At 43.4% G+C, this 118068-nt stretch overlaps 1 protein-coding gene across 1 annotated transcript; it reads left to right on the forward strand.

Moving 5' to 3' along the window:
• Positions 1 to 44064: 44064 nt before the first annotated feature.
• LOC311239397 (ADP-ribosylation factor-like protein 2-binding protein) lies at positions 44065 to 108112 on the forward strand (the record flags this gene model as incomplete). Its single annotated transcript, XM_084327703.1, has 7 exons — positions 44065 to 44172; positions 44932 to 45025; positions 47533 to 47594; positions 48033 to 48139; positions 66288 to 66373; positions 68652 to 68748; positions 108002 to 108112. Exons 1-7 carry the CDS (start codon positions 44154 to 44156, stop codon positions 108110 to 108112), a joined length of 576 nt encoding a protein of 191 aa, XP_084183829.1. The 5' UTR covers positions 44065 to 44153.
• Between the last annotated feature and the right edge of the window lie 9956 nt (positions 108113 to 118068).

Below are 118068 nucleotides of genomic sequence, written 5' to 3' on the forward strand. Positions count from 1 at the left end.
ATTGTTTATTCAACTTCAGCCCGATCATAACCACCACATATTGTTTTTTTTGTCATATTTAACAACTCTTTTCAGAAAAGTGGGAGTATTTCATTACAAAAAAATATAAAAAAATGGTTATGATCAGGGCTGAAGTTGAATAAAATATTTATGGAAAAGAAAGTGGGAAATTATTTCAACATAATCTTTTTATGGAGTTTTTCAATTTAGTCCCCTAATAAGAGTATAATACTTTAGTTTTCAGACACAAGGGTTAAATAACAATGGCAGAGGATTTGAATTTAAACACAGTGGAGCTCAGATGATCTACAGTTGTCCACGACTTATCCTCCAAGGAATCTGCTATATAATAATCTTCAGATTTACTTAACTGTACCGAAAATAATACCGAACCGTGACTTCAAAACCGAGGTACGTACCGAACCGTGGATTTTGTGTACCGTTACACCCCTAATGTTTCTATAACTCTCTCCCATATAACTCTCTCCCATACCCTTAACACCAACCGCTGAAGTGCCCTTGAGCAAGGCACTAAACCCCCAACTGCTCCAGTGGAGTTGCTCAGTGGCCAACAGTGTCAGACTGTGGTTGTACTGGGCAGCTCCCAGGTGTGAATTGAACTCTGTGAATGTGAAGCAGGGCGTAGCTGAAAAAGAGCATCCGTGCTCAGCGAACCTACCCTGGGTAAATAAAGGTTAAAATAAAAAATACAAAAATAAAAACACTGCAAGAACAGGCTGAAGCTCAAGTCATTCAAGTAGATGCCGTCCATGGAAGAACAGTGTCCATGAGGGTAATTCCTTGTACTGTATGAACCAGGGAAACAGTGTGTGCTGGGGTACCCTAAGTTTGACTCTGGTTCGCTTGACTTAAGTTTGGGTCACTTCGGTTCCAAGAACAGGGTGAAGCAGCAAGTCATTCAAGTAGATGCTGTCCATGGAAGAACAGTGTCCATGAGGGTAATTCCTTGTACTGTATGAACCAGGGAAACAGTGTGACAACATGGCTTTAATATAAAAAAAAATCTTTCAAGAGGGTCTCATCATACTTCCACAGTGACCAGTTAACCTTTTACACAAACATTAAATAACAGACCTTATAACAGACCTTTCATTAACAATACTATATATAGCCACTGCCAGTATAGTGACACACTATATCGTGTGTGGTGAGCACACGCATTCATGCACAACGAAGACAAGATTGCGTTGTCTCAATCATTTTAACTATACATTTATGAGCTCAAAGTATGAGCTCACTGACTGAAATGTCCAACAAAAAGCATCAATTGTCAAATAATATTGATCACATTAACTAGACTAGATGTTTTTGAGGAAATTAGAAAGAGAACAACAACTTAACCCTTGTGTCTGATCAGATTCTTATTTGTTTGATAACTTTGCAGTGATTATGTTTGTAGCCAATATAATATGTGGCATAATCTTTTAATTATCTTGTATTTTTTTTTACTCTCTTTCATCAATTGTTTATTCAACTTCAGCCCGATCATAACCACCACATATTGTTTTTTTTGTCATATTTAACAACTCTTTTCAGAAAAGTGGGAGTATTTCATTACAAAAAAATATAAAAAAATGGTTATGATCAGGGCTGAAGTTGAATAAAATATTTATGGAAAAGAAAGTGGGAAATTATTTCAACATAATCTTTTTATGGAGTTTTTCAATTTAGTCCCCTAATAAGAGTATAATACTTTAGTTTTCAGACACAAGGGTTAAATAACAATGGCAGAGGATTTGAATTTAAACACAGTGGAGCTCAGATGATCTACAGTTGTCCACGACTTATCCTCCAAGGAATCTGCTATATAATAATCTTCAGATTTACTTAACTGTACCGAAAATAATACCGAACCGTGACTTCAAAACCGAGGTACGTACCGAACCGTGGATTTTGTGTACCGTTACACCCCTAATGTTTCTATAACTCTCTCCCATATAACTCTCTCCCATACCCTTAACACCAACCACTGAAGTGCCCTTGAGCAAGGCACTAAACCCCCAACTGCTCCAGTGGAGTTGCTCAGTGGCCAACAGTGTCAGACTGTGGTTGTACTGGGCAGCTCCCAGGTGTGAATTGAACTCTGTGAATGTGAAGCAGGGCGTAGCTGAAAAAGAGCATCCGTGCTCAGCGAACCTACCCTGGGTAAATAAAGGTTAAAATAAAAAATACAAAAATAAAAACACTGCAAGAACAGGCTGAAGCTCAAGTCATTCAAGTAGATGCCGTCCATGGAAGAACAGTGTCCATGAGGGTAATTCCTTGTACTGTATGAACCAGGGAAACAGTGTGTGCTGGGGTACCCTAAGTTTGACTCTGGTTCGCTTGACTTAAGTTTGGGTCACTTCGGTTCCAAGAACAGGGTGAAGCAGCAAGTCATTCAAGTAGATGCTGTCCATGGAAGAACAGTGTCCATGAGGGTAATTCCTTGTACTGTATGAACCAGGGAAACAGTGTGTGCTGGGGTACCCTAAGTTTGACTCTGGTTCGCTTGACTTAAGTTTGGGTCACTTCGGTTCCTTGAGATGCCTCCCTCCCGGTCTGGCGCATAACGAAGCCACTTCTTGACAGTTTCGCTGTAGCCCTGGTCGGTCAGCTTGGGGTCAAACTGTCGAGCAGCAGCTGATAGACACAAAAATAAAAAAGTGAGGAAGAGAGGTGAGATGATGTACGATGATAAGAGCACCCCTCACTTCACACGAGTATGATTTTTTTTAATCACTCAATTACTCACTCTGTAGGTCTACAGTAACAAGCTACAGTCAGCATCCAGTTAGACTGGACAGGAAAGAGAAGCAATCACCTAGCCTGACACCATCTAGGCAATACAATGTGTATCCATGCACCTCTAAAGCTCACCAATTACGTTGTCCATTTCTTATAGGTTGCACTTTCATCACTTTATTCCAACATAACACTTTTTTAAAGTTTTTGCAACAGCATAATTATATTCTGAATCACCAGCAGACAGTCATGCCTCACTACCTAAACTTAACCTATGAAGTAGTTTGCAGGGGAGGAAGCTCACCAAACATGCAGGCTTGTAGTGTTGTGTGCTTGAATGGCTTCTTGCTTTCTGAACAACGCTTGTCTTTCTTTCCAGCCCAGTTGAACCCACTGGCCAGGGCGTTGGTCATAGCAGTTTTCAACATCAGTCTGATCAGGTTCTCTGAATTGGTGCCTCCTACCAAAGCCAGACGAGAAATCTAAATCAGAGAGAAGAAAATGAAGGCCCTGCGTTAGAAACAGCATAACATTTATTTTATGAACACAGTGTTTAGAGGGTCTATCACAGTGTTTGTCGGGTCTATCACAGTGTTTAGAGGGTCTGTCACAGTGTTTAGAGGGTCTATCAGTGTTTAGAGGGGATAGACCCTCTAAACACTGTAATAGACCCTCTAAACACTGTGATAGACCCTACAAACACTGTGATAGACCCTACAAACACTGTGATAGACCCTCTAAACACTGTGATAGACCCTCTAAACACTGATAGACCCTCTAAACACTGTGATAGACCCTCTAAACACTGTGATAGACCATCTAAACATAGGTCTATCACAGTGTTTGTCGGGTCTATCACAGTGTTTGTCGGGTCTGTCACAGTGTTTAGAGGTTCTGTCACAGTGTTTAGAGGGTCTGTCACAGTGTTTATAGGGTCTATCAGTGTTTAGAGGATCTATCACAGTGTTTAGAGGGTCTATCAGTGTTTAGAGGGCCCTCTAAACAATGTGACAGACCCTCTAAACACTGTGACAGACCCTCTAAACACTGTAACAGACCCTCTAAACACTGTGACAGACCCTCTAAACACTGTGACAGACCCTCTAAACACTGTGATAGACCCGACAAACACTGTGATAGACCCGACAAACACTGTGATCTAAACACTGATAGATCCTCTAAACACTGTGACAGACCCTCTAAACACTGTAACAGACCCTCTAAACACTGTGACAGACCCTCTAAACACTGTGATACACCCGACAAACACTGTGATAGACCCGACAAACACTGTGATAGACCCTCTAAACACTGATAGATCTATCACAGTGTTTGTCGGGTCTATCACAGTGTTTAGAGGGCTCTATCAGTGTTTAGAGGGTCTATCACAGTGTTTAGAGGGTCTATCACAGTGTTTGTCGGGTCTATCACAGTCTTTAGAGGGTCTATCAGTGTTTAGAGGGTCTGTCACAGTGTTTAGAGGGTCTATCACAGTGTTTAGAGGGTCTATCAGTGTTTAGAGGGTCTATCACAGTGTTTAGAGGGTCTATCACAGTGTTTAGAGGGTCTATCACAGTGTTTAGAGGGTCTGTCACAGTGTTTAGAGGGTCTATCAGTGTTTAGAGGGGATAGACCCTCTAAACACTGTAATAGACCCTCTAAACACTGTGATAGACCCTACAAACACTGTGATAGACCCTACAAACACTGTGATAGACCCTCTAAACACTGTGATAGACCCTCTAAACACTGATAGACCCTCTAAACACTGTGATAGACCCTCTAAACACTGTGATAGACCATCTAAACATAGGTCTATCACAGTGTTTGTCGGGTCTATCACAGTGTTTGTCGGGTCTGTCACAGTGTTTAGAGGTTCTGTCACAGTGTTTAGAGGGTCTGTCACAGTGTTTATAGGGTCTATCAGTGTTTAGAGGATCTATCACAGTGTTTAGAGGGCCCTCTAAACACTGTGACAGACCCTCTAAACACTGTGACAGACCCTCTAAACACTGTAACAGACCCTCTAAACACTGTGACAGACCCTCTAAACACTGTGACAGACCCTCTAAACACTGTGATAGACCCGACAAACACTGTGATAGACCCGACAAACACTGTGATCTAAACACTGATAGATCCTCTAAACACTGTGACAGACCCTCTAAACACTGTAACAGACCCTCTAAACACTGTGACAGACCCTCTAAACACTGTGATACACCCGACAAACACTGTGATAGACCCGACAAACACTGTGATAGACCCTCTAAACACTGATAGATCTATCACAGTGTTTGTCGGGTCTATCACAGTGTTTAGAGGGCTCTATCAGTGTTTAGAGGGTCTATCACAGTGTTTAGAGGGTCTATCACAGTGTTTGTCGGGTCTATCACAGTCTTTAGAGGGTCTATCAGTGTTTAGAGGGTCTGTCACAGTGTTTAGAGGGTCTATCACAGTGTTTAGAGGGTCTATCAGTGTTTAGAGGGTCTATCACAGTGTTTAGAGGGTCTATCACAGTGTTTAGAGGGTCTATCACAGTGTTTAGAGGGTCTATCACACCCTCTAAACACTGATAGACCCTCTAAACACTGTGACAGACCCTCTAAACACTGTGACAGACCCAAAAAACACTGTGACAGACCCGACAAACACTGTGATAGACCCTCTAAACACTGATAGACCCTCTAAAGACTGTGATAGATCTATCAGTGTTTAGAGGGCACAGTGTTTAGAGGGTCTATCACAGTGTTTAGACGGTCTATCAGTGTTTAGAGCAGGGGTGGCCAACCCGCGGCTCGCGAGCCGCATGCGGCTATTTGCCCGTCAATGTGCGGCTCTTCCATCCAAAAAAACAAAAAAAAAAAAAAAAAATTAAAGATTTTTTTTTTTTTTTGCTTTACTTTTTTTTTTTTTTTTTTACTTTTTTTTTTTTATGTCACTCATTCCATAAGGACGTAGAATAAACATTTACAATTTTTTTTTAAATGGTCCATTTGCATGTTCTTGGTATCTGAATCTAGGGACATATATGGATCAGTGTCAGAAATAGTGTGTCTGTTACTAGGCTTGAGTAAATTGTAATGAACCAAAGGAGAATATCAATTCTATTTAAAAAAAAAATTATCTTTGACTGTAAATAACACCATGCTAAAATTGACCAGACCTGAAAAATCTAAGCAAATGAATAAAGGGAAGATGATTAAACAGAAGGTTTTGTAGATACAGTACTGAATTCTGCCATCTTTTTTATAATGTAAATTTCTCCACCATTTTTCATCATATTGCAACACCGTTTTTTGCAAGACGTTCACAGAAAGGTAGAGAAACTAACTGCGTTCTGTTTTATGGCAATAACGTTCAGGTTTGTGGGAGATAATCCCAAAAAATAAGAGTAATTAAAAAGTAAATCCAGAAGTCGGATGATTGACAGGGGCTGGTGTGAGCTGGGTAGGGTAGTTTTTCGAAATTTGAAAGCCCTGAGTCTCTTCCTTCAAAAGACTACACTCACTTTTGGCTGTGCCACTTCCTCCTGTCAATATGCGCCGGTTTCCGACTCAATGCCCTGAGATTTCTATAATCTTATATTTCACTAATAACAGTTAAAATAATTGGTAAACAAACATAATGCTGAAAATATACACTTTTACTGTATATCTCGGGCTTAAGAGGTTAACCCTGTGAGGCCCAAATTAAAAAGAAATTAGCAACTTCAGAGGCCAGAGGGTGGGACATATAAACACATTTACTATCAAATAGCATTGTGAGGCTGAACAACAGGACCAATTGACTATACATGTGCTTAAAGGGGAACTATCTTATAAATGGCTTTTTTCAGTGTTTACCATTGTTTCTTAGCTATGTGGACTTATATTAATAGGATATATGTCTCTAATTCTCATATTGGCGAATTCTTCCAATTCTCCTCTCACAATATTCACCCTCACTGAACTGAGTCATCTGAAAATGTGCATATCTGTGATGTCAGAGATTTCTCAGCTGCATAATAATGTGGCAGTTGATGTGGCAGTTGGCACCAGGCCACACAGTGGTTGGAGCCCAGCCTCAAAACGGCTTAAGATCTTGAGGTAGAAAAATGCGGTTTTTGAGTACTTGATTAGAAATACAAAACAATGCATTTTTTTTTGAAAAAAACCTATGTGTTCCATAGACTCACAGGAATTGTGTAAAAGTGCCCAAATAGTGAAAGAAATTGTAAAATAGTTCCCCTTTAACATTTTTTAAATAAACATTGTTTTTTTAAATGGCTAAAAGTGATTTTGTAATTTTGCAACCGTGGGTCTCACAGGGTACTTTTAACCCTGTGAGGCCCAAATAAAAAAGACATTAGCAACTTCAGAGGCCAGAGGGTGAGACCTATAAACACATGAAGGGTGCCGTGACTGAAAAAAAAGGTTGAGAAACGCTGGTATATGGTGTGGCTCTTTGTGGTACCACAGTCATTTTTTTGTGGCTCTTAGTCTCTGACTGGTTGGCCACCCCTGGTTTAGAGGGTCTGTCACAGTGTTTAGAGGGTCTGTCACAGTGTTTAGGGGGTCTGTCACAGTGTTTAGAGGGTCTATCAGTGTTTAGAGGGTGTGATAGACCCTCTAAACACTGTAATAGACCCTACAAACACTGTGATATACCCTACAAACACTGTGATAGACCCTCTAAACACTGTGACAGACCCTCTAAACACTGTGACAGACCCTCTAAACACTGATAGACCCTCTAAACACTGTGATAGACCCTCTAAACACTGTGACAGACCCTCTAAACACTGTGACAGACCCTCTAAACACCGATAGACCCTCTAAACACTGTGATAGACCCGACAAACACTGTGATAGATCTATCACAGTGTTTAGAGGGTCTATCAGTGTTTAGAGGGTCTGTCACAGTGTTTAGAGGGTCTGTCACAGTGTTTAGAGGGTCGGTCACAGTGTTTAGAGGGTCTATCAGTGTTTAGAGGGTGTGATAGACCCTCTAAACACTGTGATAGACCCTCTAAACACTGTGATAGACCCTCTAAACACTGTGATAGACCCTCTAAACACTGTGATAGATCTATCACAGTGTTTGTCGGGTCTATCACAGTGTTTAGAGGGTCTATCAGTGTTTAGAGCAGGGGTGCCCAACCTTTTTTTAACCAAGATCTACTTTTTAATTTGCCACCTAGCCGAGAGCTACCAGCCCAAATTTGTCCTACTCTCGGCTAAGATAAGATAAGATATTCCTTTATTGATCCCCTTCGGGAAATTCAGGCATAATAGCAGCATGGGGGAAGGGGGGGGGAGGTACAGGTATTAAAAACAACACAAATGTCAATATAATTTACTATCTAACTAACTGAAAAATATATTCACAGTGTCATAAGGTGCATAAGGCTAGTCATGTGCATATTGAATGGGTAATACTATTACTACTAATACTAGCCTTATGCACCTTATGACACTGTGAATACTGTGAATATATTTTTCAGTTAGTTAGATTCTAACTAACTGAAAAATATATTCACAGTATTCAGTGTCATAAGGTGCATAAGGCTAGTATTAGTAGTAATAGTATTACCCATTCAATATGCACATGACAGAAAATATTATATGGCATATAATATTTTCTGTCATGTGCATATTGAATGGGTATATAATATAATATGCTATTTTATATATCATTGTAACAGTGTAGTGTAGGACTTACAAGAATGACAAGACTGTAACTGTAACTTCTCAAGTTTATTTCACACTCTGCATACACACTGACAACACACACACTCAGTTCAATGGGCATGAGAAAACATGTGTTTACATTGCCAAAGCAAAAGTGGAACAATACAATACAAATATATGTACAATAAAAAAAGGAATAGGAATGATGTGTAAACAGAGCTGTCACATTGCAAAATGGAATACAATCAAAAAACAATTCCACAAAAAGGTCTGTCAACAGTCACTGATAGTTCTCCTTTTTTTTTGTGTAATGTCTCTACCTTAGCGAGAACGCTGGCACTGGGAAGAGGTAGCTAGTTTTTCAATGTCTGGGTTGTAGGAGCTGGTTGCAAGCCTCAGGCAGTCCACAAGATGGTCATCTGTTAATGTGGTTCTGTACTTGGACTTGATGATCTTCATGTGAGAGAAAGCAGACTCACACAGGTAGGTTGATCCAAAACATGCTGTTAAGTTCATGGCACATCTCCTGAGGTTGGGGTACTTCTCAGGCAGCAGTAGCTCCCAGAACTCTGCCTTCATCCCTTGTGTTGCCCTGGCTTTAATCTCAATGTCAGTTTGAAGTGTGAGGATCTCGTTCTCCACAGCATGGCTGTCCAGATTAAACAGTGTGGCCACTTTGGATGTGATGTCATCCACATCTACAGTTCCAAATGGAAAACACATGTAGCTTGCAACAGGTTCAAGTATTGAAAAGTCTGTGAAGCGCTTATCAAACTCTGACAAGATGCTTTGAACTTGCTCCTCATAATGTGTGCAATCAAACTGTGCGGTGTCCTCACCCTGACGTTGAAGTTCTGCTTGCATGTGAGGAAAGTCGCGTAGGTCACTGCGTTGCAGCCTTCTCGCCCACATGGTGAGCTTGCTTTTAAAAGCATTCACTGAGCTGATCATGTTTATTACACATTTATCCTTTCCCTGCAGCTCTAAATTCAGGTTATTCAGCATGCCAGTGACATCGGTTATGAATGCCAAATTCAAAAGCCAGTTGTTGTCCTCTAGATGTGTATATTTGGCATGTTTAGCAAGCTTGAGAAACTCTTTAATTTCAGGCAGCAACTCGCTGAATCTCTCCAGAAATTTACCTCTGCTCAGCCACCTTACATCTGTGTGCAGCAGCAGGTCTGTGTGCTCCGCCCCCGTCTCCTCCATATGTGCACGAAATAGCCTCCTCTGTAGGCTCCTTGCCCTGACAGAGCACACAATCTTCATAGCGATATCCATAACGTCCTTCATATTTAAAATCTTTGCACACAGCACTTGTTGGTGAATTATGCAGTGGTAATTAAGGAAGTCCGGGAAAGCGTCGCTTTTTTTGCACAGTCCGATGAACCCATTATTACAGCCAACCATGGCTGGTGCCCCATCGGTTGTAATAGAGATGAGTTTATGGAGGGGTAGTTTGCTCTGCTTAGCGAACTCCATGAAGGCTTGAAAGATGTCTTCACCTTTAGTGTATCCTTTAAGAGGCAATATGGTGAGCAGCTCTTCTTTTGCGCTCATGTCGTCAAAGGCCATTCTAATGTAAATACATAGCTGTGCCACATCTACCATATCAGTCGATTCATCGAACTGCAGGGAATAACACTTGCATGTATTAATGTCCCTCATGAGTTGCTGGTGGACATCTTCGGACATTTCCTCACAGCGCCGGGTCACAGTATTACGTGACAGCTGAAGGTCTTTAACAGCATCCATAATCTCTGTGTGATACTTGGAATTACCGAAGAGTGAATCGGCAGCGGCAGTCAATGCCTCTTTTACACATTCGCCGTCTTTAAAGGATTTTTTCTTTTTAGCGAGAATGTGACTGACACGATAAGAAGCAATTGTTGCAGCTTTTGCCTTGGTGCTGGGCTTCGTAAAAGTGGACTGTTGTCCCACTAGTGAAGACTTCAGCTGCTGGAGTGCTGTTCTTCGTAGGACTGTTTTTGGAGGAAAATCCGCGCAGTGTTTCTTGTGCATCGTTGTATAATGCCGCTCCAAATTACCCTTTTTCGGCACAGCCACAGTTTTTTTTACAAATCAGACATACTGACTTTGCGTTGAAATAAACAAAAAAGTAAGCCTCCTCCCACTCTTCATGGAAATGATATGTTTTTGGTCTTTTAGCTGCTCCGGTTCTGCTTGCGGCGCTGACGCTGGTGCTATCCGGCAGCTCATCGTAGGCGGCGTTAGAGCTGCTCCCTGGCGGCGGCGGCGGCAGGCGCAGCTCGTCGGAGGGTCCTGGCGGCGGCGGCAGTGAAGTCTTGCTTGCGTTGTTGAAAACGAGCGTCCTCTGAATTAACCTCTTTTTAGCTGGTGGTGTTCCATTCATCTTGCAGTTTCGAGTGACTCAAGACTGGTCTCAGAGCCACGTTTATACTGTACCTGCCAGGTGATGGGCCCGACCCCCACTCATGCCACTCCATGAAAACAAAGGCATCAATTTGCATCCCTATGGTGAAGCTCGCTGTCCGGAATGTAGACGGTATCGATTGGCGCAGGCTGCCTTTTATACACAGGACTGCTCGAACGTGTGTTGTCCTCCCCTCCAAATCAAATCAAATTAAATGATTTTCCAAAATAATCTCGCGGCCTACTTGAAACCAGCGCGCGACCTACCGGTCGATCGCGATCGACTGGTTGGGCACGACTGGTTTAGAGGGTCTATCACACCCTCTAAATACTGATAGACCCTCTAAACAATGTGACAGACCCCCTAAACACTGTGACAGACCCTCTAAACACTGTGACAGACCATCTAAACACTGATAGACCGTCTAAACACTGTGATAGACCCTCTAAACACTGTGACAGACCCTCTAAACACTGTAACAGACCCTCTAAACACTGTGACAGACCCTCTAAACACTGTAATAGACCCTACAAACACTGTGATAGACCCTCTAAACACTGTGATAGAGCCGACAAACACTGTGATAGATCTATCACAGTGTTTAGAGGGTCTATCACAGTGTTTGTCGGGTCTATCACAGTGTTTGTCGGGTCTATCACAGTGTTTAGAGGGTCTGTCACAGTGTTTAGAGGGTCTGTTACAGAGTTTAGAGGGTCTGTCACAGTGTTTAGAGGATCTATCAGTGTTTAGATCACAGTGTATGTCGGGTCTATCTCAGTGTTTGTCGGGTCTATCACAGTGTTTAGAGGGTCTGTCACAGTGTTTAGAGGGTCTTTTACAGTGTTTAGAGGGTCTGTCACAGTGTTTAGAGGGTCTGTTACAGTGTTTAGAGGGTCTGTCACAGTGTTTAGAGGGTCTGTCACAGTGTTTATAGGGTCTATCAGTGTTTAGAGGGTCTATCACAGGGTCTATCACAGTGTTTAGACGGTCTATCAGTGTTTAGAGGGTCTGTCACAGTGTTTAGAGGGTCTGTCACAGTGTTTAGGGGGTCTGTCACAGTGTTTAGAGGGTCTATCAGTGTTTAGAGGGTGTGATAGATCTATCAGTGTTTAGAGGGTCTGTCACAGCGTTTAGAGGGTCTGTCACAGTGTTTAGAGGGTCTATCACAGTGTTTAGAGGGTCTATCAGTGTTTAGAGGGTCTATCACAGTGTTTGTAGGGTATATCACAGTGTTTGTAGGGTCTATTACAGTGTTTAGAAGGTCTATCAGTGTTTAGAGGGTCTGTCACAGTGTTTAGAGAGTCTGTCACAGTGTTTAGAGGGTCTATCAGTGTTTAGAGGGTCTATCAGTGTTTAGAGGGTCTATCAGTGTTTAGAGGGTCTATCACACCCTCTAAACACTGATAGACCCTCTAAACAATGTGACAGACCCCCTAAACACTGTGACAGACCCTCTAAACACTGTGACAGACCCTCTAAACACTGTGATAGACCCTCTAAACACTGATAGACCATCTAAACACTGTGATAGACCCTCTAAACACTGTGATAGACCCTCTAAACACTGATAGACCCTCTAAACAATGTGACAGACCCCCTAAACACTGTGACAGACCCTCTAAACACTGTGACAGACCCTCTAAACACTGATAGACCGTCTAAACACTGTGATAGACCCTCTAAACACTGTGACAGACCCTCTAAACACTGTAACAGACCCTCTAAACACTGTGACAGACCCTCTAAACACTGTGATAGACCCTCTAAACACTGTAATAGACCGTACAAACACTGTGATAGACCCTCTAAACACTGTGATAGACCCTCTAAACACTGATAGACCCTCTAAACACTGTGATAGACCCGACAAGTTTAGAGGGTCTATCACAGTGTTTGTCGGGTCTATCACAGTGTTTGTCGGGTCTATCACAGTGTTTAGAGGGTCTGTCACAGTGTTTAGAGGGTCTGTCACAGTGTTTAGAGGGTCTGTTACAGTGTTTAGAGGGTCTGTCACAGTGTTTAGAGGGTCTATCAGTGTTTAGAGGGTCTATCACAGTGTTTAGAGGGTCTATCACAGTGTTTAGATGGTCTATCAGTGTTTAGAGGGTCTATCACAGTGTTTAGAGGGTCTATCACAGTGTTTAGAGGGTCTGTCACAGTGTTTAGAGGGTCTGTCACAGTGTTTAGGGGGTCTGTCACAGTGTTTAGAGGGTCTATCAGTGTTTAGAGGGTGTGATAGACCCTCTAAACACTGATAGACCCTCTAAACACTGTGATAGACCCTACAAACACTGTGATAGACCCTCTAAACACTGATAGACCCTCTAAACACTGTGATAGACCCTCTAAACACTGTGACAGACCCTCTAAACACTGTGACAGACCCTCTAAACACTGATAGATCTACATGTGATAGACCCTCTAAACACTGTAATAGACCCTACAAACACTGTGATAGACCCTACAAACACTGTGATAGACCCTCTAAACACTGATAGACCCTCTAAACACTGTGATAGACCCTCTAAACACTGTGATCACAGTGTTTAGAGGGTCTATCACAGTGTTTGTCGGGTCTATCACAGTGTTTAGAGGGTCTGTCACAGTGTTTAGAGGGTCTGTCACAGTGTTTAGAGGGTCTATCAGTGTTTAGAGGGTCTATCACAGTGTTTAGAGGGTCTGTCACAGTGTTTAGAGGGTCAGGTCTGTCACAGTGTTTAGAGGGTCTATCATTGTTTAGAGGGTGTGATAGACCCTCTAAACACTGTGATAGACCCTCTAAACACTGTGATAGACCCTCTAAACACTGATAGACCCTCTAAACACTGTGATAGACCCGACAAACACTGTGATAGACCCTCTAAACACTGTGATAGATCTATCACAGTGTTTACAGTGTTTGTCGGGTCTATCACAGTGTTTAGAGGGTCTATCAGTGTTTAGAGGGTCTATCACAGTGTTTGTAGGGTTTGTAATCACTCGTTTAGCATTTCAAATATTTTAATATTTAAATAAATAAAACTTACATCAACTCCGAGCAGCAGTTTCTTCGTAGGCTCCTTGAAGTACACCATAAGGAGTCTTCTCCGAAGCCTCTGGATCATATCTGGCCAGAACTTCCCTGATCTCTGGGTTGTCCAGTTTCTGGTAGAACTGCAGGATGGTCCGGGCTCTCTGACCCAGGGCATCTTGGATCTTTTGAAGGGCATCGGTGTCTGTCAGGAGGCCAAAGTGGGAGAATAGCCCCGTCTGAGCGAAGAGAAAAGGCCATTCCTCTTTGAGCTCCACCATCATTGGTGCAGGCATTTTGTTCAAGTACCGCTGCAGGATGACGTAGGTCCTCTCCATCAGAAGTTCTGCTCTCTGCCCCACCCATCCTTTCCTCTGTGTACAGACATACAAATACATGTAATGAGTACCCAAGTAACAACAATTAAATCATGTGTCAATTCACCAAAACTAAAGTAGATTGCATGCCTGAGTAAATGTTCCGCAGATCCCTTTTCAAAGCCCCCAAGGCTTCCTCTGTCTCCCCGTCCGGTATGTCTGCTGGGCCCCACCTCACACACCTAGGGATAGGAAGGAATCATAGGTTAACTCAATACTATTGGGGGAAATTATATTTTACAAAATCTATACATAATTTAAATATTCAATCCAAATAACCTAAGTTAGTCTAGCATGGCAGTGCCCCTGTAACCCCTAATTGCTCCCAATGGAGTGTGAATGGAGAGGACACTGGCGCTGTTTTGCCACCCGTACACATAGGGACCTCTCATCAGCCTGGACTCTCCTGCCACTCCAGTGTGTCATCTTCCCTCTCTGCGGCGTCTAGCCTTCTTTAAATACAAGGAGACTAACACTAAACAGCAAAAAAAGAATTATGATGCTGTTAAATGATAAGTTCACAATTTGACTGTAGACCCCTCTACCATGAACCTGAAACACAGAACCAATAATTTCACTCATCACTGCAGTGTTGAGCTTACTTCTGTTCATCACATATGGGACATAAGATCTCTCCCTGTGCAAGCTGTGTAAGGATGATGAACCTTCAACCTATTAAAGAAAATAATTTTTTTTTAGAATCAGTGAAGCAAATGTGACCACTGTGTTTCTGTCCTGTGTGAATAACGGACACGGGAGTCGAGATGGATGGAGCACTTCTCTTTTACTGAGCTGTGAATGGGACACACAACCAGCAGGTTAACCTGTTCCACCCGAGTGTTGCATAAAATGTGCGTTTTTAATATCAAACGTATTCAAGTATTAACATCACTAACATGTCACAAAAGCATGTAGAATGTATATTATCATCAATACGTTAGTTTAGCAATAGGTTAAAAGTGCCATTAGATAGATTTAACTTTTCAAGTATATTCCGAGAGGGCGACCATTTTGGAAATGTTTAACCGTGGGAATTTTTCTGAACTACACTTCCTGGAAGATTATAATGGGATTCAAGGTTCAGAGTTCTGTATGAATTATTTCAATAACTGTTATTATTCGGGATAATAAGCCACAAAAGGTAACGTTTGACCAATTTTAAAACGCAGTTAATTTCTCTTCCCTATTGTTAACATGTAGGAACAATTAGATCTGAAATTAGTTTCAAAACGGTTGCACTGTGGGGAAAATTAAAAAGTACAGTAGATTACAGTAGATTATTATCTGTTCGTATGCATGCCTGGTGATCAGGGGCGTTTTTAGGGTTAGAAAACATTGGGGGCTTCAGCCCCCCCTTTTTTTTCTTCTTTTTTTTAAACACAGAAATACGCAATTTTAGAGTAATTAGAGATGAATACTGAATAACTAGAATCATTCGAGGTTCTCAAAGTGAGGTCCAGGTCCATGAGAGGGATCTGGGCAGTCCCCATAGAAAATTCAAAGTTAACAGGACCAAATCATCAGTTTCTTATTTATTTATTTAACCTTTATTTAGCCAGATAAAACATTGATCTGGTCCAAGAAGCCCCAACAGGAGTACAAATATACATATATACACATATATATACATATATATATATAATATATATACATATACTGTACATACATACACACATATACACCAATAACAAAATAAAAACACAGTTAAGAATCATACACATAAGCAAATAAACAAACAAACAAACATATGCACAGCCTATGTACAAAAGAAATAAACAGTTCATCTCTAGTCTTTACAGTTTTCTTCAATTGCATAAACACTCAAATCAAAAGTATTACACAATTATCAAAACCTTACACTCAAGGAGCAAAATATAGGCCCAGATTTGCACCCCTACAATGTCAGCCTCACACTTTTTGCAAAACAATACACACAGTGATTTGCAAAACACTAAACACACTTGCATTACATTGGTTAAACGCAGCCATCAGATGCACAAACACACCATTGCTTAATTGTAGATACACCAATCAGGTTTAAGCACTATAAAAATCTTGGTCTTCAACCAAAATGGAAGGAGAGTGAAGTACTGTACACAGAGAATGTGAAAATATATACATTCACCAAACACTACACAAGACAACCAATGATGCAGACTGATGAAAATATAAATTGTCTCCCATTTTCCGAAATCAGTCAAAATGGAGAATCACAACAAAAAATGATCTTGCCAGATCCAGCTAGGCAAAGAGATAATGTCTAGTATTTTCTGTTTACATTTTTTCAAAAAAAAATTGTTTTACTGTAATTTTAACCTGTACTGGATACAGTATTTTATGTTTGTCTGATATTTGCTGAGCTTACAGTGTTATGCACATAGTAGCATGAAAACTGGGACATGTATTGTTGTGATTCTCCATGTTGAAATGTTGACTGATTTGGTTATATGGAGAGAACATTTATATTTTCATCAGTCTGCATCATTGATTTGGGTATATGGAGAGAAAATGTTATTTTTTTCATCAGTCTGCATCATTGATTTGGGTATATGTAGATACATAAATTATATTTTCATCAGTCTACAGCAGGGGTGTCAAACTCATTTTCACAGAGGGCCACATCAGCATTATGGTTGCCCTCAAAGGGCCAAAGACCGTATAAATGTTAATGTAATGTAAAATAAATGTAGCTACACATTTACATATTGTTAAACATAGTGTTTCTGTATTTATTACTTATTCAAGTTATACATATTGCATATTCATTTGCATAAATGTAAAAATATATGTTAGCTTATGTTATTTTAACAAATAATTTTAGTTTATCAGAACCCCATATTACTCCATCAATCAATGATCAAACCATTCAAGTAAATAACAAAGAAGAATATCATCAAATACAAGCTATGACATTAAGTTTGTTCAAAACCTTTTTGTCACAGTCAAGAGGGGCAGAACTAACAACTGTGAGCTGCAAAGAACACGTGGGACAGATGTAGCAGATGTTACAAAAACAAATGGCTGCACACAACCTTGCAGAGGCCATACAGTACATCCAACTAATGGAAGATAGTTTAATTAACTTTAATTAACAGATTGCAGAATGGGTACAGTACAGTACAGCTCAATACACACAATTGTTAAGGGGATGCAGACCAGAGAAAGACTTTCGACTTGTTTACATCAGGGTCCCCCATTTTCAATTCGTAATGAAATTGCTATTATGTGTCTGCATGAACACATAACTGTAACTGTACTAAAAAATAACAAAATAAGGGTTGTCTCAGTTCACAACTATATTGGTCAAGTTTTGGGTGGGACTTGTTTGCGTCCCTACAGCTTCTTATTCAATTGAGCGAGATGCTCGGTTATGTCACACAGCCAGTTTGCATCTGACAGTTCAGACAATATTTCTTCAACCCTTTGTTACCTATTCCGCCTGGATCTTTTTTGTATTTTGGGCTGTAAAATTGTCAAAGAATGTCTGAGGAGTAAGTGCTTTTGGCTTTTTTCCTTTGTTACCTCAGATGTTCAACATACATGTATGTGTAAGAATGTGTAATAACTAAGGCTGTCAAAGTTAAAGCTTTATTAACGCATTAACCCACAATTATTTTAACACTGCTATTTTTTAACCCAATATTAATGTAAAAAAAAAAAAAAAAAAAAAAAAACGTTTTTTTTTTTATTTTTTTTTTTACCTGAGCTCTTGGGGGGCCACATCAAATGACGTGGCGGGCCGGATTTGGCCCGCGGGCCGTGAGTTTGACACCTATGGTCTACAGCATTGGTCTTGTGTAGTGTTTGGTGAATTTATTGTATATTTGCACATTCTCTGCGTACTTCACTTACAGTACTCTAATCACTGAGAAGTAGAATTGCTAAATGTGTTTTAGGTTAAGCACAGCAGTGTGTGTAACTGGTTCAAACAGAATTAAGTCATATGAAACGTGTGTTTCATATGGTAACAAAATGTAGTTTTTATAAATTAGTGTATGGTTTTGACAAGTGTTTAATTTAGCAAAGGATCTTAGGTGATAATTGTGTGTGTGGTTGTGCTAATTGTGTGTTTTGAAACACCGGGCCCCGTTTTCAAAATCATGCTTAGGCAATCGAAAAAAAACTGTATTGTGTGTTTCATTATATACATATGTTTCAGTCTTCTCATAAAAAAAAGATTCGATTTTTGGGTCTTTTCCTGCCTTTGGTCCGCTTTGCATTCACATCTCAAATGAACCGCAGCAGGGTTCACTTGCAAGAGTGAATGAGCTTTCACACCACCCCAAACCAACCGGACTATCCGAGGAAATGAACCAGGGTTCGATTAAAGCTTATTATAGGACACTGGACATGGGTATGGATGGCTCCAGGTGCTGCTGCGTTAAAGTGCACATCTTCAATATCTGTACTATTTAAAAGCACAGTGCAGGACACACTCAAAGGTTATCGCACCTCAGAGATGGCAGTGGACATGTATGACAGGACAAAGGCCATATGTAATGGCCTTTGGATTGAGGAACATACTACCAGCCAAAGGAGGAAGCAGAAAAGGATGGACGAGTATGTAGTTGAGTCATCTTGTGGCACAAGCTCAGACCTCAGCTCAGGAGATCAGCTGAGACAGAGACTGTTCTATCCAGTCGTTGACAGAATGCTGCAAGAGCTTGAGAGCAGGTTCTCATGAGTTGGATAACAACTTATGAGAGGCATACAGGCATGTTATCCAGCCTCAGACCAGTTTCTCTCAGTGGAATTGCTGCAACCCCTCGCCACACATTACAATATCCAACTATTGCCAGAGGAGATCACAGTTGCAAAGTGTTTCCTGGTCAGGACAGGCAGAGATGCAGTCCCTACTATCCAAAGTGTCTTTTCCCTCCTGGATGATAATAATAATAATAATAATAATAATAATAATAATAATAATAATAATAATAATAATAATAATAATAATAATAATAATAATAATAATAATAATAATAATAATAATAATAATAATAATAATAATAATAATAATAATAATAATAATAATAATAATAATAATAATAATAATAATAATAATAATAATAATAATAATAATAATAATAATAATAATAATAATAATAATGCATTTGATTTATAAGGCGCCTTTCAGGACACTAAAAAAAAAGTCCACAAATCGGTGAATGAAAAAATTATAGGATCAAATGAAAACTAATTACTAAAAATTGATGTTTAAAAGTACTAAAAACCAACAAAAAATACCAAACACTAACAAACATTCAGCACAGACAATGGGGATGCTGACATAAAAAAATAAAAAAAAAGTGGCGCCTTTCAGGACACTAAAAAAAAAGTCCACAAATCGGTGAATGAAAAAATTATAGGATCAAATGAAAACTACTTACTAAAAATGTATGTTTAAAAGTACTAAAAACCAACAAAAAATACCAAACACTAACAAACATTCAGCACAGACAATGGGGATGCTGACATAAAAACAAAATAAAAAGTGGCGCCTTTCAGGACACTAAAAAAAAAAGTCCACAAATCGGTGAATGAAAAAATTATAGGATCAAATGAAAACTACTTACTAAAAATGGATGTTTAAAAGTACTAAAAACCAACAAAAATACCAAACACTAACAAACATTCAGCACAGACAATGGGGATGCTGACAAAAAAATAAAAATAAAAAGTGGCGCCTTTCAGGACACTAAAAGAAAAGTCCACAAATCGGTGAATGAAATATATATATTTATATATATATATAAATGTGCGAATTGGCTATAATAAGGTCATTTATAAGCATCATATTCTATAATAATATTTCAAATTGCATTGGTCCGGATGGGAGAATTCAGTACTGTATCTACAGAACCTTCGGTTTAATAATCTTCCCTTTATTAATTTCCTTCGATTTTTTTTTACACATGATCTCAAGAGGGGACTGAACGAGATCAGTGGCAGTTTTTAATGTTTGGTCATTATTAGCATGGTGTTATTCACTGTCAAAGATGCAAAGAAAAATCATAATTCATATTCTCCTTTGTTTCATCACAATTTAAGCACGCCTAGTAATAGACACAATATTTCTGACACTGTGAATACATTCCCTGAGGTCCATAGATGTCCCTAGATACCAATAATATGCAAATGCGCCTTTCGATTTTGATACTATTATTGTGAAATAATAATTAAATGTGAAATATTGCTATGTTATTGTGAGATTACAAAATCTGATGTGATATTACAGAGGATTTTGATTACAGTATTTTATTGTGAAATAATAATTAAATTATGTGAAATCAAAGGATACTGTATGAATGTCACTGTAATATGACACTCATAACAGAATTAGTTATCAATAACCTACCTGTATAAAGGTTAAAAGTTGTTGCAAATATTTGTTTCCCCTCATAAATATACCACTATATACATTAATTTCTTATATTAGTTTTAAAATGACCATTTAACAGTTTAACAGTGCTCTGAAAATGCTCTGAGAACATGCGGTCATCATTCACTGTTTTAAGCACAAACACATAAGGGAGGGAGGGAGAGAGACAGGCCCGGCCTGTATGCCTGCACCCTGCCATGTTGTTGGTTTACCATGACTTTTTAGCAAGCAAGCATAATGGTAGCAGCAATGCTAAGCTAACTGATTGTGCCAGTGTATCCTGTTAAAGAATACAGCATAAGCCACATTTTGAAACGTTACTGACGTTAGCCTACATAAAATGTATAAATATGCAACAGGTGGATATCACTAAACACCAAAATCAAGAAACATTCATTATAGTTAACTGCTAACGCTACTAGCTAAATTTGCTTCAGCTAGCAGGCATGCATAACGGTTAATATAATATTCTCTACCATGTAAAAATGAACACGCCACTACTCCGCTGGCGTTTGCAATCAAAAGCATACATACAACATACAACATACAACATAATCGACATTATTGCCATGCAGTACTCACCAGTCTTAATGATGCAGAGAGACATGAGGTAGCTGCCAGGAAGCTGCCGCACAGGTGCATTCTGGGAGGCGGGGCACAAGTGCAGTGCAGTCTGGGTGATGAGACAATGACGACAAACAGCATAGCCTACGTTGAACAGCATACGTTGATTCAACATTTATTAGATATTGGCATTTCAATCATTAAAATTCAACCACAAAACAATATTGATTCAATGACATGTTTTCAACATTGGTCAATTGGTTCATCGGTTAATGGTTGATCCACCATCAATCGTCGACCTTAACCAAAAATCAAGCATTTTGACCATAACTCAACATTGAATTAACATCTTTTGCTATCTGGGAAGCCACACTTCAGACAAGCCGCCGCCTGAGTCCCTCCCCATCCCAAGAGGGAAGAGAAAAAGAAATGTCAAACACAGTTTTCAACCAGACATGATTTACCAGACATACAGCGGAGCCAGCACAATTCCCATCCGGGCTGCAGCCGACTTGAACATGGAACTCCCGATAAAGAAGATCCTATGCCCACAGTTCCTCGTTAGGGTGTACTTCCACATTTATGTGAAAGATGGGGCCTGCACGGGACAGAGAAGCATCCGCTCGTCCAGAGAAACCCGGGTTTTAACCAGGACTCGGTCGCAGCCCACTAGGTTGACCATCATGGGCGTCAGACCAAGATCCTCCGTCCGCCGCTTAAGAAGCCGAGCAGAGGACCCCAGTCCGGAGTCGGCGTTCGTAAAATTGTCAGCTAACCCCCATAGCATAAACAGACAACCAGTGCTCGCAAGCAAAACAGTACTTACCCCACCCGGAAGCAACCGATTTCTCACAACAGCCGGTGCTTCCCACAGTCCAGCTGTATGACCGGAGGGCCAATACCCATCCAGCCGCAGCAAGGACGACTGCAGTTGGGGAGTATGTCAGCGGCGCGAGCCCCTAATACGAAAAAGCCGGTGGAGGTCAGAATGATCATCATCTTCCAGACACTCCAGTGACGAAGACAATATCACTGTATTTTCTCGAAAATAGTGAGAGAGAAAATAAAGATATAATGTCAACGTATCTCCTTGTTCTTCTGTTTTCCTTTCCTCAGACTAAATATTTTCTCCACGTCAAGTGGGGTATATAACAGGCACTATCTTTGTGGATGAAATTTGAGAAGGAGATGAGTGTGTGGCCCCACCCCTGCTTATGTAGGTAGCGGATGGGGGTGTGGTCAGACGGATGTCGGTATGTAAAGGTACATTGTGAAGTTTTTATTCAGTGCACGTCACTGGAGTGAGTTGAGTGCAGACTGACGCTGAGCGGAGGCCAGAATGAAATAGAACATACATTTGCCTGTTCTCAAGCCTCCAATCAATATCACTACCCTAAATACATAACAACTAAAAATGACAGTGCCTTCACTCACTATTAATACCCTACTATGTAATTAAAGCAACCACATTTATCAAACCATCACAACATTACAAACAGATCAACATAATCATTATTAAGAATTTCACTGTATTACAATATTCAATTTTATAACCATCAACTTCCAACAAGACTTCATCATTAAATTATCACTCTATGATATAACGACTTGTAGCAAACATAGCATTATTATTCCAAACACAAACAGATTTAAAAACTACAATCTATTACAACACCAATTTATAAACACAAACATTCCATGAAAGGCCATTGTTCAAGAATAGCTCTATCTTAAACACAAGCTTCTAAAAGTCGTTAGCATATCACAATTGCAAACATTAAAAGCTTAAAATACTACTAAACTTCCCTTTCCCCACTAAATTTAAACACTTCACCCTAAATAAACAATTGCCCTGTAGCACAGAAACAATCAACAAAGCACCACACAACATAAACACATGAATTTACACACAATCCTCCCATATAGACTATAGAAATATGTTACGATTGTGGTATATTCTTAATCAATATCTAAGGTTATTTACAGTACAATGAGGTTGTTATCTGGAAGGAGGAAAGAATGTCATCAATGATTCAAATGGTCTTTCTCCACTGAGTGGAGAAAATAACTGTTTAGGCCAGACAAAGAGGAACTATGGTTCAAACTCATTATTTATTTGCCTCAGGGCTCAGAGTGAATTAGAAGGTTGCTTTTCACATACAAGAATTATTTAGAGTACATTAACACATGTTTTGTACAAAGGATTAATAAGGTTTGCACATCAAACCCCACATGTACATACAACAGCCATGTTAACATCAATGAAAATAGAGAATCTACTGAGCATTTTACACATGAGTAAACCTGGTTTTTAAGATAAGCATCTTTACATGTTACTCTAACCAACCATGGGTCCATGATTTACTCACATGAAAATCAGCAAACAGCATTCTCTGGTGGGAGCGGTTGGAGGCGGGAGGACGCAGTACCCCCCTGTCGGGTTTCTGGCCTGTCTCTCAAACACCGCGCTCTCTCTTAAATACTATCATTTTCCACCAATAATAACAGTCTAGTAGTACGTTTTGGTCCAATCCGGTGGGTCTTCTGGGAGGCGGTACCCAATCGATCTCCTGTGTGGGGGCTGGCTGCTGCAGCCCCCTCCTTTGCTGTGGCCTTTTCTTCACAAAGGCATGTCCCAATAAACATTTACAAGATGTATCTCCCGTGTATATGAAGTTATACACTTCTAATATTATCACAGTTTTACTCTTGGCTTACATTTTGATATCAAACAGTGATAAAGAATAACTTGATACGTGTATTTTACCAGACTAAACCTTTGTAATTGAGACTTCTTTTCTATATATGGTTGGCAACAAGAGTGAAGTAGCATTATTACTTAAATAACCAGTTTGACGTTTCTAAATGATATTCAAATATTCTTTGCTCTAATACCTCAGATAGATTACTATGATCTTGTTTTATCATTCTGTAAGCACATTCTTCCTGTTCGCCAGTCTAGGCTGGTCTCTGTTGAAATCTGCTAACATTAAGGTGTGACCTTTAGTCTTTGTTCTCCACTGATTACATCTGTTAGAGTGGGGGGTTTGACTGTTCCTTCTGTGGCTGTGACTTTCCAGTTCCTTTTGTTTCTAGTGGTTGACCACATTTGCTTGAGTGAGGGTTGAGAATGGCTGTCTAAATACAGTTTTCAACACCAGCGGGGGTTTCATGTGGACTCAAACAGTTTCTGTCACGCTAGTATTGCATATGGTTTCTCTAATTATAGACATATGGATTATGAAATACAGTCAATGTTACCACATTCCTCACTTTGGCAATTACTATTGTCATAACCAGTACATTGACTTGATTTCTATACCTACTAATCATATAATTTAACATAATAACAAAAATCATAAATTCTTCCAATTTTTCTCAATTTCTTCTCAATTATTTCATTATTCTTTGGTACATATCATCAATGAGTTTTTGCTCCTCAAGGCTCATAGCCAGAGGCCTATTTTTTAAACAACAACTTTGGATTTGTTGAAAACAATCAAAACAATTTTAATCTACTGAAAGTTGTTCCCACACTCTTTTAGATGGTCTGGTTGAGAGAAAACATACATTAGTATCACAATATTCATTTTACATCAATTTTTTCTCTTCCTGTTAATTCTTTCTTAAAATAGTTCAATCACATTTGCATAATTCATCAATTGGCTTTCTCATCTATCCTCCCCCCTTTATGACCACCCAACGGTCATAACCTTACCACCTTGGTCTCCACAGCTTCAGTTCGGCCGGGGAAAGCAGACACCCAAAAGAAATGTCACTATCTATCCTCACTTTGACCCTAATCTATCTATGTGTATGTCCTTACCATGTGTTGTGTTAATCTATCCGCCCTTTGTCTGTGCCTCCTTTCAAATCACATGTGCACAAAACAAAGACCATCAGTATCTGTTCAGTCATTCCCCTGTTCCCTACAGTCCAACCAAACATCACAATTCCTCAGAGAATCTTGTCCACATATTTCCTGCTCAGCCCTCAGACCGGCTCCGCACCCCTCCTTAGGCAACAGCTGCAGCCATGTTTCAGGCCAGGTCACATGCCCCAGGTCTAGTCATCTATTATCCCATGACAACTTGTCGTCAGACGATTCTTTTAGCCTGAAAATTTCTCCAAACCACATCTGTTCAGTTATTACAACCTGGCCCCCCCCTTTATGGGGTTCTGTAGCGGGCGGGGGCAAATGCATACAAGAATCCTCTCACCACAATTTGGTAATTGCCCACCATTGGACTGAAGAGAAGCAGGGAAGATGAAATTCTACGTTACCATGTCGTATATTCTAATGTAATGTATTCCATGCGTCCTCTGAGTTGATCTGCATTCCCCCCCTCGACTGAGCTGTGAAGAGACAAAGCACAATGCAAATTCTTTTACACAACAAATCAACCTACTTGTAAGAGAAGCCATTGTTAATCCACACAATGTGAAAATGAACTACTTAGCTTCCTTTGACATCCTGTTCTGACGTATTCCAGCCTTCACCAGTTCTCTCTCACCAGACCATGAAAAAATTGATTTTTTTTTTTATCCACTTTTTCTCCCATCTTCTATATTTTTCTCCCATCCCAATTTCGTGTCATCCAATTCAACCCTCCCCTGTCACGGACGCTGTTTCTTGCCTCCCACAAGCCGGCTGCAATGTGGACTAAGTCATACATAGCACAAGTCCCCTCCGGTACTTGAGGTAACAGCAGTCGCATCTTTTCACCTGCGCAGCTCGATCTCTCAGTGGCGAGGAGTAACGCGTGGGAGGCTCACGCTGCCCCCGACACTTCCTGATTCTACTGCGCAGGCGCACCAACCGACCTGTAGGAGTCGCTGTCCACAATGCCCGATCCCCACCCATCAGTTTCCCACCCCCTAATACGGCCAATGTGTATTAGTACGGACGACCAGCTAAACTGAAAGCAAATGTGGAGTGCTGGGCTCGAACTGACGAGCCCAGCGTCTCCAGCATTTCGTGGCAAGTGCCTTGCCCACTACGCCATGTAGCCGCCCTGAAAAAATTGATTTTAAACACAAAAGAAAAAGGAATTTAAACAAAGTCATACACTCCAATAAACACACACCACTCTGTTGTGGCATCCACACTTATGAAATATCCACGCATACTTAAAAGCATTAACGGAATAAAAATAACAAGCTCCAAACATCACATGCACTCATCCTTTTCACTTCGTGGTGACTCTCACACACACACATTCCACACATCACTGAACAAAGCAGTCATGTCATCACGACTTAACACCTCCGTTTTCCGCACAGTCCCTCCTACAGGCTCCATTCAAACACATTTCAGTCCACACAATCAAAGATTAAAATAGAAAAGAAACCTAAAAATGTAAATTCAATACCTCATCCATACACTGACAAAACATTCAAACGAAATCAAATCAAATGAAAGTAATACAATAAACTCCTCCAAACAAATGATATGAAACCAAACAAACCCTTTCATTCAATATCTCCCAGCCTCAATCACCCAATGAAAGAAAAAAAAACACCTGGCACACAATCATCCACAGATTCACTTCAGTGAAACATTCACAAAGAAAAAAACATTCACGCCTGCTTCAAAAACACACAACACAATATAACTCATTATTCATCATTCAGGTCCACAGACAAGTTGTTAGTTTTCCGTCTCTCCTGCTCTCAGCTTTCTTCAGGCTAAACACAATCTACACTTACATCTGCACTCCTACCCTCACTTCAAAGATGGACTGGACCCATCTTAAATTTAGAACCATCCATGCCGTCCAGTGCACAGACAGTCCCAAATATTCCCTTACCAAATAGTCTGCCACTCAACGTCATAACTGCGTCTGAGGACTGCCTATTGATATTCTCACTCACTCACCAAGCTGCTTCCTGTATTAGCCCCCCTTTCTCCACTTCCTGTCACCTCCTATCTCCCTCACGCTGCCTTTGATCATGTATTGACATCATACAACCCCTTTCCCAGTTGTAAAAATAACTCCATCTTTTATCTCACTTTGACTGTTCTCTCCTATCTTCACCTGTGACCTGTAACAGTGATCATACACAACAGGCGTTACCATCCCCCCCTTGGCATCCCCGTGACCTGTGCATACTGACTCCCCTTAGGCCCTCCTGTAAACAACAAAAGGGTTATCACACAGTTCATCCCCCAAAGGCAAGCCGCCCTTAGGTTTTGAATTAATCACACATTCCTACCGCTTCCAGGGAGAAGCCTAGCCCCCCCCCCAGAGCCAAATTAACATACATCTGCATGCCATTCTAGTCACAGACAGTGCATTACAATCTAAAACATAGAAAAACTATGGAATGACAGCACTCCTACAGTCATCAAAATACCACAACTTATGTAAACAGATCAACACAATCATTATCAAAAAATGTCATTGCAGCAATAAAAGTGTATTCCAACACAGCAAGCCTCCATCAATTAATTATAATTCCCTATGATTCAGAGGCTTGTATCAAGCATTAAATGTAAACACGATCCTAACCACATCAACAGTGTATTAAAGATTTAGCAATCTAAAACAAGCATAAACACAACCTCACTTATCTCAGAACAATTGCACTCTAAACAGATTTAAAATTTGCAATATAACACAACAATATTCATGCACATTAGACATACACATACAGCTCATCGTCTCATTAAACAATCATCATTTCACAATCATTACATTTTTACAGTAATAACGGCCCAACATAAATTCAAACATGTATACAGCGTTTATACACAATTAACAATTGAATAAAATGATATAATTTGAGTTAAAAAGGGGTAGGAATTTTAAAAAGTGTATACTTCTTCCTACTCCTTTTTCGAACAGGGTAAACTAGGAGCTGTTTATCTGTTTCTCTTTTTGTTGTCTTTTCGTTTAATTATCTTTTGTATATGTCAAATTAACAGATATATTTTTGTTTTTATACTTGTTCGAAAATTAAAATATTTCATTCATTCATACTGTGGGAGAAGAACACCTTTCAGCTGGCTTCCACACCGCTTGAGAATCAGTTCAGCTTCCACAGTTATATCCAAATCTGACATTGTATATGCTTTAAAGTCTATTGCTATGGATGAGACCTCATATGGATGGAGAGGATCCCTTTATCATATTTCTACCAGTTCCCTGATCCTTTTGGAATCTTTGGGGGAAACATTAACATCACAGCGTGGACTTATAAGTTCTCGACTTACTAAATGAATGGGTTAGTGGGTCTCTTTTCATTTTCAACATGGCCCAATTGAGCTGACTCCTTATATACTATACTATACTATACTATACTATACTATACTATACTATACTATACTATACTATACTATACTATACTATACTATACTATACACTATACTATACTACTAGATCATGCAGGTACTGTTGAAGTCAGAGGTTCTATGTAGGATTGGTAGTAACTGTATAACTGCATATATAACTGTTTCCACTAGAGGGCGCTCTAGGCGCAGCCACTCAAGAACACCACCAGGTGGCGAGTATAAATAGATATGTCTCCTCCTACTCTACCTCTCTCCCCCACCTACCTCTCACAGAGGAGGACTCATGTGTTACTGCTCATACCATGTGAATAAAGAAACCATGCCAGTTAAAGGCTAAAGATGGAAACCATGCCTCTTGACCACATTATTGTCGCCCTATAGCCGGATTCTGTCAACATGGTACCATTCAGTTGAAAGGTAGAGGCACCTAATGTTACACATGCATTAACATACACTTGCATGTGATACTTGAGGTTATGTCCAACATGTATGTGTTTCAATTTAGATGTTTTATAGAGCTTTGAACAGGGCCCAATTGACTGCTTATTCCTGAGTAAGTTTTGATTGAATTGATTGAAAACTTTATTAACAGATTGCAGAATGGGTACAATACAGTACAGCTCAATACACACAATTGTTAAGGGGATGCAGACCAGAGAGAGACTTTCGTCTTGTTTACATCAGGGTCCCCCATGTTCAATTCATCATAACATAATATGACATACACGACATACAGATAGACAGTACAATTATGACATACAAGATTTACAAATACAGTACTGTTTGTGATCCAAAAATAGTCTAAAAAAGAGAGTATATACATTTGACGTAGAAACTGTACATTGGAGGAGGTTGGGTAGGTGGGGTGGGGGGGGGGGCACTGTACATTGGAGGAGGTTGGGTGGGTGGGGTGGGGGCGGAGCCCGGGTTGGGTAGGCGGGGTGGGGGAAACTGTACAACTGTACAAGCAAAACTGAACATTGGAATATCTACGAAACCATACTTGGTTCCAAGAAGAGGGTCTCGTGTATTCTTGGGTTAGGTAATTTACTGTACATTGGAGGGGGTTGGGTTAGGACATTTACAGGGGCCAGTTTCAAATTGCAGTCTCCCGTAGGTGTTCTTTGAGAGTGGTTTTGAAAGTGGGTAGTGATTCACATTCCTTTACAGCTTTGGGCAGGGCGTTCCACAAGTCTACACCGCATTTATCAAATGTTTTAATTCATTTGTTTTATTAGGCTCTTCACTCAATGATTAAACTCGAAGTTCCTGCTACTGCTTGACCTTACTCCTAGAACCCACCTCACCCCTGCCCACTTTGACTACCTAGGATGGCTTAGAGTAGACGACAGAGTACAGCAACTTGCAATGGGCCTGGTCTACAAGATACACTACACAACCAAGGTACCCATGTACATGTCAAAATACTTCCCAAAGGTCAGTGAATACCACGATCACAACACCAGAGGGAGCTCCACAAATCATGTTAAACCCAGATTCGGCTCAAACAAGGGACTAAACACGTTTCGCAATTATGCCACATCAATGTGGAACGCCCTACCCAAAGCTGTAAAGGAATGTGAATCACTACCCACTTTCAAAACCACTCTCAAAGAGCACCTACGGGAGACTGCGATTTTCGAAACTGGCCCATGTAAATGTCCTAACCCAACCCCTCCAATGTACAGTAAATGTCCTAACCCAATAATACACAAGACCCTCTTCTTGGAACCAAATATGGTTTTGTCGATATTCCAATGTACAGTTTTGCTTGTACAGTCGTACAGTTTCCCCCACCCCGCCTACCCAACCCCCCCCCCCCCCACCCCACCCACCTCCAATGTACAGTTCCCCCACCCCACCTACCCAACCTCCTCCAATGTACAGTTTCTACGTCAAATGTATATACTCTCTTTTTTAGACTCTTTTTGTATCACAAACAGTACTGTATTTGTAAATCTGGTATGTCATAAATGTATAGATGTAGCAGTACTGTCTATCTGTATGTCGTGTATGTCTGTTATGATGAATTGAAAATGTATTTCTTCTACCATCTCCATCACTGCATATGTAGTAGTTCTATTTTCCCTAAACCCATACTGGTGTTCACTCAATATTTTGTATTGTACAAAGATCCAGTTGTTTCACAAATTATTTCTCTAATATTTTTTTAATTTGAAATACATAACACCTGTGTGGGAAATATACTAAGTGAGAGCTATAACCAAAGATACTCAAACTATACTTGAAAATACCACATGTTCTTATTTGTCTTACTTTTAGCACACACGTTTAACTTGTTCCACATATCCACCCCTCCCCCCCACCCTCCCCCGTGAAAAAGTGGTTCCTTCTAGCCGGATTTGAACCAGCGACCTAAGGATTTCTAGGGTTTATCTCTACAGTCCTCCGCTCTACCAACTGAGCTATCGAAGGGACACACTCACAGTGTGACAACCTGGGGGAGGGGTAGAGTGGGGGGGGGGGGGGCTAATGGGTCATGCTTAATATCAAACCAAGTTTTAAGAATTTCCAGCTAACTTTCAACATCAAACAGAAGTTCCTTTAAATTACGTCCTGAGCAATATAAATTAGTATCGTCTGCAAAAATAACACATTTGAACAATTCAGTAACGTTGCAAGTATCATTAATATAAAGTATTAAACGTTTTGGACCTATCACCGATCCCTGGGGTACTCCACAGGTGAGCTTCATAAATTAATGTCATTGTCATTCATTTGCACACATTGCTGTCTGTTTTCCAAGTAGCTCTTCAGCCAAGAGTTAGCTATACCTCGTATCCCATACTTCTCCAATTTCTCATGAATATGCTGTGATCTATACTAGTATCAAAAGCCTTCTGCAGGTCATTATAAATACCAATAGAACTATACTAATAGATAGGGATGGGTACTGAATTAGGTACTTTTAAAGGTACCTACCGAATCACGTCGGTACTACCGAGTACCAATTCACGTGAGATCTGTCGGTGCCACATTTCGGTACTGTAAAAAAATAATAATAATAATTGACGACGTCAATGTTTCGTTTACCACGAAACGAAACCTATGAAGTGTGCCGCATGTTCACGTTAACGTTCACACGGACAATATACACTTACCTAGGATTTGACTTGATTCAACAACAAAGCAGTCGGGGGCAATGGCAAGCCGAAAACGGTCGAAAGTGTGGTTATTTGAAGTTTGGATTTTTCTTTTCACAACCAAGGTACCCATGTACATGTCAAAATACTTCCCAAAGGTCAGTGAATACCACGATCACAACACCAGAGGGAGCTCCACAAATCATGTTAAACCCAGATTCGGCTCAAACAAGGGACTAAACACGTTTCGTAATTATGCCACATCAATGTGGAACGCCCTACCCAAAGCTGTAAAGGAATGTGAATCACTACCCACTTTCAAAACCACTCTCAAAGAACACCAAGGGAGACTGCAATTCGAAACTGGCCCCTGTAAATGTCCTAACCCAACCCCCTCAAATGTACAGTAAATTACCAAGTATGGTTTTGTCAATATTCCAATGTACAGTTTTGTTTGTACAGTTGTACAGTGTCCCCCCCCCCACCCCTCCTACCCAACCCCCCCCCCCCACCTCCAATGTACAGTCCCCCCCCCCCCCACCCACTCAACCCCACCCCACCTACCCCAACCTCCTCCAATGTACAGTTTCTACGTCAAATGTATATACTCTCTTTTCTGGACTCTTTTTGTATCACAAACTGTATTTGCAAATCTGCATGTCATAAATGTATAGATGTAGCAGTACTGTCTATCTGTATGTCGTGTATCTCATATATGTTATGATGAATTGAAAATGGGGGACCCTGATGTAAACAAGACAAAAGTCTTTCTCTGGTCTGCATCCCCTTAACAATTGTATGTATTGAGCTGTACTGTATTGTACCCTGGAGGGGAGAGAACAGATGGTAGAGGTAAACGGTACTCTATCCCCCCCCCCCCCCTCACAGTGAGCTGTGGTGTTCCACAAGGAAGCATACTAGGACCGCTACTCTTCCTAATTTATGCAAATGACATGTCGTCAGCCTGTGACTGCAACTTGTTCCTGTTTGCGGACGACTCAGCCCTGCTGGTCTCTGACAAGAACAAGTTGCAGGTTGAAAAAACCCTCAGCTCGGAACTAGGCAAAATCTGCATACGGCTCGCTGATAACAAACTATCATTACACACAGGGCCGCCTGGGAGAAATGCGAGGCCCTGTGCGAGATTTAACGCGAGCCCCCCCCCCCCCCCCCCCCCCCCCCCAAAAGGTTAAAAAAAATAAAAATTATATATATATATATATATATATATATATTTTTTTTCATACAGTCAACATATTCTTAAATAATAGCGCTGCCCGAGGCGGGGCATGATACAGTCAACATATAGCAAAAGAGAGAGCGAGAGAGAGCTCCCGTTCTACAGTCAATATACAGTGTACAGAGAGAGAGAGAGAGAGAGAGACACATTGGAAAGAAATTGAAATGCTATTTGGCCCTAAACAGAGAGTACACAGTGGCAGAATACCTGAGCACTGTGACTGAAGATCCTTGACTATACAGACTCAGCGAGCACAGCCTAGCCATCGAGAAAGGCCGCCATAGGCAGACTGTGTGTGTTAGAAAGAGAGAGAGAGAGAGAACATGTGTGTTTGTCATGTGTGTGTGTGTTAGAGAGAGAGCATGTATGAGAGATCCAAAAGGACAAAGATCAACACTTAAATCCAAGAGAGAGAGAGAGAGAGAGAGAGAGAGAGAGAGACACATTGGAAAGAAATTGAAATGCTATTTGGCCCTAAACAGAGAGTACACAGTGGCAGAATACCTGAGCACTGTGACTGAAGATCCTTGACTATACAGACTCAGCGAGCACAGCCTAGCCATCGAGAAAGGCCGCCATAGGCAGACTGTGTGTGTTAGAAAGAGAGAGAGAGAGAGAGAGCATGTGTGTTAGAGAGAGAGCATGTATGAGAGAGAGAGAGAGAGAGAGAGAGAGAGAGAGAGAGAGCATGTGTGTGTGTGTTAGAGAGAGAGCATGTATGAGAGATCCAAAAGGACAAAGATCAACACTTAAATCCAAAGAGAAGAGGGTCTATACCAGAGAAACCAAAGCAGCAAGGAGCCAATGGCCGACATCAGCTAAATAGGCTAGCCAGGTACTGTGACACCAGGCCACACACAGCTTTGGCCAACGGCCCAACGCTACCCAAGCTACACAAACGACCAAGACATTCACACACAGCACATGTCGTATCTCCAAATGTTGTGAAGTAGCATATGTTTTGCCTGGAAAAAAACATTGTTATTAACAAAACATTCGGGAGGGGAAGGAAGGAAGAGTGGGGTAATGTCATGACATTTTCATTAATCTTACCTGCACCAAGGAACGCAGGGCGAAAGGCCGTAACACAGGTCTCCACGTTGACGAAAGGCCTCTCGCTGTCGGGACAAAAATAAGCTGCTGCCAGAGCCTTGTCATGGTGCAGGCCCGACTACATCTTCTGTCAAAGATGATGTCGTAGTCAGAGTGCCAGAACCCCCTGCTATTCTCACGGCTAATGTCAATGGTCGTAGCACAAGCTAACAGCTAACTCAAGGCTAACTGATAGCATCAAACGAACGTTCCCAGCCGAGCGCAGCCGGCAGTTAACGTCGAAGCTAAACAGCTAACTGGCTAACAGTTAGCTCAACCAGGCTATCGCTAACCATTAGCTAATGCAGAAGCAAGCTATGCGGCTACATACAGCCAGGTGCTGACACCAGGCACACACCGTTAGCTACTAGTAGTACTATTAGCTAGTCGACCAGTTTGGCTCCAGAGAGAGAGAGAGAGAGATAGATCCACGGCGGGAATATAATAATAGTTGACTCACCATAACGCAGTATCAATGCGGCGCCAATGGTAAAGTTGGAAGGAGACTTTCTTGGCCCACGGTGTAATTTCTTCTGATCCATGCTGCTTTTGAAAAGACATCCACTGGCTCCTCTGAATAGCGCTGAATTAGATCATCCCTCTACCTCGTGTGTCTTCTTCTTCTTTTTCTTCTATTTGGTGTATTACGGCGGACGGGAGAAGAGCCCGGAAACACTATCCTAAAATCTGTAGAGCAGCAAAGCCGCAGAAACCGGAAAACTGCAGTCTGCAGAGCCGCAGAGGCAGGAACAAGTCAGACACATTCTACAAACGTGTCTAATGTGAAATATATAAGCATATAAGCAAAACTAGATTTTAGGTCTGTGATGAAAAAGGGCCTCGCGGGAAGGGGGGCCTCGAAAAAAAAAAAAAAAAAAAAAAAATTATTTTGCGAGGCCCCCCTTCCCGCGAGGCCCTGTGCGACCGCACTGCTCGCACACCCCCTGAGGCGGCCCTGATTACACATGGGCAAAACAGAGTCCATTCTCTTCGGTACAAATAACAAACTCAGCAAGACCGACGGCTTCTCAGTTGCAGTGGGTGACAATATTGTCACAAGGAAGGACGAAATTACCTAACTGGGTTCCATCCTAGAGGCAAATCATTCCTGTGACAAAATGGCATTCAATGTAATAAAAAAAGTCAACCAACGAACTAGATTCTTGTACCGGATCTCCTCTCTGGTAAACAAGAATACCCTGAAGACTCTGGCAGGAGCACTCATTCAAGGGTACTACGACTATGCGTGCACCTCATGGTACCAAAACACCTCAAAGGCGCTTAAAACAAAATTACAAACATCACAAAACAAACTGGTCAGACTACTACTTGACCTTACCCCCAGAACCCACCTCACCCCTGCCCACTTTGACAACCTAGGATGGCTTAGAGTAGACGACAGAGTACAGCAACTTGCAATGGGCCTGGTCTACAAGATACACTATACGACTAAGGTACCCATGTACATGTCAAAATACTTCCCAAAGGTCAGTGAATACCACAACCACTACACCAGAGGAAGCTCAACAAATCATGTTAAACCCAGATTCGGCTCAAACAAGGGACTAAACACGTTTAGCAATTATGCCACATCAATGTGGAACGCCCTACCCAAAGCTGTAAAGGAATGTGAATCTCTACCCACATTCAAAACTGCTCTTAAAGAGCACCTACGGGAGGCTGCAATTCTAAACTGGCCACCGTAAATGCCCAAAACCCCCACCACCTCCTAATAGACAGTCTCCTCCCCACCGCATGTACATATTCCCTCCCCGCCGTATGGATATTTCTCTCCCACCCACCCACCCCCCCCTCGCGTGAACCGACTCATTGCCAGACGTGAGCGATTCGACTCACGCTCACGGCAATGACTCGGCTCTTATGAACGAGTCGCTCATGACCGACCCATCACTAGACGAGAGCCGTGATGTAAGTGGTTGCCGATACGGCTGTGGGGGTGCTAGAGACATGATCGAATAGACGTTTATGCGCCTCGCTCTCCTGAACACGGCGTGACCCATAACTAATCGATCAGAACTAAATCGGCAGAGAAAAAGCCCATTTTAAAGCACCTATTCCGCATGGACATGCGCAGAGTGCCCATGGAGTCTGGACGACGCGAGATGACGCTCGAATGAATGTGGACTGTTCCATCAGAGGGGGGAGCTTCGATGGTCATGTAAGTCAATAGTATCCAGCTGCAGCCGTTCAGACCAGCGCTTACAAGCCCCGCACATACAAGCCCCGCACATAGCAACCCCTCGCTTCCATTGGCTGATTTTGGTCACGTGATTTTGGGTCACGTTGCACGTTGCACTGCGGGATTGATTGATTGATTGATTGAAAACTTTATTAACAGATTGCCGTATGATTTGGGTCACGTTGCACTGCGGGATTGATTGATTGATTGATTGATTGATTGATTCATTGATTCATTGATTGATTGATTGAAAACTTTATTAACAGATTGATTGATTGATTGAAAACTTTATTAACAGATTGCCGAATGGGTACACGTGACCACAGGCCCTGATTGATTGATTGAAAACTTTATTAACAGATTGTAGAATGGGTACACGTGACCTGACCGATTGATTGATTGATTGATTGATTGAAAACTTTATTAACAGATTGCAGAATGGGTACAGTGACCGATTGATTGATTGATTGATTGATTGATTGATTTATTGATTTATTGATTGATTGATTGAAAACTTTATTAACAGATTGCAGAATGCAGTACAGCTCAATACACACAATTGTTAAGGGGATGCAGACCATGCAGTACTGTTACATTTGTGACATACAGTAAATATATACAAGGGGGAGGGAACTGTACATTTATGATGAATTGAAAATGGGGGACCCTGATGTAAACAAGACGGAAGTCTTTCTCTGGTCTGCATCCCCTTAACAATTGTGTGTATTGAGCTGTACTGCAGATATATTTCAATTGCCTTACTTATTTACATAAGTATTATAGGCCTACAGCAGTATTGTACAGACAGTCTGTGTGAAGTCTGTGTGGTTATCCAGCTGCACAAAGGCAGAGCAAGAGGCTCTACAGAGGGTGGTGAAGGCGGCAGGCAGGATTGTCGGGACTCCTCTATCAAACATCACCTCCGTCTTCACCTCCCGCTGCCTCCACCGCTCCAAGTGTATCATCAAGGACCAGTCTCACCCAGCACATCACCTCTTTCAGCTCCTTCCCTCAGGGAGGAGATACCGGTCCATACATGCCAAGAGTTAAAGATTTAAGAACAGCTTTTTCCCCCAAGCAGTCAGACTGTTAAACGCTCATTGACTGTCCCCTCACGTGCACCATGCACTTACCTGGACTTGATAATCACTGTTACCACTCATCATGCACTTTATTTAAAATATTCTGTTATGTACAGTGTTATATGTGTTTCATGTATGTATATATTGTACTACGGTCTGTGGGAGCTCCCCTGAAATTTCACTCACGGTCATATAAGAGTTTTAATGTAGAAGGTTTTATTAATGAAATGTTGGGTATAAACTGGGAGGAGGTATGTTGTGAGGATGACCCAGAGGTTGCACTGGACTTATTTATGTCAGAAACAAATCAGCCCCATGGATAGATAGTAGCTTTTAATGAATATAATGAATGAGAGAGACATACTGTAGCCAAAAAAGCATCAGTGTGTTCCAGTTCTGCAGATGACAGACAAAAGTACCGTTCCTTACGTAATCAAGTCACAAAGTTAAATAAGGTGAGAAAAAGGGAATATTTTAAACCATGGTTATATGATGTGAGAAATGATGGTAAAAATCTATGGAATGTTTTAAATCAAATTATGGGTAGAAAATCCAATGTCTGTACACCTTTTGTTGAGTCATATGGAATTGTCCTAACCAAACCATGTGATATTGCCAACCATTTTAATGATTTTTATGCAAGTAAGATATCTCAGCTCAGGCAGGGAATGCACATCTCAAACAATACAAAATCAAATGACATAATTAAGAATATCATAATGAAAGATAAAGGGTGTACATTTGATTTTCAACAGGTTGAGGTTAGTGATATTGAAAGGTTACTCCAGGCTCTACCTGACAGCAAGTTAGCTGGCACAGACAACTTGGATAGTAAATTATTGAGAATTACTGCTACGATCATAGCAAGTCCAGTGTCATATTATTAATAGATGTATACAAGTGGGACTATGTCCAAAGATATGGAAGGAGGCTAAGGTTACTCCTTTACCCAACGACTCCAAATCAGTTTTTAATGAGGGCAACTCCAGACCTAATATAGAAAAGATAGAAAGGCTGACAAAGAGAAGAAGAGTGGAGCAGAAGCTGGAGAAAGAAAAAGATGGAAATATTTGAGCATTCTCAGTTTTTTAGAGCCACACTTGCAAGACAGGGAGACCAGCAGCTATTTCAGGGAGATGGAGAGCCAGCAGACTGTGGACTCCTTGCTTGCCTCCATCATATATGTCAGAGGTAATAATTGACTTTAGGGCCTGATCACTTCAGTGCAAGCAGGGAGTAGGAGATGAAGGTTGTTGTGGAATATTCCAATGAGCCAAACAGTGAAGCTGTAGGAATTCAGATCGAGTCAATTTGTATAAAAATATAGAACAGTTTATTTCTGTTTCCATGCCCACAGAAAAGTGCTCAGTTCATCATCAGAGACCAGAATGTCATATCTCCTTCCTCAACCTTGGCTGTTGTTTATAAGAAGGCCGTCAGACTGTAACCTAGTGTCTTTGCCTAGTATACTAGTTGATCATATATTAACTAGTCAAAAGCTGTACAGAGATTTAACACAGATGGACATAGATAACATTTCCAGTCACAAGGTTTTTATTGTTAAACATTCACAGAATGTGTGTGAGATACCACTGATGTAATCAGGTTTGTTTACATAAATGGCAAACTATATATATATATATAGCTTTGGAATTTTGTGGAAAACTGGAAAAAGTGGAAACTTAATTTAATTATTCTAGTTTTATCTCCAAAACTGAAATATTCTGCCGTCTGTCACCCAGACGACCCAAGGTTTGAGCAGTGAGGAGGAGGGCCCTGGTCCATCCACAACACTGCCCCGCTCTGCACCACCAGCGGAGATAGCTGCTCCACCACCTGCTGCACAGAGGGAGGTCCCTGGCACCTCCATCGTCCGTCGGGGACATAACAGCTCTGCACCACCAGCGGAGATAGCTGCTCCACCACCTGCTCCACAGAGGGAGGTCCCTGGCACCTCCATCGTCCGTCGGGGACATAACAGCTCTGCACCACCAGCGGAGATAGCTGCTCCACCACCTGCTCCACAGAGGGAGGTCCCTGGCACCTCCATCGTCCGTCGGGGACATAACAGCTCTGCACCACCAGCGGAGATAGCTGCTCCACCACCTGCTGCACACGGGGACATAACCGCAGGGCAGGGCTCCTCCTCCACCACCACCACCCGCCTGACTACCTACCAGCAGGAAACAGCAATGAACATTTTTTATTGAGCCTGCTGCCAGCTTTGGACACACTTGATGGTGAAAATAATTCACTTTTAGTAGAAAAAGGGGGTAACCACTGTGCTCAGACAGGTGCGTAGTCCAACATTAATTAAGTTGCAAAAAAGGAGGTAGGGACCGCACTCAGAATATCGTTGTTTTTATTTTCAAGTTGTTATAGCGCACAAAACGTTTTCAGCCATCCGGCCTTCATCAGTGTGCACAGCTGTGCGCTATAACAACTTGAAAATAAAAACAACGATATTCTGAGTGCGGTCCCTACCTCCTTTTTTGAAAAGAATTCACTTGTCAGAATGAAAATCGAGCAGGTTTTGCATGAGGCTCAGTTTCCAGTTGAGTTGTAGGTTCTTTGTTTTATTGTAATCAGTTCAATTGTTTTTAGGTTTACTTGTTTTTAATGATTTAATTTAATTGTAATCAGTTTAATTTACCTGTGCCTTTGATGATCTGTAAATAAAATAAATATGCACTGTTCTAATAATCAATTCAATGTCTAAATGTATCTGTGCCCATAATTGTAATATGTATATATGCATTGGTCAAAGTTTAATCTTGATTTGCATCGTAATAGCCAAAACATTATGCTAGTTATGAATAACATTTATACAAAATTGTTGGTAATAAATAGTTATTGTACAAGGACAATCTTGGTTGAGCATGGGAACAACTCTCTCAACACAAAGTAGGTGGCTCTGAAAAGAGCCTTTGGGTGGCTCTGAAAAGAGCCTTTGGGTGAATACGGGAGGTAGGAGTAGGAGGTCCTCAGATGATCCCATTCTGCCATGGCACCTATCCTGCAGCTGAGCAGCTGAGAAGTACCCAGTGAAGGTTTCCCTGACAGTAATGGCCTCTCTGGTGGCGTTGTTGCTTCCCATCCTTCTGAGGGCCTGGGCACCAAGGAGTGGCTCTGCTGGCACCACAGGCACTGGCACAGATCCATCGTCCCACCTGATTGATTGATTGATTGATTGAAAACATTATTAATTGCAGAATGGGTACAATACAGTACAGCTCAATACAAACAACTGTTAAGGGGATAGCTCAATACAAACAACTGTTAAGGGGATGAAAGACTTTCATCTTGTTTACATCAGGGTCCCCCATTTTCAATTTATCAGGACATTTATGACATACAGATATTTATATATAGCCTACCTCATGAAGTTGTGGAGCATACATGTTGCTTTCACAACTTTCTCCGCAACCTCTGGAGACACACCCAGTACCCTCCTATACAGCCTCCACTGAGCCGCCATGATGCCAAAGGAGCACTCCACCATTCTTCTGGCGTGGGAAAGCCTGAATGAATTAATGACAACTTTATTTAACAGATTGCAGAATGGGTACAATACAGTACAGCTCAATACACAATTGTTAAGGGGATGCAGACCAGAGAAAGACTTTCGTCTTGTTTACAAATCTGCATATGGCTCGCTGATAACAAACTATCATTACACATGGGCAAAACAGAGTCCATTCTCTTCGGTTCAAATAACAAACTCAGCAAGACCGACGGCTTCTCAGTTACAGTGGGTGACAATATTGTCACAAGGAAAGACGAAATTACCTACCTGGGTTCCATCCTAGAGGCAAATCTTTCCTGTGACAAAATGGCATCCAATGTAATAAAAAAAGTCAACCAACGAACTAGATTCTTGTACCGGATCTCCTCTCTGGTAAACAAGAATACCCTGAAGACTCTGGCAGGAGCACTCATTCAAGGGTACTATGACTATGCGTGCACCTCATGGTACCAAAGCACCTCAAAGGCGCTTAAAACAAAATTACAAACATCACAAAACAAACTGGTCAGACTACTTCTTGACCTGAACCCCAGAACCCACCTCACCCCTGCCCACTTTGACAACCTAGGATGGCTTAGAGTAGATGACAGAGTACAGCAACTTGCAATGGGCCTGGTCTACAAGATACACTATACGACCGGGGTGCCCATGTACATGTCAAAATACTTCCCAAAGGTCAGTGAATACCACAACCACTACACCAGAGGAAGCTCAACAAATCATGTTAAACCCAGATTCGGCTCAAACAAGGGACTAAACACGTTTCGCAATTATGCCACAACAATGTGGAACGCCCTACCCAAAGCTGTAAAGGAAAGTGAATCCCTGCCCACATTCAAAACCGCTCTTAAAGAGCACCTACGGGAGGCTGCAATTCAAAACTGGCCACCGTAAATGCCCAAAACCCCCACCACCTCCTAATAGACAGTCTCCTCCCCACCGCATGTATATATTCCCTCCCCGCCGTATGTATATTTCCCTCCCACCCCCTCCTAATGTACAGTCCCCTCCCCATCATATGTATATACTCTGTCAGGATCTAGGGGTAACAGTACTGTATATTTGAATACCGCTTATGTCACAAATGTATCAGTAGTAAATACCTATATGTCCCTATGCCATAAATGTCATGTATGTTGTGTATGTCATAAATGTCTATATGAATTGAAAATGGGGGGGACCCTGATGGAAACAGGACAAACGTCTTTCTCAGGTCTGCATCCCCTTAACAATTGTATGTATTGAGCCGTACTGTATTGTACCCATTCTGCAATCTGTTAAATAAAGTTTTCATTCATTCATTCATTCACATCAGGGTCCCCCATTTTCAATTCATCATATGACATACATGACATACAGATAGACAGTACTGCTACATCTATACATTTATGTCATACCAGATCTACAAATACAGTACTGTTTGTGATACAAAAAGGGTCTAAAAAAGAGAGTATACATTTGAGGGGGAAGAAACTGTACATTGGAGGAGGTTGGGTAGGTGGGATGGGGAAACTGTACATTGGAGGATGAATGAATGAATGAATGAAAACTTTATTTAACAGATTGCAGAATGGGTACAATACAGTACGGCTCAATACATACAATTGTTAAGGGGATGCAGACCTGAGAAAGACGTTTGTCTTGTTTCCATCAGGGTCCCCCATTTTCAGATGCAGACCTGAGAAAGACGTTTGTCTTGTTTCCATCAGGGTCCCCCATTTTCAATTCATATAGACATTTATGACATACACAACATACATGACATTTATGGCATAGGGACATATAGGTATTTAGTACTGATACATTTGTGACATAACGGTATTCAAATATACAGTACTGTTACCCCTAGATCCTGACAGAGTGGGGGGGCATGTGGTAAACATGTTTATCTTTTAATTTAGTTTTGAATGACCAATTGAAGCTCTGACATACCTGCGGTGCAGCAAGGGGCGAGGGCGAGGGATCCAGATGCGGACGGCCGTGTTACTATTGTCTCAAAGACAAGACAAGACAAGAGTTTTAATTGTCACGGCATACAGGTATACAATGAAATGCGGCTGGTCTTGCCCGCGACGATGTGCAATACAGTGGTACAACATATAATAGAATCCAATAAAATACAGTGGTACAACATATTAATAGAATCCAATAAAACAGTGCAATAAACAGGTACGTAGCATCTTGTACTCTGTGTGGCACTGCCACTCGGGACAATAATACGGTCCGGTCGTGGAGTCACTCCACAAGTCTCCAATACAGTGCTTGCAGAACCGATGGTCGCACTTCAATGTGATCGGGTCGCGATATGAAGACTTACACAAAGGACACGCCGCCGCAGGGGTGTTGAAAGATGCGCCCATTTTGTTTATAAACTTTATATCTGTTAGTGTTCTTCTTCACTTAGTTTCACGTAATGTTTTGGTTGCACAAATCACGTGACCCACCCAAATCAGCCAATGGAAGCGAGGGGTATCTAAGCGCAGGGGACCTCAGCCATTGGGTGGGACCCAAATCACGTCACCAAAATCAGCCAATGGAAGCGAGGGGTTGCTATGTGCGGGGCTTGTATGTGCGGGGCTTGTAAGCGCTGGTCTGAACGGCTGCAGCTGGAAGCATCTCATGTAAGTGGCTACAGACTGCTGCACTTAAATATAAACATTTGTCTACCTGTAGACTCAATGAGGTAGATGTCGCCATAAGACGCGTCTGGCCATTTAGTGGGATCATTTCTTCATTATCCTGTTCGGCTGAAAGGACATTGGCCACCGAAGCTCCCCCCTCTGATAGAACAGTCCACATTCATTCGAGCGTCATCTCGCGTCGTCCAGACTCCATGGGCACTCTGCGCATGTCCATGCGGAATAGGTGCTTTAAAATGGGCTTTTTCTCTGCCGATTTAGTTCTGATCGATTAGTTATGGGTCACGCCGTGTTCAGGAGAGCGAGGCGCATAAACGTCTATTCGATCATGTCTCTAGCACCCCCACAGCCGTATCGGCAACCACTTACATCACGGCTCTCGTCCACATCCATTCATTTGACCCCCCGCAATCTCCTCCCTGAACGCGGAAGTGTAGTGGTCTTTTGCATAGATATCTATATATATCTATGGTCTTTTGCGCACACTACGCCTGTACGTCACAGTCTCCAAAATGTTTGACTAGAATGTCGTCCAACTCTCTGTGTAGGAGAGTGAGTTATAGCGTTTATAAGGGTATTTATAAAGAAAGCATAACATGATAGTAATTGATTTCTCATTAATACAATTGAAAAATCTCACCAAAATAAATTGTTTAGTGTTCTCACTACCTTCCCATCCATACACTTCTCCTCGGAACTAAACCTCTGAGTTCGTTTCGTCTCGGACTCAGCGTAAGAGAGGACCGTTTTTTGGTTACCTTGGCAACCGTGTTTGCGGATGAAGAACTGAGCTCCTAAACCCGTTTCAAAACAACATACAAGCGAGACGTTAAAATGGATATTGAGGAGCGAAGTGAGTGCATAATTACGACGTCAACGTTAGATAACATGCAGGCATAGAACAGTACTGTGTCGCTCGAAATACAACTAACAAGCAGCTAACTATCAAACGGGTGTGTGTGCGTTAGCTAACGTTAACGTTTGCTTAGCTAACAGTTAGCTCAAAAGAGCTAAGGAAGCTACAGCGTATCGAAATTGTTACCGTAAAACCCAATTATCAATATATCGACGGTTGAAGTAACTTTAGGTAGCGCTCATTCGGTGCGCTTATTCGTTAGTTCAACAGTACTTTGTTAACCATAAAGCGACATGGGGGACCCTGATGTAAACAAGACAAAAGTCTTGAGTGATTGATTGAAAAGTTTATTAACAGATTGCAGAATGGGTACAGTACAGCTCAATACATACAATTGTTAAGGGGATGCAGACCAGAGAAAGACTTTCGTCTTGTTTACATCAGGGTCCCCCATTTTCAATTCATCATATATGACACACATGACATACAAATAGACAGTACTGCTACTGCGTACTGTCTTTCTCTGGTCTGCATCCCTTTAACAAATGTGTGAATAGAGCCGAACTGTATCCATTCTGCAATCTTAAATAAAGTTTTCATTCATTCATATGTGTGTATTGAGCTGTACTGTACCCATTCTGCAATCTGTTAATTAAAGTTTTCAATCAATTACCTTCAGTCATATTAACCTCCATACTATGCGCTATTTTAACAGTTCAATGAGTTCAATAGCTAAAGTTAACGTTCTCTCTCCAGGTCACCTGTGCGCCGGAGACAACATTTGCAGCATTGTAGAACATTTCAACATGGTACATGTTGACATGGACGAGGAGATCATTGCTGTTTCAACGTAAGTGTGTTTTCCTGGAACCTGGCTGCCTCATCTATTAGAGGGAGAGGGAGATAGATATAAATGTGTAAAGTTTGTAATATTTGATCCACAGAATCAAGATGGTTTTGTGGATGGAATGTATTTACTATACCACACAGCTGTTTTGTCAAACACTTATCAGAACCAGAAGCATAATTAGTTAAACTAGTTATTGTCTGCAGGGCGACTGTGGAATGGACTGGACCAAGAGATCAAGTTTAAATTAAAATATAATAATAAGAGAAATACAGAAATGAGGAGGGTAAATAAAATTGTTGATGCTGATTTAATGATGAAACTGTTTGCAAGGGTACTTACTGCATTGTGTGATGATGTAAATATTATGATGTAATTATCTTTTCATCTAGCCTATAAGATTATTACTTTTTATTATTATTTGATATGCAATTTATTTGTAAGGCCCGACAACACACGTTAATGTCCCCATGGGCCGGACACTTCTTCATTAAACAAGTCAAGAAGAAACATCACAATAAGTCAAGATCGATCACAAAACAAGAACACCATAAAGTCCAATTTCTTTTAAATAAATGCAACACTCCCAGACGAAGGTAAGGAAAAACTCACAAAAACCTAGCAATAGGAAAAAATGCACCACAGGCAATGTGGAGGAGAGAAACCTCAGAAGGGCCATTCAAGGGGGGATCTCCCTTCTTAGATGTCGGTGATAGTAGTGTTGCAATAAAACAGGTGAACAGTTGGTAGGCATGCACTCATGTGTGTAGTGAAACACAGATAAGTGCATGCGATACCAACTGAACATTTTGAAAGATTAAAGATAGAGCTTATAGCGATAGCAACTGAACATTTTGAAAGATTAAGATTAAAGAGAGCTGGTAGCGATAGCAACTGAACATTTTTGAAAGATTAAAGACAGCGCTGATAGCGGATCTATTTGAGGCGAAGGGGCGGCGCAGATAGGGTCGCATTTCTCCCGGTCTTCATCACGGGACGTCCAACACTCCGGTCATCACTCCGAGACAGCCACTCACAGGGAGATGGGACAGGCGTTAGACAGTTTGCGTGATTGTGATGGGCGGACATAGCAATAGATACAAGTGGTAAGCATATATGTGAATAGAATAGATATAGTAAGCATATTATGTGAATAGAATAGAAGTACTTAACACATCTTGCTTCTTCCTGCTCCTTCTCCAACACCCATTGTTTTTTAGTTTTTTGATTGCTTGATTTATCTTTTATGTTTGATGTTTTATCTTTTATTGTTTTATTGTTATCTTTTAATGTGGATGTTCCAGGCAAAGAAAGAAAGAGAATACAGTTAGAATACTAAATTGATAATGGATGATGAATATCTGGCAGGTGAACCCTTTCACTACCACACTACAAAGGGTTAACACTTTCACTACTGCACTACAGAAAGATGCCCCTTTCACTATCACATTACAAAGGGTTAACCGTCTGTAGTGTGGTAGTGAAAGGTTAACCTGTAGTGTGGTAGTGAAAGTTCAAGTTCAAGTTCTTTAATAGTTGTCATACAGAAGTACAGAATACTTTCATACAAAATGCTTCTTACTGTTACGCTCCAGAGACTGTGCTAGACAAGATAGTATCAATAACATAATAACATAATATAGCATGAATTTAGAAGAAGAAAATGAGGTCACAGTGTTCGGTATAGACATATGTACAATGTTCTGAGTTACCATATAATATACAATACACAATACTATGCAGTGTACTAATGTACAGTACTATCTAGTGCAAAGCAGAAATGGGATGAGGTACAATTTTAGGTACAATTTACAGTAAGGTGTACGAGTTGTAGTGCAATCCTTCATCCATAAATATAAAGTGTGGGGAGTGGGTGCTACAGTGTGTTTGTTTAAAGTGGGTGTGTGCTATAAGTGTGTGGAGTGGGTGCTACAGTGTGTTTGTTTAAAGTGAGTGTGTGCGTGTGGATGTGTGTGCTATGTGCGTTTGGTGGTTGTTGTTGTGTAGTGTTCATTCATTGTTCGTTTAGCAGCCTGATGGCCTGGGGATAGAAGCTTCTTCTGAGTCTTTCTGTGCTCGCCTTGAGACTCCTGTATCGCTTGCCTGACCGCAGCAGTTCAAAGAGGCAGTTGTTCGGGTGACTGGAGTCTTTAATGATTCTCTTAGCCTTGCCCTTGCAACGCTTGTAGTAAATGTTCTGGAGGGTGGGGAGCCCCCCTCCAATTGTGCGTTCGGCTGAACGTGTCACTCTTTGTAGTCTGCTTTGGTCTTGTGCAGTGCTATTCCCAAACCAGGAGGTGATGTTGAAAGGGTTAAATTATACTTTTCTGAAATAGTGAGAAGGACTTGTACAGTATGTAACACTAGGGTTAAGTCATACAATAGTACCATCTAACTGTTTCTGTTATTCAGATTTTATGGTGATCCCTATACATAATATAACCTTTATGGGACATATTGTATAATGTGAACAACATTCTGAAACAGTCCTTTTTGTTGTCTCTTTCTAGTTCATCACCGGCTGATTCTGCTTTTGATGCTGTTATTGGTTGTATAGAGGACATCATTGTGGGTAGGTTGGAGATACATACCTCATCATAGGATACATACCTCATCATAACATACCTCATCATAGGATACATACCTCATCATAGGATACATACCTCATCATAGGATAAATACCTCATCATAGGATAAATAACTCATCATAGGATAAATAACTCATAATCAAGGAGATCAAGCTAGCTAGTAGGTACCCCAGTGTCTTTTAAACCACCTTTAAAGACCTACTTTCATTAATTCACTCAAATCTTTATTGAATCCACTCGATACCAATCATGTCTTACTTAATTGTTGATTTTGGATAAAAAATGTAAGATTATTATTATTATTATAATTGAATAATGGGGGTGTAGTTGGGACTCGGGAGGGTGTAATATTCTCCTGTACCAGTTCCTATTGGGTTGTAGGTGCTAATCCCCCCTCTCTCCTCTCTGTTATCTCTCCTCAGAGGAGGACTTCCAGCAGCTAGAGCAGGACTTCATGGAGAAACACTACCTGGAGTTTGATGACACAGAGGAGAACAAGCTCACTTACACACCTATCTTCAACCAATATGTGAGTTTACTATTTAGTTACAACCTCTAGCCTAACAATCTACTGGAAGCGGATACATACCAGCTATTGTTTATTGTTTAAAAAGGATCCCCATTAGCTGTCACCTAAGTGGCGAGCTAGTCTTCCTGGGGTCCACATAGAAAGACAACACAAAACACAAAACATAACAACATAAGATACATATGACAATCACAATTAACAATGATAATCTAAAAACAGTAAAACATTGTAGACATCATTATCTAAAAACATTGTAACATTGTCTAAAAACAGTAAAACATTGTAGACATCATTATCTAAAAACATTGTAACATTGTCTAAAAACAGTAAAACATTGTAGACATCATTATCAACATCAGAATATTTTGCTCACATATTTAAGTAGTGCATTCTCAGGTGGTATTTGAAAGACACTTTACTATTCAATTTACTTATGTTCAGTGGGCAGTTATTCCAATGATTGATGGCACGATAAACAACAGTCCTCTTTAAAGCATTTGATTTTGGACGTGGTAACATAATCTGTCCATCATCAGCTGACCTAGTAAAATAAGAATGAACCTGACTGCATCTGACAATTTGTTTGTATAAGAAAACAGGTTGAGACGAAAAGACAGTGTTCCTGAAAAATTTAACTGTGTTGAAAACCAGCCTATTCTCTACCGTTAACCATGAGAGTTGCCGGTGCATAGTGATGGTGTTTGTTCTCATGGAACAATGTAAAACTAACCTTGCAGCTCTGTTCTGGGCAGTTTGCAATTTCTTTAGTTGACCTTTGGATGCAGAGGACCATACTGGTGCACAATAATCTAGGTGACATAAAATTAAAGATTTCGCCACCTGTCCCACAATATATGTAGGGACATAAGAAAGACATTTCCTCACCATGGAGATACCACTCCCCATCTTCTTCACTATGGTATCAATGTGTTCTGCCCATGACAGCTGGCTATCAATTATTATGCCCAGTAATTTTACTTTATTTACCTGTTCTATGGGTTCATCAGACACGTTCAAACTCATTTTTGGTATTGATGACAATTTATGACTCGAACCCAAGATAATTGATTTGGTTTTTGAGATGTTTAGTACCAACTTATTCCGTTTTATCCAATCAAACACCATATTTAACTCAGCTGATAAAACATTGTCCAGTTCACTGACAGTTTTTGCAGCATAGTACAATGTGGAATCATCAGCATACATTTGTACAGTTGCTTTACACAGAACTGATGGTAAGTCGTTTGTGAAGATGGCGTATAGGAGTGGTCCAAGGCAGCTCCCTTGCGGGACCCCGCAGTCTAAGACCTTAGAGTGAGACCAGCTGCCAGTGTAATAAACCCTTTGTGTCCTACTTGTGAGATAACTCTTCATAAATATGATGGCTGTTGGACAAAACCCATAGCATTCTAGTTTACCGATGAGCAGATCATGGTCTATGACAGGGGTCAGCAACCTTTTTGACATGGAGTGCCTGTTTGAAATATAGTTGTAACTAGTGTGCCTCAACAATATTCCATGCATCGTAATTTTCTTTTCTCATAATCAGGTCTTTTTAATGATTTTTTTTACATTATTACATCATTATTGTTATTGTTATTATTAACAATATTATTATGATGGTTGTATCAACCCTAAATCTGAGTTGGGGGGGGGGGGGTGCAATGCAGACAAACAGCTGCATACAGTGCGACCATTTCACTCACATTTGCCCATTCATTTTTGGACACATCACACACCATTGGTGTGTGTACTGTACGTGTGCTGTCATAGCTCCACCTACAGGCCTAATGGAGAACACCAGGATGTGAATGGAGGGTGAATGTGAGGTATATCGTGTAAATAAGTTTTGATTGATCGCAAGACTACACTGTAAAAAAATATATAATAATAAGTTACCAGAACTTAAAAATATTGAGTTCAGTTACTGTGCATTAAGGTTTTCAGTTTTCAATCCATAATAAGTTAACAGAAAAATAAGTACACAACCACATTATTTCAACCTAATAAAACTATGTTTATTGTCATTGTTTTAAGAACACAAGTTGACTTGGTAATACTCACATTTTGAGTAAAGAAAATTGCTTTTAACATGTGCAATGTTCAATGAAATAGAAAAATAGATAATACAATTTGTTGATTAATCCCACTGGTCACAATGGTGACCGTAATAATGTTTTTGTTATAAGGCTCTGCAAATGTTACTGAATGATGTAGCAATTTCCAGCTAAATTGAAATAATAAACAAATAAAGGGTCTCAATTAAATATGTGGTAGTAAAAAGAACCTGTGGGAGGATTTCAACAAGATAAATGCGACAACAGTGCAAAATATTTCACTATAATATTTATAAAAAAAAAAAAAAAAATTATAATTTTACATTTTTATTTTTATTTTTTTAATGCTGCCCCCTGTGCCTATGCAAATGCCCCCGCGTGCCTATGCAGGCACGCGTGCCTAGGGTTGCCTACCCCTGGTCTATGACATCGAATGCAGCACTAAAATCAAGTAATACTGCACCAGTCATCTTTGAGTTATCAATTTCCTTGAGCCAGTCATCTGTCATTACTGTAAGGGCAGAACAAGTAGAATGATTAGGTTTGTAAGCATGTTGAAAACTTGTGTTCAAGCCATTACAGTCAAAGTAATCCTGTATTTGTGAGTGGACTATTCTCTCCATCAGTTTACTGAGAACTGGGAGAATAGCGATAGGTCTACTGTTCTTCCCAGTGAGTGCTAGTCTGCCATCTTTAGGTAAGGGAATAATTTTACCATCTTTCCAGACAGTGGGATAAACACCTTTCATTAAGCATGCATTTAATATATGACATATCGGACCATAAACATAGTCAGCTGCCAGGCCAAGTACCTTACTATCTAGCATGTCAGTACCTACTGAGCTATGTTCAGGAAGGGACTTCAACATCTTCCTTACTTCCCGCTCATCTACACAATTAAACTTAAAAGTGCAACTCTTGTCTAACATCACATTCTTTTTTATGAGCTTTAGATAATCATAATCAGTATTGTCCATCTTCTGCCTTAGTGCATAGACCTTATTTATGAAGAAATCATTAAAATAATTTGCTATATCAGATGGTTTTGTCAGAAACGTGCCTTCTGATTCCACAAAGGAAACCCCACCAGTTGTCCTTCTCCCCATTATTTCATTAAGGGTTTTCCAAAGCTCTTTACTATCTTGCTTTACAGCATTTATTCTTTGCATGTAATATTCTTTTTTCATTGATCTATTCAGTTTTGTAACCTGGTTTCTCAGTTGACAGTACATTAACCTGTCCTCCACTAATCCAGACATTACTAATGTAGATTTGGCTTCATCTCTTTCCTTCATGAGGCTCTTTAGAGCTAGTCTAGCCTAGCTGTTGGCCTAAAACACCTCTCCCAGAGTTTTAAGCTAGGCTAGGCTAATGGTCCGTATCCGCTTCCATTAATCTGTACTTAACTAGGCTAGCTTGCAGCTGGATAGCTTTCTACTGAACACACAGAGAGGAAATTGATAGATATCTTCTTGTATGACTAGAGATGATGGTAAGATAATTTCCCATTAATGTGTGTAAACTAGTAGGATCTTCTTTACATTGACGTTTCATCAGTGAAATCTGCCATCTTCATCAGAAGCACCACTGGTGTTGTTGTCACTGGAAACGGACCCAGCAGACTAAACTGGGACGACAACTAGCCCACACCTGGAGCACTGTTCCAAAAACACTGTCTGCTGGCAATACAACTATATAGTCTGACAGCAAGACAAGTATATAGTAGTCTGACAGTAAGACAAGTATATAGTCTGACAGTAAGACAACTATAGTCTGACAGCAAGACAAGTATATAGTAGTCTGACAGTAAGACAAGTATATAGTCTGACAGTAAGACAACTATAGTCTGACAGCAAGACAAGTATATAGTCTGACAGTAAGACAAGTATATAGTAGTCTGACAGCAAGACAAGTATATAGTCTGACAGTAAGACAAGTATATAGTAGTCTGACAGTAAGACAAGTATATAGTCTGACAGCAAGACAACTATATAGTCTGACAGTAAGACAAGTATATAGTAGTCTGACAGTAAGACAACTATAGTCTGACAGCAAGACAAGTATATAGTCTGACAGCAAGACAAGTATATAGTCTGACAGCAAGACAAGTATATAGTCTGACAGCAAGACAAGTATATAGTCTGACAGCAAGACAAGTATATAGTCTGACAGCAAGACAAGTATATAGTCTGACAGCAAGACAAGTATATAGTCTGACAGTAAGACAAGTATATAGTCTGACAGCAAGACAAGTATATAGTCTGACAGCAAGACAAGTATATAGTCTGACAGTAAGACAAGTATATAGTCTGACAGTAAGACAAGTGTATAGTAGCCTGACAGTAAGACAAGTATATAGTAGTCTGACAGTAAGACACCTATAGTCTGACAGCAAGACAAGTATATAGTCTGACAGCAACAGAACTATATAGTCTGACAGTAAGACAACTATATAGTCTGACAGCAACAGAACTATATAGTCTGACAGTAAGACAACTACTGTATATAGTCTGACAGCAAGACAAGTATATAGTCTGACAGTAAGACAACTATATAGTCTGACAGCAACAGAACGAAAGGTTATTTCATAACCTAGTTATATGAATACTGGCTGAGTGTCTCGCTCTGCCAATGAGATAACGTCTTATCTCCTTGCACATAATGTGCACACGAAACAAACAAATGCACTCACTTGCACGTGACCAAGCCACGCCCATGCGTCTCCCTATATGAGGCCGGAAATGGTCACGCTCCACCTTCCTCAGAACGATTTCCATAAGCGGAAAAACCATCCAATCTTAGAGCTGCCGCGGTATTGATGTTTTCCTTACCGCACACATTTGCAAAATATTTCCTACCGCCGCGGTTATTACCGCACGCACACAAAAAAAATAAAATAAAAAGTTTGAATGCATTTTTTTTTTTAGTAGTAGTCTACTCTTTATAGCATATAGCCTGCCTCTAGTCTAAATGTCTATCTTTAGAGGATGACTTTGCAGCATGAATATTGTTTGGGATTCGGCAAGCACGCATTAGTTATTGAAAGTGAAACACGGATTCGAAGTTTCCCCTCTGGTCGTGCGCAGTTCACTCGGTGTCGCGGGCAGGGGTGGTTACCCCTAACCCCCCCGACCCTTTATTATTATTACTATAAAGTTACTACTTTATAATAAAGGCATTCGTTTTGTGGCATTAACATTATATAGTTATACGTTCAATAACATCAGCGTATTTACCTGACCATAGCAAGGCAAGCAATACTCTATTCATATCTCAGTTCCTTTCTTTGCTCAGAGCGTGCTGAGTTGTCCCATTCTGCGGTCTGTTAATAAAGTTTTCAATCAGACAAGTGTATAGAACGAAGGGCTTTTATTATAACATTCGTTGCAGACAGTAAAATCATTATGTCTCGTTTAGTACTCCTTAGGAGCGATGGTAGTCCACTCCGGCGGAGAGTTAAAGCTAACGTTATTAGCCGTGTTGTGATGAGCTGACATTCAGGAAGTAAAAACCTAATACGCGCTTGCCGATTGGTGGTAACACACTGCATGACGCTACAACGTGTGACGCGTCTCTCTTCTGACCAATCAGTGGTCTGCAATGTTTCACGTGACTTTTCTGGTACCCAATAGGGTCGCTTGGAACCTCGATAGACGAGTAGGGTATATCTGCAGAGCCGCAAGCCCAACGAGAGGAGGGTAATTTATTATTATTATTATAAAAAACAGCGGTGACGCGGTATTCAGCCTACTCTGCGGTGGCCGTGATGTAACAGCGATACCGCGGTAATGCGGTAATCGCGGCAGCTCTATCCAATCTATATTCATATAACTAGGTTATGAAATAACCTTTCGTTATATAGCATACTTGGCTATCGCGTCTCGCTCTGCCAATGAGATATGGGGCAGAGCGGACGCGTGGCCCGACAAGTGTACCCCCTGAGGGCCCGTAAGCCCTAGCCAGGGAGGAGGGGAGTCCCGTCCACCCGCCCGTCCTAACGAAGGGGGGGAGGCAGTCAACTCCACCAAAGTGCGAAAAAGGGGGAACCAGGCACCCCTGAACGCACAGCACAGGCGGGACCACGTGTGACACAGCACCCCGTGGCCCACACCCACACACCCCTGCTAGCCCACCAAATGGTGGGACGCAGGAGAGGTCCCAGACCTCAGAACCCCCAGTCATGTCCACGAGGTAAAACTTAACGAAAGGACCTGGGGAGGACCAGGAGGCCGCAGCACAGATGTCCTCCACCGAGGCCCCCCCTAACAGGGCAGCAGAGGCCGCCACTCCACGAGTGGAGTGTGCCCTGATGCCCCCGGGGGGGGACCTGTCCAGCCAACGTGTAGCAAAGGGCAACGCCCTCGCACAATCAATGTGACAGGCGCTGCATGGACAGCGCCTCACCCGCGTGGGGGCCACGTAACAAACAACAGTTGATCGGAAGCCCTGAGATCCCGAGTCCGACTGAGGTAAACCCCCAGTGCACGGACAGGACACGACAGGTGAAGGCTCGCCTCCAACTCACTAGCGTGAGGAGGCGGACGAACGCCTGAACCACAATATCCCTGGAGCGAAAAGAGCTCTGGATATTCTTCGGCACGAAGACTGGATTAGGCCTCAGAGTCGCACCGCTATCGGCCGAATAGACAGGCACTCAGGCCGCACCGAGAGAGCACACAGCTCACCCACGCGCTTAGCGGAGGTGATGGCCAAAAAGAACGCGGTCTTAAAGACAGCTGATCCAATGGCGCCTGCTCAAGAGGCTCAAACGGGGCCTCCGACAACCGGCCCAGGACCAGTTGGAGGTCCCACTCGGAGACAGAGAACGTTCCACAGGCTTGAGACGCCGAGCGCCAAGCAGGAAACGTTTCACGAGAGGGAGGCTGAACAATGTTCTGCCCCCACACTCGACCATACGCCACTTCCAAGCGTAAGCGGTAGTGGACTGAGCGCGCGTGTTCCGGATAGCGTTAACCACAGAAGAGTCAAGACGCACTTGACCCCATCACTTAACCCCACGACCCGGAAGTACTCCTGTCGATCTGCGAGATATAACACTTTTTCCAGAATAGATTACATTTTTACATCCCCGAGACTATTTGATAACTACGATGTGGAAATGATACCCAATGCACTATCAGATCACTGTTATTTACTCCTAAAAGGAACATTTGGTATACTATCAACCCGAGCCCCAAGATGGCGATTTAACACGATGCTGCTCAATAACAAGGAATTCATTACACAAATCAAAGAAGCTCTTACGGTATTCCTTCGGATGAATGCGAATACGGTGCAGGACCCCAGAATATTATGGATGACGACAAAGGGAATGATCAAGGATTTCACTGATAGCTTTTCCTCCCAAATACGCAAGAATCGATGCTCAAAACTGGATGAACTGGAAACGCTTTACTCAACGTTATTTAATTCTTTACAATACAACAACTCGGTTCGACTGGAAAATCAAGTCAATATACTAAAAAAAGAGATTAACGCCATATATAGACAACAATCTGAAATGCAAATACGCAGCACAAGACAACAGCAGAACTCCCAAGGTTCCAAACCAAGTCACCTATTAGCTATGCGATTAAGAGTCAATGCAAAATTTGCAGATATAACTACCATTAGAGCACAACAAGGACTTGTTAAAGAACCCAAAGAAATAAACACGACATTCAAAGAATTCTACTCCAACTTATACAAATCAGATACAACCGTCGATCCAAACAAAATGGACACATATCTTAATCAAATTAACCTCCCTAAACTTTCAGAGGATGACGCTAAACAGTTAGAAACACCGATCACACTAGATGAACTTAGGGAGGCCATATCTGAAATGCAAAGTGGTAGGGCTCCTGGAAGAGACGGTATCCCACCAGAAATGTACGTCTCTTGTTGGGACATAATTGGACCCTTATTACTAAATATGATTTTATACTCAGTCAAGGAGGGGAACTTCCATAAGAATGACAATATTGCACTCATAACCGTCCTCCTTAAAAAAGACAAAGACCCCACAGAGTGCGGTAGTTATAGACCTTTAAGCCTCCTCGGAACCGATATCAAATTGTACTCTAAGGTATTAGCCATCAGACTACAAAAGCATATGACGTCTTTAATTCATCCGGACCAAACTGGCTTCATAAGAGGTCGCTTGATCACTGATAACATAAGACGATTACTACACGTACTAGATGCCAACAAGGAAGACAACACACCTAAGGCGATACTGTCCCTGGATGCAATGAAAGCTTTTGACAGGTTGGAATGGTCGTATCTATGGGCAGTATTAGAAAGGATGGGGTTAGGAAAAGGATTCATTGATATGATTAAAGTATTATACAAAGACCCATCGGCCATGATTACAACAGGTACAATCATCTCCAAAATCTTTCCGGTATCACGCTCAGCCAGACAGGGTTGCCCTCTTAGTCCCGGACTATTCGATCTATCATTAGAGCCTTTAGCACAATATATAAGACAATCCCAATCCATAGAACCAATCATAATCAAGGGCACACAACACAAAATTTGTTTATATGCGGACGACATAATACTGTTCATTCAAAACCCCAACACCGCATTGCCTCATCTTCTCAAGCTGATTGAGGACTTTGGAGATCTATCGGGATTTAGGATAAATTGGCCGAAGTCGGCCTTCCTCCCACTTAACGCCCCTGCAAAAAGAAATATAACCCTCCCAAAAGAGATACAGATGGTAAAACACTTTAGATGTTTGGGAGTTGAAATATTCCCTACCATAAGCCAAACGGTGAAGCACAATTACATAAAAATCCAAAACAAAATCAAATACGACCTTGTCAGGTGGTCGAAACTTAAAAACTCAGTACAGGCACGGATATCAATAGTCAAGATGGACGTCCTACCTAGAATCAACTTCTTCAGCTCAATGCTACCGTTACCCCCTCCAAAGGGTTACTGGAAAGAATTACACTCCTCCACATACAAATTTATTTGGAATAACAAACCACCACGTATAAAAAGATCCACCGCACAGAGAAACAAAGCAGACGGAGGTATGGCATTTCCAGATTTCTACCACTACTTTAAGGCGTACACTTTAAGACCACTAACAACATGGTTTGATCCCCAAGCATTAGTATCCTGGAGAAATTTTGAAGAAAATATAGTAGCTCCACATAGGCTGAAGGGCATAGTATACACCAAATTACCAATTAAGCAATGCGAACGGAAATTTGGCCCCATAATCACTCATGCGATCCGGATATAGCGCGAAACACAAAAAAAATATTCTACCCCACATAAATGGCATAATCATACTCCCTTATACAATAACAATGCACTCTTGATTGGAAAACAACATATAAGATTCCCTAGATGGGAAAAGCAAGGCATACACTCATTAGGAGACGTTTTCAACAAACAGGGTTTTTGTAGTTTCAATGAAATACGCAAAAAATTTAATCTCACCAAGTCCACATATTATTTTTACGCACAGTTATTGGCATGTTTGAAGGCTCACGGTGTTCCATTAAAGATACCAATTGTACACCACAGATACCACACATTTTTCTATGAAAGAGAGACATCGAGAGGTTTTGTATCAGATCTTTATCATCAATTACTAACGGCCTCGTATGAAACCCTCCATCTAGACTCAGTCTGGAGGAGGGATATACCAGACCTGGAGACAGACTTTGACTGGCAAGAGGCTTGGGCAAATGTACGACTTGCATCAAGGAACCCGGACCATCAACAAATCAATCTTAACTATATTCACAGGACATACTTAAATCCTATAAGACTGAACAAAATGGGTCTTAAACAAGACTCCAAATGCTCCCTATGTACAAATGGGGACGAAGGGACATTTATGCACATGTACTGGGACTGCCCACCAGTTAAGATATTTTGGAAAGAAGTGACCCAGCAATTAGCAAATCTCTTAACTCTGGATATACCTGTACACCCCTCTGTATTACTGCTAAATGATGTCTTTGAGTATGCAGTACCTCCACAGCTAAAGAGATTGGTTTTATCCGGTATCACAGTGGCTAAAAAGCTGATAGCATCACGATGGTTTCAACCGGAAGAAATGTGCCGGAAGGTCTGGACTCTTACATATCTCGATGTGATTTATCAAGAAATATCTACAGCAAGAATTTTGGGTCTCAATGAATCCAAAATGACATTGTGGTTAGAAGTGGTGGAGAGAATAAAAGCTAGCATATATAATGGTAGTGTCTGGTTAGGAACAAGTTATAATGGTTGGATTATCCAATGGGGGGTCCGGGAGGGGGGGGTTCGAGCTGGAGCATAATGTATGTAGGTTTTTAGATAACATGTATGGGTATATCCTGTATAAGACATTTGACTAAATGGTAATTTCATTGGATATGCACTGTGAATTAGTCACTGTGAAGAGTCAAGACGCATCCCCACCAGATTCACACTTTCAGCAGCCAAGCCTAGAGGCTGCCCCAGAACAGGAGGCAGAACAGAGTTCTGCGTGTCTGAGAGAGGGCCCGCGGTGACCACAAAACAGGCCACGGTGGGGCCACCAAGAGCTGAATCAGGGCCGGGGACCACACAGCTGAGCCCCGGCCCGGCGCGACCAGGATCAAGTCCCGTGCTCCCGACGTACCCGCCCCAACAGCTGAGCTATCAGGTGTATGGGGGGGAATGGGTACAGAATCCCGGGCGGCCACGGAATCGGTCCCAGACCTGTCCGACTATGTCTGGACGTAATCCCCACTCGTCGGGGTGAGGACCGCCCTGCGACATCACATCTGCACCTACATTCTCCCTGCCGGGGATGTGGAGAGCCCTCAGGCTGCGCAGATGGAGAAACGCCCATAGCCAGAGCCCGACCGCCGCCCGGTGCAGACGGGGGGGAGCGCACTCCTCCCTGTCTGTCAATATACGACGCTGACGTTGTGTTGTCCGTCCTGATCAAAACATGCTCGCCCACCACAAGGTGGCCGAGCCGTTTGAGGACCAGAAGGATAGCCTTCAATTCCAACACATTGAATGTAGCGCAGACCGGGCAGCATGGTCTTGCCAACTGCCCCCTACTGTGTTGGCCCGACACGTCCCCCCCCCCCCCCCCCCCATCCCGTGAGGGAGGCGTCGGTGAAGACCGTGACGTGTGACAGCCTGCTGCCCACGGGGACCCCGCTGGTGAGGGCACCAGGCCCTCCCCAGAGAACAAGGTCCCCCAGTACTGACATGGGAACCTTCAGCCGCTTCCACTTGTCTCTCACCGGGTCCATTTCCATACTGGAAAAAACCACCTCTGTATCCTCCTCATGAAGAGGAGGCCAAGAGGGACCACAGAGTGAGCAGATGCCATCATACCGAGCAGGCGCATCACGGACAGCGGCGTAACCGTCCTAGGACGGAACCTCCCAAGCGCGCCGAGAACCACCCACTCGCCGCTGCTCTGAGAGGGATGCCCATATAGACCTTGAGCTTAGAAATAAGCCCAAGTACTCCACCCGTTGACTGGGAAGAGGAGTACTCTACTTCCAGTCTACAGCAAAACCCAGGCTGGTGAGGAATTCCACCAGCTGCCTGGTATGAGACCTGGCGATCTTCCCTGTCTGGCCGAGGACCAGAACGTCGTCCAGGGTAGAATACAATTTGTATCCCCCGACGATGCAGAGGCCCCAGCGCGGTCTCCACGCACTTGGTGAAGATGCGGGGAGCCAGAGAGTATCCGAACGGCAGCCTCTGGCACCCGTACGCTAAGCCCTGCAAAGGAAGCGTAGGTATGTCCTAGGATGGAAGATCAGGATGCGAATACGCATCCTACAGGTCTATGGAGGTGAACCAGTCCCCCACCTGACAGCGCCTAACAGGTGGGAGACGGTCAACATTCTGAACCTTCCATGGGACAGGTCCAGTATGGGTCTGACACCCCCCCCCCCCCCCCCCAGCGCTCAGCGCATCCTCTCATGGGACCACGACGACGGCCTGTTTCGCCAACAGAGATTGGATCTCGTCGGCCAGAGCTGTCACTGCTGCGGACCCTGACAAAAGGGTCTGTACCAAACCCAAAAACGGAGGGTGGGGTTGTGCAAACTGCAACACAAACCCCCGCCTCTGACCACTGATCACCTGGTTTGATTCTCAAGCATCGGTATCCTGGAGACCATTAGAGGAGAACATAGTGGCACCACATAGACTGCAGGATATAGTGTACACCAACTTATCAATTAAGCAATGCAACTTGAGATTTGGCCCTCCTATTACACATGTGATCCGGATATGGCGTGACACACAGAAAAAGTTATCAAGATATATTTAACAAATTTAACCTCACCAGTTCCACTCATTTTTTTCTATCTACAAATAAGAGCAGCTTTGAGGGCTCACGGAGTCCCATTAAATATTCCACTTGAGCGCCACAGATTTCACAAATTCTTTTATGACAAGGAGCCATCGAGAGGCTTCGTCTCTGACTTTTATCGCCACTTATTTACGTCCTCATATGAGGTCCTTCCCCTAGACTCGGTTTGGAGGAAGGATATCCTAAACGTGGAAGTAGATTTTGATTGGGATGCAGTCTGGGCAAACGTTCGGCTATCATCACGCAACCCAGATCACCAACAGATTAATCTCATTTTTGTTCATAGGACTTACCTGACTCCAAAACGTTTGCACCTAATGGGTCTCAGACAAGACTCTCGATGCTCCTTGTGTTCAAACGGTGCTATTGGTACATATATGCATATGTATTGGGAATGCCCTCCTGTTAAGATTTTCTGGGAAAAAGTAACCACTCAATTATCAGAATTTTTATCTCTGACCGTACCTTACGAGTCTTACGGCTGCCAAAAAGTTTATAGCGTCACGCTGGATTCAACTGGATAAAATGTGCCGGAAGGTATGGGTTCTTACCTATCTCGATGTGATTTATCTAGAGATATCCACTGCACGAATTTTAGGTGTTAATGAAGCCAGCATAGCAGTCTGCGTAGCTGTGGTGGAGAAGATAAAGGGAAGCATATACATTTGTAATTTTCTGATGTTAAATGAAATAGTGGATGTATAGTCCAAGTGGGGGTCCTGAGGGGGGTGGGGGGGGGGGGGAAGGAAAGAGCAAGGAAGAGCGAGCAAGTGCACATGTATTGTATTTATTATTTTTATGTCTTTTAATCTACATTAATTTTGACTTAATTACCGGACTGTCATTATTGTTATTATTATTTCTGTCATTGTCCTGTGATTTATCAGTGATTATTACTGTTACTGTATTGTTTGTCTAGTTTCATGTTAAAAAAGGTAAAATAAAAAACATTTGTTCAAAAAAATTTAAAAACCCGCCTCAGCGTTCTCTCCATCCACCTCGACATATGGCACTGCTGTAGCCATACGTGATGATAATCCCAAAGCGCACCCGCCGCCAACTGGCGCTGGTCCGCCAGGAACCGTAGATAGGAGGCCTGGTCCCACCCGCTGTGCGTTGCCAACCCTGGACTCGCCAACCGCGCGAGCAGGGCGTCTCGCGGAGCCGGGATATCGCACCCTGACTCTACCAACGAGGCAATCGCACCCAAGGGGGGACCCCGACAGTAAGGGCCGTTCTGATATGGGGAGAGCGGCCATCACACTTGGTGACATTTACATTTACATTTACATTTAGTCATTTAGCTGACGCTTTTATCCAAAGCGACTTACAAGTTCTGTACGACAAGCCATCAGGAAGGGCACAACTCTATCAGCTGAGCAACAATGTTCATCAAAGTGTTGAGTGCTACAGTGTAGGTTAGTTTATTAGGACAAGTGCATGACAGTACGGTTAGTTAGGGTTAGATTTTTTTTTTTAATTCAGATAATGGTTGAAGAAGTGCGTCTTTAGTCGACGGCGAAAGATTGGACGTGATTCGGCTGTCCTAACTGGGGTGGGTAGTTCATTCCACCATTGTGGGGCTAGGACTGAGAATAGGCGACTTCTCTTTGATGACCCTCCCGGAGCTTGGATAGGAGTAGGTCTGAGGCGGCCAGAAGATGCAGAGCGTAGGGGTCTTGAGGGTGTGTAGTTAGAGACCATTGACCGGAGGTAGGCAGGAGCGGTTCCCTTTGCCGCACGGTATGCTAGGTCGAGGGCCTTGAAGCGGATTCGTGCAGCAATGGGGAGCCAGTGCAGGTCCCTAAGAAGTGGGGTGACATGGGCCGACTTCGGTAGGTTTGAGATCAGGCGGGCCGCTGCGTTCTGAATGAGTTGAAGAGGCTTAGTGGCAGTGGCCGGGAGGCCAGCGAGCAGTGCATTGCAGTAGTCGAGGCGGGAGATGACTGTTGATTGGACGAGGAGTTGGGTGGCTTCTTTTGTCAGGAAGGGGCGTATCCTTCTGACGTTGCTCAGGAGGAATCGGCAGGTTCTGGTCGTCGCTGCGATGTGAGCAGAGAAGTTCAACTGGTCGTCGAGGACAACACCAAGGTTCTTGGCGGTCGGGGACGCAGTCACAGCTGCATTCTCGACTGTGACATAAGCTCCCCCACTGAGCATCTTCCCGGCATGGACTGCTGAGGATAGCCTGCTCTGCAGCTGGACATGCAAGGCGTGTGGTCCCCACACTGCCCGATAGGGTGGGTTCCTACACACCGTAGCCCTGTAGTGATATTACTACCACCCAAACCACGCTTGCCTGACTCTTCCGGTCGGGGGAGACACTAACGTGGTACCCGGCCTGGCGGCGTGAATATTAAAGGCAACCAACTTGTGTTCAGCCTTTCGTTCAGCGTTTCTCTGATTGGCCACGTGACCGCGCTGCTGTGCGGCAGAGAGTTGCGCCGCCTGCGGCAGCGGCCGTCTTCCGTTGGCCGTCGCAATGACTTGTTTTGTTTACATCAGGGTGAACGCTGTTGTATTCGCAAATATGAGAGCCAGCAATACGCAGCTCCAGTTAACCTAATTTATACCGTAATGAATCATTAAAAAAATATACCGTTAACTGGAATATGTTGTTTCTTTACACATATGTTGGATTATGTAATTGGTTTGTCATGACAAAACAATAAAAATCGCTACTTTACATCAGGGTGAACGCTGTTACGCTGCCACCACCCACTTCAATGACAGAGCTCTCATATTTGCGAATGCATAAACTATATCTTAAATTATGGCTATGTGTCTAATATGGCTGTCGCGAAGTCATTGATAAGCGACAGCCATATTAGACACATAGCCATAATTTAAGATATAGTTTATGCATTCGCAAAATATGAGAGCTCTGTCATTGAAAGGGCTTCTACAACGGATGACGGCCGCTGCTGCTGGAGCTGGACCGAGTCAAGCCGGCGGCGGCGCAGGGAAGCCGGGGAGAAACCACCGCATCGCCCCGCTGGCGCTTCAGCAGCCTCCACTGATGTACAGTGACGAGTGAATCTGGTAGTTGGTTTATGACGTTAAAAACGTGAAATAACAGCGTACAGTTTCTAGTTAATCAGTCAGGAGTCAGCCTCCACTGATGTACAGTGACGCGTGACGCGAAATAACATTATATAACGTTACAATGTACAGTTTCTAGTTACAGTAGTGACGCGTGAATCGAGATAGTCCTAACAGTGTTTATTATTAAGAGTCAGATAGTCCTAACAGTGTTTATTATTAATTAACGTCATAAACAAACTACCAGATTTATTTTGCACCAGGAACTTGAAGGTTCCTGCCGCGCTCGCGGCAAAATGGGGCGGGCTAGCGGCGTGGGGTCGTGGCCAATCAGAGAAATGCTGAACACAAGTTGGTTGCCTTTAATATTCACGCTGCCTGGCGAGGGCGGGGCTGGGGGAACTCACGCTGCGACCTCCTGGGCCTCGAGTTCCCCCGCTGACAACCTTTTCCGTCGACAGACACAACACCAGGCTCACCAAACACAGACGCAGAACGTGTGGTGTGGGAGCCGCTTGACAGCACAGCATTCTCACAGGCAGACCCAGGCCTAGCTAGCAACTGGGTGTCAGCCCCTGTCCCCATGAGAAGCGAAACGTGGGGCCGCTTGTGCTTCACTGAAAACACGCGGCCCGCAGCCAAAGGGAACAAATCGGAGCCTGTGTCCCGCTGGCGTTGGGGGGGGGGGGGGGGGAGTGACCGGAGAGCGTGCTAGACACAGCTAGACGGCGACGTTTTTTTAGGGCGTGCTCATCTAATGTAGCCGATCCCTCGGCCGCCGGCCTTGTGATCACCTGTTTTCTTTGTGCCCAGGGTATCTCAGGCGGGGGAAACATGGCTGCTGGCCAGGGGCCTTGCCGCAGCCGCTGTGTGGGGCAGCGTGGAGCCCAGGTCAAATACCGCCCGCGCCTCCGTGGACAGACCCAGGTCCACCCCCGGAGGGGGAGCCCTGAGGAGGAGACCCCTCAAGGGGAGATTGCTCCAACCAAAAATGCCTGTGAACAACCGTTGACAGCATCCTAGCCCTCCATGCGGTTATAGCTTGCGGCTAGGTCAAAAGCTGAATAACCTCAAAACCTTGCGCAATGTTTTGACGACAGCTGGCCCTAAGGCCCCACCACCCGACACCATGTTTGACAGAAAAAACAGCAAATTGAACAATGTTGCCAGTCACTGCTAATTCTATACCGCGGCGGTATAGGCTTCATCAGCCCACCAGCCACCTGCCGGGCCGACTCGCCTCATGGCGTCGGCCGGGCGGGACACCATTCCATCAAGTCAGGGCAAAGGACTGATGCCACCTGCTTCACTAAGCACGGAACACCAGTGGTGGCTGCAGACCAAAGTCTACTACTAGTGAAGCACTGCCTCACTAGTAGGCATGCAACAACCTCCACTGTGGTGTGCACCCATGAAGGGATAAATGAATGAATGAACGAAAACTCGATTAACATATTGCAGAATGGGCTAGCCCATACACACGATTGTTAAGGGGATGCAGACCAGAGAAAACGTTAGTCCTGTCCACACCAGGGACCCCCATTTTCAATTCATAGATTCACAAAAAGCACACCTGCCCTGAGCCTCAGCCCATCCACCCATGTAAATGGTAAACAAGCCCCTGTTAAAACCCCCAACATTAGACACCGATTGACCGTCAGCATGAATGGTTAAGAGGAGGGAAGACCTTTTAGTAAAGACAGCCCTCGGCGGGGAACAAGGGGAACGGTGCCCCACATTGTAGCATTAGCATTAGCTGCGCGCTAGGATACTCGGAAAACATCCAAAAGAGAGTAATGTTTTCCCAAATATCCCGCGCCAATACATTACTCGGTCGCCTCACAAGACAACGAGCAGTATTACCCATGCTAGTATCAATGCCTGATAGCGCAGGCCCTACCTGTGCACGACTTAGCTCGACAGCTAACCGTCCCTCAGTCCGCTGTCACGAGACGAGGAAACCCAGGACAGGCCCGTTGCGCTGTTAGGATGTGCCAAGAAGGTTCCGGGGGCTGGTGAACTTCTGGCGAATACCCAACATTGTGTAATTTCTCCCTGCATTTCATAACAACTAGTTCACGGAGTGCACTGCTACTTCCGTGTTGGAAACGAAAAGAGGAAGGTGGAGCGTGACCATTTCCGGCGTCATATAGGGAGACGTATGGGCGTGGCTTGGTCACGTGCAAGTGAGTGCATTTGTTGTGTTTCGTGTGCACATTATGTGCAAGGAGATAAGAGGTTATCTCATTGGCAGAGCGAGACGCGATAGCCAAGTATGCTATATAACTATATAGTCTGACAGTTAGACAACTACTGTATATAGTCTGACAGCAACACAACTATATAGTCTGACAGCAACACAACTATCAGTGATGCTTCTGATGAAGATGGTACATTTCACGTCAAGGTAAAGCAAATGTTATTTGTTTATACATTGAACATTTCACAGTAATTCAGGCTACTGCTGTGTTTAGCTCTGAGGGCTGAGCCAGTTGTGTGTGTGTGTGTGTGTGTGTGTGTGTGTGTGTGTGTGTGTGTGTGTGTGTGTGTGTGTGTGTGTGTGTGTGTGTGTGTGTGTGTGTGTGTGTGTGTGTGTGTGTGTGTGTGTGTGTGTGTGTGTGTGTGTGTGTGTGTGTGTGTGTGTGTGTGTGTGTGTGTGTGTGTGTGTGTGTGTGTGTATCTGTGTGTATCTGTGTGTGCGCTGTAGACGGAGCTCCTGGAGAAGTACTTGGAGCAGCAGCTGATGGAGAAGATCCCTGGTTTCAACATGACGGACTTCACAAAGCTTCTACAGTAAGACTCTATTAGAGGAAGCTGATGTTTAAATGACATAATTTAAACGATACGTTGGTGGATTCTGAATAGTTGGAATGGGAGTGTCGTCACTCATCGGTAGGGTTGGGTACCTTTCACATTTGAACCGATACCGGTACCCAATGGTACCTTTTTTTTTGGTACTTTAGTCTCTAAAAATGTAATCTACCTACCTCAGTTGTAAAAATAATTGTTTCCACACTTCAAATAATTTATTATCATTATTATTTATTTAGAACAATTTGTTAATATATATATAGTATTGCAGCGAGCGTTGTCTGCATCTAGCTTTGTAAAGTGTAACCACACTTGCGACCGTTTTCGGCTTGCCATTGCCCCGACTGCTTTGTTGTTGAATCAAGTCAAATCCTAGGTAAGCGTGTATTGTGCACGTGAACGCTGACGTGAACGTGCGCCGTGCTGCACACTTCATAGGTTTCGTTTAGTGGTAAACTAAACGTTGACGTCAAAACAAAAAAAATATAAAAAGAGTACAACACATACACATTCACAGCCAGCCATTAGATGGGCCCCATTCTAGGAAGGCCAGCGTTCCCATAACAAACGTTCACTGTGCATCACGTTGTTTGTAGAGCTAAATCTATATTTTATATTATAGCTATTGTTACATTGTCAATTGACAGTATGAACCTTCCGTTCAATATGCCATAAAGATTTTTTTTTTTCATCAATACGTTTTTATACCGTGATGAATATGAGTGTTATATCGGAATGATCTGGGATAATTCCTGCAAAGCTATTTATAAGGCGCTAAGCTAATAACGTTAAATCGATTGGCGTTTCGTCCCTACACAAGCTAGAGTTAAAAATCCAAATGCATATGATCTGTATTATGTTCCATCATGAATGCATGAAAGGGGGGGGGGGGGCGGGGGAAGTCGTTTCTGATTATTGATTACCAATAACGTCATTCGTTATTACCACAACATAGGATGAGCAGGGGGATGGCTATTAAATCCTTGCACGACCAAGCTGAAATTGACGTCAAATTGCTCTTACCTGTGGCCGGTTGGATTCCAAAAATAATTTTCCAGTTATTTGATCGCCATCTGCTAGATCATAAATTATGTCCATTGGCTGATGCCATATTCCTTTACTGCATAATGAATTTGGCGTCGCAAAAAGTATTCCATGCGATCTGGTGAAGCCCTCGCTTCAGGCTAACAAAAAAGTCCGCCCGGAGTGTAAAAAAGGTGACACCAAGCCTGCAAAAAGGATTACTGCATTCTCGAGACAGCGCCAATACCAGGATCTGGCCGGTACTGCACTTTCCGAGTCCCAATATGCCTTTTCCAGCCAAAATACAGCTCTGTGACATTGAATAGGATATTAAAATCGAATAAAAGAAAAAACGAGTTAAAAACGTATATACGTGATTGGCCGGGAATGTGTTAAAAGTACCGGATTCGGTACCCATCCCTATTTATCGGCCAAGCTGCAATGAACCGGGAACTCATTTCAGTGCTTTATTTTGCACAGTTTAAAAATAAACAAAATTTACTAGAAAATAACAAATAATATACAGTGCAGGGAGATAATGTTAACATTTCATAGTGTTATAAAAAACAGAAGAATAATTTTACTATAAAAGTGATGGAAAACTAATAATAACAAAATATATATAATGTGTGTGTGTTGATGATTGTTTCTGTTGTTGTGATAATCGATAATAGATTTGATTTAGTTTTGCAGCTTGGCCGTTTAGTGACAACCTTGTAATGGGCCCTAGGCACAGCATATAAGATAAGATAAGATATTCCTTTATTGATCCCCTTGGGGAAATTCAGACATCATAGCAGCATGGGGAGGGGAGGTACAGGTACATGGTAATAGTAGAAGACATAATACAGGTAATAAATTATAGTACAGTAGAAAAGTACAAATAAAAATAGGCAGTGTAAACAATAGACTGTAAAGGATCATGTAATCTTTCAATAAAAAATAAGAGTTGGGTGTTTTTTAATCAACAACAGTGATGTGACTCATCTCATGGTTACTGAAGTCTCTCTTCTCTAAAACACATTCATATACTTTTGTGCACCTGTATATGTATGTTTCATCCTGTTAGACCTGTTGCCTCTTGCCTGAAATATGTTATCTCACAACAGGCCACTAGGTGGCACACTAATACATGCAGTTTCAGTATTATCTCTCTCTTTCTCATGACTGTTTCTGTCTCTCTCTCTCTGTCCCTCTCTCCCCCCCCCCTCTTGCCCCCCCCCTTCCCCCCCTCCAGGCAGTTTAAGGATGAGTTATCAGGTGATGTGTTTGACCTGCTGCTGACCTTCTCTGACTTCACGGCCTTCAAGATGAGGATTCTGGAATACAGAGCTGTGAGTACAAAACCTTTTCACTTTTAATCACCTCAAGATATAGACCCATCACCTCAAGATATAGACCTCTCTCCTCAAGATATAGACCCATCGCCTCAAGATATAGACCCATCACATCAAGATATAGACCTCTCTCCTCAAGATAGATCTCTCACCTAAAGATATAGACCTCTCACCTCAAGATGGACCTCTCCTCAAGATATAGACCTCCCACCTCAAGATAGACCTCTTTTCTCAAGATAGACCTTTCGCCTAAAGATATAGACCTCTCCTCAATGAAAATGGGATAAACCATGCAATACAAATATGTTATTTTCTCATTTAAAATGTGTATTTAACTTATTTCTGCAAACTGGTTCCTAAACGGTCTTGGAATTGCCTATATTGAGAATGACCAAAGAAAGAAAGTACTCACCATCCAATCTGCGAAACATTTAATTCTTGCCGAAATCTCCAGACGTCAAATGTTTTTGACGCGGGCAAATACTGCGGCATGGTCATGCTGGACCTACAAAAGGCCTTCGACACTGTCAATCACTCCATTCTGATTGACAAGCTAAAAGCAATTGGTTTTGATAGTTTATCAGTGAGCTGGATGCAATCCTACCTTGAGGGGAGGGAACAGATGGTGGAGGTAAACGGTACCCTATCCCCCCCCCCCCCCCTCACAGTGAGCTGTGGTGTTCCACAAGGAAGCATACTAGGACCGCTACTGTTCCTAATTTATGCAAATTACATGTCGTCAGCTTGTGACTGCAACTTGTTCCTGTTTGCGGACGACTCAGCCCTGCTGGTCTCTGACAAGAACAAGTTACAGGTTGAAAAAAACCCTCAGCTCGGAACTAGGCAAAATCTGCATATGGCTCGCTGATAACAAACTATCATTACACATGGGCAAAACAGAGTCCATTCTCTTCGGTTCAAATAACAAACTCAGCAAGACCGACGGCTTCTCAGTTACAGTGGGTGACAATATTGTCACAAGGAAAGATGAAATTACCTACCTGGGTTCCATCCTAGAGGCTAATCTCTCCTGTGACAAAATGGCATCCAATGTAATAAAAAAAGTCAACCAACAAACTCGATTCTTGTACCGGATCTCCTCTCTGGTAAACAAGAATACCCTGAAGATTCTGGCAGGAGCACTCATTCAAGGGTACTACGACTATGCTTGCACCTCATGGTACCAAAGCACCTCAAAGGCGCTAAAAACAAAATTACAAACATCACAAAACAAACTGGTCAGACTACTGCTTGACCTTACTCCTAGAACCCACCTCACCCCTGCCCACTTTGACAACCTAGGATGGCTTAGAGTAGACGACAGAGTACAGCAACTTGCAATGGGCCTGGTCTACAAGATACACTACACGACCAAGGTACCCATGTACATGTCAAAATACTTCCCAAAGGTCAGTGAATACCACAATCACAACACCAGAGGGAGCTCCACAAATCATGTTAAACCCAGATTCGGCTCAAACAAGGGACTAAACACTTTTCGCAATTATGCCACATCAATGTGGAACGCCCTACCCAAAGCTGTAAAGGAATGTGAATCGGGAGACTACGGGAGACTGCAATTCGAAACTGGCCCCTGTAAATGTCCTAACCCAATCCCCTCCAATGTACAGTAATTTACCTAGTATGGTTTTGTCAATATTCCAATGTACAGTTTTGCTTGTTTGTACAGTGTGTCCCCCCCCCCCCCCCCAATGTACAGTTTTGCTTGTTTGTACAGTGTTTCCCCCCAACCCCCTCCAATGTAAATTACCCAGTATGGTTGTCAATATCCCAATGTACCCAACCCCCCCCCACACAACCCAACCCAACCTCCTCCAATGTACAGTTTTTACGTCAAATGTATATACTCCCCTTTCTTGACTATTTTTGTATCACAAACAGTACTGTATTTGCAAATCTGGTATGTCATAAATGTATAGATGTAGCAGTACTGTCTATCTGTATGTCATGTATGTCATATATGTCCTGATGAATTGAAAATGGGGGACCCTGATGTAAACATGACGAAAGTCTTTCTCTGGTCTGCATCCCCTTAACAATTGTGTGTATTGAGCTGTACTGTATTGTACCCATTCTGCAATCTGTTAATAAAGTTTTCAATCAATCAATCAAAGCTGGACATCCAACAGCAACAAGGTCCTGAACCTTCCTGTGTGTCATCACTCAGACAACAAGGTTCAACAGCACAGCAGTGTCCTTCATGTGTGTTATTATCACTCAGACAACAAGGTCCTGAACCTTCCTGTGTGTCATCACTCAGACAACAGGTCCAACAGCAGTGTCTGGGTCCTGAACCTTCCTGTGTGTTATTGTCATTCAGACAACAAGGTCCAATATGTTTTTTTTACCTTGTGTGGTTGTAACCACTGTTTCTGGACAGTGGATGCAAGACATATCTCTTGCATTTGACTCTTGCCGTGCTTGTTGACGTGTTGTTTTGTTTCCTTGTCTATCCGTTGGTTGTTTTTATTTTCTGTTTATTCTATACTTTCCTTTGTTCTTAGCTATGTGAAGCACTTTGGTTGACAAGTGTCATGTCTAAATGTGCTATATAAATAAATTTGATTGATTGATATCTGTAATGGACAATAACGTACAGTCTATCTGATCTTACCTTATTAACCTCTCTCTCTCTCTCTCTCTCTAGGAGAAGGAAGGTAGAACACCAAGACTATTTATGGACTCTATTGCCTTACAGTGACACACACACACACACACACACACACACACACACACACACACACACACACACACATACAGACATACAGACATACAGAAGAGTGAAAACGTGTTCCTGAATCAAAGTATTTATGTTACTGCTTTTGTTTTGTACATGTTTGTCTATTGTTTAAACAGTTGTTTGTAAATAAAGATTTATATAAAAAGAAAAAAGACAAGGGGATTCATCTGTAAAGTCACCTTGTGTTTTATTTGGGGGAGGGAAGCACAGATGAGCCACAGCACCCAGTCTAGGTGTTTACTACTTAGCACCCAGTCTAGGTGTTTACTACTTATTTGTATACATGGTACAAAAGTACATTTCATGAGGCACATATAGAATTTAGTGGTGTTCTACAGATCAGAGGAAAACTAAGGAAATGTGACTGATGTCTCTAAAAAGGTTCTACCTTCCAAACCACCTTCTGATTCACAATAAACCATAGATTCTATGGTTACACCTTTGTTGACGAATCTATGACAAGTCCATTCCTTTGGAACAACTGTTCACATATCCAGAAAATGCCGATGTTTGCAATGTAATTGACATTGTGTAGCACACAAGCAGTTGAGAGCCATTTGTTTAGCTGGAGAAATCTGCTGAATCTTTCAGTCAATTTAGAGACTGTTGGCAAGGGAGATGAGCAACATCTAGCCTTTATACGGTATGTGGCACATCATAAATATTAATTCAACAGTGGGATATGGGGAACACAAGTAACGGGAAACCAGACACACACACTTCACAGGGGCGTATCTAGACCAAGCACTCTATTGGCACAGCGATGCCAATTCTTTTTTGCCGGTTTTGTAACTTTTATTTTTAGCCAGTTCTTTATTAGTTTTAATTTGATGTGTACATGCTGATACATGTCATACAAGTAATATTCATACTTGTGTGGTGTATGCGTTTTGGTTACTCACCCAATATGTGTGTGTCTGGTGAACCCACAACATTATTGGGATTTTAAAACAATAAAGCCATAACCATTTATGTAAAAATACTTAATACTTAACATAATATGTTAACTGTTATCTCAATTACAACCAATATAGACAGCATAAACAGTATGGTTAATATTAGCCATTTATCTCAGCTAGATCACATTTATAAATACAAGTGCTATTTGTTTTGTGTGATAAAAAATGTAAAACAGTATGAATGAAACAAGGTGGGGCAGACAGTGAAGATACACAGTCAACCTTTTTGCTTCATATTTATCATGTTTACTTGAAACTATCTGTAGTATTATACTATTGAGCTTTTATGCATGCTGTTTACAGTTGTGGTTCTCTTATTTTTTTGACCAAGTCTTTTTATTTTCAATTTTTTTTCAAACATGAAACACAACTCACAACACAATAATAACAACAATACATAAGACATCCGAAAACATAAACTAACACAACACTGATTAGACAAAAAGGTTGTCATCAAGTAAAAGTATACCAACTCAAATAAAATATATACTATACAAAGTGCTTACCAAGCCCCCTCCACCTCCAGGCCCGGCAACCGCATGCCCCATCCCGGAGGACCCCCAGCCCGGCCCCCCCGCAAGCCAAAGCACCACGCCTCTTTAGTGCCTCGACCCGCAGACACCCCAACCCGCGGCCACCCCCAGTCAGAGCCCACAGTCACCAGACCCAGACCAGAAGGGGGTCAGAAAATATACATAGATCAACATTGAATGAAAAATAATAAAAAAAAAAAAAAAAAAACATCATAAATGATAACATAGGAGCGCCCACGTCAGACATCGACATACATTACTTCAGTACTCAATTTCCAGAGTCATATGCGTTCTTTTAGTTTTTCCACCACAGCCCACCAGACCGCGATATTGGCCTCATTAACACTTTGGCTGCCTAAGGTTAAATTCATGATATACCATAGATTGCCAGCGCTATTTGTCTATGGAGAAAGTCCCCTTCTTTGCAGGGCTATAACTTTTTAAATTCTATTGCTACATTGCCATTATTAGGGCCCATTCAAAGTCCTATATGTATTGTTCATTGTGTAGCAACGTTAAACTTTTTCATTCACATATTCATAGTAAAGTATGGTCTAATGTATAAGTATGTTTTCATCTCTTTCTGCAGCTTTCTCCAGAACGTGATATATAGCCCCAAATGCATTATATTGATGATGAAATACAGTTTGATGGCAATCAGCGCGATATAAAAAATTCCAACTAGACGTACTTCTAGAAGTTACTACACGTCATCTGATGTTGACCGGATGGGCGAGGGGGCGTTTATAATTCCGTGGGCAGCGTTATACCAATCATCTAATGTGGGTCAAATGTTGATAATAGCAGTTAGTATCGAAGACGGTAACGTTACACGCTCAAACTCACCCCAGTCTCCGCGCGCCGTTGGGTGATCATCGTAGAGTAGAAATTCTATCATTATGGGATGGCGATTTACCCGGTCCATCTCCAGCTTGTATAATGGTATATACGTCCAAATCATGTTGTTTATCGAGTTATTGGCAATCGATCGCTATGTAGCGTGACGAGCCAGAGTCACGGGACATGTACCGAGTGGCCGGAAGCAATACGGACGTCTAGCACAACCTCTATGGCACATCCTGTTTAAGCGATTGTGCCGATCGGCCACCAGATGGCGCTCCTGAACCGCCAGAGAGCTCAGTGGGTCCTGCTGGTGGATCTCAGGCCAGCGGAGGGGACATTTGAATCCGATCGCAGATTTTTGAAATATTGATATAAGGACGACGTAAAGCGTCCTCCGGCAACTTGAGCATGGCCGGGAATGACGTCTAAAGACGGTTCCCGGCACCCAAAGTGTTAACACCTATGACACGTGCAGTGGAAATCTCCAAATAAATAACACAGAGATAGGTGAGAATCCATACCTTCGGACATAACTTATCTGGTTGTATCCAGCGTGAGGCAATCAGCTTTTTGGCAGCGGTCAGACCAGCCAAAATGAGCCTCTTTACTTGTACAGAGGTCGGCAACTGAGAAACATCATTTAACAACAGAACAGAGGGCAAGGCCGGTATGGTTAGAGAGAAAATCTCTAATAACTGAGTGGTGACATTTTCCCAGAAGATCTCAACATGAGGGCATTCCCAATACATATGCATATATGTTCCAATGGCACCGTCTGGACACAAGGAACATCGAGAGTCAGGCCTGAGACCCATTAGGTTCAATCGCCTGGGGGTCAAATAAGTCCTATGAACAAAATTTAGATGGATCTGTTGGTGATCTGGGTTGCGTGATGATAGCCTAATATTTTCCCATACCGCATCCCAGTCAAAGTCTATATCCAACTCAGGGATATCCTTTCTCCAAATTGTATCTAAGGGTAGGTCTTTATATGAGGCCGTAAGTAAGTGCCGATAAAAGTCAGAGACGAAGCCTCTCGATGTCTCTCTGTCATAAAAGAATTTGTGAAACCGGTGTCGTTCTAGTGGAGCGTCCCATGGGACTCCGTGAGCCTTTAGAGCTGCCCTCATTTGTAAAGAAAAGAAAAAGGAGCTACCGGGGAGATCAAATTCGTTGGATAGGTCCTGAAATAACCGGATACCAGAGTCGTTGAAAATATCCCTCAATATATGGATACCGTTCCCCTCCCATCTGGGGAATCTAATGGGTTGTTGTCCAATAAGGAGCAATGGCGGTTAGTGCGAGTTTTCTGGGTATCACGCCAAATCTGGATCACATGTGTGATCAGAGGGCCAAATCGTAATTTGCATTGTTTGATTGAGATGTTGGTATACACGATATCTTGAAGACTGTGTGGGGACACCATCTCCTCCTCCAATGGACGCCAGGAAACAGCCGCATGAGCGTCAAACCACGTGATAAGAGGTCTTAGAGAGTATGCTTGGAAATAATATTTGAAGTCCGGAAATGCCAAACCCCCGTCCAATTTACTCCTCTGTGCAGTGGTTCTCTTTAAGCGTGGGCGTTTGTTATTCCAGACGAATTTATATGCAGCAGAGTGCAGTTTTTGCCAGTAACCAACAGGAGGAGACAACGGAAGCATGGAGCTGATAAAATTTATTCTAGGTAAGACATTCATCTTAATTATTGAGGCGCGGGCCTGTAATGAGTTCTTTAATTTGGACCACCTGTCAAAATCCTTCGCAATCCTGTCACCCAAGCTGGAGTAGTTATACTTTACACTTACAGTCTGGTTAACAGTCAGGAATATTTCAACCCCAAGGCATTTAAAGTGATCTACCATGAGAATATTTGCTGGAAGGAGGGTTGCCTTCGCAGCCTCGTTGAGTGGAAGGAAGGCTGATTTTGGCCAGTTGATCTTAAATCCAGATAGGCTGCCAAAGTCATCTATTACTTGACACAGGGGATATAACTCATGATTGCCTTATGTACTGCGCTAGGGGTTTGAGTGAAAGAGCAAAGAGTCCTGGGCTAAGACGACAACCCTGTCTAGAAGAGCGCAAAACAGCGAATAGTGGTGAGCAAAGCTTCCCTGTCAAGATCATGGCAGACGGGTCTGTGTAGAGAACTTTGATCATGTGAATGAAACCCTCGCCCAATCCCATCCTTCCTAGTACTGCCCATAAATACGACCACTCCAGTCTGTCAAAGGCCTTCATCGCGTCTAAGGACATGACGGCCGTAGGGGTTGCAACATCCTTACTGGTGTCAATCACGTGTAGTAACTGTCTGATATTATCTGTGACCAGTCGGCCTCTTATAAAGCCAGTCTGATCGGGGTTAACCAAAAACGTCATATGCTTTTGAAGTCGAATGGCTAGCACCTTAGCATATAGCTTGAGATCGGCTCCGAGGAGACTTAAGGGTCTATAGCTGCCGCATTCAGTGGGGTCCTTATCTTTCTTGAGTAGAACAGATATAAGCTCCATATTGACATCCCTGGAAAATATAAAATCTGAGTGTAAAATCCTTGAAAGTAATAAGGGACCATGTAACTGAGGGGTACAATTCCCTGACTGTATTGATAAGTATGGTATCATTAAACCACTACCGCTTGATGTACTTTAACTTCTGGCCATACAGTACACGATATCTAAGTATGATGAACACTTTCCCACATATGAAATCAGGTCCACACAAATATAACAGTTGAAGGTTTAATATAGCAAAAGGTATATACAACATTCACTTAATTACATTTATGATTTGAATGCACTTGTAAGGCAAATGAGTATTCGTAGGCAAATCAACACTGAATGTCCAATCTCTGGTTACGCAGGAAGCAAGTATACAACCTGGTTCTTTAGGGAACTATAGCGATGGTACTTAAGGATTATAGCGGGATACTAAAGGGGTCCTGCTGGTTGTAAGTCAGTAGGGGGGGGGGGGGGGGTTTGGAGAGCCGTCAGCTGCATCCCATCTGGCCAACGATTCCTGGGGAGAATTCAGGTACAGAACACAGTGCCCGCAGGATCTTGATCCACAGATGAATACACTTGGGCCCTCTTGTAGACGGTAGCTGTAGGTCCACAACGAAGGAGAAGCGAGGCGGCCTCGGTCTGGGTTGAGCGCCGTCTCACCTGGGCTCCTCTCGGGGGTAATTCCAACACTCACCGGCGTTGGCTGTTATCCGCTCCACAAATCAAAGCACCAAAGCAAATAGATATTCCATGCCGTATAGGCTCAGCAGTCGTCCGGGTAGGTAATCCAATGTGCAGGTCCACTCGTCCTCGCCCAGAACTCCTCGGATGAAAGCACCACGCGTGGTCTGCCCAGCCTGGTTAAGACTCTAGATAACGCGAGGAAAACGATGGGGGTGCTGCTCACTTTAGAACTCTAACCGAACGATGCACCATACATAATAGACTATTATTAACTTAATAGAAATACGTCCCACTCGACGGTACAGTGCCAAACTATGACAATTCAGCTATGAATTTACACGAGGTCTCAATGCCTATTCTGGGGCCAAATAGGCCATACTGCACCACACGTGGGTCGTGGGTGAGGCTTCACGTCTGTTACTAGGTTGGAGGGTAAAGGACTAATGGACTAAAAGAAAGTTCTACTTTACTTGCGCCATATTTATATGCACGGTGAACAAATAGTACCATTCGTATTTCGGTAGCCGTATTCCTACGCGGAACCGGGGCTAGTTGGGACATGTTCGTCGGCACTATTGAACTTGACTCAAGGGGCTTGTCTGCTGGCGCCAGGTTCTTGTCCAATGAGAGAATGAACTATAGTAGACTAAAGGGATATTCAGTGTATATGTACAAAGAATATACAAGGGATATCAAACGATATACAAATACTATTAAATATATATCCATAAATAAATATATATATTCGGTTTAATCTGATCCTTCACAACAGCCGCCCCCTAATTAGTCCCACCTAATTAGCTAAGCAGAGACAGATTAACCGCACTGTCTACCACTCAAGGTCCGCTGTAAGGGTCAGTCAACTCACAAAGTCGTGGGGTCATGGTCGTCATCGATAGTGTCTGGGAGTCTTGGCAGTTCTATTAGCCTCGCCACGGGTCGTGTGTAAGTCCGCCCTTGGACCTTGCCATCGGCACCGGTGATCACTTTGCTTACGCGGCCAGCCGGCCACATAGCTCTGGGTAGTGACTGGTCGATAATCATGACGACTGTTCCTTCTGTCAAATTGTCTCTCTCTTTTACCAACTTCTGGCGGGTCTGTAGAGACGGTAGATAGTGGAGTAGGAAGCTATTCCAAAACTTGTCAGCCAGTACTTGACTGTACCTCCACATTCTTCGGCCGTTCGCTTCTTCAGGCCTGTACATTGTCTGGGGTAGCGCGGGGTCCAGCCGCCCCATCAAGAGTGTGTTGGGGGTGACTGGGTCGACATCTGCTACATCACTTGAGACGTAACCGAGGGGCTTGGAGTTCAATACTCCCTCGATCTCCGTGAGGACTGTCATTAGGACTTCTTCCGCCACAGTCTGGGCCTCAAGCACGGCGTACAGGGCTGTCTTTATAGAACGTACTTCTCGTTCCCAGGTTCCACCGAAGTGGGGTGCGTTCGGGGGATTAAACTGGAAGTCAATCTGGGATGGAGCGAGGTGGGTCTTAAGTTCTGGGCCCATAGCTTGGAAGCTCTCTCTCAGCTCTCTTTCTCCGCCTTTGAAGTTTGTCCCTTGATCAGACAACAATGTAGACGGTTTTCCTTTCCGCGATGTGAATCTTCGGAAGGCCATAAGGAATGAGTCTGTGCTCATGGTTGGAAGGAGTTCGATATGTATCGCTCTGGTGGTCATGCATTTGAATACAATACCCCACCGCTTCTCGGTTCCTCTTCCTTTCTTTATATACAACGGGCCAAAACAGTCCATGCCTGTGGAGTGAAAGGGCTTGTCGCCGAGTCGGAGGCGACAGGGAGGTAGGTCAGCCATCCGGGGTATGCTGGGCTGTGCGCGGCACTTTCGGCAGTCTAGACAGGTTCGCTGGAAGCGTCGCACTGCTTCTCTCCCTTGAAGTATCCAACAGCGACGTCTGATCTCCGCGAAGACTCTCTCTGCTCCTGCGTGGTGCACATCCTCGTCGTATTTCTTTATGATCAGCTCTGTGACCTTGTGTCGGCTGTTCAAGACTATCGGGTACTTAACGTCATCCAGTAGGTCGGGGGCTCTCCGCAGACGACCACCCACTCTGATGAGATTATGGGCGTCACTCTCGGGTGCCAGGTGGAGCAGTCTGCTGTCTGATGGGACGGGCTTTCCTCCCTGTAGACAGTCTAGCTCATCTGGGAACGAGTCTCTCTGGGCTCGTTGTAGTAGAAGAAGTTCTGCTTCTTCGTAGTCAGCTGCTGAAATGTCAGTGGTGGGCTGAATCTCTGGGTGGTGCCACAGGAATGTCTTTAGCTGCGCACTCTGTAGGGTGAGGCAATCATCTATGTTGGGGTCTGTGGAGGCAACTGTGCTCAATCCACAGAACATAGGTTTCTTGTTTTCAGCCTCCTCTTTACTCGCCTCCCGTGGGGTGGGCGTAGGCCACTCTTCTTCCGGGAGCTTGAGGAACTCTGGTCCGTCACTGTAGATGTTGTGACGGGTGAGGTCATCTAGGGACATTCCCCGGGTGATGACGTCAGCTGGGTTGTGTTTGGTGTCCACATACCGCCAGCTTGCTGCTTCTGTTAACTCTTGAATCTCTGTGACTCTGACTCCCACGAAGACCTTGTATCTGCATGAATCAGACTTGATCCATGTGAGTACTGTCGTAGAGTCTGACCACAAGATTGTTCTTTGCACCGGGATGGTGAGTTCACGCTGGATCAACGTGGCTAGATGCGCTCCTGCTAGGGCTGCGCAGAGCTCTAGACGCGGGATAGATTGTTGCTTTCGTGGGGCTATTCCTGAGCGAGCCAGGATGAAAGCGGTGTGTATCTCTCCTCCCTTCTCTTGGGCACGCAAGTAGGCCACAGATCCATAGGCTATTTCGGAGGCGTCGCTGAAGACGTGTAGATCCATCTTGCATGTCTCTGGCCTCACTGTGGGTGGGAAGTAGCTGCGGCGTATGTTGACGCCTGGGAGTGAGCGGAGTTCCGTCTCCCACTCTCTCCATGTGGAGGCAAGGTGTGCGGGTATTGGGTCATCCCAGCCCTGGTCCTTGTCCCATAGTGCTCGTACAATCATCTTTGCCCTGGTGGTGTAAGGTAGAATACATCCCAACGGGTCATATTGTCTGGCGAGTGTTCTGTACACACTCCGTCTGGTGGTCGGTATCGCCGTCGACCTTCCCTGCTCCGTGGTCAGGGGTTTGTGTCTATAGTGGAGCGAGTCTGTTTTGAAGCGCCAGACTAGTCCTAGTGTCATTTCTTGGGCTTCTCCTGGGATGGTCGCCATCCAGGTCTCGCTACTGGCTGCCTTGTCCGCGGGGGAGAGGCTGCGCAATTCTTGCGGGTCGCTGCTGGCCCACTGCCGGAGATCAAAGCCGCCTTTGATCAGGGAGGCGCGTAGCTTGAGTAGGAGAGCCTCGGCTTCTTCTTGGGTCGAAACGCTTTGTAAACAGTTGTCCACGTAGAAACTGTTCTTCACACTGTGTCGGACCTCTTCATCTGCTGCTGGGTCCTCTGCGACGTGTTTCTGCAGTGCAAATGTAGCACAGCACGGGCTGCATGTGGTTCCGAAGGGGAGGACTTCCCATTGGTAGATGGCTGGGTGCTCATCTCCGATCCTCTCTCTCCATAGGAACCGCAGTAGGGGCTTATCCTCCTCCACTAGTCTCACCTGCAGGAACATCCCTTTGATATCCCCGCTGATAGCCACCTTGTCCTGGCGGAAGCGTAGTAGCACGCCTAGTAGAGAGGGGCCGAGTGTGGGGCCGGGCAAGAGCTCTTTATTCAGATTCTGGGGTCCGATCTGGTAGCTGCAGTTAAACACAATGCGATCCTTGCCGTTGTGGTGGACCTTGTGGTGCGGCACGTACCATGATTCGGTCGTCTGATCGGCCTCTTTAATGTCAATCTTCATTACGTGTCTCGCTGTGATTAGCTTCTCAATCTCAGCGCGGTACACACTCTCTTGAGTGGGGTCTTTGGCTAGGCGCCGCTCTGTGTTCAATAGATACCGCTCCGTAGCTTCTTTCGTGGCGTGAAAGGTGGGCATTCCCTCTCGCCTCAGGAGTGGAGTTGCGTATCTCATCACTCCGCCGACTGTGACTCTCTTTGTCCCTTGCTCGAGGAGGTTTATGGCGTAAATGTCTTCTTTAGAACGAATGTCTTTCTTTTCGTTCTTAAAGGGCATTGTCTCTAGTGTCCGTAGCCTCTCGACATGCTGCAGGAGAGTGGTGTCTTCTTCTGTCACTCTGGAGTGGAGGCAGCTAGTGGCTGCTGTTCGGTTGAGAGATTTAGCGAGGGGGCCTTGTAATGTCCATCCTAGGCGGGTCTCGACTGCTGCAGGACAGCCCCTGGGTCCTGTATGGACCCGGTCCATCGGGACTATGAGGTCTGCATGGTCGGAGCCTATCAGCAGGGTCGGGGTGGCGCCGTCTATGAGCGGGATAGGTAGTTGACGCAGGTGCACATATTTATCCATCAGTTTGGCGATGGGGTAGGTGTACTGTGATAGTCCTATTTCTTGGCTGGTGAAAGCATTTGTAATCCTATACCGTCTCTCTGGCTGCCCGCTTGCTGCGATAGTGAAGGAGACATTCTCGCCTTTTATCGTCTTTAAATCTCTTCTTATTGTCCGAATCGTCATCTGGTTCTCGCTCCCCCGCAGTCCCAGCTGGGCCGCAGCGGATGTGAGGAGAAGGGTCTTCTCTGACCCGTCATCAAGGACGGCGTAAGTGTCCATGACTTTATCTTGGTGGCTCAATGTTACACGGACTACCTTTAAGAGCACCTGGGCGCCGCCGCTGCTGGCGGGGTCAATGTACATGACACTTGCCTTTGTGCTGCTCGATGGTGCAGGTGCAGGCTTTCTTCTGTTACTGTCGTGTAGGACATCTAGGTGGGCTCCGTCACACCGACTGCACCTCTTCTTTAGGCGGCACTCGGCTGCCATGTGACTGCGCGCACATCGGTAACAGCGCCTGTTGGACTTTATCCATTGACTCACTTCTTCTGCATTCATCTTCTTGAACAGGTCACATTGTGACAGCCAGTGTTCCTTCTCGCAGTACGGGCACACCATCTTCCACTTCTCTTTTCTCGAGGGGGTACTGTGGTTCTTACTGCTCGGTACTGATTCTGATTGGTGCATGACAGTCACTGATCTTCTTCCATCGTTTACTCTCCTAGGTCCCTCTCTGGAGCTTGGTGTGCTCCGCACGAATGTATCCAACGTAGGCTGCTGACTTCTCTCGTCAGGAAGTCGGCTAAATCGAGGAGGGATGGTTCGGGACCGTCAGGATCACGGTGGTCTCTTTGCCGCCTAAATCGCTCTTGCCTGGCGGGCGGCAGCTTCTCTAAAATCCTCTCGACGTTAGAGTTGGCGTATAGCTCGTGCATACCCTTTTCTCGTTGCGCTCCCAGCATCCCTACCAGGGACTGCACTTTTATAGACAGGTCGTCTAGTGAGCGATTGTCTGTTGCTGGGGGTAGGCGGTCAATATGCCTTATCTCTTGGATTACGTAATCCCATATACGTCCATATCTCTGGTCCAGCGCTGCTAGAGCCGTGGTGTATGGGGTCGTAGAGGTGGCATAGGCTAGCGCTATATTGTGCGCTCGGGGTACTTTCAGGTGCTTCAGTAATATTGCATACTTGTGGCGTTCGTCAACGACATCCACCATCATTGTCTCTAAGCACATCCGGAGCTCCGTGTACTGTGCTCGATTCTCATGGGTGAAGTCTGGAAACGTCGGTGTGCCAATGTATGACGCCGTGGATGGCTGGCACATCGGTGAGCGTTGGGAGAGAGGCCTGCTAGGCGAGTCTCCTCTTGCGCCTCTCTGTGGGCTGGTACCGGCAGGGTACCATGGCCCGCTGGTCCAGGTGCTGTTCCTCGGGGCTGGTCGTGCGTCATGCTCACCCGTGAATAGAGTCGGGGGTCTGTAGCGCAGCGCCGCGGGGGTATAGCCTGGGCTGTACTGGACCTCCTGGTCCGGTGGAGTACTGTGCTGTCGTCGGGCTTGGTTCTCCTCCTCTCCCTCTTCTTCTTCTGTCAGGTCCTCTAGATCCTGTAGTCGTTTATTTAGCCTCTCCGCAGTGTATGCTGCTCCTTCCTTGTAGCTGGGTCTCGCTTGGACCGGTCGGGGAAGGGGGTCTGCGGGGGGTATAGGCTCTCTCTGGTGGTCAAGTTCAGGGTCGCTTGGTCGGTTAGGGGATGCTGCCCTTGACTGTTGTCTCGACGAGGCCCTTGAACCCCTGGCGGAGGGAGAGGGTGTTGCCTTGGTGATCAGCTGCTCCATTAGCTGCGCTTGTAGTCTGTCGCGCTCGCCCTGTAGTCTGTCGCGCTCGGCTTCGCGCTGGATGAGAGCGATGTCGCGCTCTGCTTCTCTTTGGGCACCGTCAGCGGCGCGCTGGGTGTCGGACCGGTCTCTTGCCATATTCTCTTCCGTCTGAAGGCGTCTCATCTCCAGGCGTATGTGCTCTTCTTCGCTCCGTTGCTGTGTTTGGAGTCGATCGCGTTCACCCTGAAGTCGATCGCGTTCACCCTGGAGTCGATCGCGTTCGGTAGAGGCTGTCACGCTGACGAGGAACGCCTGTGACAGCATCTTCTCCGCTTCGCTGGGGGAAGACGCTTGTAGAGGTGAGCCGCTCCTGGCTGTACTCGTTGGGGAGTCCTGGAGCTCTATCTCCTCGGCGCTCTCCTCATCTTGTTCCGTGCAGGGTTCCACCTCTGGAGGGTTGTCTTCCTCCCGGAGCTGGTCGGGGACTACTTCTTCGGTATTGGCGGGGGGTAAAGGCATGTCTGTTCCCTCCTGGTCCCCACCGTGAGCTTGGTCAGTTACATTAGAACCCACTAGGGCCTCTGTGGTCGGGGTAACCTGGTCGTTAAGGTCAGACATAATTTTACTTTCTACTTTTACCGCGTTTACCGTCTGTAGAAGGCTAGGTAGTTGACTGACAGCGTAATCCTCTAAGTACTGAGGTGTCTGTCGTCTGCGCCGCGGGCGTTCTACGTCAGGAGGACCGTTTCGTGGAGTGTTCATCATAGGCCATTTCAATATTAATAACACTATATTAATATTACACTAGTTACCCTCCGGCTCGAAGGACCAATTGTAACTGAGGGGTACAATTCCCTGACTGTATTGATAAGTATGGTATCATTAAACCACTACCGCTTGATGTACTTTAACTTCTGGCCATACAGTACACGATATCTAAGTATGATGAACACTTTCCCACATATGAAATCAGGTCCACACAAATATAACAGTCGAAGGTTTAATATAGCAAAAGGTATATACAACATTCACTTAATTACATTTATGATTTGAATGCACTTGTAAGGCAAATGAGTATTCGTAGGCAAATCAACACTGAATGTCCAATCTCTGGTTACGCAGGAAGCAAGTATACAACCTGGTTCTTTAGGGAACTATAGCGATGGTACTTAAGGATTATAGCGGGATACTAAAGGGGTCCTGCTGGTTGTAAGTCAGTAGGGGGGGGGGGGGGGTTTGGAGAGCCGTCAGCTGCATCCCATCTGGCCAACGATTCCTGGGGAGAATTCAGGTACAGAACACAGTGCCCGCAGGATCTTGATCCACAGATGAATACACTTGGGCCCTCTTGTAGACGGTAGCTGTAGGCTGTAGGTCCACAACGAAGGAGAAGCGAGGCGGCCTCGGTCTGGGTTGAGCACCGTCTCACCTGGGCTCCTCTCGGGGGTAATTCCAACACTCACCGGCGTTGGCTGTTATCCGCTCCACAAATCAAAGCACCAAAGCAAATAGATATTCCATGCCGTATAGGCTCAGCAGTCGTCCGGGTAGGTAATCCAATGTGCAGGTCCACTCGTCCTCGCCCAGAACTCCTCGGATGAAAGCACCACGCGTGGTCTGCCCAGCCTGGTTAAGACTCTAGATAACGCGAGGAAAACGATGGGGGTGCTGCTCACTTTAGAACTCTAACCGAACGATGCACCATACATAATAGACTATTATTAACTTAATAGAAATACGTCCCACTCGACGGTACAGTGCCAAACTATGACAATTCAGCTATGAATTTACACGAGGTCTCAATGCCTATTCTGGGGCCAAATAGGCCATACTGCACCACACGTGGGTCGTGGGTGAGGCTTCACGTCTGTTACTAGGTTGGAGGGTAAAGGACTAATGGACTAAAAGAAAGTTCTACTTTACTTGCGCCATATTTATATGCACGGTGAACAAATAGTACCATTCGTATTTCGGTAGCCGTATTCCTACGCGGAACCGGGGCTAGTTGGGACATGTTCGTCGGCACTATTGAACTTGACTCAAGGGGCTTGTCTGCTGGCGCCAGGTTCTTGTCCAATGAGAGAACGAACTATTATGGGCTGTAGTAGACTAAAGGGATATTCAGTGTATATGTACAAAGAATATACAAGGGATATCAAACGATATACAAATACTATTAAATATATATCCATAAATAAATATATATATTCGGTTTAATCTGATCCTTCACAACAGACCAAGTATCTCCCAAAACGCTGTATAGAGTTCCGGTGGAATGCCGTCCCAACCAGGAGCCTTGCCCCGCTGCATGTCCACAATTGCTTCCCTAAGTTCATCTAGTGTGATAGGTTCAGCTAACCGCTTTGCGTCCTCCTCTGAGATTTGTGGTAGGTTAATTTGACTAAGATAGTCCTCCAGCTTGGCGTGATCAAAGACCACTTCCGACTCGTACAGGTTGGAGTAAAATGAGCGAAATGTATCATTGATTTTTTTTGGGGTTGGTGGTTATCTCCCCCTGTTGGTTCTTAATGGCAGGGATATCCGCAAATTGATCGCTGGCCCGTATCCTCATAGCCAGTAGGTGACTTGGTCTAGAGCCATGAAAGTAATAGTGTTGTCTTGTTCTGTGCATTTGAAATTCAGACTGTTGTCTTAGAATGGAGTTAATCTCCTTTTTCACTACTTTAATTTGGAGCAGAATATTTGCGCTGCATAGAGGACATCATTGTTTTATGCAGCTCCTCCAATTCCACCAACTTGGAGAGACGCCCCTTGCGGAGATTGGAAGCAAATAGCGTGGTATTACTCCTAATAAACCCCTTGACCGCATTCCACAAAGTTCTGGGGTCCTGTACCGAATCAGCATTAAACTACACAAATTCAATGAGCTTCTCTTTAAATTGTAGATTAAATTCCTCGTTCTTCAGTAGTGTTGAGTTAAAGGATAACTCCACTATTTTGGGAAATTAGCTTATTTAACATCTTCCCTGGAGTTAGACAAGAAGATGCATACCTTTTTTGTCTCTGTGAGTGCATTTTAGCTTTGGGAATAGATGCTCCGTTAGCATAGCTTAGCTTCATCACTGGAAGTGAGGCAGGACAGTAGCCTTACAGTGCCTTACAGTGTATTGCAAGGTCTGACATTGACCAAACTTGATATGCATGACATTGGTGGGCTCTAGGTCAACTCCTGAAAAGGGGGTCAATGTCAGACCTTGCAATCAAAAGTTAGGGGCGCACTGAAATTATGGCAAGGGTTATTAGCCCCCTAACTTTTGATTGCAAAGTCTGACATTGACCCCCTTTTCAGGAGTTGACCTAGAGCCCACCAAGGTCATGCATATCAAGTTTGGTCAATGTCAGACCTTGCAATACACTGTAAGGCACTGTAAGGCTACTGTCCTGCCTCACTTCCAGTGATGAAGCTAAGCTATGCTAACGGAGCATCTATTCCCAAAGCTAAAATGCACGCACAGAGACAAAAAAGGTATGCATCTTCTTGTCTAACTCCAGGGAAGATGTTAAATAAGCTAATTTCCCAAAATAGTGGAGTTATCCTTTAAAGTGCCATCTAGGGGCACGAGACGTCATTTTGCTGAGTGAACCCTTAAGGAGGATGTATTTGTGGTCTGACAGTGCAATGGGCTTCAAGTCAACGTCAAAATTATTGAACAGCCTAGGGGAGGAGAAGACATAATCAATTCTGGAGAACGTTTTATGTCTCCCGGAGAAGAAAGAGTAGTCTCGCGAGGTTGGGTTGAGTACCCGCCACATATCCATAACCCCTGTGTCTTTAGACCAGCCACGTAGGGCCGCGGATGCCTGCTTTTGATCGTGGGTTACAGCATCTCCGGATTTATCAATCAATGGATCCCACATGGCATTGAAATCAGCACCCACTATGAATGAGTACTCAGGTAGTTTCAGCATCTCTGTAGTGAGTGCAGTATAAAATTGTGCGTCATACACATTAGGGGCGTATGTAGCTATAAGAGCAATTTTCCTGTTAGTGTATTCGATTTTCGCTATAGTGATTCGTCCTTCAGCATCCGACCACACGTCCAATAGTTTAATATTCAGTTTCCGCTTAGCCACTATGGCTACCCCCCGGGATCTAGTGCTAAAAGAGGAGGAGCCTATATTATGATAAAATTTGTTTGCAAGTTTAGCACTGTCAGCCTTTAAAAGATGCGTTTAACTCAGCAAAGCCACATCGACCTCCTGTCTTTTCATCCATGTAAGTACACTTGTGCGCTTATGTTGAATATTCAGCCCCCCTGAATTCCAGATCAAGATGTTTAAGTTAGCCATAGTCCAACCAGGTTGCAGTATGATTGAACGTTATTCCCCTGAAGTAGAGCACTACAATATATACACAACCCCCGTTGAGGACCTGTTGGGCGAGAGCAGACATACAATAGAGCGAGCAAAAAGAAATAAAAAACTAAAAAACCCGTGTCACAGCAACCAGGACCACATTATGTAACTTTACCATTCTAACCAGAATTGTATATTGTAACAAATTAGGAATATGGGGATTCCCCCGTCTCTCAACAGAGAGTATCAATCTACGTCTATATAGAATTCAGTGCATAGAATATTATTCATACGAAAAAGGCACATGAAACATAGTTCGTCCGAACTGAACTTGATTAAAGTGACGTACTCTTAACACATGTCGAAATAACACCATTGTGGAAACAAACCCTGATCATTACCGTGCTGTCCACGCTGAGGCAGCGCAGCGCCTGTGACACACTTGTATTCTGTTATGACAAGAAGGAGAGTTAAATGCATAACATTCGACCTGCCACTCGCATACAGTTCGTTGCAAAGGGGAACAATCCCCTCGAATGGACGGATCTTAAGCATATTCAGTCTGTTTGAGTGAAGACTGTGATCTTCATCCCGCCCGGTTAGAGTCGAATAAAGATAATACACAAACGTAACAGTCCTCACGCCGCTTACTGGACAGCTCAAGTGTTGGATGATAAAAAGGGCCAGAGATAAATAATAATGAAAAAACTGATAAGAGTATAGGGAGTCTGAATTACATTCAATTAGTCCGTAATCATGTTCATGATTGAAACAGTACCGTATAGAGAAGTCAGGTATTACCGTCTTGAAGGTTGAGTAAGCAGCGGACGAAAGTGACTACCACAATGCTGGGCTGGCTAGCTAGCCGGTGTGCTAAAAGCACACGTGCAGTGAGGACGGTAGCTTGGTTAGCTTGTATGCTAGCCGCCCACACGTGGAATCAGCTCCGCTCCTATAGGGATGCTAGCCTGGATAGCTAGCATGTTAGCAGGCCACGCGTGAAGCCCGCCTCAGGTACCCGCTCCAGCACCTCACTGCCCGTCGCTCGGCGCATGCTCCACCGCGGCCTGTCCGCTCCCCCCCGTCGGAGCGACCGTGCTGCTTCTTCGGATGTAGTCCTCCGCCTCGGAAGGTGACTTGAACAGCCGGTTGCACAACACCTCTCCCCGACCCGTCTTTACCTTTAGTGTTGCTGGGAATAGCAGAAACACCTCCACAGCTCTCTCTCGTGCCAGATCCATAGCACCTGCGAATGCTCTTCGCCGTTTAGCTGTTGTGGAATAATATAATGCCCTCATGTAAAGACATTCCCCTCCCCTTTCTCCCCAATCCTGTGCCCCCCCCTCTCCCCAATCCTGTATCTCCCCCCCCCCCCCCATTTGACCTATCAAATGGGACCACATCCCCCCCTTGTTAACTATATAAGTCTCCTCCCGAGATCAATCCAGGTCTTTTACCTGGGTGATTTCAGCTGACCACCTGGGGCGAAGCCCTCAGCCATTCTCTCTATGTACTATATATAATTATATCTGTTTGGTTAATAAACCTTGTTATTATCCAAACCTCGGTTGACTGAGAACATTCTTCTTCAGGATATCCACGAATATCCCACAATTGGCGTCTACGAACTTGTGACGGACTCTTTGCGTCCCCCCGGCGTGCTGTACTGTTTCATCTATACAGAGAAAAGTGAGTATAATAGATGGTTGACCAAAATGTATGGCAAGGAATTAAAACCTTCCCGCTTTTCTCTGTGCCAGGTGAATGTTACAGAATGTTGTCAAATATTGAGATCATGGCTGAGTAAGAATAATGTGCATTAATATATCTGATCTGTATTGAGAATCGTTACCAGGGCAACGCGTGCACCTGGGTCCTTATCAGGCGGTTCTGAGAGGATGGGTTATATGTGCTATTCCCGAAAGCTTTGGCACAAAATAAGGTTGTAGGATTGCTAACCCTAGCTTAGCTGATGCAGGCAAAAATATAGGCAACAAAAGAAGATACGTGGGCTTATTAGACGTGATATCCTTGGAAAACGCTACTCTGTTAGAAACGTTCTGTGATTCTTCTACAAAGAGGCGGGAAGTTAGGACCAAGAAGCTGATAGAATCATAATTAGATTTACCAGAATAACGTTGCAATTCATAGTTTCAACCTCAAACTAAGCCCACAATCTCTTCCATTCCTGAAAACGATGTATTCGGATTAAATTAACCAATTGATCATACAGATAGCGGGAAGGTGATTACGCGATGTCCCCGTAGTACGTGATTACGCGATGTCCCAGTAGTACGTGAATGTACATTAAACGGGACATTAGTCGCGGAAAGTACATTAAACGGGACATTAGTCGCGGGTTGAAGAGACCGAGAGTGTGATTAAACGGTATATTCACATCTAATATAACGCTGTTAAATTTAGAAATTCAGGTTCGGTCGTTATGTTTTAATAACGATGTATAGTTAAACCGAGGGTAACAGCAGAGTCGCAGCAGAGTGCTGGTCGACTAAACGAACAGCGATCCGATACAATCAGGTATACAAACACGTTAGTCTGTTTAAGTCTCGTTTGTATGTGCACAGTATTAGAACCCGCCGCGGTGCTTCATTGAGTTAAGAACCGGCTGATAGCGCGCCAAGCATTGGGAGACGAGTTACCGTTATACAGAGAATAACATTGGGGTGCAACTCACGCGACAAACTAGGATAGTGATTTGATTTCCGGAACCAACTAAACCGGCCCACGGGAACGACCATTTGGGAAGTATAGTTTTATCGTTTCTGTTTGTTTACGTTTCACATATGCACAGGCTCGTTCATTCGGTTACAAAACGCTGGTTTTAGGTGAATTCCAGGCTATTGAGAGCTTGTGGAAAAGTACTGCATGGATTGCAAAGCGTTATTTCCGAGGTGAATGGGAACGCGTGAACATCGCTTGAAGCGATGACGTCATACAAATGTGCGCCATGAAATTATGATTTTGATATGAAACTATCCATGGGCGAACGTAAGGTTTAATATGCCCGAGGCCGAGGGTATATGAAATCCATGTGTAGTATATGTTTTAATTGTATGTATAAATACACGCTGCAAGGGGGTAATATAATATGGTTATTCAATAACTGAACTGAACTGTGAGGAATGGATCCAACGTGAACACAACAGCTTTTTCCGGTGAGTATGAAACAAACCTTGATGATGCATGACACATATGATATCAGTTACTGGGAATTACAACTATTCAACAAATCATTTCTATTTTAAAACAGTGTATGTTTTAACTCCCACACTTTTGATACGGGGTACCATAGAGAAGCATGCATCAAATATAACGTATTCTGCAACAATAGATTAGACGTTATAACCTTAGATTACAAGGAGTGAAAAATTAACATGTTTTTGTGTTTACAGACAACCAAGAGATCTGGCTTTGGGTCAAGATGCAGAATGGGGTGTAAACACTCACTTGTATCACAAAAGACGGAAACTCCAATGATTTGCATCTGAACACAGACATAACACAGACTGAGTGATAATCTACATTTGAACACAAAGCAGTTTGGAGCTAAAGGGAAATCAATTGTGAGACGATAGCAGACACTATTCAGGATGGGCACTTGAAAACGCAGGGCAGGAGACAGACAAAGCTATGCAACAGCATGCACTCTGACCACACAAAGTATCATGATTAGATTTACCACACAAAGGGGCTTGACTTAGCACCATGAGCTCTACAGAAACCAAGAACACTAAAGTATCGCTTTAGATGCAGATTTTCTCTTTGTTTACCACCGAGACACACCTGACAATGCAAATAGCCAGAGAGGACTCTGACCACACCTAGAGACTCAACTTAGTATAGTATATTCACTGGTAACTGATGAATGCAGTCAGGAAATTACTCACAATCCTATTTTTCCACTAACTAATAACATGCATGACTCTTCTTTTAACAAACTAATACATTTCTATGACTGCAAATATCAAACCACCAGGGAGGTACACAATGATTATCTAAATGTACAAGGTGTACACTTACATTGATCATTTAGCTGACACTTTTATCCAAAGCGACTCACAGATTCTGTGCGACAGGTCATCAGGAAGGGCACAACTCTATCAGCTGAGTAACAATGTTCATCAAAGTGTTGAGTGCTACAGTGTAGGTTAGTTTATTAGGACAAGCGCATGACATTAAGGTTAGGTAGGGTTAGATTTATTTGTATCATTTGGAAGCAGGATAATCAGTTACACAATGATTATCAAAAATGCACAAGATGTATTAGAGGATAATTGAATTAATGCTACTTAAGAGTAGACGAGAAAATGAATGGATATATTTCATGCAAAATTAACTGGCTCCCTAGATTTTTATGTTTTTTCCCATGCTAAATTATGATGAGCACACTAGAGGTGTGAGGAAAGCCAGAGAAGTCGTGACGAGGTAAGTATCCTGAGGTGTTAAATACCAGCTTTTTCTCTGTTGGAATCATTCTGATGACAGCAGCAGAGAGGGTAGGATCTTTTAACTGAATAATACTGTGTACATCATTTTGAAGTGTGTGACTAAATTGTGTTGTGGAAATAGTTTGTAATTAGTTTCACCCATCTGACAGAAACTGGAGGTGTGGCCTTTGTGCATGTGGCTTTTGTAGTTAAGGGGTACTTGTGAATTTTTTTTTAGTTTTTTTGTTAAATACCAGCTTTTTCTCTGTTGGAATCATTCTGATGACAGCAGCAGAGAGGGTAGGATCTTTTAACTGAATAATACTGTGTACATCATTTTGAAGTGTGTGACTAAATTGTGTTGTGGAAATAGTTTGTAATTAGTTTCACCCAGCTGACAGAAACTGGAGGTGTGGCCTTTGTGCATGTGGCTTTTGTAGTTAAGTGGGCACTTGTGACATTTTTTTTTGGTTAAATACCAGCTTTTTCTCTGTTGGAATCATTCTGATGACAGCAGCAGAGAGGGTAGGATCTTTTAACTGAATAATACTGTGTACATCATTTTGAAGTGTGTGACTAAATTGTGTTGTGGAAATAGTTTGTAATTAGTTTCACCCAGCTGACAGAAACTGGAGGTGTGGCCTTTGTGCATGTGGCTTTTGTAGTTAAGTGGGCACTTGTGACAGTTTTTTTTTGGTTAAATACCAGCTTTTTCTCTGTTGGAATCATTCTGATGACAGCAGCAGAGAGGGTAGGATCTTTTAACTGAATAATACTGTGTACATCATTTTGAAGTGTGTGACTAAATTGTGTTGTGGAAATAGTTTGTAATTAGTTTCACCCAGCTGACAGAAACTGGAGGTGTGGCCTTTGTGCATGTGGCTTTTGTAGTTAAGTGGGCACTTGTGACAGTTATTTTTTTTGTTAAATACCAGCTTTTTCTCTGTTGGAATCATTCTGATGACAGCAACAGAGAGGGTAGGATCTTTTAACTGAATAATACTGTGTACATCATTTTGAAGTGTGTGACTAAATTGTGTTGTGGAAATAGTTTGTAATTAGTTTCACCCAGCTGACAGAAACTGGAGGTGTGGCCTTTGTGCATGTGGCTTTTGTAGTTAAGTGGGCACTTGTGACAGTTTTTTTTTTGGTTAAATACCAGCTTGTTCTCTGTTGGAATCATTCTGATGACAGCAGCAGAGAGGGTAGGATCTTTTAACTGAATAATACTGTGTACATCATTTTGAAGTGTGTGACTAAATTGTGTTGTGGAAATAGTTTGTAATTAGTTTCACCCAGCTGACAGAAACTGGAGGTGTGGCCTTTGTGCATGTGGCTTTTGTAGTTAAGTGGGCACTTGTGACAGTTATTTTTTTGGTTAAATACCAGCTTTTTCTCTGTTGGAATCATTCTGATGACAGCAGCAGAGAGGGTAGGATCTTTTAACTGAATAATACTGTGTACATCATTTTGAAGTGTGTGACTAAATTATGTTGTGGAAATAGTTTGTAATTAGTTTCACCCAGCTGACAGAAACTGGAGGTGTGGCCTTTTGCTGCAGGTGTCACTCATCAGTAATTAGTGATAGTGATTTAAGGACTTGCTGGCGTAGCGTCAGCGAAGCGTCGAGAAACGAAGAGGGACAAAGAGGAGTTTTCCTGGAGTTATTCGCCAATCCACCCAGTGCTAAGTACACCATAATCCTATATTTCCCTCCCACTCTGCTATTTCCCTACTATCTCGCTCCCTCCCTACAACCTTCTCCCTGCCACTCTTGACACCACAATGTGCCTCATACCTATATCCACAATCTGCTCCTCCAGAACTGACTCTACCCATCCACGCCAGTTTGCTAGCAACCCGGCAAATCTCTCCTACCCTCCTACAGCCACTAATACACCTGTCACAGTACGGGGAGGCTTATGGAATTGTCAATCAGCAGTCAAGAAAGCTGACTTCATTACTGCCTACGCCCATAGTCTAAATCTGCAGCTCCTGGCTCTAACTGAGACCTGGATAACTCCCAATAACTCATCAACACCTGCAGCATTATCTACAAACTATAACTTCACTCACACACCTCGACCCTCCAGATGGGGTGGAGGCACTGGCCTCATGACATCTCCTTCATGGGCTACAAACCTAACACAACTCCCAGAACTGTCACTCTCCTCCCTCGAATATCATGCAATATCTGTCTCTAATCCTTTCAATCTCACCATTGTTACACTCTATCGCCCTCCAGTTCCCCTCGATCACTTCATAGATGAGCTGGACATGCTTCTAAGCTCCTTACCGGAAGATGGTACCCCGCTCCTTCTATTGGGCGACTTCAACCTGCCTGACTCATCTCAGTCGGTCCCAGTGGTCTCCCTCCTACAACAATTTGACCTGACTCCCACTGCCATGCCTCCCACCCACAAAGCAGGCAACTCCTTGGATCTCATATTTTCCCGTAACTCCAGCATCATTAACACCACGGTAACTCCCCTACATGTATCTGACCATTCCTTCATATCCTTCTCACTAACTCTCATGCTTAACCGAAAGGTCTTCACCCCAACTCAAACCGTCTCACTCAGACGTAACCTGGCCTCCCTATCCCCCTCCACCCTCTCCTCTGACATAATATCCGCTCTACCTTTGAGTGACACCTTCTCTGCTCTCCCCACAGAGATGGCAACCTCCACCCTCCTCTCAGCCCTTGCAACCTCCTTTGACAAGCTCTGTCCCCTCGTTGAGAAACCTGCCCGCCGTTCCCCACCCAGTCCATGGCTGACGGATGCAGTGAGAGAACAAAGACAGGTCCTGAGAGCGGCTGAGAGGAAGTATAGAAAGTCACGCCTCACTGCTGACATCGACACCTATCACAACCTCTTGTTAACATTCTCCAAAACCATTAATAATGCCAAAGCTTCTTTCTTTCACCATAGGATCGAGGCCTCTGCCAAGAATCTTCGCAAACTGCATGCTACCATGTCCTCCCTCCTCACTCCCCCCCCCCCCACCCCCTCCTCCCTCATCTTTTTCTGCCGAAGACTTTGCGATCTTCTTTGAGGAAAAAGTGGAGAACATCAGCAGCTCCTTCTCCCAACCCCCACCCATTCCAAACGCTGAATCGAGAACCTCATCCTTCACTCTGTCATCTTTCTCTCCCATTACAGAAGCCGAGACCCTGACACTGGTAACGTCGAACCGTCCGACTACATGCCAGCTGGACCAGCTACCCTCCCCACTCCTCCAGACCATAGCACCGGACATCCTCCCATTTCTAACTGCAACCATCAACTCCTCACTCAACTCGGGAGTGGTCCCCACCTCCCTAAAACAAGCCAGAGTCACGCCCCTCATAAAAAAACCAACCCTGAACCCCACCGTCATAGCCAACTAGCGTCCTGTCTCTCTTCTCTCCCTTCTTTCTAAAACACTTGAACGTGCTGTATCCAACCAACTTACTGCTTATCTCTTACAGAATGACCTCCTAGACCCCAATCAGTCTGGCTTCCGGACTGGCCACTCCACAGAAACGGCCCTCATTGCGGTCACAGAGCCACTTCACTTAGCAAAAGCGAAAGGCCTCTCCTCTGTCCTGATTCTCCTAGATCTATCTGCAGCCTTCGACACAGTCAACCATCAGATCCTCCTCGCGGCCCTCGCAGGAATGGGAGTGGCTGGATCTGCGCTGACATGGCTGACATCATACCTCAACGACCGCTCCTACCAAGTGTCATGGAGAGGGACTCTGTCGGCCACCCGCCCCCTCCAGACGGGTGTCCCCCAGGGCTCGGTCCTAGGACCCCTTCTCTTCTCCCTCTACACTAAATCACTGGGTAACATTATCACGTCTCATGGCTTCTCATATCATTGTTATGCCGATGATACTCAACTCTTCCTCTCCTTCCCTCCCTCAGATATCCACATCTCTGAGCGGATCTCGGCCTGTCTGTCCGACATCTCCGCCTGGATGACGACCAACCACCTCAAACTGAACCTAAGCAAAACAGAATTGCTCCACCTGCCGGCCAAATCCTCCCCCCTGACCGACCTCTCCATCACAGTCGAGAATGCAGCTGTGGCCGCGTCCCCGACCGCCAAGAACCTTGGTGTTGTCCTCGACGACCAGTTGAACTTCTCTGCTCACATCGCAGCGACAACCAGAACCTGCAGATTCCTCCTGAGCAACGTCAGAAGGATACGCCCCTTCCTGACAAAAGAAGCCACCCAACTCCTCGTCCAATCAACAGTCATCTCCCGCCTCGACTACTGCAACGCACTGCTAGCTGGCCTCCCGGCCACTGCCACCAAGCCTCTTCAACTCATTCAAAACGCAGCGGCCCGCCTGATCTCAAACCTACCGAAGTCGGCCCATGTCACCCCACTTCTTAGGGACCTGCACTGGCTCCCCATTGCTGCACGTATCCGCTTCAAGGCCCTCGACCTAGCATACCGTGCGGCAAAGGGAACCGCTCCCGCCTACCTCCGGTCAATGGTCTCTAACTACACACCCTCAAGACCCCTACGCTCTGCATCTTCTGGCCGCCTCAGACCTACTCCTATCCAAGCTCCCGGAGGGTCATCAAAGAGAAGCCGCCTATTCTCAGTCCTTGCCCCACAATGGTGGAATGAACTACCCATCCCAGTTAGGACAGCCGAATCCCGTCCAATCTTTCGCCGTCGACTAAAGACTCACTTCTTCAACCATTATCTGAAATGATTTATAAAAAAAAAAGAGGAAAAAAAAGAAAAAAAGAGAAAAAAAAAATCTAACCCTGACTAACCTTACTGTCATGCACTTGTCCTAATAAACTAACCTACACTGTAACACGCAACAATTGATGAACATTGTTACTCAGCTGATAGAGTTGTACCCTTCTTGCTGTCTTGTCGTACAGAACTTGTAAGTCGCTTTGGATAAAAGCGTCAGCTAAATGACTAAATGTAAATGTAAATGTACACCCAACCCAACGCACGCATCCTGAGGTAAGATCAACTTCAATTTGACATCACAGATTATAAAGATAAAAAGAAATGTTTCTGATTCCATGCAAAGATCAGATCCAAACGATATCAAATGCATGATGATATTACACAATGAAATGAATTAACCCCTCTTTAGCAGAAAGGCGTTGAATCATTTATGTGAGGAGGTTTTCTAAGACAATTTTATCATCCTCAGATCACAAATTGGTGAGAGGACAGGACGAGTGAGACAACGCGTGACCTGAACCACGAACGACGAAGGACACCGCCAAGGAGCTGCGGACACAACCAGGGCGACGACACAACCTGAGAAAGCCGCCATCCAACCCAGCCCACACAACGACAGACGTCCCCAAAGGAAGGGGAGCAGACACAGAAAGGACGACATGCTGCGCCACCCCGGCAGCCTACGACAGACCAAAGGCCATGTGTATCTCCACCATCCGTGTGAGAGAGAGCGTCCGGCAAAACTTCGCCCTCCATCAAGTGGTGCCACGGTGACGGGGAGAGGACAGCGAAACCAGCACAACACGTTCGGGAACGCCCTGACCACCATGTCTCTGGGCCTGATAGGGGCCAAGCGTGAGCACAGTGGCAGATGTGTGGTGGTGATGGAGAGCAGCGCAGGCTCCAGGAAAAGAGTCTGCAAGATCACTACAGCTGACCGCCCCACTGCTACTTGTGACCCTGTGACCTGTGACAAGGTACACCGGGAGTGGACGGCGACCTCCTGTAGGCCCCCTCTGAATGATGGAGGAGTGAATGTTCCCGACTGCACCGTCAAGAAGAGAGACATCATCAGAGACCTGTGGACCAAGAGGCATCTGAACACACATTGTCCACATTATTATGTATTTATTTAATTTACTGTGTTACTGTTTGGCCCTGCCACACGACACACAGAGAACATATGGTCAACAGCGAAGCAACATCTGTCAGATTCATGCCTTCACAAGCAGGAACTGTTTCACAGAGTTCATATATACCTGGAAAATTATTGACTAGGAATATGATGAAATACAATCAATAAGATTGCATTAACCAATTTTATAATGGCAATGAGGAATGATCACAGAGTCACATTGCAAATTATATTGTTAAAACAGGGCAGAACCAGTTGGTTTGTTCCAAGACACCAAGTTTTGTTTTGACCATTGACAGTATGCACCACAGCAAAATACTAGAACAATGCATAACGATTATCATAATCACCTTTTATATCAGTTTTTATACAAACCACTAGGTTAACGGGTTTTAAATGTTTTTTTTTACACATTAGCCACTAAGGTAATATCTATTGTAAATATTACTATGTTTGTAAGTGTACAACCATGATCTTAGCTCCCATAGATATTATCATGAAGACACATAGTTACCACTTAAATATCTGAGTCACGACGTGAGCGACTGGAGGTAGGCCAAGATATGTGTACAGCTATAGCTTCTAATGAGTATGTTAATTGTTGTTTGATATCAGAGTTGAGGACCACTCATTGATATAGGTATTTGAGTGGCTAAATCAGACCATTATTAATGAAAGAAAAGGGAGATACTCACACATCCCACATCTCTGATATCAAAATAACAAAGACTTTAGTCCAGTCAATCATGTCATGAATCACGTATGTAAATATTTCTATTTTAAACTGTTATGCCAACCAACAGATCACATTGGCCAAAATTTTCATTATTTTAATTATTTCATTTATTATCTGATAACAGATGGATTACATCGGCCCCATTCCTTTACCATATCTATTCACTCGTCAATATTTTACCTGTTCCAAATAATCCTGGTATAATATATATTAATCTCACCCACATTATGAAGAGAAAAGTGAGTGTAACAAGTGCCTTGTTGCCTTGTATAGATAATTACACCCCATCACAAAATACACTTTAATACATTCCACTAATACTCCTAAACGTTTTATTTTATTGATTTGAGTTGATTTCATTCCTTTCGTTTTGTTTTATTGCACTTTTGGGAGTTAAGGCTTTTATTTTGAAATCGACACCCTTACTTTTCCGGTCCTCCGGGACACACATCCTGCCTGCTTTCTCGCGGTGAGCCAGCCCCACCTGGAACTCCGTGGGGTAAGCACTAATTATTATGTTCAGTGAAAGACTTCGGTCTAAAAGTTGTTAAATATTGTATGTTACATTCCTAAAACTGTGAAACGAGTTTGTAATGTAACTACTGTTGTTAATATGTACCTGTGCAGTTGTTTTGTGGGAGGTTTGACTGGGTAAAATGCACTTTAATAGCATGTAGGAAGTTTGCACACACGTGCGCTGCTAACATGGAGTTAATGGAGTCACGTCTTTTCTCAACCATAGCTCGTGCTGCAGATGTCGTGTTCCTAATGCTGCTGCATATTGTTGCCTTTGTAACCTAACAGGTATGTGTGTACAGTAGCTCCCATGTGTCCGTTTTGTATTCAATTGTGTATATTTTTCCAATGTAATTGTATATATTAAAATGTGTCATTCTTATGAGCCAGCCCCACCTGGAACTCCGTGGGCTCGTGCTGCAGATGTCGTGTTCCTAATGCTGCTGCATATTGTTGCCTTTGTAACCTAACAGGAGGGAAATAAAGTCCGTCAACAGTCATCCATGTCTGTCGTCCTTAACACAACGCCGTCAGAGTACACCGGTCACATGAGCAACTGTGGAATAATATAATGCTCTCATGTAAAGACATTCCCCTCCCCTGATAGTATACATTAATCTCACCCACATTATAATAGAGAAAAGTGAGCAACTGTGGAATAATATAATGCCCTCATGTAAAGACATTCCCCTCCCCTTTCTCCCCAATCCTGTGCCCCCCCCCCTCTCCCCAATCCTGTATCCCCCCCCCCCCCCCATTTGACCTATCAAATGGGACCACATCCCCCCCTTGTTAACTATATATACCTGGGTGATTTCAGCTGACCACCTGGGGCGAAGCCCTCAGCCATTCTCTCTATGTACTATATATAATTCTATCTGTTTGGTTAATAAACCTTGTTATTATCCAAACCTCGGTTGACTGAGAACATTCTTCTTCAGGATATCCACGAATATCCCACACTGTGTAATCGCTAAAGTCAGCGGCGAATCTCAATGTACAGACATTCACAACCGGGGGCTTCTGTCTGGCCTCTCTCAGTATTTGCTGCCTCGTCTGGAATCTCAGGCAGCAGAAAATGAATGTGCGAGGGTTTGCACGTCCGCCCTTCAACTGGGTGGTGGGTCTAAAAATCCTATGCGCTCTCTCGATCTCAGGTCGGGCTAGCTTTGGGAACCATTTTGGGACCATTTCCTCAAGATACCTTATCGGGTCGTCGTCCTCCGTTTCATCAGGCAGTCCATAAATTCTCACATTGCATCTCCTACCACGGTCCTCCAGGTCTGCCGCCTTCAACTCACAATCACGTAGCCTGTCCTCCAAGTCTAATATTCCTGCGACGTTGGTCTCAGCAACCTGCACGACCGCGGACATATCTTCCTCCGCCACGGTTAATCGAGTGCCTATTGTAGCCACCTCCTCCTGCAATTCATCCACCCTGCCCGCTAGCTTAGCCAAGATAGCCTCCGTTTCCTCTCAGAATATCGACCTGATGAGATCCCTATCCACATTGTTCAGGGTTCCCAACTTGCTCTGCGTATGTTTATGCATAATTCCAACTTCTGGAAAATCAAATGGTATATAAAATAAAACGTATTCAGGGATAATGTGACCTGACTTGTTGTGCGGTTACAGGAATATCACGGAAAGATTAATGTAAGCAGGGCTGGTTAGTGTTTAGGGGGCTGCAATAATATGGTTTTCTGGCTGAGCGTGAAGACGGGACATGGTATCTGCGGAGGCTATCGGCCGAATTAAATGAAGAAATATGTTCGTTTTTAGGACGTATTCGAGCGGATCGAGGCGTAGGGTTGTTTGCAGGGTGAGTGCGAATTAAAGAAACCCGATTTGCCTGGGGAGATCCTGTTTAATATATTAAACACGCCGGCATATTAATTGATTACATGCGCTGTGATGAGATGCGAACGATGTGCTTAAAAACATTTCGGTTGAGAGACTGATTAAGTACTTAGTGGGGATTCGATTACAGAGCTATAGTAAACTTAAACATTCAGTATAGTAATGTGTACGATTACACTTGGTCTCGTTTTTAATAGTCGGAAGTTATTGAATAGAGTGAAACGGAATGTGAGAACTGCCGCGCGACGTTCGAGGGACAATAGTATGTAAGTCTGAATGGATGTTTGTATTTTTATTTGTGGTTAGGAGTGGCGGTATGGTTGAATGTTTGGAGAATGGCTATGGTTAGGTGTGATTGATGATACGTATGGGGTTATTGTTGTATTATTATGTAATTTAAGTCACCGGATAGCCGTGGGGATATGTAATGATAACGCCAGTTTTTCGAGGGCCGGTGGAACGCAGCGACGGTTGGCTACTGTGTTAGCCGGGGGGTGACCGGAGGATGCTGGTGACAAATAGGCGTAGGTTCAAATGTATAAGGTCGATCGATAGTGTCTTGGGATTACGGGGATGTGTTAGGCACTTTAAAATTTTCATATTCGACGCGGATAAAGTAGTTGTTTAGTGTTTTAGGTGGTCGGGATGGTATGTAGCTAGGACCCGGAAGTCGTTCTGAGCACACCGGTAGTGATGGCGGCGGGGTCAGGCTAGTGTTTTGTGAGGGCCTATAGGTTGTTATGTTTTTATATTTTTGTTTAAATCACTACACTGGCGTTTTGAAGGGATTAGGGTTCTGTTGTGGGGTATGTGGTGTTGTGGTAACATTGCGAGGTGTCGGCCCGCGCGGCGGAACGGGACGATGGGTCGTTGGGGAACGTTTTTATGGTATCATGGGAGAAGCTAAGCTAATGCTACCTAGCCGCGCTAACGGCTAAAGCGGTCGCCGGTTGTGACGTCATGAGAGGGCGCGGACTGGCGACCTGCGCGCGCTGGGTTGGAGCTAACGAAGCTAATATGCTAAGCTAACTGTGCTGACGTCATAGCATGACGGGACTCTCGGGATGTCTCGCGTTGAGGCGGCCATCTTGGTAGGGGCGCCGGGGCGTCCATTGTTGAGGGGAAGGTGGAGTTTATTTAGGAATACGGTAGGGGGCGGCAGAGGACATTTTTGAGTTCTGCACACAGGACGTTTTCATTTAGAGGTTAGTGTACTGATAGGGTTAGATTAGATTGTTGTGCTTTAATCTGGTGGTGGATTGTGGGGCCTTGGCCCCCCCTCCCCCTCGTCCATTCCCTCTTCCCCCTCTCTCTCTCTCTCTCTTTCCTTCTCTCACCCCCCCCCTCGCTCCCTCTCTCTCTTTCCTTCTCTCACCCCCCCCCCTCTCTCTCTCTCTCTTTCATTCTCTCACCCCCCCCCCTCTCTCTCTCTCTCTTTCCTTCTCTCACCCCCCCCCTCTCTCACCCCCCCCCTCTCTCTTTCTCTCTCACCCCCCCCCCTCTCTCTTTCCTTCTCTCACCCCCCCCCCCTCTCTCTCTCTCTCTCACCCCCCCCCCCTCTCTCTCTCTTTCCTTCTCTCACCCCCCCCCCCTCGCTCCCTCTCTCTCTTTCCTTCTCTCACCCCCCCCCCCTCTCTCTCTCTCTCTTTCCTTCTCTCACCCCCCCCCCTCTCTCTCTCTCTCTCTCTCTTTCCTTCTCTCACCCCCCCCCTCTCTCTCTCTCTCTCTCACCCCCCCCCCTCTCTCTCTCTCTTGCTCCCTCCCTCTCTCTCTCACCCCCCCTCTCTCTCTCTCTCTCTCCTCCCTCCCTCTCCCTCTCCCTCTCACCTCCCCCCCTCTCTCTCTCTCTCTTACCCCCCCCCCTCTCTCGCTCTCTCCCTCTCGCTCACTCCCTCCCCCTCACTCCCCGCGTGGTTATGGGCACAGGCTATATTGTGATGTGGTGTTATAAGGACGAGGGCTCTCGTTCCCACGCCGCCTCTCTTCCATTTTTTCTTCCCCCCTCGGCCCCCCCAGAAACGCTCTCTCTTTCTCTCCTAGTTTGGACCTGTATATTGTATATTGTTTTCTTTATGGGTTTCAAACGCGGTGTAGTGCTGGGTTTATTGTTTATTGCTGTTTACTGTAGGATTCAAAGGCAGTTGGTTGTATTTGGGGCTTGTTTGGTGTGTGTTGTTGTTCAATATTCGGTTTTGTTGTTATTGTTAGGGTAATTTCTGGTGCTGATAGTGGTATTGGCTGGCGGGGGTGGGCTCGTTGCCTGCCACCGCGCGTTGGCGGGGATGCGCTATGCGTGCACTCGTCAAAAGCTCGCTGCCACACTACGCGCATTGGGTTATATTGTGTGTGGGTATTTGGGTGACGGTGGTTACGGTGGTTGATTGGTGTCGGAGGTGCTGTGTGTGTGTGGCAGTGGTTGTGAGTGGTATGAACTTTGGATATCCTTGAGTAGGAGGCCCGGGGTTTCGCGTTCCAGGTTGCAAACTGGGGGTGACGCCGTGGGCCACAGGTCGGGTTGACCAGTGAGATGTCATTGGTCGGCAGGGATTTCAATGTGGGGGTGGTGTCGGCGCCTGTGATTTTAATGAACGGGTTGTGTGGCACTGTTCTAAATGCACGGGGACTTCGGTGGCATAAGGCACTGGAAATTGATTTCTATTCTCGTGAGAAGCGCGTTTTAACACCTAAGTGGTTAGGTGTTACGGGGGAATATAGTGATTGTGTGAAAAATTGTGTGTGAGATATGTATGTTACTGATATGTAAGATGTAATATGAGCGGAATACATTTTTAGGCTTTCACAGACAGAAGTAAATGTAGTTACACATAGAAGCGAAGATAAGGATTAAATATACACATAGTCATTTGCAAAGAACAATAGGAGTTAAAGTGCTTTTAGTCACCTACATTATTAGAGTTAAAGTGAGTTTATTCACCTAAATTACCATGTCCAGCACAGATGTTTAGAAATGATAGGCTGTAAATAACAAGTTTCTGATTGACCAACAGAAGGAAAAGGCTGATGCAGAATAAGGTTCCCCGGGAGTTGTGTGAAGAAGGATCATGACAACGGGATTGAGATATCTGGTTTTCCAATGGAGACAACTGAAAAACGATTAAGGCTATGTCATTGATAATTCAAAACGAGAATTGCACAAATGCTCTCAAGTGATTTTAGTATAGGAGATGCCCGACATTCCATGCTTAAAGATAAATGATGGATGGTGAACGGGAAATGTCACTGATAATTAAGTGTATGCTTTTTCTTCTCTCTTCACAGCTGCTCCAGGACGGACGGCCAGTGCTGACAAATTTCGAACTCCAGACAGGGAAATCAAAGGGACTGTTGAAAGTCGCGGGTATAGTATCACACAGCGAGTTATCAATTCCTGTTTGCACCAATATACCAGTGTGAGTGAAATTAACTCAAGTTTGGTAAAAATAGTTTGAATACAGAGAAACTTGCTTTCTAAACGGTGGAATTTGAGTGTATGAGAGGTACGTGTGAATGAGTAATATAGAGCGGATTCACTAACTCTGATAGGAGCAATTAGGAGCAAAAATAGGGTAACCAAAACTGGACATATAGTCTAGGTCAGTTAAGCCATAGTGTAATAAATAGAAGCAATATAAAAATGGCCAACAGTCCGGCCAGTAGTGGGATAATGCCGATAACCTCTGCAGACATTACATTGACCGAATTGAACAGTGATGTTAACCTGATTGACTTGAATGTGATCGACTCCCCTCCGGAGTCCAGTGTGACGGAGGGACTGGAAATAATGTCTTTAACTCCGCCACAGGGAGTCGTTGCAGCAAGCGACCCAGAGACAACTGGATTACCCGAGCCGATCCACGCTGAAGTGTCCGTTGCGGGAGACTGCCAGTTAACCAAGGGGCAACGAAAGCAACTGAGGAGAGCGATGTTGTTACAGCAGTCCCAGGGAGTTGATGCTGGCCGTGCGGCGAGAATAGAGACCAACAACAGGTATGGGATAGTACATGAACAGTTTCTACAGCCCACCTGTGTCCCGTGCCCAGATTTCCTCCACCCCCCCTATCAGTACAAAAGAGGGAGTGCGAAGAGATCCAGAGCACAGTCACTTGTGTGTTGGGCTTGCGGGAAGCTCGGACACATTTCTCGGGAATGTGAGTGGAGCTATCTATCCACGACAGGAGGCCCTCGAGGGGAGAACAGAGGAAGTGGGCGTGGGAAAAACCAAGGTCGGTATCAAGTACGGGGCCCACAGTCAGCAAGCTCCCCCTGTCTAAGACCCCCTCAGCACCAGAGCCAAGATGAGAGGCGGGACCCAGTGATGGGAAGTCAGACCGCCAGCGCTGAGTTGGGGGAAGAGGCGTTGTCCTATAGACAGAAGAGGGCGTTTGTAACAGCATTCTTTCAACACGAGGCAGTTCATCGCGATCTGATGAAGACACAGCTGGAGATCGGTCAAGCCGCACACGAGACGCGGAGATTGGAGCAAGAATGGGCGAGAAAGTATGTACTGATAGATAATACAGCGATTGGGGTCTTGCTTCGGGCGTCGGAATTAGCCGCACACGAGACTCAGAGATTGGAACAAGAACTGGCAAGAAAGACTGCGCTACTAGAAGCGACAGCTATTGAGATCATGTTTCGGGCGTCGGTGTTAGGCAACCGTGACCGAGCAATGCCGTGTGCTTCGTCGTCTGGACAGGTAGCGGGCCCCTCTCAACAACAGGCTCAAGGAACTGTGACTGAACCAAATAGGTACGTGGCTTTCTCCCCAGGACAGGCTCAAGGGAACCATGGCGGACAGCAAGGACATGCTCTGGGCCCGATGTCCCCAGGGCCATCCGATCACAGGCGGGCGACCCACCGGGTCCCACAACCCAGGGGATACAGCCAGGTTTGCTGGATCTGTGGACTGAAAGGTCATTTTCAAAGGTCATGTCTGCAGAGGCCACTGGCAGAATAAGAATATATGCAACTGATTAGGGTAAAGATGGAATAGATTGAATAATAAAATATGCTCCCAATTAGATTAGAATAAAAATAGAATAAAAAATAAATAGAGGGGTTAGGTGATTAGATTATGAATGGAAGTTACTAAAAATGGATGTATGATTAACTGACAAATGCATGAACTAATCAGACTAACAAGAAAATTTAATTATGTTAAACAGTTAATGTTGACACTGCGGAAGCTAGTGGTCAGTAAATTATCCATGCTTGGTCAATATTCAGATTGGTCAAAGGGTGGACTGCATGATTAAGAAATTAAAAAGACCCATAGTTGTTTCTAGTTTTTTATGGTATTGATAGACGGATATTAACAGTTATGAGTAATAGGAATACAGATGAAGCTTTTAGTATTCCTGGGCGCTTTGCCACGACGTGCGCACGGTTATATCACGTCGTTTTAATTAATTGTGACCCAGGCTGCTGTTCTGTTTTATGCCGCCAGGAGGCGCAAAGTCGCCCGGCGTGGCGGCGGTCTATTGATTCCTCATTCAACACTGCCTTTGTGTCAATAACACGAGCCACTGTCAACGTTGGGACTGCGCGAGACAGAGAGACTTTATTGTGAATTTAAAATATGCTGGTAAAGTGGGGAGGGAGATTGTTCATTCAAGTAAGCTATAATATATTATGAAATTCGTATTTTTATGAAACATGAAACACCTCGAACTTATCTCACTACGATTCAACCTATTGCGTGGTACAACAGAGAGACGTGGTAGTATCCGCGTCTGTGATTTGCCTAAACGTTATTATTTTGGTAACGTTTATTTCTGACTACAGTACAGTATGTATTACTATCTATTACTACCTACTATGGGCCAGCCGTGTATAGGTGTAACAGCGTTATAATAGTTCAATGGTTGTGATGGCGGAGTTACTGTACAGTAGCGATGCGTCAGGTACTACTTTGTATCACAAACAGTACTGTATTTGCAAAACTGATATGTCATAAATGTATAGATGTACAGTAGCAGTACTGTCTACCTGTATGTCATGTATGTCATTATGAATTGAAAATGGGGGACCCTGATGTAAACAAGACGACAGAGAGACGTGGTAGTATCCGCGTCTGTGATTTGCCTAAACGTTATTATTTTGGTAACGTTTATTTCTGACTACAGTACAGTATGTATTACTATCTATTACTACCTACTATGGGCCAGCCGTGTATAGGTGTAACAGAGTTATAATAGTTCAATGGTTGTGATGGCGGAGTTACTGTACAGTAGCGATGTGTCAGGTACTACTTTGTATCACAAACAGTACTGTATTTGCAAAACTGATGTCATAAATGTATAGATGTACAGTAGCAGTACTGTCTACCTGTATGTCATGTATGTCATTATGAATTGAAAATGGGGGACCCTGATGTAAACAAGACGAAAGTATTTTGCACTGTACAGTATGTCACAGGTGAGCTTGCTAGCCATTTGATTGTTAACGTGATATAAAAAAAATAATCAATACTTGATTGATTGATTGAAAAGGTTATTAACAGATTGCAGAATGGGTACATTACAGTACAGCTCAATACATACAATTGTTAAGGGGATGCAGACCAGAGAAAGACTTTCGTCTTGTTTACATCAGGGTCCCCCATTTTCAATTCATCATAACATATATGACATACATGACATACAGATAGACAGTACTGCTACATCTATGACATACCAGATTTGCAAATACAGTACTGTTTGTGATACGAAAAGAGTCCAGAAAAGAGAGTATATACATTTGACATAGAAACTGTACATTGGAGGATGTTGGGGGGAGGTTGGGTAGGAAGAGTGGGTGGGGGACACTGTACAACTGAACAAGCAAAACTGTACATTGGAATATCACCCCAAAGCACTTCAGAGATGGGAAGCCATCTCCCATCCGGGCTCTCGTGTCTGCTCTCACCCAAAAAAGGTAACAATATCGCACATATTTCTGCATCATAACGTTAAGTTCTAGCTCTGTTATCAATACATCCAACTGTGTTATCAGTATGTGGAGTATGGAGATGTTACTGCCCTCACAGAGACGACACAGGTCAATCCAACACAGGACATGAGTGACAATGAAAGAGGTATGATTTATGTTTTTGGACTAAAGTGAGCATCATGGAATGTGTGCAACTTTACAATCATGTCATTGATGAACTGAATATCTCTGTGAACTCTCTCAATATATATATCTCTTCTTGTAAAAAGTACAAAGTCACAGTAGCAGTGAAGGGCTTGGGGTAATATGTGGACTGTATGAAGGCATCTGAAATGTTCTTTCTCTTTAGTATCTTGCCAAATTCTGATGCAGTTAGCCTGCCCTCTCACAGCAAACTTCAGTCCCATTGACATATAGCAGAACTGATTGGCAAATTAACACAATGCCCCTGCGTGTGCAGCTCTTGCTTGTTCTTATGAAACTGAGACAAAATCATGATTTAAAAGATTTGGCATTTAGATTTATGATTGATGAACGTAGTGTTGGTACTTTGTTCAACGCATGGGTCATCTTTCTTGTACATGTGACACGGACCCCAAAATTGTCAACAAGAACGGAGAATGGATCTGACTGGAACGCTAGCTGGATTATACATTGCAACATGACAGTAAATACTATTGTAATAAAACGTTCAAAACTATGTTCAATTTGTGTATTGTTTTGTTACTATAAGATTGCATTTCGCACTGTACTGACGTCACAGATGAGCTCTATAAAAAAAACGATTGAATTGCTCAGAATTTAAAATTGTGTCCCCAATAGGACATAATAATATTAATATTATTCCCCAGTATGACACAATAAACACAGAATGAATGCTACCAAAGAGAATGCTATATGCAATTTGCTCATATACATAACATAGCCCACAGGAAGGCAAAATTGACAAACACAAAAGGTTTGTACCAAAATGCAATTTATTTTAAACATAATGATACATGATTAATGTATTTTTTTACTGGACTGGCCCTGTAATTTGCCCTTCAGGTGAAAACTAGCAATATGGGTGTAAGAAAATGTGTATTAATCCTGTAACATGAGTCAAGGTCAGATCTAGCCTGGAATAGAGAACAGAATGTTGATTTTTTGATGTTCAAGTTTCTTTATTAGTTGTCATACAGAAGTACAGAATACTTTTATATAAAATGCTTCTTTCTGTTTTGCTCCAGAGATTGTGCTAGATAAAAATAGATAAGTATAAAATAGTCAAGTACGTAGAAAAGTGTTCAATATATACATACAATGCAGAGTAGAAAAGTAACTGAGTTACAATACAATATACTATACAGTACAATGCAGAAATGGGATGAGGTACAATTTAGGTACAATTTACAGTAAGGTGTAATGAGGTATGGGTTGTAGTGCAAATTCTTTGCCAATAAATATAAAGTCTGTTTAGGTGTTCTAAACAGAGTAGATACTAGGTGCTGGACAATTAGCATTTCAATGGTGTGGGGGTTGCAGCCAGCAATGTTCCCGGCAGCGTGTCAAAGTGTCCTTGAGCAAGACGCTTAACCCCCAATTGCTCCTGATGAGCAGGTTGGCACCTCTGCCGTCTGTGAGTGAATGTGAGGTGGGTGAACTGTATGTGAGACATATTTCCTTTAGAGTGAAAGAAAAATGACATGTGAACAAGTATGTTGTGTGCCAGGTTAATGTACTCTACTATTTTTGTATCACAAACAGTGCTGTATATGTACAGTTTATTCCCCCTCAAATGTATATACTCTATTATTACTATATGCGAGAGAGCCCCCCCCCCCAACAATGCTGTATATTTGTAGACCTCTTCCAATGTACAGTTTATATGTCCAATTAGGTACAATTTACAGTAAGGTGTAATGAGGTATGGGTTGTAGTGCAAATTCTTTGCCAATAAATATAAAGTCTGTTTAGGTGTTCTAAAGTGGGTGCTGCAGTCAGTTGTTTGTTTAAAGTGAGTGTGTGCGTGTGGATGTGTGTGCTGTGAGTGCATTTGATGGTTGTTACATAGTGTTATTGTCATTTGTATGTGTGTAATGTGTAACTAGTACAGTGGAGGGGTGTCCAGGTCCTGCAGGGTCTCACTCTTGTACTGGCCGAAGCCAACAAGGGCCAGGAGAGACCTCTCTTTGGCCGACTCGAATGCCCGGATATAGTGGACCAACTCCATAAAGTCCACATAGGCATTAGGGCGGCACTCGAGTAGCGAGTTAAGGCATCCTAAAGACAGATACAATGAGACAGTTCAGTTATTAGACAGTTCAGTTATAGAAGTTTTCTATTTGTACCTACCCCTAGCAGACTGTACAGCATGTATTGTGTTCAATTACACTTGCTTGACTTGCTCACAATAGAAACACACAAAGATGCTTTGTTTTATCCTATCCTTAAGGGAATTCGTTTTGTGCCATTAATTCGGCAATCACTGCGCTCCCTATCGGTCCCTGTTGGTCATTACAACAATACACAGGAGACGCGCTCAGGAGATTCTACCCTGTAATGGCCTATAGGTGATGACCAACAGGGACCGATAGGGAGCGCAGTGATTGCCGACGCACCAGCCATTTTGCCAAGGTTCGCTCTGTGAGTACACTCGTTTTATAAAAATGATTTAAAATGCTTATTAGCAACTCCGAGCTTCACGCTTGGTCGTTCCTTTACCGGGTAATCGGCCCGTAAGGATAAGTGACTGCGTATTCAAAAGCCCCTGGCTTGCACATCGCAGTCACGAAAGGGGCTAGGTGGTGGACAATTAGCATTTCAATGGTGTGGGGGTTGCAGCCAGTTAGAGCGTCATTTCACTACCACACTACAGACAGTTAACCTTTCACTATTTCAGAATTCTGTATTTTGCTTTTTATGCTCATTTTACCATCAGAAATAGTATCTAATAAGTGGGAATGAATACATGTCCACAATTGAATATGATATAACAGCCCATTTAATGTTTTTAAGTGCTGAAACTCAGAAATACAGTTCAATTTTACACAATACTTTTCAAATAATATTGTGACAAAATAAAAATACACATTTCAAGTGTAAACAATAGATACAGCTAGCTACTACTGACATTATCACAATGACAATGTCAGTAGCCTAGCTATATCTATTATATTGTGATGAAATATAGTAATGCATAATTTAGGCACATTTAGTTTAGTTTATTTCGTTTATAAAGGACAGTGTATAATGACAATCGTTTGCATTAAACAAATGGATGAGTGCACCAGATTTAGCAAGAAGCTATAATTTCCATCTATAGTCCTATGTACTGTAACGTTTCATAGCTATTTAAGTTTATTTAGATTATAAAGGGCAGTGTATAATGACAATCATGTCTGCTGGCCACTTTTTCAGATCCACACACACACACGCACACACACACACACTATTGCATTAATCAGAACTAAGTACAAGGAACTCTGCATGAATGAAAAGGGCTTTATAAATAAAATGAATTATTATTATTATTACCTTATTTGCATATTGTCTCGTTATTAGATAGATAGATAGATTGATTGATAGATAGATAATTAATACTTTATTGATCCCGGAGGGGAATTTAAGTAGCCATACGATGGAGTTCTTTTTACAGAGTAAAATTAGCGGCTTAAATTTAGTGAACAGCATTTCTTCCTTGGCGATGCAATATGCCACATTCATCTTAAACTTTACCTCACGGAGATCAGCATCATCCGCTCTGGTCGTCTGTTTACTCAGCGAGTGCAAGAGGGTGCCGGCCCGCTCAGGGGTTTGTTTAGCGTTGAAGGCATCCCGGGCAAGAATGTGTCGATGGGACGTATTGTGTTTATTAATGTTATCCCTTTTTAGGATATTGATACTGAGCGACCACAGCACCATCGGCCTCCGCAGGTTCAGCTTGGGCCTCTCCCTCATGAAGTACTGCCCGCCGAATATGATGGCGGCATACAGGCCGCAGAACATGAAGGACTTGCTCCTGAAGTGGGACAGAATACACACAGAACATGGAAGATTTACTACGGAAGTAGGACAGAACACACACAGAACATGGAAGATTTACTATGGAAGTAGGACAGAACACACACAGAACATGGAAGATTTACTATTGAAGTGGGACAGAACATACATAGAACATGGAATATTTACTCCTGAAGTGGGACAGAACACACACAGAACATGAAATATTTACTCCTGAAGTGGGACAGAACACACACAGAACATGGAAGATTTACTATTGAAGTGGGACAGAACACACACAGAACATGGAATATTTACTATTGAAGTGGGACAGAACACACACAGAACATGGAAGATTTACTACTGAAGTGGGACAGAACACACACAGAACATGGAAGATTTACTACTGAAGTAGGACAGAACACACACAGAACATGGAAGATTTACTATGGAAGTAGGACAGAACACACACAGAACATGGAAGATTTACTACTGAAGTGGGACAGAACACACACAGAACATGGAAGATTTACTACGGAAGTAGGACAGAACACACACAGAACATGGAAGATGTACTATGGAAGTAGGACAGAACACACACAGAACATGGAATATTTACTATGGAAGTGGGACAGAACACACACAGAACATGGAATATTTACTATGGAAGTGGGACAGAACACACACAGAACATGGAATATTTACTCCTGAAGTGGGACAGAACACACACAGAACATGGAATATTTACTATTGAAGTAGGACAGAACACACAGAACATGGAAGATTTACTACTGAAGTAGGACAGAACACACACAGAACATGGAAGATTTACTATGGAAGTAGGACAGAACACACAGAACATGGAAGATTTACTATGGAAGTATACAGGACAGAACACACACAGAACAAATGTATATATTCTCTTTTAGAAACGGTCTATATATATAGACAGAGTTGTCTGTATATCCTGTATGTCATAAATGTCTGGATGTAACAGTAGTGTACAGTATATCTGTATGTTGTGTATGTCATAAATGTCTGGGGACCCTGATGTAAACAAGACGAAAGTCATTCTCTGGTCTGCATCCCCTTAACAATTGTATGTATTGAGCTGTACTGTACTGTACCCATTCTGCAATCTGTTAATACACTTTTCAATCAATCAATCAATCAATCAATGAATTTAAAATGGGGGACCCTGATGTAAACAAGACGAAAGTCTTTCTCTGGTCTGTATTGTACCCATTCTGCAATCTGTTAAAGTTTTCAATCAATCAATATATCGTTGAGTAACGTTAGCTATAGCTAGCTAGTGATTGATCGATTGAAAACTTTATTAACAGATTGCAGAATGGGTACAATACAATAGCTTAAAGACGTGTTTTCACCATGTTAAGGCTAGACGAGGCATGATACAATACATACAATACAATACTATATATTTTAGCCAAAACATGTGGTCAGAACACAGTGCATTTAGTCCATTCGCTCTCATTCTCTCTCGGGACATCCCTATTGATTACCAATAACCGCGTTAGCCTCAGTAGCCACATACGCTGATCGGAGTGTCATTCATAGTGTAACACCCAACAAGAATGTGAAACAACTTATTAGTATTGGGTTAGAGTTGTTTGATTTCCACTAACGTAATGTTAGATTGCTATCTGAGAAAGTTACGTAACGTTAGTCTACTGTATGTGAGCTGGCTGGCTACACCATTTGCGGCATTTGCCATGTATAATCTGTAGGCAAAACGGACTGCATATATAAACGGCTGATGACTCATAACTTCCTATCACGTTTGAATAATGCTGTAAAGTTAAGTAAAAATGCATTTCAATAGTAATGTATATAAATTAAGAGCTTACCGATTGAGAGCTAAATCCACTGCCGACAGAAGAGACGCAATATTTACTTCCTAGTCCACGGCACTCTCTCTCTGCCTCTCTCTCATTTTGCCGAGGGCGGAGCTCGTCCAGCACGTTGTCACCAGCTGTATGAGAGCGCCCCCGCTGGTCATTGTTAACATTAACCACACCAAAACGACTTCATAACGGCAGGCAAACAGCTGTTCCTGGACTTTTCCCAGCTGTATCTGTAGGTGTTTACTTTTAATTTCTGAAAAGAAATCTCTTTTCTAGTGTATTACGAGCAATTCCTGACTTAGGCCGGGAGCGTTCATTTTGTTTATTCATTTGATTTCCCTTTTTTGTTTCTTAGTTAATACGGGGGTACATAAGCCTCTAGGTAATAGGTTGAAAATGAGTTGAAAAGAAAAAAGAAAAGCTTACAAGTTTAGTTTATTTTTTCATTTATTGGTTTGGCATGGTTTTTCTTTGTATGTTTTGTTTTCTGTTTCTTTTCTTTCTATATATTTTTTCTTAGGGTGCCTGGCAAGCTGGGAGTGATCTCGACACATCAGGACGGGGTAGTATATGTCTATAAAATGGACTGGGAACAAAGGGAATGGACATGAGCTGGTTCATGGATTTTTGTTCTCCGCCCATTAAATGCCCGGTTCTAGGAGCTGGGGGTGTGTCGTGATTGGTGAAAGTGTTGGGAAGCATGATTCTCTGTACATTGATAAGCTCAATAGGTTTGGTCGCTATTGGCCAAATTAGTCTTTGTGTAGGGTGTGAACATGTGCAATTGATGATTGACTTGTGGGGGACTCCGTTGGCTTGATGAAGGCTGGCGGAGAGTGTCGAAGGTGTGTGTTTAAGGCGGACTGTGATTTGTTACCATACACCTAGGACTACTGGGAGGATGGATGTGTCAGTGCTGACTGTCCGGGCCGGGGAGCAGCTGTCCAGGGAAGAAGGTAACGATGTTTGAATGTCATTCCGCATCGAAGGGTGGTGGGGTTATACTGTTTTGACAGCATAATATAAAGAGAGCCATGTGAATTTTTCTGAATTTTGAATATTAAACGATCAAGAAGCCATAAAATATATAGAAATATGATTTGGAATAGAAAGTTGTCAAAACTCAGACCAGTAAAGAGAGTCTGAGGGAGGAAAAGTATGGATTCTCAATCAATTGTTGTGGTAGAAGTGACCTGCACTGTCCCGAAGCGAAATCTATATTCACTACAGGATACAAATGGGAGATTGGGGAACCGAAATGCATCCGAGTGTGGTACGAAGCAGACCCAAGGATTCCATCGGTACTGGGGAACCAGACACTGGCTAGTGTCTACCCAGAGGTCCATGGGGAATCCCAACACTGCAGGGCACCTAGAGAAGAACCAGGAGAAGCCTACCTCTCAGGCCTGGAGAGTTCCGGCCAACGCAGTGACCGGGTCTTGAGGCTTCAGAGGGAAACGACAGGCAACCAACGAGGAGACAGGCGGCTAGGCCTCAGCAACAACTCCGGCTGTCAACAGACGGGCTGCAAGGCCTTAACCATTGACCAGGGGGTCAACAAGCGAAAGGGTGGAGCTGCTATCGCCCCTATCAACGACCAGGCGGAGGGGGAGAGAAGCAAACCTCTTCCACAAATCCGAGGGTCAACGGGGGTTGAGCAGCCAGCGACGACCTCCTCACAGCTGTGACAGCAACAGAGAAATACAGCAGGGGGTCCTACCCCTATAGGGTTCAACACGAGACATGCGGTCTCGACAAAAGACGGGGTGTGATAGAAAGGCAATTTGCTTTCTAATTCCACCTCCCAGAGTTGGTGGTAGCATTCAGCAGTCGTGAACTGCACCAGCTCTGAGAAATAAAGAGGAGGCCAGGTCAATCTAGAAAACATTGACCCCCCTCCTCACTGTTCTAAGTCAGAATTTGACAAATCACATTAGGAAACCAATGGAAATTGATCTTGGTACGAAACAGCTTATTAAAGACTGTACAGAGCTGTAGAGAGGCTGTGATTGGACAACCACAGCTGATGATGTCATCACACAGGGACGCTAGGCCTTGGCTATAAGATCTGGGTGTGGTGACGAGAGGGGAAGACTCTGAACCCAACTCACCAGGAGGAACCCACCCATCCACACAGAGGAGCGGCAGCAGGACAACAAAGGACAAAAGAACTTTTGGAGGGAAAAACAGAATCCTCTTTGTTATCAGCAGAGAACAAAGACACATCAACAACTATCATTCTTTAATCTACTTTATTAGTCTAATATTGAGGGCAAGCGGCATAGTGCTTTCGGTACCTCAATATTATAGCATTCTTTACTTTTAATTGAAACAGATCATTTTTTGTACAACTTTGTGGATTTAATAAACCACTCCGTTTGAAATAACCCTCTTCTCCTCCTGATTTCTCCTGCTTGCACCGCCGAGCGTAATAAGTATATCCCAGGGCTGTAAAGTTTTGAATCACAACGCAGAGCAGATCAGCGCCGGGTTCTGGTACAGAGCAGAACCGTTTTAGCTTGGGAATATACTTCACTAGCACCCTGGTGGCAGTGTCAGGCATTTTTCAAAATGGCCACCAGCGCTTAGTCAAACTTTCTTATCCCTTTGGATTTGCATGCAATAATGGATATAATCTAGATCCCACTAACCCTGAGAACCAAATAAAATACTCACTCACCATTCCAAGGACATTTACAAAAAAAATTGTAATTTCATTATATTAATATATAGTGACATGAATCAGTAAAACAGTTCTCGTAGCAGGCTATTTACAATATTTCTTTTATATATTATTTAAAAAAAATTACCACATGGTGGCGCTGGTACATTCTCACGGTGGCGCTGTGCCCCTATACCATTGCTATTTCCAGCTGGACACATGCTATGTCACCCACCTTTTTCCCAGTCTGTTTACAGAGGAGCTACAGTAGGTTACTTTCTTTTATTTCTGACAAGTTGTGAATGAATACAAGATAAGAATATAATATTTTGAATATAGATTTCCGTATTTCTTCACTGTATTGCTGATTATTGTGAGTAGCGCTGTATTCTGTGAGTTTATTCATCTACATTTTTACGTTTTCACAACTGCTGCGGTTGATAATATTGACCATAACCCTAGCTCAACTACCTCAAAGGAGTCCTTTCATGGCACAGGTATTTCACTCCTTCAACACCCTACATTTGTAGGTCAAGGAGTTTACCGCAGCATTGTGATTGTTGGAGGGTGTGGAAGCCAACAGACAGTAGGCCTTTTGCCAAGCTAGAAGTCCCACCGGTTGTCCGTAGCACCACAAAGGCACCTGTACCAGCACTGTGACATCTCTGAGCAGGGAAAACTCTGACCATAACATCAAGGAAGAGTACTGCTGGCTAGAAAATGTGCGGAAGAGTCTTGCAAGTGATGAAGAGAACTCTGTGAATCAGAGTGTGGACAACATGTCCTGAGCTGCATACCATGCAAGTCAACAGCTTGCTGGAAGAAAAGTAATCTGCCCAAGTGCCCTATTACCCCTGTTCCACAAGAGTGCCCACACAGTGGCAATGATCAAACACTCCATGGACGTAGTCAGAAATGCAGTTCAACATCTGAATTCTGGGCAGACACCAGTAGTAACATTTGATCAACCCCTGTATGCTATTGCCAAGCAGATCCAGTGGAAGTGGCCAGAGATGTATGAGGAAGACAAATTTGTTGTGATGTTTGGCGGCCTGCATATAGATGGCAGCTCTGAAGACCCTGGGTGATTGGTTGAAAGGCAGTGGCTGGGTTGAAGCACTGGTACAAGCAGAGATCATAACAGCAGGCACCGCTGACTCCTTCTTGCGTGCAGCACATGTTGCTCGCACCAGACGTGCCCACCAAGTATCTGCACTATATGTCCTGCAGTATCGGGCCTACAATAACCGTAATACAGATACAGAAGATGTGCCTTTGGGGTTTGATGAATGGTGCTCAATGAGGGAGGAGAGCTCCCTCAATTCCAGTACTGGGCAACAGTCATGGCATTGGAGCTGTGTGTATTGGTCTATGTGAGATCCCTGTGGCAGTCCTCCTTCAGCATGTACCTCAATGCTCTGATAGAACTCGTCCCCTGGTTCTTTGCTCTGGACCATACAAACTATGCCCGCTGGATCCCAGTTCATCTTTGTGACATGACTGAACTACCAACAAGACACCCAGATGTTGCAAGAGAATTTAAGAACGCACAGAAGATTGGCCAACAACAGTTCCAAGCATTCACAAAGGAATGTCTTGTGGAGAGAACAAAACCCATTGAT

Source organism: Notolepis coatsorum (assembly GCF_963971535.1).
Source record: "Notolepis coatsorum genome assembly, chromosome: 13".
Classification (NCBI taxonomy): Eukaryota; Metazoa; Chordata; class Actinopteri; order Aulopiformes; family Paralepididae; genus Notolepis; species Notolepis coatsorum.